General features: G+C 34.7%; 1 protein-coding gene across 6 annotated transcripts; it reads left to right on the plus strand.

The window, feature by feature from the left end:
* The first annotated feature begins 31,205 nt into the window (after positions 1-31,205).
* Positions 31,206-101,322, plus strand: LOC149575790 (peroxisomal membrane protein PEX14-like). 6 transcript variants are annotated; one of them, XM_089815577.1, is made up of 15 exons: positions 31,226-31,635; positions 31,749-31,901; positions 32,834-32,904; positions 33,167-33,411; positions 33,593-33,641; positions 33,894-34,084; positions 34,454-34,640; positions 34,793-34,951; positions 67,593-67,672; positions 67,798-67,843; positions 67,963-68,030; positions 99,586-99,630; positions 99,718-99,786; positions 99,965-100,689; positions 100,983-101,322. In XM_089815577.1, the coding sequence occupies exons 3-14, from the start codon at positions 32,853-32,855 to the stop codon at positions 100,676-100,678; spliced, it is 1,905 nt and encodes a 634-aa protein (XP_089671703.1). In that variant the 5' UTR covers positions 31,226-31,635; positions 31,749-31,901; positions 32,834-32,852; the 3' UTR covers positions 100,679-100,689; positions 100,983-101,322. The 6 variants fall into 6 exon arrangements, with proteins under 6 accessions (XP_089671707.1, XP_089671703.1, XP_089671702.1 ...); XM_089815576.1 differs by lacking the exon at positions 100,983-101,322 and having other exon boundaries at positions 99,965-100,824; XM_089815579.1 differs by lacking the exon at positions 31,749-31,901 and having other exon boundaries at positions 31,262-31,480.
* The last annotated feature ends 42,857 nt before the right edge of the window (positions 101,323-144,179 follow it).

The following is a 144,179-nucleotide window of genomic DNA, read 5'->3' on the forward strand; positions in this document are numbered from 1 at the left end:
ATGTATATACATATACAGATATATGTATACATATATGTATACATATATATGTATATACACATATACATACATACATATATATACATATACATATACATATATGTATATATATGTATGTATGTATGTATATACATATATATGTATATGTATATACACATATACATAGATATATATACATATACATATAATATACACATATATATGTATATGTATATGTATATATGTATCTATATGTACATATATATATTTTTTGTTAAAGAATGGACCCTGTTAAGATATATACATATATATACATACATATATACATATATATACATATATATATATATGTACATATGTACATATATATACATATATATATATATATGTACATATGTACATATATATATATATATATTTCTTGTTAAAAAATGGACCCTGTTAAGATACGTACATATATACATATATAGACAAATACATATATACATATATATACATATACATATATACATATATATACATATGTATACATATGTATACATATGTATATGTACATATATATGTATATGTATATGTATGTATATATGTATGTGTATGTGTATAAGTATATATATGTATATATGTATATGTCTATATATTTATGTATATGTATATATATATATATGTATGTATATATATGTAGATATACATATATATACATACATATATATACATAGATATATATGTAGATATACATATATCTACATATATATACATATACATAAATATATATACATATATACACATACATATATATATATATATATACATACATATATATATACATAGATATATATACATACATACATACATATATATATTTCTTGTTAAAGAATAGATCATGTTAGGAGTCTATAAACACATTTAATACATGAGATTCCTTGTTAGGAGACTTTGAATCCCTATTAGGAGATTCCAACCCTATTAGGAGTTATAGGAGGCAGAAGGACCCACTATCCAAATAACTTCTGGGGCAAGACCACTGAACTTCACTATCCAACTAGTCTCTCAACTATTCCTTATAGAATAATTGATCATATTGTGCTTTATCCTCTTTCCTCTATCCTATCAACTAGATTAATCACTTTCAAACCTGGTAGACAAGGTCACAAACCTCAAATCCAAATGTCAAACATAGGATCTTAAAATAAAACATCAGCAATGAAGTCATCTCCAACTTTGCTATGTTTTACTTATCCTCACATATCAATTTGTTTCTCTTCTATTCCATTCTTCATACTTCATGAAATTGTTCGTACATAATAAAGAAAAATGTCCTTCCTTTATACTGAATCCATATTACAATTCCTTGAGTTGGCTAATACACCTTCTCAATTAATTATTATAGGTCCTCATTAAGAACATGTTATACTTAGCAATAACATTAATCTGTCACCTTGTAACTTGAATAATTTTTTGTACATGTAATATTATGATGAGCAAGCTTAACCACATCATCTCCAACATGTCTTCTACACAACTTTAACCTTGCTTCTCAGAATAACAACTCTACTAAGAGATATAACAAGTTTTCTAGAACATGCTTCTATAAACTCTATCTTAGAACAGTCTTCACCAAAACTTACATAACTTCTTCTAGACTTATTGTCTTTTGCTCTCAAGGTTAGATGCACATACTAGACACTTAGTAGTATCTCCCATTAACATCACTAGTGAAACTACTCAAAGATCTATCTGTACCAACTTGATCTTTATCATGGTTCTTCTATCGAATACTGCAGAAAACTACTATGTTGACATCAATGACAAACATAGTCATGAATGTAACATATCATCATGATAATTATCTAATCATGTTTCTACAATACTCCACCATAGGAATATTATCAACATTCGTGCTTCCAACAATCTCCCCCTTTGGCATTGATGGCAACATAGATGAAAAACATCTAGTTCCAAGAATACCAACTATTAAAGATTGTTATCCTTTCTTTTCAAATCCTCTTTATCAATCAATCTCCCCCATTGATATCTATAACTTCTTCATGTATCAAAATGTTTTTCATGTTATAATCTCTCCCCCATTGACATCAATGTCAAAGGTTTTAGCAACCATCTATCATAGCAACAACTGCCTCTGGCCTGCTCTTTTGTCCAGAGACACTATTCTAAACAATATCTATTGAGAGTCCTAAAAGACCCTGTCCATCACAGATACTCCCCCATACAGGAAGCATTAGCATACAGTCCAGACAAGCAATAGTGCTTAGTATCACTGGACCAATGCACTCTTGCATCATCTATTATGATGTAGGTAGGGCCATAACACCTAGCATACCTTGCAAATACAAAAAAGTCTCTTTGGGAAGAGGCTTGGTGAAAATATCTACAATATGTTCTTTGGTGCTTACATACTCCAAACTATTTTCCTTTTTTGCAACTTTTTCTCTCAACATGTGATATTTGATAGAAATGTGCTTAGTCTTAGAATGCAACACTAGATTATTATATTGGAAATATATATAATAGGCTAAGTTACTGAGAGGGGGGGGATGAATTAGTAACCAATAGAACTTTAATCCTTTATTATCAATTAATTCTTCATGTGTATTTTGATCTAATTGCATGCATGAAAAATTGAAATCATTAAAGCATTCATAACACTTTTCACACACAATTTGGTGACCCAGAAATCTTCCAAATAGAAAGTAAAACTAGGGTGGGAATGATACCCACAAGCTTTAGTATTGTAGTATAAAGTTGGCATGTTAAGGCTTACAATGATCACTTCTAATGATCTACCCTATTAGGAGCAATAAGGACTACTAGGTCCACCTTGCAAAAGGATTTACAAACATACAATGAAGTATGCACTTGGTAAAGAGATTTACAAAAGACTATTAAGTCTACCTTGTGAAATGATTTAACTAATCCACCTATTAGAATAAAATAGTAACTGATCTTTGATTTGCAACTTGGTTTGTTAAATGAGATTCCTTTGAGTGTAATGATCACCTTGCTGTGATAGATAAATCTTTGCTACTCCTTATATTGTTGTAGCTTTTGTAATTTTCTCTTCTGCTCTTCTCTACTAGTTACATTACGTCATACTATCTCATTGGATTTGATACAATACATTACATATATACCAATCCAATTTAAAAATTAAAAAGTTGTCTACAATGCAAGTTTACACAAAATACACAAAGTTGGCCCAACTACAGGAAATTGGGTTCTGAAGACTAGCTCAGTGAAGTTCTGATACTTGGCATCCACTATCAATGCTTGGCATGGTCATGCACTCGGTAGATGTAGAAGCTTAGTCCATATTGATCACTTCCAAGTAGTCTTGAACTTGGTCTACACTGGTGACTCAATGAATACTATGAAACTCAGAATATAAAGTGAGTCACTTTGTCCATACTGCATAGCTCAGTAAATGCTATCACTATGAGCTCAGTATAAACCAAGTCACTTGGTTAACACTGAGTGGCTCAATTAACACTAGACTCACATCACTACAATTGCAAACTTGGTAAGCATTGCACAACTTGATTTTCTCTAAGGAACTCGGTAAACCTTATAAAGCTCAATTTACATTGCTAATCACCAACATGGTAGAAACTACTCGGCACAAACTAAATATTGTCCTTGGACTCAGTAGCAATTGTAGAACTTGGTAGAGTCTAAAATGCGTTGTTAACTATATACTATGCTTGGTAGATACTTACAATATAAATAAGTGTATTTCACTAATAACAAACATGACTGTAATGTCAACAATCTCCCCCTTTGGCATTAGTGACAAAAACACTTATCAGTCAAAACTATATTCAATATTTCAAGAATACCTTTTATCCATCATCTTGTGTTTCTGACTCGGTAGAGTACTCTGTTTTTGAAATTTTTCAAAAAAAAATTTGTAAGACATGTTTCTTTGAATATTTGTACATGTATAATATGATAATGCTCCCCCATACATATATATACAATATACTTTACATCTTTTCACATCTGATATACACATTTTCTCCTCCTTTATGTATACTTCATCTTATATACATCTTCCTTTATACAATATACATCTTCTCCCCCTTTTTGACATTAATGTCAAAGATGTATGCTATATACTATATAGTAATGCCAAAATGTGACAAGAAAGCTAAATGTACCTTCAAAATTAGTGTCATTGTCTTGTCCCAATTCTCTTGTAGTAGCTTGCATGTGTGCAATGCAACTTGAACTTCTATTGAAAGTTCTATCATGTGATCTACAATTGAGAAGTTGTTGTCATGTATGAGTGTTTTGGCATTGCAATATGTTTCTATAATGCATTCATGTGTAGGAGAATCATGCTTTGAATGTTTATCAATGTAGCTCTTATTCTGGCTTCTTCTTTGAGCAATTATGCCTGCATATCAGTCAAGAATTTAATCTTTGTGTAGTGGATAGAACTATAACTTGAGTCAAGTTGCAACTATTGTACACTTGCCTTTAGATCTTCATCAATATTTGATAGTTTGTCTCTTATTTCCTTGATGAAAATTGATGTATCATAGAGGTTACCAAATATTGAAGACACATTGTTACAAGAGGTCTCTAGTGAGCCTAGAATAGTAGATAAATCTACTTGATGAATAGAAATTTACTGAGCTATTAGTTCCAAAACTTTATTCTCAAATTTCTTCTCAACTCTCTACAACAATTTCTCTTGTCCATTCAAATCTTTGTTGAATTTTTGGACTACCTCTGCTAATTTATTCAAAATTGGTTGAGAAGTGTCAACCTCTATGTATAGTGCTTCTACTAGGATATTCTTTGCATCTTCAATTATTTGGAATTCCTTATTTCTTTCTTCTCTAAGCCTCTGCCACTTAGCTTTTTTCTAAAGAATTTCTCGAAATGTATGCATTTGATCAGGATTGAGAGTGGAGATGTCCCATTTCAGAATAACAATCTCCTCATCAAGATCAATTTCTTCTTCTTTCTCTTTGCCTTTACTCAAAAATTTTGTACTCAATTGAGGCTTGGTCTCAACTGTCCTTGCACTTATTATTTGCACGATAGGAATGGAAACAATAGTAGAAATGGTAGGACTTGCTGAAAAAGTAGATATTGCACTTATTGCTGAAATACCAATTGTTGAAATACCTGGTGTTACCAAAGCTAATGTAGAAGGAAGTACTAGCTACTCAATAGATGAAGTGCTTTCTACTTTTGTCAATGAAGTACTAAGCTAAACAGGTGCAAAAATTGATTGAGTGCTTGTATTTACAGTGTTTGACACAATCAATCCTGTAGTAGCTTTCTTTAAGCTTAATGTTTTCAATGCTTTGTTCGAAGAATGAGAAAGTGAGGCTATAACTATTGCAATAATTTTCTCTAGGTTGGTCTCCTTAGTGTCCTAAACTTCTGGTAAGTCTTCATCAGTAGCTTCCTATCCCTATTCCTCTTCCTCATCATCTATGCTATCATAATGTGTAACTTCTTCATCATCAATTTCCTCATCTTTTTCATGTCCATCAACATCCTTATCACTAACATTGACAACAAAATAACTTGGCTTGTGAAGAACATAAATGTTCTTCATGTGTTGGTGGCATTCCTTACCACACGTTCAATGTCATCCAACAATATAAGACAAGTGTTGAATGTCAAGGTAAGTTTTTCTTCATTCTTCTTCAGAGATTCCTTTACCTCCTTGTCATTTAAACTTGGCATGAGTTACCTCAGGGTCTACTCATATATGTCTTTTTCAATTTTCATGGCATTCTCCCATCTTGGCTTAATCTTCTCCATTAGATCACTTAGAATCGTATTGAGTAAGGTGGTTCGGGGAATACTTCCACTTACCCATTTTAGACATTATCACATCTTCTATTTGCTTTTGCTCCTCTGCAGTCCTAGTCTCATACTTTAGTGCTTTGAAGTTTGGTATGCCTAATATTGACTCTATATCTTTTAGCCTTTCCTAGAAGGTGGGTGGAGGTTTTTTAAAGATTACATCTCCTCCTTCTTTGTCTAGTTTCTTCCTAGATGATCTCCTTGTAAACATAGCAGTAGATGGTTTGGCAAACTTGGTTATAATAACTTTTCCTTTCTTCTTTAATGGCTCTTCATCCTTTGATTTCTCTTTATCTTATACTTCTTCATCCTCCTCAATATCATCTCCTTTTCCTTCAAATAAACAAAAGAGTGGAGCTGGTTTTTAATTTTGCAATCCTCTTCTTCCCTTTGTTGACTGCTTGAGGGAGTCTAATTTCTAGTTTAATTCTAGCCTTTGCTTCATCATAGGTGCTAATGTATGCAGCTTTAGGGTTAACAGGCTCATTAATCAGTGCCTCAATAATGTCCTTGGTTTCATATATGTTTACCTCATAATCTAGAGGTTTGACCCATACAATCCTTAGTCTAATTGCCTGAATATGTACTTTTTCACTATCAACCATGAAATAAACATCATCCATGTAATCATCAACAAGTTATTTTGGGATCAAGAATCTATTATTCATCTTGTCTTTGAATGTGTCAAAGTAATTATGCATAATACTCACATAGTTTTCTCCCATTTTGGCTATATATTTATTAATCTGATAAAGAATAGGTACATCCTTCCTCCATATGATTGTACCTTTAGATGGAAAAAAAAATTTGCACATAGAAAAATAAACAAGTCAAAAGTGAACCAAACTTACAAGGATTGTTCTTGGAAGTTCTTATACTCTCCATATTCTTGTTGAACTAGTTTAGCATCAACTTGACTCCATGTTCTTGTTGAACTAGTTCAGCATCAACTCGACAAGGTCAAGTGATATGTTATTTTTGAACACCTTGTATGTGAGATCCACTACTTCGCATGACACACTATTATGTCTACTCAAACTATATATCTTGTGTGTAATGACGTATATCCTAAACTTTAATTCCATGTCTTTGACACAACTAATCTGCATTCCCCTTCCATCCCACTTGGCAAGGGTTTTCTTTTCAAGGTCAACCCAACTTAAGGTTTTGATTGATTTTGCTTTTGCCAACATAGGAAGACCAGTGATCCTATGGATCATCTTCTTGGTTATCAAAACAGGTTTTTCCAACCACAGCTGACCATTGTGCATATGGCTGAGGATATATCTTATCCATTTGATTTGAAAATCTCATGGCATATGCAGAATGTAAGTCAAACCTTTCATTTCAAGATGTTGATGTTCTGATTTCAACACACTATGCACACATAATTCTTTCAAGGATTCATCCATTTCCAAAGTTTTAATATCCTAAATAACACACTTGAAATGTGAACGAATATCATTGATCAATAATACATTTGGTGGAATTTGCAATTGAGCTTTGCTCAGATCTAGGGTTTCCACAATGGTAGGACTCAGCTTAAAGTCTAGTGCCTTCCATTCCATGCCTTGAACTAACATGTCAGATCCTTTCTTTGATTTTTTGGTGGTGGATGCCATCGTTTCTCAGTAGGGTTTGAGTGAACATAGAAATCTTCAATAGTAATTCATTTGAATCACTTGAATGCCCTAAAAACAGATAGCTCTTGAAAATTTGCAATGAGAAATGAATTTGATTCCATCCTTTTATCAAATTTCTTTTTTTGATCACCATAAATGCCTGGTATGATTGTCTGTTAAATGATAGACTATCATCCACTTCGCTTGCATTGAATACTTGACAAAGTCATCCATGACTCAATAACCACACAACAAATATAGTAGCTACCAACCTTGCTTGCCATGACTCAATAACCACACAACAAATATAGTAGCTACCAACCTTGCTTGATAGGGTCTTATAACCCAACCTCGCTCGGTAAGATCTGTAACCTAACTTTACTTGGTAATGACTGGTATCATTTGAATACTCGATGATCCCTTTGCATATTTTATGTTGATATGGATCTTTCATTTTGTTGACTAGAACTGATGTGATATATCTTCTTTAGAATCCTAGTTCTAGTTCTCCTTAAGAGATCAAGTGGAAATGTTGGAGTCACCCAATTCTTGAGTAACATTTTCATTATTGCTCATACTTGCATTCTCAATAGATTTTGGAATCCATTGTTGTCTCATCTACTTTCTAGTGTTATCAACTTTTGCCTTCTTTTTCATCTTTTATTCTTCTAGTATTCATACAGTTCTTGGCAAGATGATCAAGTTTTGTACAAATGAAACATCTTCTGGTAGTATCTCTTGTCCTCATGTGATGTTTTACACAATTTATTCCAATGTGTCCAAATTCTCCACAATGATGACATCTGCACCAAGTGGTATAGTCCCAACCAAATATAGCTTTTACAATCTGTTCTACTGGATTCAATATCTCAGTTTTGCATTCAAAAGATTTGTGCCTATGCTTTTTACATTTGTGACATTTTCCTTCAAACTTAGGTCTATCTTTGCATTCATTATCTCTATGTCCATGTTGATTTCAATTTTAGCAGTTCTTGAAAATTTGCAATGAGAAATGAATTTTATTCCATCCTTTTATCAAATTTCTTCTTTTGATCGTCATAAATGCCTAGTATGATTATCTACTCAAATGATAGACCCACTTCACTTGCATTGAATACTTGACAAAGTCATCCATGACTCAATAACCACACAACAAATATAGTAGCTACTAACCTTGCTTGACAGCGTCTCATAACCTGACCTCGCTTGGTAAGATCTGTAACCTAACTTTACTCGGTAATGAATGGCATCATTTGAATACTCGATGATCCATTTGCATATTGTATGCTGATATGGATCTTTCATTTTGTTGACTAGAACTGATGTGATATATCTTCTTTAGAATCCTAGTTCTAGTTCTCCTTGAGAGATCAAGTGGAAATGTTGGAGTCACCCAATTCTTGAGTAGCATTTTCATTATTGCTCAGACTTGCATTCTCAATAGATTTTGGAATCCATTGTTGTCTCATCTACTTTCTGATGTTATCAACTTTTGCCTTCTTTTTCATCTTTTATTCTTCTAGTATTCATATAGTTCTTGGCAAGATGATCAAGTTCTGTACAAATGAAACATCTTCTAGTAGTATATCTTGTCCTCATGTGATGTTTTACACAATTTATTCCAATGTGTCCAAATTCTCTACAGTAATGACATCTACACCAGGTGTTATAGTCCCAACCAAATATAGTTTTTACAATCTATTCTACTAGATTCAATATATCGATTTTGCATTTAGAAGATTTGTGCCCATGCTTCTTACATTTGTGACATTTGCCTTCAAACTTAGATCTGTCTTTGCATTCATTATCTCTATGTCCATGTTGATTGCAATTTTAGCATTTTCCATTAAATTTAGCTTTCCCATTGCTCCAACATTTGTTTGATGTATGACCTATCTTACCATAGTGACTGCAAGTAGGTCTAATTTTTTGAGCTCCTTGCTTGGAGGATTCACCTTCTTCTGTATATCCAATTCTCACTTTTCCTTTTTATCTATAATGGCTTTGCTCATTTGATTGATTCATGTCTGCTTAAGATTTCATCATCCTTTCATTGGTTTTCTTTTCATTATTTAGATCATTATGCAATCTTTCATTCTCAGATCTTAGATTCATGATTTCTTCATTTGCATTGGTGAGTTAATTAATGAAGTATGTTTGTTAAAGGGATAGGTGTTGAATTTCATTGTTTTTTCCTTGCATCTCTTCTTTTATCTTATTTTTCTCTTCCATGACTTCACATAATCTAACTGACTAAATTTCTTTCTCTCTTTTCAATTTTCTTACTTCTTGAATAATACCATTCTTTTCCAATAGTTCTTTGATTGCATTATTAGCTTCATCTGAATTTCTTTCTGAATGAGTGTCTTCAATTTAGAGTTGGTCATTCATCTAGATTGCAAGATCTTTTCTTCTTTCTAGAGATTGGGAGAGTTGCTCATTTTCTTTCTTGAGTTATCCAATAGCCAATTCCAAATCTAGCTTCTCATTGTCAATAGCCTTATCAAGTCTGAATAACTCCATAGCCTCTGCTATTTTCTCAAACTGTTAAACTTCTTTCCTGAGAACCACAAAACTCTAATACCAATTGTTGCAAATATATATAATAGGTTAAGTTACTGAGAGGGGAGGGGAAAATCAGTAACCAATAAAACTTTAATCCTTTATTAGCAATTAATTCTTCATGTGTATTCTGATCTAATTGAATGCATGAAAAACTAAAATCATTAAAGCATTCATAACACTTTTGACACACAATTTAGTAACCTAGAAACCTTCCAAATAGAAATTAAAATTGGGTGGGGATGATACACACAAGCTTTAGTACTGTAGTATAAAGTTGGCCTGTTAAGGCTTATAATGATTACTTCTGATGATCCACCCTGTTAGGAGCAATAAGAACTACTAGGTCCACCTTGCAAAAGGATTTACAAACATACAATGAAGTATGCACTTAATAAAGAGATTTACAAAAGACTGTTAAGTCTTCCTTATGAAAGGATTTAACTAATCCACCTATTAGAATCAAACAATAGCTAATCTCTAATCTATAACTTGGTTTACTGAATGAGATTCCTTTGAGTGTAATGATCACCTTGTTGTGATAGATAAATATTTATTGCTCCTTATATTGTTGTAGCCTTTGTAATTTTCTCTTATGCTCTTCTCTTCTTATTACATTACTTCATACTATCTCATTGGATATGATACAATGCATTACATATATACCAATCCAATTTACAAATTACAAAGTTGGCTACAATGCAAGTTTACACATAATACACAAAGTTGGCCCAACTATAGGAACTCGGGTTCTAAATACTAGCTTAGTGAGGTTTTGATACTTGAAATCCACTGTCAATGCTCGACATCATCATGCACTTGGTAGATGTAGAAGCTCGATCCATACCAATCACTTCCAAGTAGTCTTGAACTTGATCTGCACTAGTGACTTGGTGAATACTGTGAAACTCAACATATAAATTGAGTCACTTGGTCCATACTACATAGCTCGGTAAATGCTATCACTACAAGCTCGATATAAATTGAGTCACTTGGTTAACACTGAGTGGCTTAGTTAACACTAGACTCACATCATTGCAACTATGAACTTGGTAACCACTACACAACTCAATTTTCTCTAAGGAACTCGATAAACCTTACAAAGCTCGATTTACACTACTGATCACCAACGTGGTAGAAATTGCTCAACGTAAACTGAATACTATCCCTTGGACTCAATAGCAATTGTAGAACTTGGTAGAGTCTAAAATGCTTGGTTAACTCTATTAACTGTATACTATGCTCAATAGATAGTTACAATCTGAATAAGCATATGTCACTAGTAACAAACATGACTGTAATGTCAACATATTAGACATATTCATTGTGCTTGTGTTATCACAATGTATGACAATAGGTTCACTAAATTCTATCCTTATATCCTTCAGCATCTACTTCATCCAAACAACTTGATTACAATTGTTTGTTGTTGCAACATATTCTATATCTGTTGTACTCTGTGAGATATAGTCCTACTTCTTGCTTAACCAAGAAACCAATCTTCCTTCAAGAAAAAATACTCTACCATTGGTGCTCTTTCTGTCATCCATACTACCTACCCAATCATCATCAGTATAAGTATATAAAGTGAAATCATTAGATTTGTTGTACCACAATCTAAACTCTGATGTTCCCTTAGATATCTAAATATCCTTTTAACTACTACATAATGTGCTTCTCTAGGATTAGCTTGAAATCTTGTAACAATTTCAAACTACATTTGTTATATTCGGCCTTGTGTGAGTCAAATATTACAATCCTCCAATCATAGATTTGTATTTCTTCTGCTCAATAGTAGGTGTCTCATCCTTTGTAGATAACTTGTTTCTAGTTATCATAGGTATTCCAACTAGTTTACATATTTCCAAACCCAACCTTTTCAATAGATCTTTCAAAAACTTAGTCTAAGAAATAAAGATTCCTTCATTATCCTGCACAATCTGTAATCATAGGAAGTATTTCATTTCTCCTATCATACTCATTTCAAATTCCTTCTTCATTTCTTCTACAAACTTGTCACTTTCATCATCATCTCCTCCAAATATGATATCATCAACAAATATTACCAAAATCATCAATCCATCATCTATTTCTTTCCAGTATAGATTAATGTTTTCCATACCTTTGCTAAATCCAAGTTCTGTCAAATGCTTGTCCAACCTTGCATACCAGGTTTTGGGTGCTTGTTTTAAGCCATATAATGTTTTCTTCAATCTACATGCCATGTCCTTGTCATCTGTTAAAGGAAAACCTTCAAGTTGTTCTATGTATACCTCTTCTTCAAGTTCTCCATTAAAAAATGTTGACTTGACATCCATTTGATACACTTTGAATTTCTTATGTGCTCCATAGGCTAAGAATAACCTTATTGCTTCAATTCTTGCCACATGAGCATAGGTTTCATCACAGTCTATTCCTTCTTGTTGTGAGTATCCTTCACATACCAATCTTGCTTTATTTCTTACAACTTTACCTTTTTCATTCATCTTGTTCCTGAATACCAATTTTGTTCCTATCACATTCTTGTCTGCTGCTCTAGAGATTAGTTTCCATGTCTCATTCTTCACTATCTGATCCAATTCTTCTTTCATAGCTTGCTTCCAATAGTCATCTTTGCATGCCTCATCTATATTTTTGGTTCTACTTGAGATATTAGATATAGTTCTTCATTGATTCTACTTCTTGTCAATACACCTTTATCTCTATTTCCGATGATATGCTTTGGTGGTTGATTCTTTGTCATATTCTTACGAAAAGTAGGAGTTGTTATCTCAACTCTTAGCTTAGTTCTAGGTTCTGAACTTTGTTCCCACCTTTTCTCTCCTTCATTCTACAAATCATTGTTAATCTCAAAAAATACTTGATTATTCCTTGGTTTAGTAACAACAACATTCTCATCACCAGAATTGCAGTAAACTATTATTTCTTATATCCTAAATTTCTCATCTACTCTTACACTTGCACTTTCAACAATAGTCTTAGTTCTCAAATTATAACATCTATAAGCTTTTCTTTTCAATGAATAACCAAGAAACATACCTTCATCACTTCTAGCATCAAATTTACCAACATCATCATCTCTTTTGATATAACATTTGCTGTCAAAAATTCTGAAATACTTAACTATAGGTGAGTGACCAAACCATAGTTCATAAGGGGTCTTGTTTGTGTCTTTCTTTCCCTGTACTCTATTCATAGTGTAAACTATTGTATTCATAGCTTTTCTCCAAAACATCTTGGATACATCATTCTCAACTAACATAGCTCTTGTTGCTTCTATTACTAACCTATTTCTTCTTTCCACAATGCCATTTTGTTCAGGGGTTTTAGGAGCTGAAAGTTGTCTTTTGATTCCATTAGCTTCACAAAAGATGTTAAACTCGTTTGAAGTAAACTCTCCTCCTTTATCTGATCTTAAATATTTAATCTTCATACTTGATTCATTCTCAACTCTATTCTTGAATATTTTGAACTTGTCAAATGCCTCAAATTTTTCTTTAAGAAATGCAACCCACATCAATCTAGAAAGGTCATCAACAATAATCATGAAATACCTTTCACCATAAAATCCTCTAGTCTTTGTAGGACCACTAAGATCAGTGTGTACAATCTCTAACTTTTATGTAGTAGTAAACATCTTGTTGGGAAAAGAAGCTATGTTATGCTTTTCCAAGACACACTCCTTGCGAATTGTGTTAGGCTTTACAATCTTAGGAAAATCTCTGACTGCAAACATACTACTAGTTTTCACAATGTTGTCAAAGCTTATATGATAAAATATCTTATGCCATAACCAATTGTCATCTACTTTTGCAACCAAACATATCATTTTAGTGGGATTTAGCTGAAATACATTTCCTATTCCAATTACCTTTCCATCTTTGTCTTTGATCATGCATGTTTTCTCTATGAACTACAACTAATAATATCTATCCACTAGTTTTATAACACTTAAAAGATTATGTTTCAAACCATCAACAAATATTACATCCTCAGTGTTAATCTTACCATCAAGAGTTATAGATCCAATACCTTTAACATGGCAAGCTACATTGTTTCCAACTTTGACAATGCCTCCATCATAACTTTTGAAGTCAACAAACTAGTTCATATCACCAGTCAGATGATGTGAACAACCACTATCAATTATCCAATCAAATTTATTTTCAACATGTGATACGAAAGCTATTTTCTCTGGACTTTCTTCTTTAATAGCCACAAATCCTATTTCATCATTACTGGCACTTACTTATTTTTCATCATATTCATCTTCTTCATTGGCATACAAACAATCTCTATCTTTTCTAGGTTTGAACTTTCCTTTATACGTTTTTCTCTCTTTTAGGACACTTAGATGTATAATGACAAAACTCATTATAATCCAACATTTGAAGATTTTCTTACCATCTTTTTCTATTCTTACAAGAAGGGCTACTCCTGTCTTTTTCTCCTCATCAAATTTGCCACTACTAGCAAAATCTCCTCTAGCACTTGTGCTCCTTGATAGATTAGGTTGAATATTTAGGGCACTAAAAGTTGTCTCTATTCTAGACAATTCTCCAAACTATCTAAGCTCATTCTCAACTGCTTCAATTCTCTCAAGTAATGTTTCCTTGATGTCATATTTGGTACAAGAGATCAACAATTGTATCATTTGAACTACTTGCTTAAATGGTGGCGTTAAACTCTTCAATATCTTCTAGATCACCTCATCATCTTCCTTGGTTTCTCCTTGAGATCTAATACCTACAATAATTTCTAATATTCTTCCTAAATATGTTCTTATGGATTCATATTCCATCATTTTAGCATCTTGAAATGCACAAATCCAGTTTTGTAGCCTCAATTTCTTAGAATGTTCATCACCTTCAAAACTATTTTGCAAAGATTTCCAAATCTCATGAGAAGTATTAAGTGTTTTTACCTGTTTGTACTCCATTTTAGAAAGTGCAAACAATAGTGTTTCTCTAGCTCTCATGTTGCACATGAAAAGTTCTCTCTTATTCTCGTTACAAGTTTCCAGTGCACTTTCAACAATAATTGTCTTTTCTAATTTTGTCAAGATCCAATATCTTGGGCCCATACACAACAGATGTGTCTTCATCTTTTCCTTCTAGCTATCATAATTTGTTCCATCAAACTTCAGACTATCTTTTCTGTATATGTTAGCCATGGATCTCCCAAAGTTGTTAAACTTTATCTTCAAGGACCTACTGCTCTAATACCAATTGTTAGAAATAATAGTCCACCAAGATAATTGAGAGGGGGGGAGGGTTGAATCAATTATCCAATTAAAACATTTATCAACCTTAATTAATGTTAACCATAACAAGATGGACATACACAATTACACCAATTTTTTAACTAGGGAAACCCTTGATTAGAGGGAAAACTCCAGTGGGAATGATGCCCACAAAGATATACTGATGTATATGTTAAAGGATGGACCCTATTAGGAGTCTATAAACACATTCAATACATAAGAGTCCCTATTAAGAGACTTTGAATCCCTGTTAGGAGATTCCAACCCTATTAGGAGTTGTAGAAGGTAGAAGGATCCACTGTCCAAAGAAATTCTGGGGCAAGACCACCAAACTTCACTATCCAACTGATCTCTCAACTATTCCTTATAACATAATTGTTCATACTGTACTTTACCCTCTTTCCTTTGTCTTGTCAACCAAACTAATCACTGTCAGACCTTGTAGACTAGGTCACAAACCTCAGATCCACATGTCAAACCTCAAATCTTAAAATGAAACCTTGGCAACAAAGTCTTCTCCAACTTCGCTTTTCTCTACTTATCCTTACATATCAATTTATTTCTCTTCTATTCCACTCTTTGTGCTTCATGCAATTGTTTATACATAACAAAGTAAAATGCCCTTCATTTATACTAAATCCATAAAACAATTCCATGAGTCGGCTAATACACCTTTTCAATTAATTATTATAGGACCTCATTAAGAACATGTTATACTTAGCAATAACATTAATTTGTCGCCTTGTAAATTGAATAACTTTTCGTACGCGTAATATTATGATGAGCAAACTTAAGCACGTCATCTCCAACATGTCTTCTACACAACTTTAACCTTGCTTCTCAAAATAACAACTCTGTTAAGAGATATAACATGTTTACTAGAACATGCTTCTGTAAACTCTCTCATAACAGTCTTCACAAAAACTTACATAACTTCTTCTAGACTTACTATGTTTTGCTCCTAAGGTTAGCTGCGTATACTAGACACTTAGTAGAATCTCCCATTAACCTTGCTAGTGAAAATACTCAACAATCTATTCGTAACAACTTGATCTTTACTACCATTCTTCTGTCACATACCATAGAAAACTACTATGTTGACATCAATGACAAACATAGTCATGAATGTAACATATCATCATGATAATAATCTAATCATGTTTCTACAATACTCCTCCATAGGAATATCATCAACATTCATGCTTCCAATAGTTCCACTTGCTTTGCCATCATCTTTTGCATCATGCTTAGGTCCCACTTTTTCTAACTTGGATCCTTCAGACTTAGTTTTCTCTGGCTATAACTCAGTAGCCTCTAATTTTAACTCATGTTCTTCAAACTATGACTTGGGTTGTATTGGTTGCAACTCGAGTGCTTTTGGAGATTTTGGGGACTTGGGAGGTGAAGTCTCTTGACTTACAATTAGATTTGGCAATGTATCAGGTTCAAAGTAAATGAACCTTCTGTAATCCTCGGGTTCTTTGCTACTCTCTTCTTCACTCTTTTTTGTGAACTTATCAATTCTCACATGTTCACTTTCTATGATCTTATGAGTGGATAAATTCAAAATTTTATATTCTTTACTCCTGTTGGAGTATCCTAAGAATATGGCTTCATCACATTTGACATCAAATTTACCTTTCCTAGTCTCTTTCAGAATATAACATTTGCTACCAAATACTTTCAAGTAACTTACATTTGGTTTGTAGCCATACCATAGTCCATAAGGAGTTTGATTTGAGTCTTTCTTTAGCTATACTTTGTTCAAGGTATGTACTACAATACTGATTGCTTCCTTCTAGTATTTGATTGCAACATTCTTTTCTATCATCAAAGTTCTTGCACAATCCATGATGGATCTGCTCATTCTTTCATCTATACCATTCTACTGAGGTTTACCAGGGGTTGATACTTGTCTTTTGATTCTTCTTTTAGTGTAGAATTCATTCAATTCATTAGAGATGAATTCACCACCTCTATCTAACCTCAAACACTTCAACTTATTTCTAGTTTTCTTTTCTACTCTTGCCAGATACCACTTAAACTTTTGAAAATCTTTTGACTTCTCCTTTAGATACATTACAGTCATCAGCCTAGAATAATCATCAACAAAAAGAATAAAATACTTATCTCCACTATAGCTCTCAATTCCAATGGGTTCACATAAGTCTGTATGAACCATCTCCAAGACTTCTTTAGAATGATAGTTCTTGCTTTTGAAACTTGACTTGCCCATCTTACCAATTTGACAATTTTTACATATGCCCATATCAGGTTTCCCCAGACTTGGAATACCTCCTACTCTTTTTTTTTCCTTATCTTGATCAGATTATCAAAGTTCACATGACATGACCTTTATGCCATAACTAGCTTTCTTCTACTTGAGCAATGAAACATGAACTTTCACTGAGATCTAGGTCGAATAGATTACCTTTGGTTTGCTTACCGGACTCAACTAGATTTCCTTTTCCATCTAGTAGCTTGGCCTTCCCATTCATGAATTCTACTTTGAATCTAATGTTATTCAATTGTGCCACACTCAGTAGATTATGCTTTAGTCCTTCAACCCAATAAGCATTATCACATCTAAGTTCATTGGTTAGTGAGATACAATATTTTCCCTTTATGCAACAAGGTTTATTGTTTCCAAATCTCACACTTCCACCATTATAATGTTCCACATGTTCAAATTTTCTTTTGTCACTAGTCATATGATGTGAGAAACCATTATCAGTAATCCATGAATAGTTTTTGCTAACATAAGAGATAAGTGCCATTTTATCTCCTTTATCATCAAATTCATTTTTTACAATAATATACACCATTTCATCATCTTCACTACTATTTGAATCTTTAGCCATAAAACAAGATTTCTTACCTTTTTCCTTGTAGTCCTTAAGGTTCTTAAAATCCTTCTTACCTTTGTATTTTTTTGTGCTTCTTTTCATCTTTTCCTTCTCTATTTGGACACCATGCAACAATGTGTCCAACTTCTTCACAAGAAAAATAGATCAAAGGAATTTTACCTTTCTACTTTCCTTTGCCTTTAGGATACCTTCTTGCAAGTAATGCTTCAATGGCTTCAAGATCACTGTTAGAACTATCTTCCTCTTCACTTTCAGATTGTTTGCTTTTGGACCTTTTATCTTTCTTTTTGAGTGACAACTTGGCTTCAAATGCAAACTCAAGATTTCTAGAACTAGGAGTATAATTATCATAGTTATCTAGTTCAAAATGCAATCAATCTTCCAACTAGAACATCCAAATTTATCTTGTTATTTGGATCACAACTCATCTCTTGAATAGAAAACACTTTGATTACATAGATAGGAAGAAGGGTTTTGAGTACCTTTCTTACAACTGTCACATCGTTAATTGTCTCTTCAGGGGCTTTGATAGCACTGACAATAGTTTTGATTCTTTCAACATATTTTGCAATGTTCTCATCCACTCTCGTCTTCATCTGATCAAACTAACCTCTCAAGCTTTTTGACTTGGATCTTTTCACATTATCATCAGCTCCATAGATATCCTTCAGTTTGGTCCACATGTCATGAGCAATCCTCATCAAATTCAACATAGTTAAGAACTGATGCAATGTCGATCATCATAATGTTATGATTTTTCTTTTCAGCAATCTATTCCATAGTCAATGTTCCTATAGAAGCCTTGTAAGAATTTTCTAGATATTTCAAACCTAAATCAATGATGGTTTCAAGGTTCAACTTTATAAGTTCTTTCCATGCCTCAAAGTTATCTCTATTCAACTTGGGAATCTCTCTTTTGTAAGACCTCCTGATCTTTAGCTTAGGTCCTTGAAACCTTCTCTACAAGCACCAAAAATTATGATACTAATTGTAGGAAACATAAGAGGGGTAATTGAGAGGGGAGGGGTGAATTAGTTACCACTAAAATAAATCCCAAATCACTTAGATGTCAACAAACTTCACTGAAAATATAGTTGCTCACTCGGTTAATACTGATAATATGTTGTAACTTGGTAACCACTAAAATAGCAACTACAACTCAGTAACTACTTAATAGAAATTCTTATGATGTTATCTATGATTAACCGAACTTAACTTAGTTGCATACACATAAAATAAATAGCATGAACACAAGTGACACCAAGATTTAATGTGGAAACCCAATTTGAGAAAAGCCACCAATTGTAAGTAGTTATTAATTCTTACTCTTCTTAAGTGAGGCTTGTTAGGAGCCAACCCTGTTAAAGGTTACAAAACACACTATTAGGGGCTTTAATCACCCTATTAGGAGTGGCCTTGTTAGAGGTCTTTAGACACTTTAATCTAGGAATGCCACCTTGTTAGAGGATTTACAAATAATTGTTAAGCCAACTCTGTTAAGAGATTTAGATTATTGCTACAATGGTTAGAGAGTAACAATGAGATGACCTAATTTTTGATGCAATGGAATTGCTGATTACAGATCTCAATTTTGGTTTGAATACTTGATCCTTTTTTATCAAATGTATCTTTGTAGCTCTACAAGGATATTCTTCTTATCCTTCTAATTCATTTCCTCTAAGAATCTTCTATTCTTCCATATACTTGCACACATTCAATCCTCAACTTGACCTTATGCTTATACCTTATGCATTGTCAAGTTGACTTGAATACAAATTAGAATAATTAATATTCATCTCCTTAGTCAGCTAGAACCAACAAACAAATTTGTTAAACTCAATATGGCAAAACAAGAAAATCCTTCATTAGCTGACCTTGCTTGGTAGACATTAACTCAGAAATGATTTTCCTATGTTAACCAAGTGAACTTGGTTAACATTGCATCTTCACAAACTTCCTTTGGTAACTGAGTGATATCAGTTAACACTGGTTCCATCCAACTTTTCCTCCATTAATCTAGTGAGCTTAGTGAACACTCAACTTCTGCAAACTTCTCTTTGTCACCCAAGTAAACTCGGTAGACACTGTCTTCTGAACTTGGCAAACACTAGAATGCTTGGCAGACACATGAAACTATCTTAATTACCTGAGTGAGCTCAATATACACTGATTGGCAAAGACATGATATTTTGTGTAACATCAAAGACAATACACAATCAATCAATTGTTTTCAACACTACCATCTTCAAAAATTGATATTGTGGCTTCTTGAGTTAGCATTGCACTGAAAGATCAAACCACTTCCGTTAGTCTCTCAACTTGCTATTAACATCCAAAATAGGTGGAATATAGGGCTCAATCCCTTGTGATAAGACTTTTATATTTCCTTTTATTATTTGCATCTTTCTAGTAAAGAAGTCAATTAATTCTTTGACTATCTCTAGGCTCTCCCTTACTATAATAATTTTATCAAGCAAATCTAGCTTTTTAGCCATCAACATAATTAGCCTCTCCAAAAACTAAGTGTATGGCCCCAAAGATTGAAAGTGGGTGATAGCCATGCAAGTGCATCATTGCAAACTTGCTCAACATCTTGTAAAGAAACATATAAAGTATGGGCCTATTGAAATATATTATTTAGTGTCTCAACTCTATGGCCTATCATACTTTTAAGGACAATTGTCCTTACCTCACCACTCTGCTATGTAGATGGAGTATCTATGCTCATTCTTCTTGGCTCTATATCCTCTACCTCTAGCTCCTCTATCAGAGTAGTTATTTCTGTTGTGATTTTGGTAGGTTGTTCCTAGATACTCTATGCTCTACTCTGTTTTGCAGTAGCAAGTTGCTCTACATTATACAATTGCTTTGTTAGAAATGCACCTTCTATCTCTAGCCATTGAACTTTGGCCTCTTATTCTTCAATTCTCTACTTTTACACATGACTCTTCCTCAGTTGGTCCTCATATAACTTCCTGACATCAATATAGTCATGGAAGGCCTTGGCTAATCTTGTTTCTATCTCCTCCACTTTAGCCTCATTCATGAATGAGAAATGTTTCATGGCCTTGGAGATCTCTATACCAGAGGTACCCTGTAGGGTCCATACAATCATGTTACCCTGATTTGTGCTTTGCACATCCATTAGATTGAGCTTATTTTTTGCAGGAGCCATGCTCCACACTACTAGAGCTTTGCTATCAATGTTGAAACTTGATCCCATTTTTAGTCCACCAACACCATATGCCTCATATGAGATTGCATTTTCTTGTCTCCTTATTTGGTCAAGCATAAATGTTTGCTCCAAATCCCAACTAGGCACTGGAAGCATTCCACTCCTTTGCACTGAATCTCTTGCCTCCTCAAGAGTCATCACTTCACTCTCTGGATCATAGGCATGAAGCTTGTCTATCAATTTTTCTTCTCCTCATTATATTCTCTTGGTTTCATCTTTAATACTAGTTCACTTTGCTTAATCTTATAGATGAAGCTCTTGAATTCAATAGACTTTATGAATTCATCATCTTTGATGAATTGTTGAGCTTGGAGGATCCTATTATCTAATCTTGCTACTGCCAACTCCAAATTAGATAGAGTATTCTTTGTTGCATTAACCCTATCCTGTATGTAACTTTGTCTTAAGTCAACAAAGTACTAACTCTTACCAGCCAGGATCTGTAGATTTATTTGTTTCACTTTCTCTCAAATGTGCACAACCTTCTACCTTTTATTACCTTTTGCAACCCATGATGCCTCAATAGGTTCATCCTCTTCAATTTCCAAGGTTACATCAGGCTCTGGGCTATCAGGGTTTACCCTCTCTTCTTCTCCAATCATCCCTTTTGGCATTTGTTCCATAATCTCAACATGGTTGACAACCATCTTCCTTATCCTCTGTGGGTAAGGGATATCCAGGTAAAAACCTTTGAAGTTGGGATATGTTCTCTTCAATTCCCTCTCTACCCTCATAACATCATCAAATTTGGCTAGTTTATCAGTTGCCTCCGCCTTAGTGACAATGTTTGAAATGAGGTCCTCATGAGGCAATTCCTTGGTGCTTGGCAACACATAGTTCCTAATTTCTTTGAGGGTATTCCTCATTCAATTTTTAGGGTCATACAATCTATAAGGGCTAGTTGATAAATTATAGCAGTGGAGGAAATAATGTATTTGATCTAAGCATTATTTTCCAATTGAAAAGTCTCCTACCCTAAAGCACCTAGATATTAATGTGCCTATATGCATCTTAGGTCCTAGGTAATCCCTATTCACCATGAATAACTTCCACATGAATTTAATGATGGCCAGTCTAGAGGGAATGAATTTGGGCAATATATGAGGAGGCTGAGGGTAACCATATACTCTCATTACGGAAAAGGTTGGAAATAAGAAAATGTCCTCCTAATTGTGATCTAATATTTTATTTTCACTGAGTAGGGTTGGTCTTAAAAGACTCTTCAAAATCTTAGGTGCCCTAAAGTAACTTGGGTCTAGCATTTTCATTATAACAGTACTAAAATTATTGAAAAAGGAAACAAAGTTAGAATAGTGATAAGAACTATCCCATATCCATGTCCACAGTTGAACTAGAAAATCTCTATTTGCATTAGATGTGTGATCAATGAAATTTGGGCTAACATACCCCACATTCTTGTATAGGATCAAGTGCATCAACAATTAGTAATGATGGAATTTGAAGTTTCCCATCTCTCCACTATGTGCTAGTCCAATATTATCCTTCATTTTCTCTAGAATATACTCCACAGTCATATTCTCCACCATGGTAGGAGTCTTATACATCTCTAATGATAATGAATTTTGCGCCATACACCATATCAGTCCCATCTATGCCAACTATCTTGTGGACACCAAACATTGTTTTCATAAAATAGTTCTTGAATTTGTCTAGAGGCGTCTTCTTATCCACTTTATTAGGGAAATCACCCACTTGTTTGAGGTCCATGGGGATGTGTTGTAGCATAGACTTCCTTGTGTAAGCCTTGGTATTTCTTTCAAATTTCTCTTGTAGGTCAAGTAAATCCACTAGCTCACTCATGGATCCCTCCAATTCAAAGGCTTCAATGAAAGAAGCATGGTCTAATGTGTAAAGGTGTACATAATGGTTTTGTCCCACCTATGGAATTATTTGATGACCAGATTGTATGATTTGATAAGGGCCTTCAACAAAACAATGCCTACAAAGATTTTGGAAAGATAAGCTTTGTGAGAGTTTTCTTCCATGGACTATAGACAATGATTTTATCTGTCCTATTATGATAGAAGTACCTAAAGAGTTCATACCCAATGACACCACAAAATATAACATCTTTGCAAAAAGCATAGGAGTCATAGAAGTCATGGTCATTTGCAGAGATGACATTTAAGGACTCAAGGAATAACTTGATCCATTCCTTTACAAACTGGTTAGGTTTCTTCTATCTCTTTCCCCCTTTTGTAATGGTGGTCTTTTCAATTTCCATATTTGAATCTTGAATCTCCTCAACCTCTTTGTTAGACATCTTGACAGTAGACTGAAAAACTAGAAAACTCTGTAACTAGCTTTGAAAACAATAATCTGTTCACACTGAAAACTCTACAACTGCTGAAAATCTCTTCTCTCTACAAATAGTAACCTATTACTGGCTTATAGAATGCTTTTATGTTGTGCAAACTTTCATCAACCTTCTTTGTGCATTGGTATTATGCATGCTTAAGCTTTAAATTCAGTGCTCTCTATCACTTTAGATGGAGCGTCCACATAACTATCCATCTTAGAAATTCCTATACTTTACTCAAACTTCATTGGCTAGGGGCTTTATGTCATTTTCTAGCTCAAAGGAAAAACAAAAAATGCTTTTTCATGTCAAAATTAGGGTTTTGATCTTATGATCGACTTTGAAATACAATCCCTTTTTATCATCTTAGGCAAGGAATTTTGGGTTTACAATAGATTACGATCATCCATTTACCATGTCTTTAGAGCTCACTCTTAAGTCTCTTACAATGTTATGAGACACAACTTATAAACCATGTCATAGCATCTTATCTTGCCTTCATTTACCTTACGATCTTCTGATTGCGATTTACAAGACCTCTTTGTAACTTTGGAAGTTACCTCACAAGCTCTTACGATTTTACGATCATAGTCCATTAACTGACTTCATAACTTCAAAAGTTACCTTTAATTACTACCATTGACTTACAACCACATGCTAGTTGCTTACCTTTCTTTATCGTAGCATTAGAAGCCTTAACCTTTATGTTTATGATCTTACAATCTAGCACCACTTTGCAGCTTTGGAAAGCTCTTGACTTTCCCTTGAGATCTTACAATCTACTACTCCTCATAGCATCAGAAGATATGAATTGCCACATCTCTCAAAAAATCTTTATGCTCATGCACCTGGCACCACCTTGCTTTATCATTTTCATCCTTACGATCTTATAATTACTTCCTTATCGTGCCCTCAGAAAACTCATAATTTGCTTCTACAATCCTATGATCACGACCTTTCATATCTTTGGAGGTCTCCTTGAAAGCCTTTACAATGTCTTGATATCCATTTATCATAAAATCTAAACTCTCCATAATCTTTGCACTTTACATCTTGTTGGTAAATAGATTTGTTCTTTTTATCTTCCATGAAATTATGACTCTTAATGCCCAGATTATGAACAATATCTATTCACAACAGTTGAAAAGCCATTTTATGGTTACCGATTTTTCTCTGAATTGGTAGGTACAACTCCCTTATGAAATGATATGCAACGAATTTGTTTTATTGCCTAAACTAACTAGGTGCGTTCTTAACTCGAGAACGAAAGAGGAAAACCAAGTCAATCCTAGGCAAGATTAACTCAGGCAAAATTTAGGTCCTAAACCTAGCCAACTTCGAGAACTCACACATCTTATGACTCCTCAGCATTGGTGATGCAATATGAATTCAATAAATGCAAATGCAAATGCAATGTAAATGAAATTAGAACATAAAGGTCATCTATTTTGGTTCCTGTAATAGAAATGGCTGCAAACACCTCTTATCCACAACACATTTGTTATCCAATTCTAAGGTGTAAGATAATGCCCAAAATCGATTAATGCAACTCTCTAATTGCGAATAATCAGAAAAAACCCTTTTAAACTCTCTGATTTAACAAAAGATCTCTCTTTATTATGAACATAGAAAATAATGATGCTCTGATCATTATTACTTACAACTCAATATCAAATCTATTACAAAAATGGAATAGAAAACCCCCCAAATGCAAGAAACGAAAATTACAGAAATTAAATGTGCCCCTCTCCCTACTCAAGCTCTCTAACTGTATGCAGAAGAAGCAGAAACCCTTTTCAATGTCATCGAATTACATATTTAACACTTCTCTACTTGGCGATGACTTTTCAGTTGCCAAGATAACTCTTTCTTTGAAGGAGTTGATTAGTCACTTTCATCTAATCCGCTTACTGGCTGATGGCCTTCTATTTTTAAATATAATGCCTTTGTATTTTTTTTTGAATTTTAATCTTTACCTCCATTACACTATGATTAGTATAATCAAATCATGGATTAATCTTTGATATTTTTTTATTTATAAACAAGTGTCTATTGATGAACTTCCCATGGTGTCAAATGTCCCTTCCAAGATTCAACAGATTAACCAGATGCCTGCTACCATGAAATTGTGCAGTATACCAATGAGAGTGAAAGAATGCTCTACGTGTGCAAGTCGAGTATATCCCATCAGGAGGCTCCATGATTTTATTCACATTTCCTCATCGAGCTCCTTACTCCATTAGCATTTGTGACAGTCTTGGCAGCTCACAGACATTTCTAATCTATGTGAATCATGTAGAAGTGATAGTTATCCACTGTAACAGATCCAATTAGTAAGAAACGTGAAAGGCTCAGCGTTGCATTATATTTATCACCAAATTCATCTGCTTGCAGTTCAATGCATCTTCATTGTCGATATCCATACCACCTGTTATAATGATTTACTAATTTATATTTTAATGTATGGTCTTTCCATCAAATAGTTTGTGACCATCCTCTATAAAGCTACAAAACCCCTTCATTTGGAATCTGCGTTCATGACAATGCTCGCATTTCACCGAATGATTGGAAGACAACATCTTAACCCCACCATCAAGTACCTTTCATGTGAAGTTCATTCTATGATCTTTATTTCTATGTTGCAAACATTCCAACACCATTCAAGCTGGTTTGTACCCTGTGCCAGTGAGCATGTGTCGGGTTTTCATATGTATACTTTTTGAATTTATGCAAGTGGCCGGTGTGTGTAAGATAGTCCTGTCATCAAATTTTGAACTATTTTGAAGCTCTTGTATCTCCATTGAGCTAACCACCTGATGAGGACTATCGACATTTGGTCAAACATTTGATCATATTCCTCATGTCGTAATTTGTTTATCCTTTACTCCCCAAATAGAGCTCTATAGATATTCTTTCTCATTCACATTATGTAGGATAAGTTGGGCTCTGCATGGACTACTTCCAAATTGGAGTCTTGAGCTTTTGAAAACCAATCCTTCACCTTCACACTTTTGGGCATTTTTCCAAACACTTTTCTTGTGGTCTATAGTCTATCCAGTTTACCCATATTACATTCATTTGGTGGTAAGTGGCATGAGAATTACCTTCCATGTCATTTTAAGGGACATCTTTAAACCACAATAATGTTATGGTATACACAAAGGCTTAGATATTCATTAAAGCATTGCCTTGACAGTCTCCACGAGATGTATTTGAAGCGACATCTTTGTGCCAAAAATATTCCTCTATGACCAAAATATATCATTTCGGGCCTTCAAACATCCTGATTCATATATCCTCCTGTGTCTGTAGCTTTATCCTAATGTGCATTTGTTGGCCTTTGCTCGAACATTTCATTGCCACTTTTTATCTTTATGGGACCCAAGTGGAATTCCATTATTAGAGGATGCTAACAATGTTTCTATGGTTGAGAGCTAGAAACCTGTGGGATAATCAATAATGAAGTCATGACTTCAAATCACATCACCCTTGCATACTAAGAGAGTATCCTTGAGTTGTCCTTTCTCATTGTTAACACCTGGACATATAATGTGACTGTCGAGCTGCTAGCATCATTCTTTATAATGGTTTCTCCTCACAAGAGATATCACTTTCATTCTTTAAGCATTGGGGTTTATGCACTTTGGACTAGGAGCCTTGTCGTTGAACCTTGAACCATAGCCTTTTGAACTGAGCCTACACTTGGGAACTTGGAGCATCAAACTAAACTTGAACCTTGGATTTGAGCTCAAAGTGAAGCATGTTCAAAGCTTGAAATTTGATTCTGAGAATATGGATTTGAGTTCAACACCTTGATCTGTATATCTGAATTGATCACTCTTGTTCTTGAATCTAATCTTGAAACTTGAAACTGAACCTGAACTTAGTTCTGAACTTTGAGTGATCAATCCTTTGAATCTTGAATCTGAGTGCTTGGAGCCTATATAGAACATGTCTCATAGTAATCTCCAAATCCATACCTTAGTAACCGTATTCTTAGTGCCAAGAAGCAAATGCAGTGGGCAAGAAATGAGAATGCACAATGGCAAGTCTTGTTGCCTGCCTAAAAATCCTCTTACCAAAGAAAAGGGAAATTAGTGGCCTTTTTCTTGCAAGTACTGGAAAGCCCCTTCAAACTGAATAGCCACAATAGTCTAGAGCTACCACCATCATTTCCCCATCTCCCTTATCTAGAGATCACAACTTTACATTCATTCTTTATCTGAGAAGATCATCAATGAGAACATGATATCCTTGTCGGGCAGGAACTATCACCTACCCAACATGACAACACATAAACCAACCACCTAGCTTATGAGTGAGAAGGCAAGAAAGAGGGAAACCCGACAAGGATGGCCTACCTATGAAGGACTTAGACCTAGACATGAAACTGACTTGATATGACCAATATTGCCAAAAAAAATGGGTGACTTAAAGTCAGGCAACACATCCTTGCAATTTTATGATCCTTTTGTTCTTGTATGGTCGCAGGTCATCCCACGATTACCTGTTTATCAAAACCTTCCATGAGACACTTAAGATAACATGATAAAAGCATGATCATAAGATCAAAAACTTCACTTTGAACACTCATGATGTTGTGAGCACATAACATATCGTAAGATCTTAACCTTCAACATTTTCTTTTATGATCCTTTGCTAACCCTTACATCATAACATCGAGAGAGGGAAATCTTAAGCTCATGAGTAGACGCCTAAACCTCGATCGTAAGATCATATCACATGATTTGAAAATGACATACAATCTCCTGCTTAACAAAAAACCTAGGGTAAAAATTTAAAATTGATAGCAGATTTTTTTTTATAGAAAATTCTTTCCATGACATGGTAAAGATACAACCTTAGGATATCAAACTATCCTACTAGGGCATGGTTTTCAACACTAAGTTAGGGAAAAATAATCAGGCTAGGGTTGCTTTTTGGAAACTGATAACAAATAAAACATAGACCCAAACAAAACAACACAATTCCAACTATTTTCACAATAAATTTTCAAAGTTTTAGCTTAGTGAAAATAAGGGTTATCAACTTTCTCACCATACATTGTGATTGTGCCCTCCTTCCAACCTTCAATAAAATTATTTGTTTTCTTGACATTAAAACCATGGAGTTTTCTATAAAAAGCATAAGACCACCACCATTCAACTTTTTCCATACCTTGACCTCCTTCTTACACTTTTTATAATTCAAAGGTTCTCTTCTTTTCAATTCCCCATCCATATTATATCTCAAACGAATCTAAACAAGAAACTCAGTAAAGATGCCTAGAAAATGCCAAATAAGAATGTTGATCCACAAAATAGGAAAGAAATATTTGAGGTAAGTCTAAAAATGATGCCCTTAGGAATGATGAACCTGTCTATGCTAAATAATAAATTGGTAATGCTAATCCTTTTCGTTGTAATGATCAACCAAAATATTCACCAAATTTGCACACTTATAGTGTGTCCCATCATAATTTAATATAGCCCTAAGGCTTGCATTAAAATTACTCCCCCCTTGCTAAATGACCATGACATCCGACTTGACAAGCCCATTGCTTCTTTCACATGGTTAGTCTATGTTCCTAGAGGACAAGCCACAATCACCATATTGTTACCTTTAGCATCTCAAACCATCCCACTATGCAACCAAAAATACTTGGGCTTCCCTTCATTTCCCCATCAAAGTTAATTTTGCTCCAACCAAGGGGAGAAGCCATCCACACAACATTTTCTTGCTTTTTTTCTTCTTGTTAGAAGCATCCAAGTAGGAATCACCAATACCACTTCCATCCTCAAAGTCCAATACTGAACTAACATTGGACAATTAGTTATCCTCGGTAAGAATTTTACTTTGAAGAGCCATCTAGAAGAAAATATTTATTTTTGAAATAAGGTTCTTAATCCAAACTTTACCTTAGAAAGGGGAATATCCAATTTGATTCAATGTTAGAGATGTAGGTAAGGAAACACAATACTTGTCTTGAGGATGAGTCGCCTAGATCAAGGAGACCTCCATACTATCCTTCACCTACCAAACATTAAGATCCATAACAATAGGCCCAATAGAAATACCCATATCTATCAAATTAACCCAAGTGTGATATTGTAGAAGTCCCTCACATAAGTCCCAATTTCTTGAATGCACAACTCCATGGTTGAAGTTAGAGAAGGGTTAGAGTACATAGATCTATCCCTTATCCAAAAATCATTGTAAAACTTAATTTTCTAACCATCCTCGAGTAACCATCTTGATCCAACAAAAGTTGTATCCTTAATATCTTGAATACTATTCCAAATAGAAGAGCTATTAATTTTGATATTTGAGTCACGTAGATCAAGGAGTCCTCCACACTATCCTTCACCTACCAAACATTAAGATCCATAACAATAGGCCCAATAGAAATACACAGATCTATCTTGAATTAACCCAAGCGTGATTGTAGATAATTGCAAAGTCTTTCTAACACATATAACATGACTATTCCTTTCACCTCCTTTCACAGAGTAGCTTCTACCTTAGCCATTATATCTATTTTTTCCCAAAGGAAGCAATGTGGTTGTTCACTCTTTGATTTTCATAGTCACCTATATTTTTTAATTTTCCATTCCATTTGAGGGCTAGTCACACTATTGCTTTTTTACACCAACTAGGAATAAAGGACTATAGGTGCTCAACAACTTGTCCCTTTTCTAGACCATGTTGGTTTGGTATCAATGAGAATGCAAAAAATATTTTGTACATAATTGGTTGAGAATTTGATTGAGTTATTATACTACACATTAAAACAATTCTATTTAGATTCACAATGCTTTATTTTTTCTATTTTGTTGAATTTTTCACTAGCCATAATATATATTATTCACTTCTAGCAACATAGTTAATTTGCATTAAAAATATATTAAACTTATTTGAATATAATTAAAGACGAAATGAAGCAACATCATCTCCTTAATCACTATCACCTATTGACATACAACCTAATCTTCATTATCTAGTGTATATTATTTATCCACACTATACACATTTGTGTAAATAATTTAGAACTTTCTTGAGAAGCTTTTATACTTCTTTACACATAGCCCCTCATATCTTTTAGTGTTCTTTTGGTCATCATGTAATTAAACAATTCACCATTGTTTTTCTTAAGCATCTTTCGCTCTTGAAGTTGAAACCTTCATAATGACTATGAATTGAATTTGGTAATAGTCATTAACTTCTTGTCTTTTTCCAAGACTACAAGAATTCTTATCATAACAAATTATGTTTTTGAATAATTTTTTTTTTTTTTTTTTTTTGTAAAATTGATATATCCAAATTGAAAGTACTAAATTTCCACACATATTTCACTCATTCAATCTTAAATTACTTTCTTATATGAATCTTCAAAAATTATCAACAATATTAAACCTTGAAATAAAAATGAATAAACCATACATATATAACACTTTTTTAAAGGATAAACCTTCAGCATACACTTTTATTGGTTTACATTTGACATATAATATTCATATTCATATTCATGTTTGTAATAAAAATTCTTTTTTATGTCTGTAAAATGGTCTTATGCCGGGGAAATAGCTCTAATCTGCCTGCCCACAACCCTGCTACGGAGCTGTTTGCTGGAACACAAGCGTTTGTAGGAAGATCTCGCCTAAACATAGATTATAAATAGTCAATCGTGAGATGATGCTAGACTGAGCAAGCATTTTGAGTTTCTAGAAAGGGTGGCCCGATTTCTTTATCGATTTCTTGAATTTGGGGGCTGGAGATTTTTAGTTGCAGGTTCTATTGTTTTTTGATTTAATTTGTTGGATTTGAGCGGTTAATTATTAGTTTCAGATCTTCAGTTGAGTTCTATTTTGCCTCTTCCATCACAACAAAAAATAAGTATTGATTTTTTCAGCGATCATGATCTTGTTCTAAGATTTTACAGTGAGGTAAAACCCATTGGATTGTTTTGAACTTGAAGTAACTTACAGATGTTTTGAACCTGTCATCTTCTTCGTTATTAAAGTATCCCCTGTTTAACTTCTGAAATTCCATAAACCAGAAATACAATATTTGCTGTACATCACAGCCTTTTAGAGGTCAGCGGTTGGGTTTAGAGAACCTCCATTCATCTTCAGGCTGCGACATATGCATTAGTGGTACCGACGGCTGTTGGCATGAAGGCTTTTTGTAGAGGGCTAGATTTGGTTTTGGGGTAAGGAAAGTGCCTGGTTTTTCACCATGTTAGCAACACATATACATATTTGGTCAGAGAATTTTAAAATCACTTGTAGAATGTAAAATGAAAGAATTGCTACATGCATATGAGTATGCTCATGGTTTCGCGACCGCTCGAATTTGTTTTTAGTGTCAATAGACTGGAAAAATATAGAATGTGCATGATAGAATTGCATCAAAATAAAATTAAAACACAAAATTTTTCGTTAAAATTAGATAAATAATACTAATATAAGTAGTGATTTGTTAATATATGTTGAATATTTCAGAGTTGTTCATGATGTTTTATACGGACCAGTCAGAAGTTGAAAGTCAGGACCCTCTGTAGCATGTCGAGGAGGTTTATCACTTAGATATCAGTGGCCTTGTTGTTTGGAGTGACATAGTTCTTTAAATACTGCCTACCGGCCCATTCTTCTTTGCTTGGGGGGGGTTCGCACGCCATCCCTTATACCATCATATTTTATGGACATCCTATTGGGTAGTACATGAATTTTTTTTCCAATCTTATTTGTGCAAACTTGTCTATTCCACCCACTTTTCGTGACCTATATAATTTTTATTATGCAAATTTTTAACAATCTGTGAGATTTTTTTTAATGAGATCAAGGATTGTAATGTTTTGCAATGCATAAGTGTCAACAAGGGTTTCTCGATGCAACTGTGTTGGATTTTCTCAATTATCAGAATTTTTGATCTCAATCCATGCATACGACCTTTTCCTTGAAATCAGATGGTGCTTATATAAAAATTGTTTTAGATTGTTGTTTCTTTTAAGCCACTGAGATAGAATTTACTGTTCAATGATCCTAGCAACCTAACTATAACTAACCTCAGAGCAACTTGTGTTTCGCATTGTTTCCTTTTTTCCTTCTTTGACCACTACTTAAAGTACTCAACTATGTGTAGAGAGCGAAGGGTGGAATAGATGACGATTGAATCTTCTCCTCCAAATCAAATTGATGGCAAACAATTATCAGGTATGGTACACATTTGCCATTTGAACACTGTTTTTGATTCACAAGTATAATAGCTGAATTCAGGCTTTGAAATATATAGTGTTCGCAATTTTCAATTTTCAATAAATTCTCAAGATTTTATCTATTTTGTATATTCCAGTGTGGGTTTTGATGTCAGTTTATTTCAGAACGACCAAATCGCTCTTTAAGTAAGAACTATTCTTCGTTCTCCTCATATTAATTATTATGTTTCATACACATTGCCTTTTTTCAAATTTCGCAGGTGAATCTGTGAAACTAGTGGAAGGTGGCGGATCTCCTGAAGACAAAGTAGACATTACAAAGGAAAAGGATGGGAATTGGCCTTTTGCAAATTCAGAGACCATTAGAGAAGATCAAGTGCAAAATGCAGTCAAATTTTTATCTCACCCTAAAGTTAGAGGTTCTCCTGTCATGTATCGGCGCTCATTTCTTGAAAGAAAGGGCTTAACAAAGGAGGAAATCGATGAAGCATTTCGCCGCGTGCCAGTAAGAAAGTCATTCATTTTTCTTGCATGCTTCTTTGACAGTTATTTTTTTCATTTTTCTCTTCGGTCATTACATTTTATACTCAATTATATTGCTACAGTTTTGCTTGCATACATGCACTTAAGAGATGTGAATGTGCAGAGAACTCTTTGGTTTACTAATTTTTTGCAATGCATTCTAGGATCCCTCTTCTCAAGAATTGGCTGCAAGAACAACTGTCCCAACTCTAGGCAAGGATTCACCCATGACTTTTTTTTTCTTAAAAATCTCCAGTTGTGTAGCTATTGGTTTGCTGCTTTTTTGAGGACAAACCACTGAGTGTTTCTGGTGCACAAAATTATTAGTCTGCTTTTAGAAAACGTGATTACAACAATTTTTTTTTTCTTATCCTCACACTGGGTCTTTTTGTAAATGCTTTATATTATATTGGATTATGGCGAGAATCAAATCACTGAAGTTGTTTTCTATTTGTCTTTATAAAGAGAGGCAACCAATTGCACTTGCCACTCAACAATCTCAAGCTCCTGTTCAAACTCTACAGCCCTCTGCTGTCCCAGGTGCTACAGCATCAACACCTCCTATGGTTCAACTGTCACGTTTTCACTGGACACACCTTCTTTTGGCTTTGGGATTGCTTTCTGCAACTGGTGCTGGAACGGGTGTGATTTTCAAGGTTGGCTTTTACTTATATTTGTGGAATCTAGTTATATTGTTTAAAAATCTTGACACATTGTCTACAAACATTAGTCCCAGATCACAAGGAAGAAGGAAACACCAGACTTATGGTAATACAAGAGAAAGTTATGATTATAAGTTATTCACAGCCACTTGGTGATATATTAAAATCTAGTATTCATTATAATTTCCTTTTACTTGTAGTAAGTTGCCAGTAAATGTAAGCTTGGATTTACAAAGAAACTCTATAGTACTATTAGCGTATACCTATGCTGAAATTATTTGGCTATTGTAAGGTTAATGTTCTCCGCCATATTCATTTTGTAGTGGATAACGTTGCACTTGATGATGGTTTGTCTTTTGCCAGAAAGCAGTTATTCCCAGATTCAAATCTTGGATTCGGCAGATTGCTTCTGGAGCTGATGAGTTTGAACAAAAGAAGGCCATAGCACCTAGTCCAGCTGAGGAGGCTCTGGCTGCAGCTAAAGCTGCTGCTGCTGCAGCAGCTGAAGTAGCTGAAGCTAGCAGAGAAATGCTTAAATCAAAACTTGAAGGTCTGCAATTGATGCTTTTGTGGTTTTTAATGATCACACGAGCATTAATTCATTTAAAAGTCTCGCTGATGATTACCTGAACATTAGAGGAGAATGAAAATATGTATTCTATACTATACTTCAATTTATGCTTGGTTAGTGTTCTCTGCCAGATAGCAAACATTTGGAGGGGCTGATGCATTCTTTGGAAGAACAAACAAAAGAAATGAAGTCCATGAAAATTGCTCTTCAGGAGATAGAAAACCAGAGGCATCAAGTACTTATTGCTGGTAGCCGATTAGACAGTCAAAGTGCAAGCGAGACAAATAGGGGTATGTTTAATGTGCGGAGTGCAGCATTTCATTCACTAAGAGTACTCTTTAACAGAAGAAAATGTTACATATGAGCAAGAATTTAAAGATAAATTTATTCAACAAAGATAGAATAAGAATAATGCACAAGTTTTTTTAAGAAAATAGAGTGATACTAAAACATATTGATTCTTATAAAATAAATCAAAGCAGATAATGACTGCTTGAGGAGGATAAATGAAAGCATGGATAAGCTCATTTGGGAAGAATTCTGTCTTTAGGAGTAGGTCTTACTGCAAGAGAAGGCTTGCTCAACTATAACCACGACAAGATTCATTGTAATTAGGGGTGTTTGCTTTAACCATTTTTTGACTGCCCTGTCTGTTGGTTGTGTCTGAGCAGACCCTTGTTGTCTGTAAAGTTAGAATTTTATTTATCTGTTAGAACTTAGAACTTGTTATTTCCAGAGTATTTATATTAATTGGTATATTGGAGTCCACCTAGCAGATTGTCATTTGGAAATTCAGCAATTTTCTATGAATTTAGATTTGTAATATTCTTCAAAACTGGATCAATTTATATTTTCAATTTATTTTTTACCAATGAAATTAATTTCAAGATACATAGTACTTACTGTATTTTTAATTTTTTCTATTAACTAAATGAGTTTTATCCTATGTTGCATGAGTACTTGTACCCATACCCCTGGGATGCGTACCAGATACTCAGCGGGTACCTGGTGGGCACTTGGTGGAGAGCATCATAGTTAAGGACCCTGATTAATTTTTCTGATTTTTGTTTCAGTTTTCTGTATTCATATCAGCTTGTTGTTTATCAAGCTTAATTCAATACTTATTCAGTTTGAAACAATACTGATTAACAGTAAAATTTATCACTGTTCAAGTTAGAAGTTTATCATTTGCAATTTGTCATTGTTATAAGATTTATGATATTTGTTCTTGCAAAAAGTTTGCCTACTTTGTTATGCTTCCAAACATTTGGCATGTATTGTAATTACAAACATATTGCGAATTTGAAACTGAAAACAATACATTACATCTGCAAACTTTATCACAGTTCTTGTTTTAAAACTCATTGTTATGCTTCATATTTTCATATTTTCTATAAAATATTGAATTGTATTAAAAAAAATTGACATACCCAAATACCGTCTCCTACTTTGATAAATGGTCATACCTCTACCTGTACCCTAAGTACCCAAGTACCCCAGGCCCCGTGCAACCTTGAACTTATGTCTGCTGGTCTTGAAGACAAGTACAAATAGATGCTTTCCATCATTCCAGTGAAGCAATTTTTTGCCTAGGAATCTGTAGGATGAACATACTTCCAGAATTTGTTTTACCTTTAATTCAGTATGTATTAGTATATGTGGTATAAGCGTAGAGTGTCTAAAATGTGGTGTATGACCCTTTCATATAGTTTTTTTAGTTTTTGCTTTTTGGTCAGTCCCTCTAACTAGGGGCTAAACTGCTTTTTAAACTTATTTTTCTCCATAACAAGGAGCGGTTTTCCATTTGGAAATCATTTTTATGAGAATCAATTTCTTGGTTCATTGGATGTAGAGATTGCCCCCATAAAGCAGCTATGCTTTCTTATTTGACACAATCATGAAATTTAGTAAAGAGCTATCTAACCATTCTACCAAATGCATCAAACACATATGAATGGAACAAAGATTTTACTGATTTGCATTCTTAATTACCGCAAGTATCCTTTTTTGCATGAGACTGCAGTCCTCTTTACAATAAACTGCAAGCACAATCACTGTGGTTCTTTAATTACCATCTTCTGAGCTGATATGCAATATATGATGCTCTTGGAACTTCTCTTCTCTTGTTTTGTGACTCAACTTGTTCTAGTGTTCGTCTAATTTCCTTCTTCTGATTTCTTGCTCCTTTGTTATGTTGAATGGTTCTTTGTTTATAGCAAGTGCAAGCAAGTAAAGATGTTACGGACCACGGTAATGACCAATAATGTTGTATGATGGTCATTGGACATGGAAACTGATTTAGATGAACACGGCAAGCATTGGAACTCATTACGGTCATAATCATGAACCTCCTTGGAACCAATAAGTTTATGTATGTCTTCAAATATAGGTGTGCGATTCAAATGTTTGGTGCATGGCACAGACAGGTCTTTTTAATGGAATTTGAAAGTCACATTGCATAAACCAGTGATTAAAACATTTGACAATGATGTGGCTTCGTAGAATACGATCACTGTGACTTTTGAAATTGTTATGAATTTTTTTATAACTTGATACTATTTTTAATGATTCGTTAAGAGCTTAAGATATACTATAATCATTTTTGGTCACGTTATAAAGGTGTCACATCAAAGTTTACATTGTTTCTACGCATGAATTCTTGTAGATTGGCCGTTGTTGCAATATTCCAAGCTAAAGATGAAGTTCTTGGCTATGGTAGCTTGCAGGTGAAGAACTGTGAAATGAGTCTTCACAAAGCACTTTTAGAGTGTGAACAAGTTTAGCCAACAAGTTGATTTGAGCAAGGAATGATGAAGGCTCAGTTTTGACATTTAGAAAAGAATTAATAAAGATGGTGCACTATCTTTCAAAACAGCACATGATGGTACGAACTAGAGGTTTGCAACTGGTCTGTTAAAATGAAGTTAAAAGTTCCAAAAAAACCAAAGAATTTAAAGGGATGGCACCAACATGGATGGTGCCAAAATATTGTTGTTGCCTTGTAAAGCGTGAAAGATTGTGTAGGAGGCAATGTTTGAAACATCAAATCACAACACCAAATAAAAGTTTTTTTATGATGCCAGGTTAGTCTATCATGATGTCAAACAGTTAAGTTTTGGTGCAAGACAAAGAACAATGCCCGATCAGAGTTTCAAGAGGTCTAAAAGAGAAGTCAGTGATTGGAGGAGTAAAACTACACTCAACACAAGATAAACTATGTCAAATCTGAAGTTGCACTTTTAAGTTTCAAACAACTTAACTTTATCAAATCTGAAATATATAACCAAAAGACATAACAACCACAAGATGATAACCATTCAAAGTGATACAAGATATATTAACTAGGGAAACCCTTGATCATAGGGAAAACCTCAATAGAAAGATGCCCACAAGATGATGTACTAATATAAAAGTTCCTTGTGAAAGGATGTGACGTTGTTAGGCGTCAAATAAATACAATTAGTACATATGAGTCCTTGTTAGGAGACTTTGAATCTCCTTCAAAAGAATCTAACCCTATTAGGAGCTGATAAGAAGTCAATTGAACCCATTGTCCAAATTGCTTCAGAATTGTTCTCACTAAACAATTCAGAATAAAATATCCAAGAAAATGAATTGACTATAACAACAACTTATCTTGCCAATACAGTTCCTTTGAAGTTTCAATACATCACCAACATCTATCTCTACTCTGACCTTAGCAAAATTCTCATCCAACTTTTCATACAATCACATTACATTACATTACATATGACTGCATATGATGATTTTCAATTAAAGAAACATGTTTCCTTTATACCAAGTCCTAATCAACTAATTGAGTGGGTCTTGAGGCTTCCCAAATGTACAATGAATAATATAGGACCATCATAAGATATTACAATGAAGTTCCATATGCTACAATATAAATTACATCAATAACATAATATAGTCGATCTCCAAGGAATAACCCGCATGTTATCCTTCACAACTCTTCACAAACTGAAAATCAAATTTTGCCATCTTGAACATGTTTCTAACCAAAATCCAAGCCTATTGTACATGTTTTAACTCCATAAAAAAGATACAACACAAACAACATCATACAATTTCTTGTGCATTGGCCTGTAACTAGTCCTCTGCGAAACCTCTGCAAAGCATCTATACACATCCAAGAACATACTGCTAACTCCGCTGAATGTAACTATGCATCCACGAAGTGTGCCGAACATAACTGTCTTTGTTACTTTGCTTGAACTGTGCAAAAAGCTGATATGTTGACATCAATGACATGTTGGAGTTTGTAGCTGCAATAGAAATCTTTATCTCTGGATGTTAATTCTGTTATGGTCACCTTCAGTTGAAAAGGACGTTTATGATAATTGTAAAATTAAATACATCATGCATTACGGCATAGAAATACAAAGAGTCGTGTTTGTAATAAAGAGTTATATTGTTGGGAATTTCAAGAGATATTTTGTTGTAAAGTGAAGAGTCTCTCTTGTGCTATATATATATATATATATATATATATATATATATCTCGCATCTAATGAAAGACATTTTGTTATTAATATAATGAGTTTTTGTTGTGTGTGGCCAGGTTTTCACCTTTATTTTTGAATAGTTTTTCCAAGATATTTCTGAGTGTCTCTTTTATCTTTTTGATTATTTGTTATTATTGTTTATCTCTTTTCTGGGTTAAAATCCAACATTGTATCAAGGCTAGGTTGACAATGGCAATATAGGAGAATGTACAAGGTCAATTATGTCTATAAGTGTTGTGAGAGAGACATATGCATGTCTCTAATAATTCAATTTCCATTTCATATGTCTTATTATGTTCGTCTCCATCGCTATTGGAAGAAAATGTCATGACTTCAATATGGTATAAGTTGACATTTAGTTTTTATCTGATATAAATTCATCGGTGGAGGATCTGGAACCATCAAAATTCAAGGAAGGATATAGTCAAACATTCGCCCAATAGCCCTAGACAACCATCTGTGCTTTCGACAACTTTGTCAAGTCTTGGCTAGGATCCTGATAACTTAGGCTCTCTATTTAGGAGGTATTGGCGAATGGGAAAGAGTCAAGCTATTCGATCATGACTTGGACAGTCTGCACAATATTGTGAAGGCAAACAGAAACATACCAAAAACTGCAGCCATTTTCACAACTTATTTCAAGAAAAGCAAGGCCAATACCATGTTCTAATAAAGAAGATGACGATTTGTGTTTGATAACCCAAGATTTGTACTTTTGAATGAGTGGCACTATTCCGAGTGTTCATATTCTCTTCCCATAGCTGCAATGGTTCCTACCTTCAAGTAAAATGCGGCTTGGATAATCAAGTCATGTCCATTGAGTGCCTTTTCAAAGGTTGCTTTATTTTTCTTCTTATGTATGAGAGATGTAGGTCTTTCTCAGATTCTTACGGGTTGATTGGTGAACGTTGTAGAATCTCCATTCAACGAAAATGACAGTGAATATTCTCAAGGTTTCGATTGACAAGGAGGATGGGAGTGCATGCTAAAATTGCCTAAGAATGAGACCTTCTTTGTTCTCTTCTCTTCTTCCATTGACAATTTTTTTTAATACGGTGGTTATGTGTAGTTCGCGATTTTGTGAATGTTATATTGGTGGTGAAAGTTGGGGGAAGTTGAGGCTTGTTTTTTACGTCTTCCTTTGGTTACAATTTCCTCCAATAATTTCCGGTTACTATTCGATGATTTTTTTGGCATTTGTTCTTCGAAGATCAAATATTTCTTGTTCGATTGATGTTGGTAGGAAGATGGGCAGAAAAAGAACATCAAGAGAAAAGCGAAATAAAATAGTAGTTTTTGAAATTATTAGTGCAAGATGGATTCCAGCTGGAATAGAACAAGCCACAATCATATTTTTTCTAACAAAGAAAGACAAAGATCAGTGCTAACGATTCCTAAATTTCCCTTTGTCACTTTTGGTTTCAATCATAACTCTTTCTAACTTGTCGAATGCAGTAGTTACATAGGACACAATGTATGTCATGTTAGCACAAGAAAACGTATATTCATGCCATGTGACATGACAACACAACAAAACTTATCTTTTGAGCCATTGAGAATTCCAGGGAGACTTAATTGTGCACATTTTTGTAAAAACAATTGTGCTGAAGAAAAAGGCAAAGTTGCATTGTGAATTGTGATTTTTATATTGTGATCTCTCAGAGGTTCCCTTCTTATATTATTGTGAAGTTATAGAGGAGTATTCGGGGAGGAGCAACTTACATTTGCACATTCAACTCTTATTTGACAAAGCCTTATAAAGATATAATTTGTGAAGGAGAGAGAGGGAGTATTGTAGGACACAATGGACATTGTGGAGAGCCTTGTCAAATAGACTCTGATGCATTGAATAAAGCTGCAGAGGGGAGAAAGGCCTGTAAGAATTTGATAAGGCAAATGCCTGGCAGTGACATTGGAGAAAATCAAATAGATAAGTTGTTTTCTTCTTTCTTGAATATTGATTTGATTACTGAGAACAATGATTGTTATATAATAATGGTTTCATAGATTCTGATTCTCAGTGGGAAGCGTAGTGATTGTTCTTGAGTTTGTGGAAGTTGTTAGAGTTTGGCCTACAGAAATAGAGGGTGGAGTAAAGATTTATGTTGAAGTGCCTTCTAGAGGAAAAATTCAACATTGATATTTGTAGCAAGAGGGCTAGAACGATTGAATGGATCTTGTTTGGCATCAACATCAACATAGACATTAGCATTATTTTTGAAGAGTTCACGAATTTTACTATATATACTTGTAGCATTGATAAGTTGATTTTCTCTCTCTTGGTTGCAAGATGCAACAAGATAAGAATTATAGCTCCAAAAGGAGATGTTGAGCTTTAGAGGGGGATTTTAGCTTTAGAGGGAGGCTTCATAATTTAGAGAGATTTCTTATAGAATTCCCATCATTCTCATATATGCTTGTGATGCTTGTGGTATTTGAGACTTAAATGGAACTAAGTCTTGTTTTTGTTATGCCTATTTCTATTCTTGTGTGAATAAATAAGATTGTAAGAATCGGCTATGATAACTCTTTCACTTTGGGAAGTGAATATCATGTTGAGAGAGGCCATGATGACATCACCTTGAGAAATTCCATGATGAGAGTTGGATGTCATGTTGAGAGATTCCACGAAAGTTCATGTTGAGATAGTCTATGATTAAAGGCTTAGTTGTGATTCTTACAAGTCTATCATGTTGAGTGCTTCCATGATTATGAGTAATTGTTTTAGGACTATTGATTACTAATAATAAGTATATTATTCTGTTAGTGTCACATTGAGAGATTTCATGACAACATCTTGATAAAAATTGTTTGTGTTTCTTGCAAATTTTTCATGATGAGTGATTCCATGAAATTTTATAGGATCTATGTGATTAGATTTTATCATTGATATTTTGGTTGCAGCCTTGTGTGATTGTTTAGCTAAAGATTTCTTTCTTTCTAAGAGGGAGTGTTGGAGTTTGTAGGTGCGATAAAAATCTCTATCTTTGGGTGTTAATTCTTCGTTATAGTCACTTTCAGCTGAAAAGGACGTTTATTATAATTGTATTATTAAATACAATGACATGTGTCATTCGTCATGCGTTAAGGCATGGAACTACAAAGAGTTATGTTTGTAATAAAGAGTTATATTGTCGGGAATTCCAAGAGACCTTTTGTTGCAAAGTGAAGAGTCTCTCTTGTGTTATATATGTCGCATCTAGCGAAAGGCATTGTACACATGAAGTTATTATCAATAAAATGATCTTTTGTTATGTGTGGCTTGGTTTTTCCCGTCAAAGGGTTTTCCTAGGACATTTCTTAGTGTCTCTTGTATCTTTTTTGATTATTTGTTATTGCCGTTTATTTGTTTTCTAGGTTAAAATCCAACATGACAAACCAAGACATGAATGCAAGAGATAAGCTCTCAATCATCTCCCAAAGCATACTAGCAATCTCCCCAAGGCATTCATGCCAACAATCCCCCCCTTTGGCATTGATGGCAAGATATGATGAAAAACATCAAAAGTTCCAAAAATACCAAATATATTTCTTCCTCATCTGCAAACTCAACCAACCAATACAATACATCAATCTGCTACAAAGATACTCTCCCCCATTAATTTATATCTCTTCCATATCTCTCCCCAAAGTAACATCAATACAAAAGGTGTTTTTCATGTATATCTCTCCCGCATTGATATCAATGGCAAAGGTACCATTATGCTGATTCTTGAAGTTCAATCATCTCCAATACAATCTGAAAAAGCTCACCAAGTGTAAAAAGACACTATTCAACAATGCTCAAGAGTTCTCAATAATTTTGTCCACGAATGAGTACTCCCCCAGGTAAACATTACCAACATACAATCCAAATGTAAGAATAAGCTCTTGATATACTAGATTGATGCAATCCTACATCAACTACTTTGAAGAAGGTTGGGGCATATCCCCAAGCATGCCTCTCAAGTACTCAAAGGTGTCCTTAACCAAAGGTTTTGTAAATATGTTTGCTATCTGCTCCTTTGTGCTAACATACTCCAATTTGATTTCTTTCTTTGCTATCTTCTCTCTCAATAAATGATACTTTATTGCAATGTGCTCAGTCTTTGAATGCAACACTGGACTCTTTGACATATTAATTGTGCTTGTGTTGTCACAATGTATGATAATAGATTCTAAAAATTCAATACCAATGTCTTGTAACATCTGCTTCACCCAAATAATCTGATTACAATTGTTTGTTATTGCAACATACTTTGCTTCTCCTATACATTGTGATATGCAATTTTGTTTCTTGCTTAGCCATGAAACCAATCTTCCTCCCAAAAAGAATGCTTCACCACTTGTACTTTTCCTATCATCAACATTTCTTGCTCAATTTGCATCTGTGTATGCACATAAGGTAATGTCACGTGTTTTGTCATGCCATAGCCATAATCTGATGTACCCTTCAAATATCTGAATATCCTCTTTATTGCTGCCAAATGTGTCTCTTTAGGATCTGTTTGGAATCTTGTACCAATTCCAATTGCATTAGCTATATCTGGTCTTGCATGAGTCAAATACTACAATCCTCCTATCGTAGATTTGTATCTTGTTTGCACTGTACTGGTGATCCATCCTTACTTGATAATTTGCATCCTGTAACCATAGGTGTCCCAACTAGTTTACAATTCTCCAAACCAAACTTTGTCAACAAATTTTTAAGATATTTAGTTTGTGATATGAAAATGCCATTCTCATTCTAAGTTATTTGCAATCCTAAGAAATACTTCATTTCACCAATCATACTTATCTCAAATTCATTCTTCATTCTTTTGAAAATTTCTTACTAGCTTCGTCATTTCCTCCAATACATGTTACTATCAACATTGCCTTTCTTAAATCCCAAATTCTGTAAATGCTTATCCAATCTTGCATACCAAGCTCTAGGTGCTTGCTTCAATCCATACAATGCTTTCTTCCATCTGCAAACCATGTCCTTGTCTCTTGTTAGGGGAAATCCATCAGGTTGTTCAATGTAAACTTCTTCCTCAAGCTCACCATTAAAAAAAGTTGACTTAACATCCATCTGATAAACTTAAAAATTTTTGTTAGCTGCATATACCAAAAAGATTCTCACTGCTTCAAGTCTAGTAACAGGGGCAAAAGTTTTCTCAAAAGCAATTCCTTCTTGTTGTGAATAACCTTTGCATATTAAGCTTTCTTTATTTCTTACTACTTATCCTTGCTCATTCATTTTGTTTCTGAATACCCATTTAGTTCCAATAACATTCTTGTTTTTAGGTCTAGGAACCGATTCCCACTTCTTGTTCTTCTCAATCTGTTTTGATTCCTCTTTCATAGCGTTTTCCAAAATTCATCATCACAAACTTCATCTGCAATCTTTGGTTCAACTTGAGATATCAAACATAATTCTTCACTTACCTTATTTCTTGTCATCACTCCCTTGTTTGCACATTCAATGATTTGAATCATAGGGTATGATTTGAATCATAGGGTGATATCTTGCAACATATCTACTAGGTGTTCCTAGCTCTGTTATGACTTTTGCTATAGGTTGTGATCTAGGTTCTTCTCTTTGTATTTTTGTTTGCAAATCAGTATCAATCTCATAAAACAACTCCTGCTCAACATTCTGATTGATAGTCCTTTGATTATTATTTTCATCAGAATCATAATCAAGTATTCTTTCTTGAATTCTTAACTTCTCATCAACCTTCACATTAGGGCTTTCAACAATACTTTTCAACCATTGATTAAAACATCTATATGCCTTACTCTTCAAAGAATATCCAAAGAACATTCCTTCATCACTTCTTGAGTCAAATTTGCCAATATCATCATCTCTTTTGATATAACGCTTACTTCCAAAGATTATAAAATATTTCACAATAGGTGTATGTCCAAACCATAGTTCATAGGGTGTCTTACGAGTACCTTGCCTCATCTGCACTCTGTTCATTATGTATACTACGGTGTTCATTGCTTCTCTCCAAAAGATATGTGAAACATTATTCTCAAACATCATTGCTCTAGCCACCTCTCTAACTGATCTGTTTCTCCTTTTTGCTATCCCATTTTGCTGTGGCGTCTTAGGGGCTAAAAGTTGTCTCTTGATTCCATTATCCTCACAAGAAATGTTAAGCTCATTTGAAATGAATTCTCCTCCTCTATTTGATCCCAAACACTTAGTTTTTTATCCAGATCCATTCTTTACATCATTCTTAAATAAGTTGAATTTCTCGAAAGCTTCATTCTTTTCTCTAAGAAATGCTACCCACATCATCAATAAAAAGCATAAAATACCTTTCACTGTAGAAAGCTCTAGTTTTTGTAGGATCACTCAAATCGTTGTGCACAATCTCCAACTTCACTGTAGTAGTAAACATCTTGTAAAATCATCAATAAAAAACATAAAATACCTTTCACCATAGAATGCTCTAGTTTTTGTAGGACCCCTCAAATTTGTGTGCACAATCTCCAACTTCACTGTAGTAGTAAACATCTTGCTTGGAAATGAACTCTTCTTTTGCTTTTCCATCACACATTCCTTACAAACCATGTTAGATGGTTTTCCAATCTTAGGCAAATCTCTAATTGCATGTGCAATACGTATCGTCACAGTGTTATCAAAGATAACCGTCACCAACCTTTTCTACCAAACATGTCATCTCAGAAGGATTTAATTGTAAAATTTCACCTCTTGTCCTTGTACTTGTACCAATTAACTTACCATCTTTATCCTTGATTATACAAGTCTTCTTTGTGAATTGGAACAAATATCCCTTATTCACAAGCTGTCCAACACTCAAAAGATTATGTTTCAAACCATCAACAAAATAGACATCCTCAGTGTTAGTTTTTCCATAAAGTGTAATAGATCCTTTTCCTTTAATTTGACAAGGTGCATTATTTCCAACTCTAACCACTCCTCCATCATAATTGTTAAACACAACAAACTTATTCATATCTTTTGTCATATGGTGAGAGCAACCACTATCTATAATCCAATCAGACTTTTTGTTCTCAACATGTGATACTAAGACTTCTCTTCTATTACCTTTTCTTTCACCTCTTTTTCAGGACTCTTATTTAATAGCAACAAATCCAAGTTCATCATCCTCATTACCACTCTGTAAGAAATTTATCACCTTAAAATTGAATTCATCATCTTCATCAACATAGCAATCTTGTCTAAATTTTTTTTGACTTTTAAGGCTTCCTATGTCTTGCCTTCTTTTCTCTTTTAGGACATTATGATGAAAAATGACCAAGTTCTTAGTAAGTCCAACAAGAAATTTTTTTCTTACTTTTAGGTTACCTTTTCATAAGTAATGCAAGTCCTTCATCAATCTTCTTATCTTCTTATTTGACTGTCCATTCTCTAGCATAATCTCCACTTGTACCCGTACTCCTTGTAAGTTTAGCTCTATCTTTATGTACACTAAAAGCTCTCTATCCTAGTTGCTCCTTCATTTTGCTTCAACTTCTGTTCAAATGCTTGCAACTTCCTGAGTAATGTTTCTCTGGTGAAATTTGGTGTCATAGAAATAATTTTTTTAACGATCTCAACTTTATGTGCATATTCAGGGGTCAAAGATTTCAATATCTTCCATACCACTTCATCTTTTGTCGGAGTTCCTTTACGACTCTTGGTTCTTGCAACAATCTCAAATATCCTACCAAAATATGCTCTAATAGATTCATCTTCCATCATCTAACATTATCCAACAAATTCTTCCAACTTTGAAGTCTAGATTTCTTTGCAAATTTATCGCCTTCAAAAATTTTTTGTAAGTTAATCCAAATTTCATGTGCAAGGTATAAGCCTTTTACCTCAACATACTCAGATTCCGGAAGAGCTGATAACAATGCTTCTCTAGCATACATATTGCACATGAATAGATCTTTGTCATCTTGACAACATGATTCTAGATCCTTTCCTTCTATGACTGCCTTACTCTCCCTTGCAACCAACCAATAATTTGCTCCCATGCATAGCAAGCATTCATCCTATCCTTCTAGTTATCATAGCTCACTCCATCAAATTGCAAACTTTCCTTCTTGAATGTAGCCATGAATCTCCTTAAGCTGTTAAACTTTCTCTTCAAGGACCTATTGCTTTGATACCAATAGTTAGAAAGTAAAGTCTACCAATATAATTGAGAGGGGAGGGGGGGTGTTGAATCAATTATGCACTTTAAAAGACTTAAACTAACTCTATCAAATCTAAAAGATATAACAATCATAAGATGATAACCATGTAAGTGAACACAAGATATGTTAACTAGGGAAACCCTTGATCATAGGGAAAACCTCAGTGGGAATGATGCCCACAAGATGATGTGCTTATATAAAATTTTCTGATGAAAGGTTGGGACCCTGTTAGGAGTCAAATAAATACAATCAATACATATGAGTCCCTGTTAGGAGACTTTGACTCTCTGTGAGAAGATTCCAACCTTTTTAGGAGCTGTTTCAACCATGTTAGAAGTTGATAAGAAGTCAACTGAACCCACTGTCCAAATTGCTTCAGAACTGTTCTCACTAAACAATACATGATAATATATCCAAGAAAATGGACTGAGTATAACAACAACTTATCTTGCCAATACAGTGCTTTTGAAGTTTCAATACATCACCAACACCTATCTCTGGTTTTACCTTAGTGAAATTTGCATCTAACTTCGCATATAATCACATTACATTACATATGACCGCATATGATGATTTTCAAACAAGGAAACATCTTTCCTTAATACTAAGTCCTAATCAATTAATTGAGTCGGCCTTGAGGCTTCCCCAATGTACAATGAATAATATAGGACCATCATAAGATATTACTATTAAGTTCCACATGCTACAATATAGTTCACATCAATAACATAACAAAATAGGACTATAAGGAATAACCCACACATTATCCTTCACAAGTCTTCACAAATTGAAAACCAAATTCTGCCATCTCGAACATAGTATCTCGAACATGTTTCTAACCAAAATCCAAGACTTCTGAGTAAGCTTTAATTCCATCAAAAAGATACAACATGAACACCAAAATACAGTTTCCTGTACATTGGCTTGTAACCAGACCTCTGCAAAATTTTTGTAACTCGCAAAAAACTTCATAACTCTTTCTGCGCACATAGGCATAGCATCTATACACATCCAAGAACATACTGCTAACCCCGCCGAATCTAACTCTACATCCACGAATTGCACTGAACAAAATTGTCTCTGCTACTCTGCCTAAACTATCCATAAAGCTGATATGTTGACATCAATGACAAACCAAGTCATGAATGCAACACATAAGCATTCAATTATCTCCCAAAGCATACTAGCAATCTCCTTAAGGCATTCATGCCAACAAAGCCCTCTTTTTGTTTCAATGTGGCTTATAGGCAACAAGGTGTGGGTATGACTCCTCGGCTCATGGGAACAATAGGCTAGGTTAGGCCCCCTTTCTAGTTCATGAGAGCAGAATGGCGGAGTTAGGCTCTCTTCTTGGTTCACAAGAGTAGAAAGATGGGGTTAGGCATCTTTCTACGAATTTACTTATGAACAACAAGGTAGGTTTAGGTCCTCGTTGTGGTTCCAAATGGCTTACAAGTAACAAGGTGGGGTTAGGCCCTCTTTCTAGCCCAAAACAACTTATGGGAAACAAGGTTGGGTTGGGGCATCTTTTTGGCTCATGGGAGCAGCAAGGTGGGGTTAGGGTCTGCATTACAATCTGATTTTCCAACTCTATGACAACTGATTGACTATTGACCAAAAGGGATGATGCATGAATAGGGAAAGTAGATACAAGTACCCCTCTAGGTACATCACCTCAGGTGGATGTCCAATGTGCTTGCCATTAGGGCCAAGAGGGTGTGTCTTCCCTTGGACTTAGTGTGTGGACGGCTTTGGGTGGACCCATCATGCTTCTTCCTCTAAATCTATTGCGACTGAATACTAGGGCAAGTTCTTGGAAAATCAACGGATGCATTCTATCAAAATGAGTAGATTTCCACAATCCATAAGTTATTGGATGTTGCTTCTGGATTTGCCTGTGTGAGCAGTTTTTATGTTTTGGATTACACTCTATGATCCATTGCCTTTCTCCTTATGCTCTTTATCATCCTCATTATTGATCACAAAGTATGATTCAAACTGTTGATGCATATAATGCTGACGCAATCAAATTGATGAGAAGGGAACTAATCATATGTGTTATTCTGTGTATGCTGTACATTTTCATATGTTCGTGTGTATAATTTGTGTTTTTATGTATGCTCTGTGTCTGCATATATTCATGTGTATACTTCATGTTTTTATGTGTATGCTTCATATCTCATGTGTTTCCAGTATGTCTCCCCAACTTATTATTGTAAACATATTCCTTTCAGCAAAAACTTCTTTACTATTTGCCTACATTTCAGGAAAAAAATTAGAAAGAAAATTCAAAAAAGGAATGGGCCACCTGCAAAAACTGGGGCTGATTGCCCTCTCTTGGGATGCCCTATCCTGGCAACTGCCCCATCTTGTTACCTTTGGCTGGCTCTGCTAAGCTGTCTGTTTTGCTAATTCTATTGTCATTTTTTTTGGGATTTGGGGTGTGGTGCATCCTTTTGAGGGCATTCTTAATGCTTTTTCTCTTGTGTGTGTGCACCACTTGACACACTTGTGGTGCTTAATTTTTAGTGTGCATTGATATTTGCATGTAAATTACTTCCTGCAATCATATTGGATGAAAATTCAATATGATGAAAATTACTTCTTTACTATTTGCCTACATTTCAGGAAAAAAATTAGAAAGAAAATTCAAAAAAGGAATGGGCCACCTACAAAAACTGGGGCTAATTGACCTGCCTTGTGATGCCCTATCCTGGCAACTGCCCCATCTTGTTACCTTTGGCTGGCTCTGCTAAGCTGTCTGTTTTGTTAATTCTATTAAGTGTCATTTTTTTGGGATTTGGGGTGTGGTGCATCCTTTTGAGGGCATTCTTAATGCTTTTTCTCTTGTGTGTGTGCGCCACTTGACACACTTGTGGTGCTTAATTTTTAGTGTGCATTGATATTTGCATGTAAATTACTTCCTGCAATCATATTGGATGATAGAGAATGCCACTCATGTATTCTGTAGTTTTTCTTAGCAAGGTCTCTACCCCCTACTTTTGGGAAAAGTTTGGTTGCTGGCAAGCGCACTAAGTTGCTTAATACTTCAGATGTTAAGGTCACATTTCTTCCACCTTTTTAAACTTTCAAAATCACATTGAGGACATTGAGTTCTCATCTATCAACTATTTCCTTTTGTGTTTATTTGGTAATACCTTGCCGTTTCTTGATGTTTCCATATGTCATATTTTTCATATGTATTGATACTAATTGTTCTGAATACGATGATGCAGGGCATGAAGACTCACACAACTTTATTTTTTCATCTCTGTGATCCATTTTTTAACACTTATTTTTAGGATATTCGCCTCATTAGAGAATCAACTCTTTAGGATTCCTATTTGTCTGACCTTGGTTGTTTTTTGTCAAAAGCTATCTTGATGATTATACTTATCCATTAAAAGGAACTGCTATGGTGTTCGATGTAACTTTCCATCTAACTAATAATGGAATTTCTTGATCACCTCTTTGAGATTCCTATTTGGGTGATGTTTTCCTAATATTTGTAGAATCCCATCTTATTGATTCTTCTAATTTTTTTGAAGACATTGTATTTCTGTTTTATAAAAGTTCAGACATAGGTGTTTTTGGAACTGATTCACCAACTCTGACTTTGTGATCCACATCTTTTAGTGACGGCAACATTTTCGTAGCTTATTGCGATGTCTTTTCCATGATATCAGCAGAACATTGAACCAATTCAAGACCATTTCTTGTTGCCTTTTCATTATCCTTGTTTTGAATAGAAGACTCTCAATACATGTTTTTATATCTCTCTTTCCAAAATTATTGTCTCGTGCAACTGAACCTACAAAATCTAGTTGTTGTTCATCTTCATCAGCTTGTGGCTATTTAGTGTATTAAAACTTACAAATGAGCAACAATACAATTACTTTTGGTGTCTTCATTGAACCCTTAATATGCTTATCTTTGAACATTGTTATGAGTGAAGGAAGTTGTCCTTTGGGGAGTGTTCCAAGTCCTTGTGTATTGAGTCTCTTGTACATAGTTACTTCATCAGCACTTGTTGTTGAGAACAAGGCGAAATCTGTAATATAAAATCTCTGTTAAAGCCCCATGAAAGGAAAACTAGTTTTCACAAGGTTAAAGGCTGCTATCAGAATGCAATGGCATATCCGTATAGCAAGTGTCATGACAACGTTCCCAGTGGAGGTAGTAGAGGTTGTGGTGCTGTGGGGGGAGGTTTCCCTGAAGTCCCCATTTCTCAGAAACGTCCACTTATTGGGGACATTTTTTTTTTTGAGGAAGATGCATACCCATGGAACATCACTAATTTCCTGTTTGAAATTATTACAATTATTAAATGTAAGATGTCATCGAAGCCAATAAGAGGTAACTGCAAAATCTTAAAAGCAAGAGTGATATGATACAGTCAATAAGATAACTATTTAAGTTAGTGGAGAGAGAGAGAGAGAGAGAGAGAGAGAGAGAGAGAGAGAGAGAGAGAGAATGATCATGTTTTAATGCTAAATAATATTGCATAAATCACACGATAAGGAAACATCAAATGTGGAAGTATACTACACCTTTGTTTTTCACTCCTTTGAAAAACATACAGGCAAACCTTAACACTGATAAACTCATAGTTGCATGAAAATAAATGTGTAGTATGATGTTTTAGAAACAACTTCAATTTTGTTCTGTTAAAGAACTTCTTAAATCTTACATTCTTTCTCTTGCTTGGATATTTATGCTAGATAACTAAAAAACTTATCTTCCGAAAGTAGCTTTGATTATACAATCACTCTTGTCACTTATAAGTATTAGGTGGAAAATAAGCCTAAGTGACTAATGAATAATTGCATTTTAGGCTTAGCATTAGTTGGAAAATAAGCCGAAATGACTAATGAATAATTGCATTTAAGGCTTATTTTGTAAATTAAAAGATTTTCACTTTAGTCCTTCAAAAGTGAAATGCAAATATACTAACTTGAGCCACTTGAACTTTTTCTTCTCCATGCCGATATTGCACTTGTGTAGGTGGTCTTATGCAAGCTAAAACTTATCAAGTAAAAGGGTATAGGGATAAACCCAATTGAGGTAGGACAATTCAAATTCCTGTTTTCAAATCGTTTGAATCCAAATTAGCATTATTGGTCTATGTTTATAGTGATTACTTGCATTAGACATAGTCCTAGGTCATATTTAAAATAGGCCGAGTAATTTTCTTGCTTTTCTCTGATAAAATTAAGAACCAAAAGATTATGAATGCAATAATCAGAAACTTTAAACATGAGAACAATTACCTCAAGATATTTATCGTGGGAAAACCCTCCAGTTTGAGGGGGAAACTGCAACCACACACAAAATAGTTCCTTTACTGAAAAATCAAAAGATTCAATACAAAGCTTAAAAAACTTATATGGAAGAATGACTTTTTCAACAGACAATTATCACATAATAATCTCATATACATGTCCTTTTTGAATCACAAAACACCTACAAAACTGATCACATGATAACGACCCTCAAAGCATTATACTGTTGAGCAATACATTGCACACTATCTCTGAACAACAACTCAAAGATAGGCTCACGATAATCATAAAGAAAATATATCAGTTTCTTGACATTGTTATCTCCAACCAAATTGCTTCAACCATACTCGCACAAACTCTTAATACTTGTAAGATACAACCCAATGCTACGTCAAGGGTCAACGACAATTACCATGCCGGTTTATATTCCTCCTACCATAAGGACCATGCAATCACTAGGAAACTGAGGACACTTGGATTATCATCGTGGATGGCATGGACGGTGGCAACAAATAAAGGGAACTGATCCATTTCCAAAATTCATTGAATCATTTATGTTAGGAATAAAATACTGAAGAGAAGGATACGGTGACGTGTACGTTGAAAATAGTTAGCCATTTCATTGTCACTAACACAACAACAATAATACAACTACTCCAACGATACAACCACAAATGCATCATAAGGAACTGCGGAAATGAGCCAAGAGATGGAATCATTACACTGTCATGCCTTGAATTAACAAAAAAATCAATTCTGTACAAAGAAGACTTGATCAACACATCATCATGAATAACACAAAGAGATGAAACTTGACCAAAATAATCTTTGCAGGTAATAGAGACAGATATAGCAGGCCAACAAGGAAGCCCTGCAACCACAACCTGCAAGCAAGAGAACTTTAATACAAAAAAGAATGATAGACACAACTATTGTAGGTACACATGATATCTTGCGCTGCTACAAATACATTAACACTCTCTTAGCAAAGGAGGTATCATTTACATGTATTATGTCATGGAGCCTCTCAACATGACAAACACAATGGCAATTTCAGATCTTCACAAGAAGTATATTTCAGACCATATCCTTTTGTACCACACACATATCTCAATATAGGCCTAGCTGCAACAAGATGCAGCTGTCTAGGCTCACACATGAACTGATGAGAGTGTTAACAATATAACATATATCAGGCCTAGTATTGACTAGATGCATTAACGATCTAATCACTTGTCTATTTTTAGTGGGATCAACAAAATCTGAACTGGCTGCAACCTCATGTAAGTTTTTCAGATTTGCTTCCGTAGGAGTTGACATAGACTGGCAATCTATCATACCAACTCTTTTTAAAATGTCAGTAGCATATTTCTCTTGATTCAAGATAACCTCATTTTGTCTTTGCCACGCATCTAATCCAAGGAAGTAATGCAAGAGGCCGAGATCTTTCATCTCAAGTTCAGAAGCTAACTCTTTCTTACATTTAGCAATGAGATCATCCTCTCGAATAAGAAAATAGATCGTCAACATAAAGAACTAAAATTAATGCTTTATCATCAATTACCTTGAAGTAGAGATTTGGATCTGCATCATTTTTAAGGAAGCCCAAGCTCAATAAATAACGACTTAAGTCTGCATACCATGCACACGGAGCTTTCTTAAGGCTATGCAAAGCCTTTTTCAATCTGTATACATGTGATTCCTTCTCATGAATCACAAAACCCTCCAGCTGCTCAATAAATACCTCTTTTTCATTACACCATTCAAGAATGCTGTCTTTACATCCATTTGATGTAATTTTCATCCTTTAACTGCTGCAATAGCAATGATAGTTGTGATAGAAGTATACCGAGCTACAGGATCAAATGTATCCTTCTCATCTATGCCTTCCTTTTGAGAAAATCCTCTTGCTACAAATCTAAATTTATACTTGTCAACACTTCCATTAGTTGCATGTTTAATTTTGGATAGATATTGAGAAGAAACAACACATTTACCTTTAGGCCTAGGAGCAATATCCCAAATGTCATTCTTGATAATGGATTGATATTCTTTCATTGTGGCATCTACCAAACTTGCTTATTTGAAGCCTCTTCAAGACTTCAAGGTCCAAATTCAATAATATGACTCATTAAAGCAGTCTAAGTTGTTAAAACTTATGAGGACTCTTACTTTCTCTAAAAGTGCTACGAGGGTTGCATATTTTTCAGCCTCTTGCATAATATGCTTGACCCACAGAGGTCTCTTGATGACAAATAGTGGAATCTGTAAGATCAACAAGATCAATAGGATCTAATTCAGGAATCTCCTTGTCAATCTCGGAAGGGAATCAGGGGCAGCAATATTCCTATCTTGAGAAGTCTCACGATCTTCTTTATCAATTTTCATAGTAGTCCCTTTAGATCTTTTGCGAGCTACATCTTCTTCAAATGGAACATCTCTACTGATTTCAGTTTGTTTTTTGTTCCAGAATGTAGACCTTGAGAGCTTTTGAAGATTCACTATGACTGACAAAAAATTCCCTTCTTGCCTGAAGGCTCTAACATAGACCTTTTTCCTTTAGGGACAAGAATGCAAACCAAACATCCAAAAATTCTGAAATGACCAACTTCTAGTTTGTTATTGTGAATGCTTTTTCATGAGTCATATTGTCTTAAGATTTGACATGGACTACAATTATGAACATAAACAAATGTTTTGCAAGCTTCTGCCCAAAGAAAGGTTTGTAGGCCTTGATTGTGGATCATGGCTTTCACTGCCTCAAAGAAAGGTTTAGCGAAAGGGTGGCTGGTTAGTGTGAGGGTTAGAATTAGAATTAGCATTACGAATATGGTTAGGGTTATAGTTAGACTTAGGTTTAGTGAAAGAGTGCCTGGTTAGAATTAGGGTTAGAGTTAGACTTAGCATTACAAGTATGGTTAGGGTTATAGTTAGACTTAGGTTTAGGGAAAGGGTGTCTGATTAGAAATAGGGTTAGAGTTAGACTTAGCATTAGGAATATGGTTAGTTTTACCAATGCATGATTAGGTTTACCGATAGGGTACCAATGTAGGATTCGGTTTAGCAATAGGGTACCAATGTAGGAATAGGATTAGGCTTAGCGATAGGGTTATAGTTACTGTTGGCGTCACGAATATGGTTAGGTTTACCAATGCAGGATTAGGTTTAGTGATAGGGTACCAATGTAGGATTAGGCATAGCAATAAGGTACCTATTGTTAGAATAGAGTGATTTATTAGTCCTTGCCTTATATAAGGCAATGAACTTATGTTCCCAGTTTCTTATGTGCATTAATTTGATCAATCAAAAAATCTGAAACTATAAAGTTTGCAGCACATTTATTTTAAAAATAATTTCTTTGCATTAGTTTCAATTTTCTAATTGATCATTGGCATTTTTGCTGGGGTTAAAGCTATTTAAAAAATATAAAAACTAAAACTAAAATAAACACCTCACAAATGGATAAATGAATTAAATATATTTATAATTTGTATGTGTCAAAGAAACACAACTTTATCAGAAAACTTGTGGAAGACGGTGAGACTCTGCCTGATCAAAACATAGAAGCAGTCCACCCTTCACCTCGTCTTGGTCCGGGGCTGAGGGTTTTAATTCAATTTATTTGTTTATGTGGACCGGTTTGTTATTTTTTTAGCTCTACATTTTGTTTTCTACCTTCTATGTTTTATTATTGGATTCTTAAGTCAATGTGACTATTCTAATGCAAATTAGTTATATATTTATATTAGATATTATGTTTAGTTTTATTTTATATAAAGAATCTATAATACATTAAAATTATAATTATACTATTGATTATGTTTAAAATATCTATTTTCTAGCTTTTGAAGTGATATATCTTAGTTTAAATATAATCACGCGGGATAAAAATACCTTGACAAGTAATGCTCTAAAGCTTCTTTATTTGTATCTATTTAAATTTGAATAAGAATCTATATTTTATAATTTGTATTTAATTAGTTTTAATATTTTTATTTTTTAAGTGAAATACAAATACAATTTGATTAATTGAATATATAAATTCGTACTATATTTAATTTTATTTTGAAGCTAAAATGATTTGACGAATTAATTAAAATGATTTGATGAATTAATGTATGTATGTGTATATAATTTTATTCTATTTTAAATAAATTTTAATTTTTATATAATAAATTTATTATTTTATAAAAATAAAACATAATGTATTTTAAAAAAATATTTATCCCAAGTGAGCTCTAATTTTAATGTAATTTAAAAATATTTGAAATTTGAGTAATTTATTATATAAAAAAAATAATTTTATTTTTCTCTGTTATCTACCTATTTGTAAATCCCCAGTCTATATTCCTAACAATCTAAAAATATTTGTCATCTAATTTTGCACCAGTTAGCTCTTGCTAATGTTCTTGCCCTTTGCATAAGGTAGGGCCTTCAACTCAACAAGAGATCTTGTTATTATATTAGCAATTGAGTCAGGGTTAGGATTTTAGATTAGATATATTATTATATTAGGCGCCCGTAATAGGTATATTCTCACGATCATGGGTAAGGTTGGGGATAGAAGCAACACCATGGTTAGAGTAGAGTTAGGGATAGGTTTAGAGTTATTATTAGTGTTAGGTTTAGACTTATTACTATGGTTAGGGGTAGGTTTAGAGTTACACTTATGTTGATATCTTGTTCCTGTTGCACATGCCTCTTAGCATAATATATGCAAATTAAGTATTGCGATGTTCGTTATGTGTGATGCAGTGCAAGGCAAGAGAATCCCCAAAGGAGATGTCCTAAGCCCTAGCAAAATAACCACATAGCGGAAGCACAATAACAAAGCAAGATCTGATACCAAATCACAACTCTTTATTCATAAAATAACTAATTACATGCAATATGCCTGACTGTAAGGAGTTTTGGGTTAGGGCCAAATACAACAGTAATTACAAAATAGTTCTACAAGATCCCTCAAGATCCAACTCCACACTAATCCTAGCTAGTCCAGATCCACACTCTGGTAGAAACCTCCAAGGAAGATCTAAACTTGTGTTCGCAAGCCCACCAAGCAATCTCCTTGTTTCCCAAGCCACAACTACTAGCTCTTCAAAGTTCGCTCCTACACATCATCCTCTTCCCCAAGCTGGACGGCAATACCATCTGATCCAATTCACCAAAAAAAATGAATGAATAAGACTCCATAAGATCCCTTACTTATACCCAGCTAAGCCACAAGTCGGCCCAGTTCATTACAAATTAAATTAAATCCTTACATTAAATATATGTTGAGCCACATGTTGACCTCCAATAGATATTAAATACCAAATGCCTTAAAAGGCTTACAACACAAATTAAATACACATAGGAGAGACAACCAAGACCCAAATAGGTCCACACAAGCTCCTAGATCAATCTACGTCATGATCACACACTACATGCATTAAATATTCCAACTCAATCGAGACAATCCACAAGAACTCCAGTCGGCACCAACACATTGCCGAGTGTCAGCAAACTCCTGAGCAACCAACACATGCTGAGCAACCAATACATGCCGAACAACCAATACATGTCGAGCACAATAGTATTTGCTGAGCTCCTTCAGCAATCGAGCCCTTCAATGATGGAGCTCCTCGGCCAAAACTACATTCAATAGCGATTGAGCACCAATCCTTTGGTGACTGATTCCACGACTCCAAGCCAAAATCCCTCCAATATGTAAGATTGCAAGCAAGCTCATGATGATCCTACATTGAAGTGGTATTATTATTTTGTTAGTTATGTTTATAATTAGAGTATTGCTTAGTGAAAATTGTGCTTAGCATGAATTCCTATGGCATGTAGGATTACTTAATGCTATTGAGGTAATGGTTACACATAAAATGAGTATAAAATGAATCTTATGCTTTAGATTAGGTTTACTATTAGAATTACCACATCAATTTAATGTCCAACATATTAGTGATATGTGTCATGTAAATGCTGTAATATTAGAAACACCAAGCACAAGGTTACATGTTGCAAATGTTTCCTAGTATATTTGAAATAAACATCAACTTTGTTGTGAGATCAGATGTTATTATTCTCGCACATAGATGAAAGGAGAAGTATATCTCCCAGTACAATTATTCAGATGAAGTAATAAGTGAAAATTGAAAGATATGATGTCACTACATGGAGAACATTTCTCCATAATGATGTAAGTACATCACATATTCTTTAGAGATAAAAAATCGTATTGTGATCTTTGCTTTTACAATGATCGTCGTAGACTTCTTTCATCATGGATAGAAACATGCCCACTTTTGTAGATGCTGCGTACAAATCTTGTATCATCTTCCATGTGAATTATCTCCAGTTCTTGTACGCCATCAATTGACAAAGCCACGTTCTCAAGAGCTTTGACTATATTTGTACAACAATCTTAAATTCTTTGTGCACACTTGTCAAATTCTGTCTTGAAAAAATGATTTGAGCTTACAGAATCAGTTAGGTTCATGTCAACGATGCTTGACTCTCTATGAGAAGCTTCCATAGCTGAAACAATTTATTGAAAACAATTTAGAAAACATCAACATAAACAAAAATAAGAACAAGAGTGTACTTGGAGGGGCATAAATTTGAATTCAATAATGTTTTCAGTTACATAATAGGTGAATTAGTATAATAAAGTGTGGAGAATATCAATGTAAAAACAATATTGCATTGAAAATTGCAATCAAATTTTGTGTATGGAAACATGGCATTATTTTGATCATTCATATACATTAAAGAATAAGTGAACATAATTTTCAAATGTCTAGTAGCAGTGTATTGGTTCAAAGTAATAAAGCACAATTTTATAAAAAATAGAAGAATAATTAATGACACATTTTTTAAAGTAATTTGTAATTTCATCATTTGAGTACATCATTGATGTTCAAGGCTTCTCAGTGTCATTTATTCTACCTTTCTATTTGAAAGTTGTTTTTTGCTTTTCATTTTTTTATAGAGGTCATATGTAAATGGTGGCATTATTCTCAAGCCTTCTATAGACTTTACACGAGAAATAGCCACAAATGTTAATCCATCTCTTTCCTTTGGACTTATATCAATTGTTGCTTTTTCAAGAGTTAGTCCCTAAGATATGTGAATTGCCAATGCCCATGCTAACCAATGGTAGTTGGAAGCTTCTTCCCCTCGTAATGGGGCTATTGGAACAACTTTTTGATGGTGGTCATCAAATGGTATTCTAGGATAATCATCAAATTCAATTGTGACATATGTTGGTGGTTCAAGAGGACTACTTCCTGGTCTATACACAATACTCTAGATATATCCCAAAGCTCCATTGACAAGGCCAACTTCTATCTATAGATTTGTAGTCAACATCACCTTGGAATCCATATTGAGTAGCTCTAGTTCAAGTTCATCACTTGAACCATCTTCAATTATGTTACCATTCCTTGTCTTAGTTGCAAGACCACATGTAACAAGATACCTCAAAGAGTACAACATTCTCATGTTATGATTGTGGACATTATTATCGGTTGAGAACAAATGTATTGCTTTGTTGAACTCATCATTGGTTGCAACATCCAATTGTATGGGGATCCTCATCATAAGAAGGTTCCAATCATCTCTCTTTGGATTTGCATCTCTCACATTTGTTAGAAGCTCACCAAATCTTTGTTGATCATTGTCTTGACCATCTTGCCTTAATATCTTATCTAATTATCCACTGTTTTGAATTCTTGCCACAATAATTTTGCTCTCCTTTGGCCATCATATGATGTTTTATCATTGACTGGAGGTAATTGACCAAGATCACCAACCAAAATAATAGATACACCTGAAAGAAAGAAAAAAAGATTTTGCAAACCATTTAGCAATACTACATATGGGCTGTAATATTAAGCATAATAGGTATCATCACCAATAATAACAAGCATCATCACCAATAATAACTTGTAAATTAGTATACCTTTCTGTCATATTAGGAAGATGCTCTTAGTATCTTGTAATATGGCAAGAAACTCCACTATCAAATAGCCAAGTATCACCATCAATAGGAACATTACTTGAAAGAGCTTATATAAATAAAGAAACCCTTTGAATTTTCACTTGATTCGCTATGAGGAGGTAAGATAAATTTATTAATGCCCAACAAGAGACTACAAAGGGTCAAAGGGATTGTGAAGTACATCAAAATGGCCCAGCTTGTAGCAAGGACACCAAATAGTGCTCGAAGATAAGAACAACAACAAAAACCAAAGGGAGGAACAAAAGCATGGGGAGAGGAAAAAGAACCCCCCATACCCACTTAAGGGCTTCGAACAATAGTAAAGGACCTCCAAACTAAAGGATACACAAATTGCCAGATATAACCCAAGGTTGCCTCTAGGTGATCTTGGGAGAGGAAGATTGTTGCAAATGGGACCTTGTCTTGGGTCTTACAGATTTGGAAATAGGGGCAGTGGTAAATGACCACTTCATACCGTGCACTAAATGAGTCCCTGTGAAGAGTAAATTAATGAGTTGATGAGGCAGAGGTGTTGAAGGATGTTGGTGGTAGAGTGTGTTGTCCTAAAACCTAAGGGCTTCCTAGAAATACATGGCAAAACACCTTTGATCCTTATATCTGAAGAAAGCGGAGATTGATTGTGCATCCGTGGAGAGGCAATAGAACCTCCCTCTGATCTCATAATATAGAGGGGAAGCATTTCCAACATTTCTAATGTCAAGTTGATGCCTAGGTCTTGTTGAAAAATCTTTAGCAAGGTGACCATACTTGTCACATTGGAAACACTAAATCCTAGATAGATCCTTCTTCTTAGGTTCAGGGGCTGAATCAGAATTCCTATCTTTGTAGCTCTTGAAAATTCCTTTCCTTCCTTTCCTTTTAGAAGTATGGGCAACAAGGACATGATCTTCTTCATGGTGAGAATCTTCACCCGTCTCCTTTCGCCTCCAATTTGCATTCCTCTTGAATACAATAACCAAGTCTTTGTCCTCACTTGAATCTCCAATAGCATTTAGTTGATCCTTCAATTCTATAATCTTCATGAAGAAAGATACAACAGATTCTCCTCTAGCCATTTTAATATGTAAGGGTCCGTTTGGTTCCTGGAAGATGAGAGGAATTCGCTTTTTTCAAAACTCGGATTTGGAAATTTTTGCGTTTGTTTGAAAATTGGCAAAATGGAATTAGCATACCGGACTTCCAATTTTGCCTCAAAACCAGGTTTTCCAACTTCCTACTAGCAAGTAGGAATTGAAAATCAAAACTTGGTTATGCTTTTTAAGAAGTGTAAAAACAATAGATTGGACTACTCTTTGAAATTTGTCTTCAACTCCAAGCTTACGTATAAAAATGTGTCTTCACACGCATCTTTCGAGTGAAACAAACGGTTCAAGTAAATCCCAAAAATTGGAATGAAAATTTGCAAGATCTTGATTTGGCCAAACCAAGATTTGTAGAAATCCAGGTTTTTAAAATTCCACGAACCAAACGGACCCTAAGAGTTGATGTCTCAAGACTAGAGCTCTACTAGTGTTGTTGAATTCGTACAAACTTAGAAGACTCTCTAAAATCTCTTTATTTGATTTCATCTTGGATAAAACAGGTACCAGATGATCCTTAACATAATCAATCAGTAGCTTCCTTCCTATGATTGTGTTCTTCCTTCATTGAGCTTTCTAAGTGTCATTAGAAGGTTCAACTACATCAGATTTCATGTAGTTGAGAAGATCATTTTCTTTAAGTGCAATTAGGACTCTAAATTTCCATGAACTAAAGTTGGATGCAGCCTCTGGTCTATCTTCGAGTTCATTCACCATTGTAGGAAGCTGAAATAATCAAGCTAGGAGAAGCAAAGAATATTTTAGAGCATAAGAGTTCTGGTTTTGGATCTTTTCTTTAGACCTTCTCTGATACCGTGTTCAATTCCAAAAATAGAAGATTATAAGTGCATAATCAAAAAATTTAAACTCAAGAACAATCAACACAAGGTATTTGTCCTGGGGAATCCCTCCAGCTTGAGGGGGAAAATCCAACTACTCTCAAAATAGTTCGTTTGTTGAAAAATTAGGAGATAAAATACAAAGCTTCACAAGCTTATATGGAAGAATTACTTCTTCAACAAACTATTATCACATAATACTCATTAGTAGTATGTCCTTATAGGATTAGACATCTACAACACATACTTCTCCTTTCTGAATCATAGAACACATATACAAAACTAATCACACTATAATGACCCTTAGAATGTTATACTGCTGATCAATAGAATGTAAACTATCTCTGACTAGAAACTCAAAAAATAGCCTTATGATGATCATAAAGAAAATATGTCAATTTCTTGACATTTTATTCTTCAATCAAATCGCTTCAGTCATACCCGCATAGATTCTGACACTTGCAAGATACAACCCAATGATACATCAAGGGTTGATGATAGTTACCTTAATTTGAAGCCTTTTAATGATCTAGCTTTGGCATATGTTGTTTCATCCTAATTTTTGACCTAATTTGAAATATAGCCGTTGAGTTTCACGTGAAGTCAGTTGGCAGTTTAATTTGTTATAATCTGGCAAAATGGTAAGATAGTTGTTATGATTTCAAGTGAAGATAACATGCTAGTTGATCGTTAATCATGAATTCATGGAATTGAGAAGATGGTTAACCCTTATGATTAATTATGATTACATAATTTATTATTATAATATAATTTAACTGTGGGGAATTTCCTTGTAGGAAACATGTCGAAGGGGTGGAAGCATTTTCAGAAAAGAATTAGGTAGGAGCATCACCATCATTGGGCAGAGGGGTAGAGGACCTAGTGACTTGAAACAAGATACATCTGTGGGACCTGCATGAGTTATTTAAATAAATAATTTAATTAAAATAATTCAGTTAAAATATAAAATATATCTCAAAGGATTTTAATTTATCTCTCACCATATTATTTTAATTTATATATGTGCATATAATATAAAAATGATTTGGCACCATTATAATTTAATAGAGTGATGTTTATATGTACATATAAGATTACAATAATATTTGAATTATAATAACATTTGAATTATTATAATTTTCGAATTATAATCTTCCAACTCTCTTTCCATGCGTTTTATTTTAATATTCTTGCTTTTAACCAATTTACACTTGGCATGATAAATCGATATAATATTTGGCAATTTGAGTTGTCTTCTAATCTTTCCAACTTCTCTTCCATCTTTTTTATTTTTCTTATCTTTAAATTTGAATTTATGATGTATTTGAATGGTCATCTTGGAATTCAAATAGTTTATTATCTTGAAACCGATGGGAGCCAAGAAGTCACGACTTGTCCCTTCATATGGGAGCCCTGAGAGGAGTCGAGGAGGAGATATATATTTTCATTCCCGTTTCTTTTTCTTTAAAAAGATCGTGATTTTCCCTTTTTATGGCGGCTCCATTCTCAAATCCATATTCTGCTTCAAGTCTGCCGTTGACAATGCTTCCATATGAAGCCGTAAGCCATTCTCATATTTGGTGCCGTGTATATTGACTTGCTTCCTCCCTTTAGCTTCCGCGATGTCACTAATCTTCTGATACTTTGAGTACCAATTAAGTTTTCTTCAGTCTTCGGCATGATATAACTCCTTGATCGATGGTTGTCTTTTGATGTCTCTGTCTAAGCATAGATAGTCTGATTTTGCTGCTCCAGTTCTAATGGCTGCATATACTATCAATGGATGAAGGCATGGATATAGTCTGCAGTCATATTCCAAACAGTCAATGATGTCGTCTTGATTATCATACATATATTTCTTGTTTTGTTTTACTTCCTTTGCATTGTGCCATCAATTCTATATTGTCGTACTGTTTGGATTAAGAAGAATATTGTTTTACCTATCCATGATTGGTGTGTTCATTCTGTGCTTTGTTTTGTACATCTTCTCTTATTGATGATAATACTGCTGTTGGATTTAATTACTGGTCTGAATGGAATATGCATTATTTAAAAATGTAGCTTCCTTAGTCAGAACTTTATAGGGACTGATATCATGTCACCTGCTGTACTAATAACCCTGAGATTGTCTCAGTTATGAATATGGAAGATGGAAACTATAAGAAATATGTCATATGCGTTTGTGATTCATAATTCCTCTTTATTTGATTAGTGTCAGGTACATATTGATAGAGCTGAAAATATTGTAAAGGGGTTTGCATATTCATAACCTTTTCTTTTCTGGTCTGAATGTTAAACCATAGCCGGCTATACATTAGTAGATTGAGACTAGATTATAACACCTTGCTGTTGGTTTCCGGCTTAATATAGAATTCATTGAAGATCTTCATTAAATAACCTTATGATAACTGTAAAACTTGAATTTATGAATAACCAATATCAATGATCATGTTTTATAATCAGAATACTTATTTGATCCGCTAATACCGACGAATTCACCGGGAGGGTGAAGAGGTATAAATGATAACAAAACAATCAAAATCTTCAAGCACCTAGGATTCATTGGCAAGAAGCCATGAATGGTGAAGAGGTGAAGTTAAATTGTGAGAACCAAGAACGAGATCAGATATGAATAACTATGTAATGAAAAACCTTATTAGCTCATGCATAATCCTGTTATTGTAATCTCCTGCTGTCAAGTTGTATAGTGTGTTAAATACCAGGATGCCCAGTGGATGGCAAGATGATCCCTGTCTATTCCGGGTAGGGAGGGCCTTTCTCGTTAAAGATTGTGTGGGGATAAAGTTGTGGTCTGAGGTTGGGTGGTTAAGCCCCTGGCAATGTTTCACGTCTCCCCAAGATGTCAGACGTACATTAGACAGAGATAAGCTATGCTTTCAATTGTTTATCGGAAACAGGTATTATCACTTTTATGATGTATATGCGAGAAGGTAAGATTAATTGAGTTATTTCATCATTACAGATATTTTACACCTAGATGCGAGAGATAGATTCATGGATTGCTTTTCATTTATATGAATATCAAATATGAGCATATTTTCTAATCTTGAGTTATTGCCATAGTTAAATTAATCAGAAGGAAATGAATGATATAGTAGTATCTGAAACCCTAATTTGATTTAGTGGTATCTGGAACCCTAATTGAATCAGTGGTATCAGAAGCCCTAAGTGATACCGTGGTAACTGAAAGCCCTAAATGATCCAATGGTAATCGATGCCCTAATTGATACAGTGGTATATGATGCCCTAATTTTAAATAAAAGTGGTATTTAATCGTAATCATCATTTGATTTTGAGATAGTGGTTTTTAGTTGGTAGTCGTCATGCTGTATTGTTATAGTGGTATTTGTGGATTAAACTGAGTTGTTGCAGATGCATCCCTAGTTTTATTTTCGATCTCAAATTTCATGGTATGTGGATTTTAACTTCTATAGTAATTTTGATTGATAGTGTTTTCAGCTTTTCGTCAAGAAATTTTGTTTAACTATTTTAAATTGTCAATCCCTTTCATATGAACAAAACTGATTTAAGTGACTTCCTATGAAGATGAAGTGATAACTGTATTTCTCAAGTATGTTAGTTGTTATGTAGACCTGGGAAAACGGGATGTTACATATGCCTTTCAAAGTTTTATTTTGCGAGTAAAAGTGATTGTTTTATACTTGGTAAGTTGTGGGGTTGTCATGTCCCCCTTTCCAGAATCATATGGAAGACTGTTTTATCAAGGAGACACCTGTTGCCCCTGCCTGTATGACAGATTGCATCTTTAATAAATAAAATTCGGATGACAAATTAATGAAATCCAAGGGGCTGACCACATAAATAAATCTAGGCAAAAATAAAAATTAATAACAATAGCTGTTCAGTGTGAGGGCCAACACAGGTGCAAATGAAAGGAGTAATTACCATTTCTGTCAGCAATTTTCCTTGAGTAATGTTAATTACCATTTATCCCTAGTAGCAGCTAATTATGGTATACCAAGCGGCGACCTTTGTTTTCCTCAACAAAAGGCAGAAGTTGCATGGTTGAAAGGCAGCGGTTGCTTAAGTTGTATCCTATTCCGACCTAAGAGTTGTGGCCCTTGTCACCTTGATGGATATAAAAGGAGGAAATCTCGTTTGAGGAGAATAGAATTTAGATAACAATACACCAATCAATATTATTAAAGAAAGTGCAGTACATTTGTATTGATTTATCTCCACATAAATGTTTTAGGAAGCTTTAAGTTTACTTATTAAATTAAATCTCCAATCCATCAAGATATATAGGATTTATAATTATCTACTTGATTTCCATCAGTAATTATATTTGGAATCAATGTCAAATGTCTGATAGGAAATTGCAGCAGTGCCGGTTTCCTGATCTTGTATGCCAACCGAGATGGATGGACTGGAGGTCCTGCATACATGTGGACCAAGGGCCAAATGACTCGGAGGCTCATTCCGTGCCCTTGGGCTTGGTTGAGGACAGTCTCCTGACATCCTATCAAGATTTTTCGTTGGATTCCTATTATGGCTGGATAATGGAAAGAAACTATGGAATAAATACGGATGAATTTAGGATATTTTGGTTTTAACACAGATTGTTTGCGTATGATCATAGATCCTTGTATATTTGCATATAGCTTGTTAAAGATTTGTGTTTATGTTTCAAATCTAGTGTTGATTGTTGTTTATGCTGCAAATCTATTATATTTATTAATCATTTTGGGAATTGGACATTGCATGGTTAAAATGCTAGGTGAGTCAACATGGTATTAGATTGAGTCATTTTTGGATGCATTTTTATTCTCTTTACATCTGATCATGACAGTTCACTCTTTGTCCACATCTCCAAGTTCATGCAAATTTCTTAATTTTAATTCCAAAGTTTTATTAGCAGCTTTAAAGAAAGATTTTATCCATGAACAGATTTTGGAGAGACAAAACAGTGCACCGAAATACTTATTCATCCCTGACTGTTATCACATAATATGTTTTGAAGAGACAACTGTTGTTAATTGGCTGATAATGAATTGATTTCTGCAGTCAAAAGTAATGGTGCTTGGGGAGCTGTTTCATCTATAAATCAATTAGAGCATGGAGGAGTTTCTCAAACAATTTCCAAGGTCAGTTAGGCTGTTATGAGCATATTGGATTATAGTTTTTAAATGATTTTGGATATGTTAGTGATGGTTTATAGTTAGCACGTATTTTTTTTGATAGTAACGATTCCGTGTTCCCTTTCTTTCAGAATTTCACATCAGATGCTAGCATGTCAACTGCTGATCAAGGGCTAGGTGGGTGGTGCAGTTTTATTTTGGTTTATTTCTTTTGACAATAAATTGATTCCAAATGCAAGTTTAGATGTGTACTAATAAGACACAATGGGCTATCTTTGTTTCTGCTGTTGTTTTAGTGAGGCCATCATCTGCCCCTGCAAGATCTGAGCCCAGTCAAGCACCATATTCGAATTCATATATTGAGGTTTGTTATAATTTCTGGTTTCTGCAGCACGTTGCTCATTTCTTGTGTACAATATGTAATTTTTTTATATGAGTGTTGCCTCAATGAAAAGATGCAATGCAATGGCAATTCTGGAATAGAACAAATTTTAGGATCCTGGAGCTTTATGACACCAAGAATCTGATTATTATTTGTTTTCATTTATTAAATTATTATGACATTTGTATTTTATATTTTTTTGAAATATATATAATGGCAACCACCAAGTCAAATAGATTTGAGTAGTTTTTACCTTTCAGCTCCAGGTTTTATAAGGCCCCTCTAACAGGCTTGTGTGCGTGTGCGTGCACACACACACACACACACAGAGTGGCAACCACAGAACATGTTTGGAGACCAAGTGAAAACAGTTTTTTACCATTAAGTCACAGGCTTTAGAAGGCCCCCCTTTAGGAGTGATCCTTGGGAGATCGACATGGATGGATCTTCCCCCACTTTAGGAATGTTCCTTGGAAGATCGGTATGGATGGTTCCGACATGCTTAGCAATGATAATTTTTTTCTACAGCATCTCAGGAGTATGAAAGAGGTTTGAATTGCCAAAACAGTTGAGCCCTAAAAGATAAAGACATATGAGAAGGCAAGTGGCCTGAAGCGGGCATTGGATTTGTCCTTGTAGGCTATCTGCCAAGAGCCCAAATAGAATTTTTACTCTGTACAATCTTGTCCTTGCCAAGAAATTGCTTGGACAATCTTCTATTTGTTGAATGTTTTCCTAAATTTTTCCTTCAGGATAGTAGATGGATAAAAGGGGATGGATAGTCATTCAGGTATTAGTCGTCTTAAGCAAAACGAGTTTGCCTGGGAGACGGCTAGGAGTTGGAGGACCTACTTATCCTTTTTTTTAATCTTTTCATTAACCTGAGCCTAGCATTCCTTGTATTTAAGACAATATCCAATAATGATGCCCAAATTTAGAGATGCCATGACGAGTTGCTTTTGCTAACCCAAGAAGCAGAGAAAAAACCAGAGTCCTTGCTAGGGAGGGATAGTGTAGAAGCTGCACTTAGAGGTGTTAGATATGCCAGGGAACCAGTCATGGATGTTCTACATTTGTATCATAAGCTTCACCCTGAATAATCAGGCCTTCACAAAATTGAGAATGACTAGGAGCTCTATCCTCATTAAAAATCTGTATGCCGACGACCTTCTCTCCTTTGAGCTGCGAGGCATCTTCCAAAGGTTTCAGCAATCAAGATGTAGAGATAAGGGAAAAGAGGGCAGGCTCAAATAATGAAGTAGGTAATCTGTCAACAATAAGGGCAATCCATGGAGTGGAGATGCAGGCTTTAGTCCATTGAATAAGTTCACAATGAAAGTCAAACTTTCAGAGCATCTTGGAAAGAAAAACATGATTAAGACTATGAAAAGCATTACCCATATCAAGTTTTATGGAAACAAACTTTCTTTTTCTGCTTTCTTGAATGAAGAGCTTTGTGATAATAGTAATGTTGTCATGTATTTCCCTAGCAGACATAGAACCACTTTGTTTCTTAGAATCACTTGGTCAGGATGGGCTCGAGGTGATTGGCCACAATTTTGGTGAGGATTTTTGTTTAAATTACAAAACAAGATGTGTGTAAATTTGCTAAACCTTTCAACATTGTTTTCTTTGAGCATGAATGCTAGAAAGTGGAGTTGATGGCTTGTAAAATAAACTTGAAAATCCACTGTATTTTTACATATGCATGAATTTCAGCATAAATTGTATCACAATACGACTTGTAGGAGGTATAGGAGAACCCATCTAGTCAATGTGCCTTGTTTTTTAGAGAAACATGACAGTGAGCTCTCAGGAGAGATGGGTTTGGTGAGATTACTTTTAATGTCATCATTTGGTTGTTGATTGAGCCAATAAAATATTTCTAATTTTGAGTCTTGAGAATGTTAGCTTTCCCTCCTACACGTGCTATAACGCAAGGGATGGGCACAATTCGTTCCAAGAGCACCAAGAAAGATAAAATTTGAAAGAGATGGGATGAAGGGGTTCAATAACACTAGAGATGGATTTGTATGAGTTTTAGAGAACAGGTTTGGGAAGAAGTTGAGATTTTCAGCGAGCGCAAATCTGTCAAGTCTTTTGGGAATGAATTGCTTGCCAGATATTTACTGGTCCAAGAATAATTTCCTTTGATAGGAGGGATTTAAAGTTGTTTAGCTGAATCCATAATATCTGCCACTGATTCACCATTTGGATTCTTCACTTTACAACCTCCCTTTTTCCGGAAAATTTTATAACTACTTAGGGATGTGACAGTTTTAGCATACTTGAAGAGATTCCAACAATGTTCTTTTCATGGTTGGGGGCATAAATGTTAACAATGGTAAAGGGGATGTTGACTCGTTAGAGTTTAAGACTCAATGTGTTGAGCATGCTCCTTAGAGTAGGCAGTGAAAAGACTTTGAGAAGCTCCTTTCCTTCAATGATATGTATGAAAGTGATTTTCCATGGAACTCAGAATACAAGAGACGAGATTGCAGAAGGGTTCATTTGGATTCTTCAACAGTGTTATGGTGTTCATTAATGAGATACATGAGGAAGCTTTATCTGTAACTACTTTCAATTCACTATGATCCCATGAGGGGATAATCATTTTCTAATTGTGTTGTTTGAAATGGCAAATGCCCAAAGTGGTAAATGTATTCCCGCTAACATTCTTTTAACTCTCTTGCATATGTCTTTCTCTATTTGTTTTATTGCTAGCTCTTATCTTGATGGATGAAGTCACTCTTCATTTAAACCTTCAAAAGTACGTTTGTCTTCACAGTTTCAGAGGGATCAATATCACTTGCCTTGTAGTTGTTTGAGGAAGAGCAATCTAAATTCAGCCACTTTCAATGTTGTTCATGTAAACCACATTAACTAAGTCATAATTCATTGAAGTTCAAAGTATGACTTGTCTAATCATAGATTTCCTACTATGTGATATCCCTCCAGGACTTTCTCTTTGAAAGTTGATAAAACCTGTTACATCCCAAAATTTGACCTAATTTAAATTTATTTATAGCCGTTGAATTGAATGGATTTTCTTTTATAATCATGTGAAAAAAATGGTTAAATATATTTGTTGCATTCATTATGTTAACTGTTTAATGATGATGGTCGTTATCCATTGTTAGTCATGTGATGATTAGCAGTTGCTTGATTTTAGAATTATGGTTAATAATTAAATTCCTTATCTACATTAAATGTCATTATGGATTTATCATGGAACTTGTTATTATTGTGGAAAATGTTGCACGGGTGATTGCAGGAGAAGATGAAGGGGAGAAGCATTGCTAAATGGGATCAACAGAATGAGATACTAGTTTAGTCCAATTATCGGTTTGACAGGTATGACCTTTAATTGTCTTGGTAAGGACCTAGCGACTTGAACATCAGGATACAATCGATGGACACGCATGAGCTATTAAATAAATATTTAAAATATTAGTTATTTTTAAAAATAATGCATACCTCAAATGGCTTTTGATTGACTTTTTCACCACATCACTATAATGTAGATTTATGTACATGCACATAGATATAGAAATAAAGGTGACACCATAATATTATTTTTATATAAGATTTTATTTAATATGTACATTTAAATACATGTAGAAGAAGATAAAATAATCTTCCAAATAAAGCATGTATTTAGATATACTTAACAATAGATATGACCTTGGATAAAATAAATAATATGATGCCACCTCACAAGTATTACAATAATAGATAATTGTCTATTATTAGTTAATGGTAATCAATTGTAAATACCTAGTTAGCTTTAGTTAGCTTTCGTTTTTTTAGCTTTATCTGTTAGAATCAAAGTAACGTTAATCGGAATTGGATCGGAATTGGCAAGGCCGAATCGAATCGTGAATCGGCAAATTTGAAAAAACTCTTTAAATTTAAAGATTTTAACAATTTAAAACTTATTTCATGCACCCTTTATTGAATATAACTTAAACACACTATAACATCATCAAATAGAAGTTAAAACTTAACATACATAAACATGGAAGTTTGGAACATAAAATCCATCACATATGTAACTATGTTATCTAAAATGTAAGTTGTAGGCTAGCTGAAGTAAATAGAAATCAAATGATCATAATGATTTAAATCATAGAATGTATATAAGATTATCCACAAGACATCAAATCATAAATGTATGTAAGAATCTAAGATGAAGATCCATGAAAGTTTGAAACATATGTCTATTAATGATTCAGTATCAATATCTATAAACAAAATATAAAAACAAGGCTCTAGCTCAAGCCTCAGACTCGTAGTCAATTATCATCCTCAAGCTCGGCTGCAACCTCAGCCTCAGCCTCTGAGTATCTAGTCTGTCTAGTAGCAAGGCGTCTAATGTAGTTCCTAGAGGACTGCCGAGCCATATCTCCCGCATGTAAGATGGGCTCACGAACATCGCTAGGGCTTGTGCCTGTGCGTGCACGTGTGCGTCTATCAATGCCTGAAGAACATGCTCTAGTTGCCTTAGCCTCTATATCCACTTGGTCAACCCACACACGGTCTTCTTCACTGAAGACTGGATCCACAACCTCTGTGAGCCACTATGATTCTAGATCAATCTCCTCTAGAATGATTGGAGAAGAGTCAGTGCCCAAAATTTGTTTGATCCTAAGATGGAGGTTGTAAAGCTGCCTTAGCCTCTATATCCACTTGGTCAACCCACACACGGTCTTCTTCACTGAAGACTGGATCCACAACCTCTGTGAGCCACTATGATTCTAGATCAATCTCCTCTAGAATGATTGGAGAAGAGTCAGTGCCCAAAATTTGTTTGATCCTAAGATGGAGGTTGTAAAGCTGCCTTAGCCTCTATATCCACTTGGTCAACCCACACACGGTCTTCTTCACTGAAGACTGGATCCACAACCTCTGTGAGCCACTATGATTCTAGATCAATCTCCTCTAGAATGATTGGAGAAGAGTCAGTGCCCAAAATTTGTTTGATCCTAAGATGGAGGTTGTAATGAACAAAGACAAGATCATTCAACTTCTGCACTGTCAACCTATTTCTCCTCTTCGAATGGATGTGCTCAAACATGGACCAACTGCGCTCACATCGAGAAGCGCTGCTTGGCTGACTCAGAATATAGATGGCAATTTTTTGAAGTTTTAGGATTGTGGCCCCAAACATTTGCCACCATCTATCTGAAATAAGGAAAAATAGAAACAATTAGTCTCATTTACAAATTACAAGTTAACTCTAAAATTACATAATCAACTTTAAGTTTAGAATCTAGATTCATGACTATTGAATATATTATTTAATTTTTACCTGGCTGTAGTGTTGTCTGAGCATTTATGGCCATCCTGCCAGAGAAAAGTGGCCCCTCTTTAATGTTGAACTGGTCTAGCTCAACAATCGCAGCAACGCTATCTTCATCGCTACTCAACCTCTGAATCACTGTGTATAAGCTAGTGAGAACCTCCGCATCTGCCTTGAACTCAGGACATAAACGAAATGCCGGATTCAGAGAGTAAGCTGTTGCATGGATGGGTCGATGGAGCTGATTCTGCCATCACCTATCGATGATGTCCCAAATAGGGCCATACCTCTCCTGCACTCCTACATATTGGGCTCTGATGGCCTCCTTGGCCCTATCCATGCCCTCATAAATGTAGCCCATAGAGGGCTTCTCCCCATTAGCAGTTCGTAGCAAAGTTACAAGGGGCTCAATGACCTACATATAAAGTAAAACAAAAAATTTGAGTCAAAATTTAAATATAAAATAATATAACTTAAAGTAAAAGTAAAATGCTAAGTGTTAAATTGCAATAAATTTACCTTAAGGATTTCTTTAGCGGGTTTCCAAAAACCATCCTCATCAAATATGCAATCCGCCACATCTATCCTTGTAGTGGTCGTAGCATAGGAAGAGGAAATCCACTCCCCCCCAACAAACATGCTCCTCAATTCATCTCTTGATGTCAACAAGGACTGCAGAGTGATGAAATTCGAGGCAAACCTTGTGATACCTAGGCGAGCTAATTCCTTGCCTTTTGTGTACTTCCTTATTGTGCTAAGGACAAATGAATGATTATAAATGAATTTGCTATGTTTTTTTCCCTTTCCAAACATGACTTGACAAACTCAAGTTTGCCAATTTCCTCCAACATGAGGTCAATGCAGTGTGCCGCACAAGGGGACCAAAATATGGTGGGGTGCCTCTCCATCAAAAGTTTACCTACAACAATTTTAAGTCAATTAGAAATTCAAATTTCAAAATTCAAATAAATTTATTTTCAAAACTTGAAAAGTTAAAAGTTTACTTACAGTAACATAACTTGCTGCATTATCCGTCACCACCTGGATCACATTTTGTTCCCCCACCTTTGCTATGACTTCCTCAATAGCCTCACATAAGTATGTGGCATTTTTTACATGTGCGGAAGCATCAATGGATTTGATGAACATGGTATATCCTACAAGTAACAAAACAACGAATTATAATAATAAATGGATCATCAACAAATTAGCATTCAACAAATCAAAATTTACAATTATGTATGTAGGAAAGTAGAATGATCAATCACCTCCACAGGATACAAGAAAATTAAGGAGTGTTCTATTCCTCCTATCTGTCCGACCATCAGTCATGATGGTGCAACTCTTTGCAATCCACTCCTTTCGGTTCTCCTCAAGCTCAGCCCTCATGTCCTCTACCATCTCATCCAAGAGGTATCTGCTCAACTCAGCCTCAGTTGGGGCTTTAAACCTCGGACCACAAATAGCAACTGCATCTATCATGTTCTACCAATAAGGAGCCCTATCACAAATAATAATTTAGATGTCAAAGACTCAAATTATAAAACAAGTAGATATAATTAAAGTTTTACTTTTGCTTTTAATTTTAACTTTAAAGAAAACAAAGAAAAAAGAATCAATTACCTGGTTGCAATAAATGGAATGTTGCAAAAGTACCAAAATTTGCATATCTCCTTTCTGGCAGCATCATGAATCTCCTTGTTCAAACCCATGCCCTCAAGCATGGGTTGGGAACGAGGAGTAGTGCGGGGCACAAAGTAACTATCCATTTTGTTTTTCTGCACTCTAGGTTGCAATAGGTTGGTGTGGGACTTTGTCTCAGTATGTGACTCGACTAGCACTAGCACTAGCACGAGTAGAAGAACTAAGATAAAAAGGAGGCCTAGAAGAATCCTCTCCAACACAACCTACGGATGCGGAAGTTGATACAGATGTAGATGTGGATGCGGCTGCAAATGCGGGAACCCCTTAACCCTTTAAGTTGCATTTTCCTATTCGCTTTGTCTTTTTTAATTTTTTCTAATGCCATTAAGCAAGTGCGTTTTGCCTCAGGAGTTTGGTGAGTGCAAATTGTAACATCGTGTCCAGGTATAGCAGCAATGTGGTATTTCAATCTATAAATACCTCTAGAAGTTATTTTTTCTTTACAAAACATACATTTTATTTGATATTTGGTTCTTCCAGGAAACTCTTCGTTATATTTCCAACATTTATCTTTTCTACCCATTGCAAATTTGCGAAAAATGAAAGCAAAGGCTGCTGCAATAATTTTTTTAATGTAAAATATCAAAGTTTGAAGCTAATAAAAGCTACAAAACAACAAACCCTAGTTTGCAACTTAGTAAAAATAAAGAACATTCAAGATCTAAACTAAAAATCTTGAAAACTATAAAAATTTAACAAAAAATGCATAATACACTAACATGCAAAAAAAAAATGATCTCTTACCTCTTGCAAATGAGTTGAGTGTTGATATTGGCTCCTTAATGCTCTCAATGCAATTGATGGCCTCCCCAAATGGATTATTGATCTCTTTGGTGCTCTTCCTTCTTGCCAGTTAGAAACCTATGGCTTTTCTTTTCTCTCACTTTTCCTCTCTTCTACTCATGCTTAACAAATAGAAGGCCTTTTAGGGTTATAACAAAGAGAATAGGTAAAAAAAAAAAGTAAAAAAAACAAGTTATTTTTTTAAAATTTACAAGTCCATACTTTTAATGCCGCGGCCGATTTTTTGGCGATTTTTTAAGGCAATTTAGGCGGTTTTTTTGGTGAATCGTCGATACATGCGATTCTGGCGATTCACTTGATGAAATCAGCAATGGCGATTTTTGACACCAAAAAAATCGTCATCCATGAATCTGATCGCTGAATCGGCGATTCACGCGATTTTCGTTACTATGGTCTGTACAGGTATCACTGGTGTAACTGGAGCTGCAGGAGCTATTGGAGCCCTCCCATCAAGTGGACCTAATGGAAGCCGAACTCCCAAATCATGAGCCTGCATTGGCTGGTCTATTGGATAAGGAATAGGAGAAATAGGCATGAAAGGTCCTCGCTGCTCATCAAAGACTACATCACGATTATAGATGAGACGAGATGTCTCAACATCGATCAGGCGGTAGGCTTTGTGAAGACTGCTATGTTTAGCAAGCACAAGTTTCTGACTCTTGGCATCCAACTTGGTGTGTGACACATCAGAGATCTAAACAAAAGAAAGGGATCCAAAAATCTTCAGGTGACTGATTATGGGCTTGCGACCTAACCAGGCCTCTTCCGGAGTTTTACCTTTGATCGCCACTGTGGGTGACCGGTTCAATAGATAAACTGCAATGTTAATTGCTTCTGCCAAAAACTGCTTTGAAACATGTTTGTGTTGGAGCATGGATCGAACCATCTTGGTGATTGTCCTATTCCGACATTCAACTACGTTGTTCTATTGTGGCGTGTGGGGTGTGGTTAACTGGCGTTTGATGCCATGTGTCAGAGAAGAGTACATGGTTGTCGGCAAAGGCAACATTCAGATTCAATCTGTTAGGAGGAATCTCATATTCCTTGATGTGTACTACATTCTAGGGATGAAACTAAATCTACTCTCAGTCAATCAGTTGCTGTGACATTCTCCACACTTTGTGCTTGCTGGACATAGCAGTCTTCACAAAGCCTACCGCCTGAAACGTAGTACACATGTATACACTGAAGGTGACTGCCAAGTGTGGAGAATGTCGCAGCAACTTTAGATTATGGACTTCTGTACTTTCAAAGTTTTAATCCTAAACTCAGTGGGTTCACAAATTTAGATTGGGTAGGCTCTGTTGATGATAAAAAGTCAACTTTTGGATATGTGTTCAGTTTGGGATCTGGTGTAGTCACATGGACCTGTAAGAAGTAGCAGGTAGTTTCTCTCTCCTCTATAGAAGCCGAATACAGAGGGACTGTTAAGGCAGGATGTGAAGCTATTTGGCTTTGTCGGATGCATGGGGATATGTAGATATCACTAGCAGGATTGACTACTCTGTTTGTTGATAATGAAGGCTTTATCAAGTTAGCATGAAATCTAGTCTTCCATGAACAAACGAAGCATGTGGAGGTTCACTATCATAACATACGACAGCTGGTTGAAGATGAGACTATAGATTTGCAGTATGTTCCTACCATAGATCAGTTTGTAGTCATTCTCACCAAGCCTCTTGGTCTTGATAAGTTTGTCAAATTCAGAGGACAACTTGGTGTTCTAAATAGATTAACCATTAAGGGAGGGTATTACAATAATTGATAATTGTGTATTATTAGTTAATGGTAATCTATTGTAAATATCTAGTTAGCTTTAGTTAGTTTTCGCTTTTTTAGCTTTATTTGTTAGAATAGAATATTTCTATTCTTTTTGATAGTTTCCTAAGGAAACATTGTTTTATTCTTTTATATATATAGACCTCTCGGTCTCTGTTAATAATAAGCAAATATTTTCCAATTACTTCCAAAATAATAAGTACATCTACGTGCAAGTAGATAAATATATTATAATTATCCTTGATTTATAACCTTCAAATCGTTTTCCATATTTATTCAAATTCTTGCTAGAGATTGAAATGCACATTTGGCATATTGGCATTCAAGAAGTCAAGTCCTTTTCTTTCTAACTTACGGCTTCTTGGAAGCCAAACGGTTTTTTGAATACTTGTTTATATTATGAAGCCATGAGAGACCATGCGCATTATTACACACTATATATCTCTGCATTATTCCACCCGATATTGTGCTGCATATTTCCTTGCCACGATTTGCCCATATCATTGAATATTTTTTCTGAAGACGTGACTGGTAATCACACTGTGATCTGCATTGAAGTTATTTCCATGAAGAAATTGATTATTGTGTCCAACCAAGGCTCCAATACTTTTGAACTTGTAGGTTATGTGGTTGATTTACCATATCCAATCGATTTATATATATATTTTTTATCAGATACCACTGCATTGTATTTACAGCAGTATACAGATTCTTGAAATGCCGTACAACATCATTTTTTGATATCATTGGATAAGTTCATCCTTAAGTCATAACTTCTCATGATAAGTTGAGACCAATTGTTCATGATATGATATCACATCTTTATTTCACTACTGAATATCATAATCAAATAGTATTTTATTTTGCAAAGATTATATTTCTTAGGTCACAAAAATGTAATATTTTGAAAACATGTAATATTCTTATCAAGTTGAGGATCAACAGATAGAGCTGATTACTATGAGATTCAAACACTTGGGACTCACCCGACTGTATAGCCAAAGAAAAGGTGAAGAGGTGAGATAGAAATCTGAAAATAACATGGAAATAAAAATCAGACATGACATAACAATTCTAAATTATTTTAAAAAGGAAAAATTAATTAATAGCTCATGCATGTCCATACTTATTGTTCCCTTGTTGTCAAGTCGAGTGGTGGTGATTGGGTCATTGAACCCATCTGAAAATCTTGGCCAAGGTCGTTAAGGGCATGTTTGTCATCTATGATCACTTGATTTCAGTAGTGCCAGTTATTCAGGCATGTCCATCCATAACTGTGTAGACATTCTAAAGACCGGAATGCTCAGGTGGCTGGACTAAAAGTATCTCAAGCCTGATCTTGGGGTAGGGAGGGCCTTTCTATTCAATAGATTGTGTGGGGATGAATATGGTCCGAGGTTGGGAGGTTAAGGAAGTCGAGGCTTGCACAACCAATTAAAGACTCACTAGTTACTTCACGTATGTTCCTTTTTCTATTTCATGTTATGTATTTACTTTACTTGTATGCAAGGAAAGATAGTAGATCATTATTTCAGTTATTTCAGTTGATCATTGTTACACTTATTTCAGTTGATCGTTATTACAGTTATTACTTCATGTATGTTCCTTTTTCTATTTCATGTTATGTATTTACTTTACTTGTATGCAAGGAAAGATAGTAGATCATTATTTTAGTTATTTCAGTTGATCGTTATTACAGTTATTTTAGTTGATCGTTATTTCAGTTATTTCAGTTGATCATTGTTACAGTTATTTTAGTTGATCGTTATTTTAGTTATTTTAGTTGATCATTGTTATAGTTATTTTAGTTGATTGTTATTACAGTTATTTCAGTTAATCATTATTACAGTTATTTCAGTTTGGTTTTGTTATCTCAGTTAATCGTTAGTAGTTAAAATCAGTTAATGTCTCATGAAAAAGAATTCAAGATATTTTGTTTCGATAGTTAGTTGAGGAAAATTCTTTCTAGATCACCTTTATTTTGTTATGAAAACCCGTTTGTTACAAAACCAATAAATATTAATTATATCTTATATTAGTTTCTATTTTGAACTAATATAAAAATAATTAACTATAAGTTGCAAATAAGCTTATAATTAAGTTAAATAAATTAGTCTCATCAAATAAGACTCTATGTTAATAAACCAAAGATGGTTGGGAAGTTGTGGAGATACAACGAGATTACACCCGAATTACACTTGAATTGACCCTTTTAAAAGGAAGGAAATGAATGGGAGTAGTAGGGCAGGATTTTGGGAAAGTTATTTGGTAAACTTAGAGGTATACTTTGAATTCCTTTCTTCAAGTACTCCCTGACCTAGTGGAAGAAATGTGGCAAGCATAGACAATCGATCTGGGCCAACGAATATGGGAGCATAAATTTAGGAAAGCCCAACATGAACTTCTCAGCTGTGGGAAATCATGTGTATCGGGAAATAAGACAAGAAGAATTATTTGTCTTTCATTTGACGGCTCACTTCTTTTCCCATAGCAGAGAAATCCATTGGATATTAATTGCTTGAAGAACCAAACTTTGTTAGAAATCAGTGCGGAGTGGAGGAACATGAAGTAATCAAGAATTGTCTTCTTGCGGTGGAAACAAGACATTAATCTTCTCCTCAAACAATCCAACGAGCATAAGAGATTCTTGGTTTGTTTGGCAATGGCTATCATAATCGGCAAGCAATGTTGCTTGGTCTATAACTACACTGGAAGTCTGTGGTCTACATGTCATTGACTACGTGGGAGTCTTGGATCAAAGGTATTGCCAATCATTGATAACCATTGAACACTAGAGGATGATTGCCAAACTGAAACAAAAGAGCTTGGTTTTGCTCCATTTAGGAAACTATCATATATGTAATGTGGAGGAGGTTATCTAGTGAATGAGTGTTCTGGTATGATAGCATCAATGAAGTGAGATAAATGCCAAGTGTGCTAATTATATATATTATTCTGTACCTTGAATATAATAATTGTGATTGAACTTCAAATTCATTTCTATATTCAATAAACTGTATATGAATTTGAAACTCCCTTCTAGTATTATAACTGTGTAAACCTCAATTTAGGAACTGGCAGTCAAAAATTGCAAATATAATTGGAATCCTTACTAGAGCCAATCACACACACACACACACACACACACACACACACACACACACTTTAGGAATTTGTGGGATCTTAAATTGGTATCAGAGAATTAAATCCTGCTAGCTTGTCGAGCAAACACATAATTCAGACATATGCAAAAGGGGAATTATAACTTCTGTAATACTTGAGTCTGACAAAACAGATTGATAGAGTCATCTAGTTCATTCATATAGGTGGATATAGAAGATAATCATATTGAGTTGGACGAGGAAATACTTTTTGAAAACAATATGGGAGATGCAGATGGCATTAGGGACCTCATAGCTGCATTAACAAGATATGCAAAATAATGTAAACCATATGGCAGATTTGATTGGCACAATACATGAACAATAACCTGAATCAAAATCAAAATAATGTAAGGGAAATGGGTGGACAAGAGAACCGATCAGTAAATGGACAAGTTGAAGGTTCAACTTCAGCAAAACCCTTCATGCCATCCTTCACCCCTAGAAATCCACAACCTGAAAGAGAACCTACCATTAGGGAACTCCAGGAAGAAGTATATCAGGATTGGATACAAACATGCGATGATTTCAAGGCATCAATGACTTCTAGAAAATATTTGGTTGTTAGGATGAAACATAAGAATAGGGGGCAAAGGGGATATAATAATGAATTACAAAGGAAGATTGGTAAAATGTCCCTTCCATATTTTGATGGGTCAGGTAAAACCACTGTAAGAGCTTGGGTACAAAAACTTGACACATACTTGCAATTAAACCCAATGGTGGAGAATGAAGCCATCAAATATGCAAAATTACATTTAGAAAGAATTATCCATGAATGGTGGTATCATGGACAAATTACATTGGGTCACAATAAGATTAACACTTATGTTGTTTTCACAGAAAGACTTATTGATAAGTTTGATTCTAAGGATCTTGATTTCCATCTCAAAGATTTGACTCAGCTTAGACAAACATGTACGGTAGAACAATGCATTTATGAATTTGAGTAATGTTGCCCAAGTTTCAATTCATATCTTTTTTTTTAGATTAGAGTCATATTAGAGTGTCAATGTCTCAAGTCTGAGTCTAGATTGCCCATAGGATGGCCTTTCTTCTCATCATTCCTTTGAGCTAACCTGATGTGGGAAATCATATGAGCAATGCACTAGTCCAATGGCTAAGTGATTAGGTTTTGGAGGGTTTGTTATGCATTCCTCTGATGAGAAGAAGGTCTAGATATCTTAATGATTCATCTTTCTCTATTCTTAATTATGTTGAAGATAAGGATTCATGTTATACTATAGTTTCATGAAAGTTAGTATAGATGATCTAGTTCAGAATGCAGGAGAAGCAGATAAATCTTCAGAAATAGCGGAAGTACCTGATCAAAGGTGGTTTGATCCTTTTTGAAATCCAATTGACGACTTATATTTAATCCGCACATCTACGTTGCAAAATTGACAAGTCAAATGACTTAGAGATTAAGTCCGGATCATCAGATGAAGTTCAGATCGACGGATGGTGTTTTAAGATGGAATAATAAGTGTTTAATGATGCGTCTTCCCAACCGTCCAATCTAAGCAGATTGATGACACTTGTATTCTTGCTTTTCAAAGATGCTTGAGGTTTAACTAATGTAGGAATACGAGAACTCAACACGTGGAACAGATGGGCCCACACTGCAGAGCAAACTAGAGAATTAAGTCTTCTGATCTCAATTGTCAGATCCTAAAGATTGATGATTGTCGCATGATCGCTGGCAATTGAAGGTAACCCAGGGTTAAAGTCGCGATAGAGCGAAAACGAAGGAATCACAACATCGTAGGAGGTAAAGAATAACCTATGGTTAAGGTTGCGATGTAGCGAAAAGCTTAAGGTCGCATGGTCGCAGAGGGATTAATGAAAGCTTGAGTTAAGTTGTGATAGAGCAAAAACACAGAAATCACATAGTCGCAGGGTTAATGTAGAGTTAAGGATTAAGGCAGCGACTAAGCAAAACAAAAGGAATCGCATTGTTGCAAGAGGTTTAAAGTAACTTGCAGTTAAAGATGTGAAGCCACGAGAAGCAATCATCCCATGATCGCAGGCTAGAAGATATTCAAGAAGTGTTAAGTTGCGACCTGGTGACTGTAGTAACAGTTAACACCAAATGGGTCATGGCATAGTCGTAGTTTAGAAGTGGAAGTTAAATTTAATGTTGCGAAATTGTGATCACAAATAATGAGCGGTTGTCGCCAAGTCGCTTTGGTTAATGGAATAAAGACATGTTAATCTGTGACCCAGCGAAAAAGGTTAAAGTCAATCGCGTTATTGTGTCGGGTGAAGACAATGAATGAGTGAAGATATAACATAAAAGTGTTTTCAATCTTAGTCGTCAGATTTGGATACATTGACGATGGTCGTATTCTTTCTTTTTAGAAATGAATGAAGTTTAACTAATGTGGGAAAATGCAATACCGAAGCGTGTCCATAAAGGTACCCACAGAAGAGAGTAAGGAATAAAACAAAGAAGGTTTATGAGGATTTAATCTGGGCCGTTGATCTTAGATCGACGATGGTAATTAAAAAATGTAGTAACCGTTGGAATATGAATTGTATGGACTTGGCGCCAAACAGTGGAATATGAAGATAATGCTGATTTCTACAGGATTTTCGAGATTGCATGAAGCTGAATAGTCATGGTATGTTTTTAGGAATATCACAGATTCAAAATATTCAATGGAAAAGAAGCCGCGTGTCTATATTTTTAGATAATTTCAGATTTTATTCTCATTTTCTCTTTGTGACTGTTGCTCTGCTAAATTGAGGGAGGACATGAAACAATAAATGTATTCTCTTCTGATACTACAAAGGTCGGCAAACTTGATGGTGAATTGGTCTGTAATTCCATTTACCCTATTTGCTTGTCATGTTTTGTGGCCAATGCATAGATTAGTTCTGCATTAAGAGTTGAACGACAATGATAAATGATTCTGTGATAATCAGGTGAATTCCATATCACTTTGATGTTTGCAGTAAGTGATTCTATTTACTTTCTTCATGTATGATTTTGCTTCTTCTCTAGCTGGTTTTATAACATGTTAGATAGTTTCATTGGGAATTGAAGGATAAATGTGAATGAATCTATTAGTAACTTGTTGAATTCCATTTCATTCAAGTCTAGTAGTCAAAGCAATTCTATGTGCCCTAATGTGTATTTCCTCTTGCATTCCTCTTTGCATTTAGATAAGTTAAATCTGCATTTAGAATAGGAGTAATAGTCAAAGATCTTAGGATAATCTACTGCAGTCATTCCATTGAGTGTGATAGGTTATTCAAATCCATTTTTGCCTAAATTGTTTGTGTCTACAAACAATTTGGTTATCCTTTACTACTCTCAAGTTAAGAGCTTATTTTGTCAAAACTTTTGATCAAATAAAGACATATTCATTGCACATCATTGAAAGTCTTAAGGGAGCAGTACCTTGTAATTTACAGGGCAGTGACTGAACACATACACTGACCCATTTGTTGGTAACATCCTTTTGTATCTCCAAAACATTGGGTATCAAAGAGTCAAGATTATAAAATCTAATAGGAGAACAAATTGTCAACCAACAAGAAATTAGCAGTATTAGTATCAGAGATCACTTAGAGACGGAAAACGGTTTTATCTATAGGTGGATTATCTGATACAATCAAAGGGTGGGTTAAATCCTTAAATCCTCCTTCCTTGCGGGCAGCCATAAAAAGGGCTAGAGAACTAGAGTCTTCTAAAGGAAAGACATTTAACAAAGGGCCGTTCTCTTAGCCAGACTTGATAAAAAACCTTTTCCAAAAATACGCCTCCTAGAAACAAATTAGAAAAGGAAGAGCGTGATGAACTCAGAAGAAAATAATTGTGCTTCAATTGTAAGGAGGCATGGGCACCAGGTCATAGATGCTTGGGAAAAGGGGAAATTCACTACATTGAGGTAGTATTAGATAGTGAAGATGAGGAAAACATAGATCCAAATTAGGAACAAGATTCTAAAATTGCAGAATAGGCTCAGGAAAATTCACCAGGGAAAGGTGAAATAGCAACAATGATAGGAACTCCACATTACAATATTTTTAGAGTAAGAGAAGTTTTACAGGGGCAACGAGTTATTGTTATGATTGATAGTGGTGCTACCCATAATTTCATTGATACCGCTCTTCTTAAAAAATGTGGCTTACATACAGAGAAGCATGAAGGATTTGATGTTCTAGTAGTAGGTGGCACTACTTTAGTAAGCACACATAAGGTCCCTCAGTTCAATATTGCTCTTGGTAATAATACAATAACCGAAGATTTTTATGTAGTTGATTTGGCTAACTCTAATGTTATGTTGGGAATTCAATGGTTGGAGATTGGATAAATACTCGCAGAGTTTTAAGCGCATGGAGTTCTCTTTCAAAATTGATGGGAAAAGGGTAATCCTAAGAGGAATGTCAAATGGTGGACCCAGAGTCATATCTACCAACAAAATGGAGGCCATTTTCATCATGGTGATGTTGCTTGGTCAGCAGAATGCCTTATCTCTACTAAGGTAACAAGTTTTGAATCTAAACATTATCAAGATGATTTGTTGCAGATTTGAGATTCACATAGTAGGGTTTTTAGTGATATACTTCCAAGAGTACATCCGGATAGAGGTTTTGAACATACTATTGAGTTGGAAGAAGGGGCAAAACCAGTAATCACCACTCCCTATAGATGCCCTAAGGCATTCAGAAATGAAATAGAGAAAAGCTATTAAAGAGTTGCTGGATATGGGACATATCAGACCTAGTTCGAATCCATTTGCTTCCTCAGTAGTGCTAGTCAAAAAGGATGGGTCTCTACACATGTATAGATTACCGTGTCCTCAATAGAAAGACCATAAAAAACAACTATCTGATTCCCTGAATTAATGAGTTAGATGAATTACATTGTGCTTTATATTTTTCTAAAATTGACTTGAGATCTGGATACCATCAGATCAAGCTAAGGGAACGGGATATTCATAAAATTGCTTTTTGTTGTCATTATGGTCACTATGAATTTTCAGTCATGCCTTTTGGACCGACTAATGCTCTAGCAACATTTCAGTCTTGTATGAATCATATTTTTATAAACAACCAAGGATATTTTTGTTAGTTTTCTTTGATGATATATTGATTTACGACAAAACTTGGGAGGAACATTTGAGACATATTGATGAGACTTTGGGTATAATGGAATCATAGTCTCTTTATGCAAAGGCTTCTAAATGTGAATTTGGTATGATAGGAATTTTATATTTGGGACATATGATCACTGCTAGAGGTGTGCAGGTACATCAAGAGAAGATTAGAGCGATTTTGGATTGGCCACCTCCATGAAATCTTTCTGATTTGAGAGGTTTCTTTGGTTCATACAGTTATTACAAGAGATTTGTTAAGGGGTTCTCACATCTTGGAGCACTGTTGACAGATCTTTACCAAAAAAGGAGCGATCAGGTGGATTGAAGAAGCACAAAAGGTATTTGACTAACTCAAAGATGTAATGAGTTTTTTTCTAGTTCTTGCACTTCCAGATTTCAATCAACCTTATGTATTAGAATGTGATGCTTCTGGTGAAGGAATAGGAGCAGTTCTAATGTAGAATAAACATCCTATAGCCTATGAAAGTAGGAAGTTCAATAGTGCCGAAAGATTGTATTCCATATATGATAAGGAAATGCTAGCAATTATGCACGCATTGGCTAAATTTAGACAATATTTAGTTAGTGGTAGATTTGTGGTAAGAACTGATCATAACAGTATGAAATATTTTTTAAGTCAGAAAGATTTGAATGATAGGCAACAAAAATGGATTAGTAAGATCCAAGCTTATGATTTTGAAATTGAATATGTTAAAGATAAGAACAATATAGTTGTCGATGCACTATCCAACAAACTTGAAATTAATGCTATATTTGAAATCTCTCTTAGTGGTAGAATATTCTAAGAATGCATTTGCTTGTGATTATTAGATGGGAATGTACAGGATGAAAGATATAAGATTGTGAATGATATTATTTACTACAAGGACATGATCTTTCTTGTACTTGGTTCTAAATTAAAATTGAAAATTATGTAGGCAGTTCATGATCTACCTTTGGCAGGACATCCTGGTTATTTCAAAATTTACAGGCAAATTTGTGAATGGTTCACATGGAAAGTGCTAAAAAATGATGTCTTATGATACATCAAGGAATGTATCACATGCCAGTAAAATAAAGCCGAACATTCCTATCCAACAGGACTACATCAACATTTACCCATTCCAAAACAGAAATGGGAAAAGATTTCTATGGATTTCATTACCAATAAAATATGCTAGTAAAATAAAGCCGAACATTCCTATCCAACAGGACTACATCAACATTTACCCATTCCAAAACATAAATGGGAAAAGATTTCTATGGATTTCATTACCAATTTGCCTCGAGTACAAGGTAAAGATTGTATTTTTGTTGTGCTTGATAGACTGACAAAATTTGCACATTTCTTTGCTATCACTACAGAATTCATAGCAGTTCAGGTCGCTCAATTATTTTTCAAGAAGGTGTTCTGCTTACATGGTTTGCCAATGAACATCATTAGTGACAAAGATAGTAGATTTCTGAGAATCTTCTGGGAGGAAGTATTCAAGTTAATAGGTACAGAGTTGAACCATAGTGCCAACTACCTTCGCAATTATGTGGCTGACCACCAAAAGGCTTGGATTGGGTTGTTAGAAATAGGTAATACTGAGAGAGGGGGGGGGGGGGGGTGAGTCAGTATTCTTCAAACTTTTTCCCACAATTGAATATTGTTAATTACTTTATAACATGCATATGAAAGTAAACAAACAATGCTGAACAATAAATACAACCATACACAAAAAGAACTCATAACACCATATTTTGTTAACTAGTGAAACCTTGGCCAAGAGTAAATCCCGATGGGGATGGTGCCCACAAGATGATCCATTAAACAAATGAATCTTGTTAAGGATATTGACCCTGTTAGGAGTCTATGAAGTACATATAGTGTCTCGGTCCTTGTTAGAGGACTAGGCCTTGTTAAAAGTCTCAACCCTGTTAGGAGTTGGTATTACAAAATGTATGCAAGATGAGCCCACTGCCCAAACATGCAATTATACAATGTAGTTCTTATATACAAAAGAGATAGATACAAAAACCTCTTTATTGTTGTCTGCTGTACTTCGCATATCTCTCATCATACATCAGATTTCACATCATATATATCTCGCATAACCTTCACATAAGTTTGCATATCATATTAATCACATTCGCATATTGCACATATTACCACACTTCTTTGCATAATTCAATCTTTTACTTATACCTTTCCTTTTTACAAAACTTGCCCTTTCGGCCTTCAAGCATTCACACGCTTGGCATCATACAAAATTAATTCTTGCTAACATAGGGTTACATCTAGGAAGTCATCCCTAATTAGTTAAGTAATTATTTTGTCACAAAAATAATTCCTTTACTCATAAATACCAAATTACTGATGTGCTTTGTTCATTGCTTTTACTGATAAAATTGTTTTATTTGATGCCGTACTGTCCATACCGTACTATGCTCTTGCACATGTCATCATGACACTTTATAGTATCTGTCTTCAACTACGCATGTGCCAAATGTCTCTGTAGACTGCGCATACCAAAACTGTCTCTGTATAGCTAGTGAACTTTTTGATACTTAGACAAATTTCTACATCCAACTTTGAGATCGTTATCTGTACATTGTGCCTTCTCATCCTAAGATATGTTGCCATAAATGACAACCCTAAGATGTCCCATTTAGCCATATTACCAACACAAGTGGTTGTATTTAGGTGAATCTTGTTACAACATGACATATCATATGTCTATTGGTATGACTCATTCAAGGCTTTGTATGGATACGATGCTGTATCTTATATTGATCTTTCTTTTGACCATAGTAATGTACCCAAAGCTTAGAACTGGCTTTAGGAAAGTCAAGATATTTTAAAAGAACTCAAGGAAAACTTACATTCTACACAAAATCAACAAAAAATTTATATCGACAGGAAACGTATGGAGCGCAGTTTTGATGAGGGTGAGTTAGTGTACCTTAGGTTACAACCATATCGACAGTCCTCACTCAAACGTAGTGGAGCTGAAAAATTGAAACCTCATATAGGCCTTATCAGATTGTCAGAAAGATCGGTGTAGTTGGTTATGAATTGGATTTATCAGAAGGTAGTCGTATACATAATATTTCTCATGTCTCTTGTCTTAAGAAGGCATTGGTAAGTAGGTAGCAATTTCAAATGAATTACAACCCTTAGATTCTGAAGGGAAATTATAAACCATACCTGACAAAATTTTGGATTTAAGAAAAAGACGCCTTCGTAATCGATCTATCGAGGAATATTTGATCCAATGGAAAAGTTTGCCAACAAACGATGCTACTTGGGAAGGAGAATAGGTATTATAGCATCATAATCTATAGTTGCTTGTGGGCAAGCAACATGAGGGAGGGGAGATTTGTGATATCCCTCCAGGACTTTCTCTTTGAAAGTTGATAAAACCAGTAAATATTATTTATCTTATATTAGTTTCAATTTTGAACTAATATAAAACAATTAACAATAAGTTGCAAATAAGCTTATAACTAAGTTAAATAAGTTAAGCTTATCAAATAAGCTTTTATGTTAATAATTAAACTTATCAAATAAGCCTCTATGTTAATAAACCAAAGATGGTTGGGTAGTTGCAGAGATACAACGTGATTACACCCAAATTACACCCGAATTGATCCTTTTAAAGGGAAGGAAATGAATGGGAGTAGCAAGGTGGGATTTTGGGAAAGTTATTTGGTAAACTTAGAGGTATACTTTGAATTCCTTTCATCAAGTACTCCCTAACCTAGTGGAAGAAATGTGGTAGGCATAAACATTCGATTTGGGCCAATGGATATAGGAGGATAAATTCAAGAAAGCCCAATGTGAACTTCTCAACCTTGGGAAATCAAGTGTATCAGGAAAGAAGACAAGAAGAATTATTTGTCTTTCATTTGACGGCTCACTTCTTTGCCCATAGTGGAGAAATCCATTGGATATTACTTGCATGAAGAACAAAACTTTGTCAAAAATTAGTGTGGAGTGGAGGAACATGAAGTAATCAAGAATTGTCTTTTGCAATCCTGCTGCGAAAACAAGACATTAATCTTCTCCTCAAACAATCCAATGAGCATAAGAGATTCTTGGTTTGTTTGGCCACAATTGTCATAATTGGCAAACAATGTTGCTTGGTCTATAACTACAGTGGAAGTTTGTAGTTTGAGCATCATTGACTGCGTGGGAATCCTGGATCAGAGATATTACCTATCACCAATAACCATTGAACATTGGAGGATGATTGCCAAATTGAAACATAAGAGGTTGGTGTTGCTCCATTTTGGAAACTATTAGATACGTAATGTGGAGGAGTTTTTCCAAGAAATGAGTGTTCAGTTATGATAGTATCGATGATGTGAGATAAATGCCAGGTGTGCTATATATATATATTATTTTGTACCTTGAATAGAATAATTGTGATTGAACTAGAAATTCATTTCTATATTCAATAACTTGTCTATGAATTTGGAATTCCCTTCTAGTATTATAAATGTGTAAACCTCAATAAAGGAACTGGCAGTCAGAAATTGCAAATATAATTGGAATCCTTACTATAGCCAATCATATATATATATATATATATATATATACACACACACTTTAGGAATTTGTGGGATCTTACATACTATGAGGTTTTTTCTTATCAAGAATGACAGTAATCGACTCTTCCACCCTTTATCTAGAAAGGGCTTTTTTGGTTGGGTGGTTTCCACATGCAGAGTAGATTTCAGATTTAGATGGAGCTTGAAACTAGCTTTGTTAGCCTCCTCTGCATTCTCACACTGTAGAGTAGATGATGGATTAGTATTTGTAGAAGCAGTTTCTTGCATAGGCTTTTTTAATTTTTGGATCTTGAAAGCCTCAAATAGGTTTAGAATCTATTAGCGACTCCTTGAGCTTAGGACATTCTTGGAAAATTAGTCATGAGTGTTGCGATGCAAGCATTTAAATAGCATATGCTCATAATCCATTGGTTAATTGTTGTCTCAATCCCTAACCTTAATGCCACATTTTGTGAGCCCTTTCTCCAAGTTGGTTGTAACACAAACTTGAGCACAAGAAGCATTGTAAAAGTTGTGAGGAAACCAATCTAGAAATGCATTGGTCGACTCTCCAATTGTAACATACACTTTTTACGGGTCTTAACTATCAACTAACATATTTAAAGAAATACAGTTATTACTTCATTTTCATAGGAAGACAATTATATCAATCATGTTCATGTGAATGAGATTTATCGTTAAAATTAGTTAGACAAAATTTCATAACTAAGAATTGAAATACCATAATGAATTTACTATGGAAATTAAAATCTACGTACTATGGAATTTGAACCAAGAAATCATTGTAGGGATGCTTCTGCAACCACCCAGGTTAGTTCACAAATACCACTATAACAATATCAAATAACAACTACCATCCAATACTGCTATATCATTATCAAATGATGATTACCATTAAACACCACTATGCTAGTTAGGGCGTCACATACCATTGTATCAATTAGGGCATCAATTACCATTGGATCATATAGAGCATCAGATACCACTGTATCAATTAGGGCTTTAGAAACCACTAAATCAATTAGAACTTCAGATACCACTGTATCATTTAGGGCTCCAGATACCACTTAATCAATTAGGTCTTTAGATACCACTATATCATTTAGGGCTCCCGATACCATTGAATCAATTAGGGCTTCAGATACTATTGTATCATTCATTTCCTTTCAATTTTTTAACTATGGCAATGACTTAAGATTAGAAGATATGCTCATATTCCATATTCATATAAATGAAAGACTGAAATAACAATCCATCAGATAAATCTCTCTCTCGGAACTAAGTGTAAAAGAGCTGCAACAATAATATAACTCAATTAATCTTACCTTCTTGCATATACTTCATAAAAGTAAAAATACCTGTTTCTGACAAACAATTGAATGCATAGCTTATCTTTGTCTGGTGCACGTCCGGCATCTTGTGAACAGGGGAAACATTGTCAGGGGCTTAACCAGCCAACCTCGGACCAAACTTATACCCCACACAATCTCTAACGAGAAAGTCCCCCCTTACTAAGAATAGACAGGGAACATCTTGTCATCCACTGAGCACCCTGGTATCTAAGTACACCACTCGACTTGACAACAGAGAAATACAATAAACAGGATCATGCATGCGCTATTAAATATATTTCATTTAAGTTATTCATGTCTGATTTTTCTTTTGCTTTCTTGCAGATTTATTCGACCTCTTCACCATACATGGCTACACAGCCAGTGATTTCCTAGGTGTATTAAATGATTATGAGCACTTTGCCCATTTTCACCTCTTCACCATTTCCTAGCTACATTGCCGGTGAATCCCAGGTGTATTAAATGATTATGAGCACTCAGTATTTGATATCTTTTATCATAAATAAAACTTGTTCTTGAGATCAATAACAATCATTCAGGTTATTATTATATTTAGGAACTCTTCTTTAAGAGATACTAATAAACTTCTTTTATGTTGACTCTAGATATATTGAAAGTAAGAGGAGAGTTCATTATAAATTGCAGTGATTAATCAGCAAGTTAAAAATAATGTGTTCTTATACAAAAGAAAAGAGGTTCGGCTGCTATAGAAAAATAAACATATTGGAATGGTAATCCCATGACCTGTTAAGGATTCAGAAATGCTTTGATGATATTGAACTTTGTTCGATTCTCTTTAGCTGCTTGAGACGATACCTTCAGTGCTCACAGCCTCTGATTCTCAGCCAGAATTACTCGCACAGCAAAGGAATAAATATTGCTCTGTTTGTTCAAGTTATTAATTGATATTTGCAGGGGTAAATTACTGTATACTGCTATGAAGTCGGGTTAAAGAAATTTGGAAATAAAACTGCAGAAGGAAATTTCGAAATATGAAAAACATATGGAAATGATAATGTGTCCGACTCCTCTCTCGGCTTCCCTATAAAGGAATAAGCCGAGATTTCTTGGCTCCCATTGTTTACAAAAGATTATAGTCGATTCAAATTTCCAAGTAATAAATCGATTAAAAACAAAGAGGAGGAGAGAAAAGATTAAAAGGTTGGAAGATAAAGTTGGAAGGATTATAATTTCAATTGTTATTATAACATATACTTATATATGTTCATGTAAGTATATCAATGGGGTGACATCATTAAATTATGTTATTATAATTTATTGGTGCCATTTCATTTTTATATTTATATGTACGTATGTAAATATTTATTATAATAATATTATGAAGATCAATTAAGAGGTATGTTTTGTATTTTAACTCAATTATTTTATGTTTCTCAAATTATTTATTTAAATAGCTCATGCAGTGTCATCAATTGTATCCTGATGTTCAAGTCGCTAGGTCCTCTACCCATTTGCTTAGTGATGGTGATGCTCTTGTGCTTAATTCTTTTTTGACAATGCTTCCATCCCTTCGACGTGTTTCTTGCAAAGAAATTCTCTGCAATTAAATTATATTATCATATCAAGTTATAAATAATCATAATGGTAGCCACCTTTTCAATTCCATGAATTCGTGGTAAATAATCAACTAGCAGGTTATCTTCACATGAAATTATAACGACTAACCATCTTACCATTTCACAGGATTACAACAAATTTAATTGCCAACTGGCTTCATGTGAACCTCAACAACTATATTTTAAATTAGGTCAAAAATTGGGATGCAACACCAATGATTTCAGATGTAAGTTCATTCCAAAGAAGTAAAAGAAGAAATGGCATCTTGAGCGGAATTGAGGTTGTCGTTAAGGTTTCCTCTTGCAAATCAGAAAAAGAGTAACAGATAATAGGGTGCTTGAGCACATGATTCTTTGGCTACCATGGAAAATCATCTCTATTAGCTTGTGAACAAAAAATGATAAGAGCAAAACCCTTTCCACAAGTATGAGCTTGCGATGAGGGCACAACTCGAGACAAAATGAACACAACAAGAAAGGAAACTTTTATTCTCTAAAATGAGAAGCTATTACGTGCATTACATCAAAAAAAGACACAACTACATGCCCTATAGGCTACAATATTATCAAATTCTGGAGAAAAACCCTTCTCACAATACTCTTCTCTCAAACTCCACCAAAAACTAACTTTACATTGCAAGAATGGGCCTTAAGTAGTTTGTTTTAGGTTTAGGGTTAGGAATACAATTTACATTGTGCTATTTGGCGACCATCGCCAAAACAGAAGGTTCTTGAATCCCAGTTAGAAGTCAGTGCAAAATTAGAAGATTCGAGAAAATGTAGTCCAGCTTCTGGGAGGCATAACTTTTGATTTGGGCCTCCGATTGACGAATCGTTTACATTTCCAAAAAGATCTATGAGCGCTCTATAGTCCATTGGGTTGGCTTTGTCTGCCCCCTACTTTTCGGGGCTGTACAAAGCCGTTTAGTGTGTCAAATTGGGCTTCAAAGCGTTTTTAGGTCTCCAGGCAGCTTAAAGCTGCAATAACTTTCAAATTGAGAAACCTTTTGACCTGATTATTTTAAAAGAGTGCTTGAAAATTCAATTACAACATTCCTCCCAACTGAACTCTTCATAATTATGGCCCTATTACAAAATAACGTATTTTCTGCACTTGCATGTATCTCGAGGTGCTAAAAAACACTAACCCAAAACAATAACAATGAAATTTTTTGAGTTGGAATATATAGGTGGCCCAAATGGCTATTCAAATATATGAACACATTAAGCATAAACTAACACTAAGCATATTTTTTGGTGATACAGGGTTGCCCTTACACCATTGTATGCTCCTGCATTAGCTTGAGAGCTTAAGGGTAGACATTCTCAATTCAATTTTGGCCTCATCAAGCAAGGTAAGCTTGATCTCCTTATTTCTCTAGCCCAGTGGGATCTGAGTGAACACATATTCATCTAGTTCTACTTCAGATTTATCTCAACCCTTGGGTGGCACAGTGATGTCGATAGTGACCTCCCCTCTTGGTTCACTCTGGAAGGTATGTAGTGTCTGTACCCTTTTCCATGTTTTAGGGGTAGGTGTTGCAATATTCGATATCAAATCAATCAATAACGGTGGGGGTGGCATATCCACCGATCTCTTCCTCTGCCTTGATTCTATGTGCCATTGAGGTAGCTTTGGGAGCATTGGAATCCAAAAGTGCATCTACTGTGGCCCTTAATGGTTCTGGCTCCAACCTTTCTCTGGAAGTGATCTCCTAGGTGCTTCTTCATCAGGCTTGTTTTCTACCTCTTCTCATCCCACCTGAGTATGTGTTAGGATTAAACCACAAACATAAATAACAATTACATGCAAATATAAACAATATCAGAAAATAATAGATCACACAGAAAAGAACACAAGACACCAAGATTTAACATGGCTCACCCAATCCTTGGGCTACGTCCACCAAACAAGTTTGATATTATTACGATCCAGTGATTACAACCTGATTACAATTCGTAATCCCCTACAACTCAAAACTGTCGCAAGAACCGATTTTCGCATCACCACAATGAAACAATCCCTAACCCTAAGCCCTTTTATACAAGTATTTTTATTGCTTTAGGGTTATAATTAATAATTACATGTCGGCCCAAAATCCCGATAAAATAGGTCCCAAAGAATTTATGAAGTATGTGCAGTACTTTCCTGATCAGTCACCACAATCTAACAGTATGATCATTGGTGGCATGGTAGGCAACGTTGTATCTATTGCCCTTGGTGGCAAGGTAGGAGGGATGTTGGCTTTGAGGGTACAGTTGTTCCTGAAGATCCAGTTTCCTCAGGAGCAACAACTTTTCCTTACTTTGTTTCTTTTCTTCCATCTCTTTCCTTTGACGCTCGCTCACTTTGATTGATTTCTTGCGAACTTCATAGGTCTTCTCATCTTCTATCTTTTATCTCTGCTTGCCCCCTGCTCTTTTTTTCTTGGCCTCTTCCTTTTGCCAAAACTCTTCTTCCTCCTTGAGTAGAGCTTCCTCTTGGCTGGCACACTCTTTCTCCTCTTTTTAGAGTCTGTATGCTTCGGTGCATCTTTCTCTTGTTTCTTGTTTCTTCTATTCCTTCCAGAGGTAGTCTCGTTCCTCCTTGCAGAGTCTTTCTTCCTTCGCCTTCTAGTCAATGTCTTCCTTGACCTTAGCATCGACCCCTGACCTAGCTCTAGCCTCTACCTCTACTTCTGCTTTCTTCTAGGCTTCCTCGACAAGGTGTATATTTTCCTCAACCTCTTTGAAGAGAGCGATCATCCACTATTAAGACATCATTGATGTCTGTTTTGGAAGGATCATCTCGATCCTTGATTTTTGAGGGAGCACTTGGATCCCCCATGGGTAGAACTTGAGGCATGGTCTTTTGACTCTTTTGTTGCTGCCTGCTTGGCCATTCTAGCTACACATTTTCTTTTGCCCTGATTCATAAGGATTGTTGCTGATTGGCCTTATTCTTGATGGGGTATTCCAGTTCGCAGAGGTGTAACACTTAGAGGTCCAAGCCCAAGTCTAATGGTTTCACATGCCATCGATGCGGATACCAACTTTCAAGAACGATCCACCTATTCCCCTAATTTCTCCTATATGACTTCAGTGAGGGCTGATAACAGGGGTTCAGGCTGAGTCAAAGACTCACCCGCCTACTCTTTTCCCTTTGCCTAACCTTGCAACTGACAGTCAGATGTGTCTAGTCATGGTGGGGGACCATGCATTTTGGTGTGGATAGTTGGGCTTTTCCTTACACTTGTTAGACACACCCTTTCAAAACAGGGGTGGCTCCACTCTACTATGCTCTTTGAAACTGCTTCAATATTATATACTTCTAGGGTGTCCCAATTGATCGGAGGGAGGCTTATTTTATCTACACCTTTTCCTTTGTATATCGTGTCCACTTCCTTGATATCTGTGAACCTCTTGGGGAGAGTTCATAGCCGGAATGTGGTGATTTCATCTTTTGTGAGCAACCTTACTGCCTCTTTCGAACCTCAAAATTGTATTGATGGTCTACCCAATAATCCTCAATGTCTTCGGAGATTGTGATCTTCTAGTCGTAAATAAAACAATCATTAGCCCTACAAACATAGGCGAAGAAGTCATGGAATGGTTGGTTAGGGTAGTGGATTTGATATTTGACTAGTTATGATCCCTATTGCCCTCAAACCCGGAAGTTTGGGTGTCCGCCATGTTATCCACACCACGTAGGATGTCATATAGAAATAGTTGTGCTTTTCTAGGTCCTTGATCTGTTGGTGGATGTGGTTGAAAATGATGGCGAGCCAATCGAACCACACCTTCTTTGTGGTGATCATACAAAAAGTAGTACATCCATTGGGCAAATTCCTTGGCACCAGGCTTGCAAACACTTTGCATAGGTTTGTAGTTCCTTGCAAATAATGTTAATAATGCTAAATTCATTTTCAATTTTTTTAAAAATTGAAAATAAGAAGGTTTAGTTGAAATTTAAATTAATGTTTGAAGCTACCTTGATTTTTGCAGGTCTCTTAACAAAGACATAATAAAAAACTATGTTTGTGGTTATCTTCATTAGTCTTTTTGAATATGTTATGAGTATAGCCATGCTTGGCTCACACGTATTTGCTTGTTTCAAGGATGTCAATGGACTACAAATGCTTTTCAATGTTAGAAAGTTGTTGTCAACCTTGTGATGCATAGTTTCACAAGCACTTTCTACTTGGTGTGGTCTCCCATCAGGTTGAAAATCTAGTTGTGGTTATAGATATATTTTGTGATGCTTCTTGCATCTTCTTCAACTAGTTGGTCCAAAAAAGAAATTGATGCCTCTCATAATGCATTTTCCTAGTAGGCATGCATGCCATTGCAACTGACTTCTTGCACCACATTTTTACGCCCGCCTCTAAGAAAATATCCTCTTAACATTAAACTCAATATTTCTATATTCTTTATTTTGCTCAGGGTACCAATTGACTTAAAGAAAACTAGTCTCATCATTTGAAGTGACCAAAATTTTGACTAAGGTGCAATTCTCTTTATTTGTCCACCCAAATGAAAAAATGGTGCAACTGAACTTTTGCCAGTGTTTCATTTTGTCTTCCAAAATTGTCTTTGCATTTGCAATAGTATAATGGAACAACTTCCCACTTAATTCTTCTAGACTTGCAACTGTCAATTCTATCACTAAATACTCCTAGGTTCTTCACCACCTCTAAGGGAAGGTGATTATCGAGTTCTTCTCCTCTAGAGATTATCTAGTTATTACAAATGGCTCCTTATGCCCTTCCTATCTAGTTTATTCTTATCCAAGAATGTGAAGGCTGTTTGCATTTTTGTTTTGTCTATTCTGTGAATTTTTTCGCCTGGCTTGGAATAGCGAAAGAGAGTACATACGATATGTTACTTGAGGCGATTGATGTGTCCATGAAGTTTCTTACTATGGAAGAGGCAAGTCACACTCCTTTGGACTGGTCCAAGTACAGCATATTTCCAAGCAGGAAAGTTGAGAGAATAGTTTTTGTTCATTCTTGAATACTTCTGGAGCAATTCAACACATCTGCAAGTTCTGTATAACTCATAAAGAATATATGCTACTAGTACCACTGGTTATGAAGACAAATAAATAATTCTTTCTCAGAAGTAATGATAAACTAAATCTAAGTCACAGGATATGCCGAATTTCAGTGGATTTTGACCCTTTCCAAGCTTCATCCGAATTTTATATTCTTTAATATAATGTTATTTTATTTAAAAATAATATTGAGTTATTTAGTTTAATTATTTAGCAATGTCAAACTATTGACAATTTTGTGGATATATTACTTACATATAAAAATTAATAAATTTATATAAGGCACATTTAATGTTGATTGTTTTGAATTTTTACCCTTGTCAAATTTCATCCAAATTTTATGATCGACGAACTTGACTTCGAATTCAAACCTTTTGACTTAGAACTAGATTGATGAAACAAGAACTATTGGAAATAGCAGCGGTGTGAAATCTTGAACATAAAAGCTTGAGCAACGATGCATGAAATGTCTCAGCAAAATGAAAAGCTTATTTCTAGTTAATCGGGTTTTGACCCTTTCCAAGCTTCATCCGAATTTTATAATCTTTAATATAATATTATTTTATTTAAAAGTAATATTGAGTTATTTAGTTTAATTATTTAGCAATGTCAAACTATTGACAACTTTGTGGATATATTACTTACATATAAAAATTAATAAATTTGTATAAGGCACATTTAATGTTGATTTGTTCTGAATTTTTACCCTTGTCAAATTTCATCCAAATTTTATGATTGATGAACTTGAATTCGAATTCAAACCTTTTGACTTAGAACTAAATTGATGAAACAAGAACTATTAGAAATAGCAGCAGTGTGAAATCTTGAACATAAAAGCTTGAGCAACGATGCATGATATTTCTCAGCAAAATGAAAAGCTTATTCCTAGTTAATCTAACAACTTAGAACATCTATCTATGTAAAGAGTCCACAGAGCTAAATGAGAAAGGCAAAATGCTAAAAAACAAGTCAACTTTTACTTCATTCCACAATGGCTCGAGGGGAAAAGGAATTCAGCTGGAAAAGTTAAAAATTAGCAAAATCAAACGCAGCCTGCACATTTGAATCTTTTGCTTTTTCCTTTGGGATGAAGATTTATTTATTTGATGGTAAATGGAAATTTATGGCCACTATATTAAAGTTAGGTTTTTTTGGCAGCTTATGGCCATGGTACAGCGTGGCGAGAAACCTTCAGGGATTAAGGTTGAATTTTCGTTCCCTAATTCATCTTTGGTATGTAAATTGTTTATCACGTTCTTGGCTTATTCAAGACATGCTAATGTTTTGCAGGAAGTAAATGACAAACCTCCATATCCAAATCAACTGCCATCGAATCCCCAGTTACAACCAAAAGCAAAGGTTAAAATATTGTTGAACTTGCACCTTTGACCTTAATTGTTTTTGTGAATTTTCTAAACAGAATTATATGGTACAAGTTTCCAGGCATTTTAAAGTTGATTCACATATATTCTCAAATGTTTCTTGTTTGACTTTTGTATCATGTTTCTAAAATTATTTAGCTGCAAGTGTTTAACAGCCCTGGGAAACAATCGATTCTCGAAGCAGCAACAGCAAACACAACACGCATGCTCAGAATGTTCAAACAGTGAACACCTCAGCAGTAAGAGATGTAGAAAAGGTAGTCATGAATGGCTTCGGTAATAGACAACCACAGCCAACTAATCCAGTAACCGTAAGGACATCTGATGTCTGTGAATCTTGGTGGCGACCTAAGAAAAATGAAACAGAACTATCTCTTGGTTTCAGCACACCTTCTGGAAGCAATGTGAGGATAGCAGAAATGGAATTTACTGATGAGGAGATAAATGGTGGCACATCACAAGAATCGCCTTCTGGAAGTTTCATGAACACTGCTGTAAATGGACAAAGCAATAGTTCTTTACTTGATTCGAGTGATAGATCCTGGGTGCCACCTCCGCCACCTCCAGTGGCCATGCCCCAAGCTGCAAAAGCGATTTGGCATCCAAAGTCAAAGACACAAATTCAAGAACAGAACTTGACATCTGAGATGTCAACTAGCTTTGGGCCAGCTATGAGGCTGGAGTCCACTGATAACTCATTAATGCCTACTGAAGCTATGCCTGAGCAAGAACATGTGGTGTCATCATCAGAGGTTCAAAATATAACAGAAATAAATCACCTTCCTAGATTTACTGAAGAAGCTTCTTATGAGACAAATTTGTACAAGGATGTTGTAAATGAGGGTGTCGAGGTGAAGGAAGACATATGAGTGTGTGGAAGGTGTGGGATAATTATCTCTTTGCTTTGTATTCATTACCTGCTTTACTATATCAGTCAAGTGCACATCATTTAGTTGTCTTATGTTGAACCTTTCACTATATTTTGCTACTATTACAAATCAACATGTTTTTCCAATCCCTATTTTTTTCATCTCTCACTTGCTGGCCCTTTCTGACTTCTTGCTTACATTTCTGGTCTCAACTGATATATCTCAGCTTTTAATAATGATCTTAGTCATACTGGCATTAGAAATTTACATTATTTTAAAATTATTGTCACGTGTCTATTTGTAGATGGGATCCAAATGCTAAGGATGAAGAATTTGGAGGGATTTAAGCATCCATGTATTTGGTTCTGAAGCTTTTGTTTCAGTTTGTTATGTTTGTTGAGAAAGTATGCTGGTATCTCTACTCTGGCTTAGTTTGGAACTTTGGAGTGTTTATTAAATAATGTCTTTTGTTCATTGATCCTCTCTTTATGAGCTTGATCTTGTCATTGTGTTGATTATTTTTTATTTTTAAATGGAAAGTTATGCATGGAACCATGTAATACGGAACTCAAATAGTGATCGTCTATCGAGTCACTCACTGATTTCTCTCATTAACATTAAATATGGATTTTCACTTAATTTCATCTTCAGAGTTCTTTGTATGTAAATTGATTCTAGGGCATACTGACTAGATACTTATTGATTAATTTCTGGTGCTGCTTTCATTACATATTTCATTATGCTGATGTCTAGTGCGCATAGTATGATGCAATTTAAAGTTGAAACTAGATTTATAGCTATCCAAATGATGATAAGGATGATTGACTATGTAAGTGAAGCACCGCTTAATGGAATACTACAAGAATGATAAATGTACTATTGGCTATCACACAACAATATCATGATGATGAGTGGTCTAGCAGTCCTAAAATGATATGTATTCTGCTGTATTAGCTATTAGCTTTCTCTTGTATTTTCCATTTAGTTATTTTCCAGAACCTAGGGTCTATTACCCTAGTACTGCTCATTTATAACTGGTAGTTTCCCGTATCCCATTGACCTATTTTGGTTTCTTGTGGTCTCCAGTTTCCATGATAATGGAAATGTTAATGTCTTTCCATGCTTCATTTTTTGGCATGTCTTTATCCTTGCCTTGGGCCTTCTGCGTGCATTTCTATGACATTCTCATGCTTGGTCATTCTAGTTTCATGGATTATGGGATTTGCTTTGAATTTTCTTGATCCTTGTTTTGTTTTATAATATATTCTTCTTGTCTACTAACTTTCATTGTGTTGAAGCAATGGGTTTTTCAGACAACAACATTTCTATTCAACACCTTTTTGGATTGGTATTCAGAATGCTACATTTTTAATTTCCATCATGCCTTATTTGTCCTTGTCTCCCTAGTCTTAATATCTTGTAGTGCCTACCCTTAGTTTACTTTCATATAATATTGCCAAATTCTTTTAAGCTAGTTTTATGGTTATGTTTGATGATTAGTGGTACTTGATTATCCGATTTGTTTGGATGTATTTCATACTCAGTTGATTTATGTGATGAGCTGCTTGGTACTTGGTTATTTCATGTGTACATGAGTTACTTGAATAAAGGACTTGCATTAGGAGTTTTTTGTACTCTTCTTGAGGTATGTTATCTCATTGGTTTACTGCAATTGTTGAGAGGAAAGAACATTAATTTTTTTAGCAAATTCTTAATATCTCTCTTGTACAATACTCTCAAAGTCACAAAATTAACAGAACCCCACATCAACGACTAGGGACAACTCGAAAGGTGGACTTCAAACATAAACAATAAGATCATAAATCATATAACAATGGTACATATGAATTGAACAGTGATAAAGTTTATTGTTAATCAATATTGTATCAAAGTTTCACACTAATTATATATTGAATTAATTTTGATAAATAACAAGCTGATGCACAAATAAAAAACTAATTTTTTTTTTAAAAATCTATTGGAATATTTAAATAGGAATAATACTTCTGAGAGAGGGAGGGGGGGGGGGGGGGTGTGTGTGAATCAGAAGTACTGTGCTTGACCATTAAAACTTTTTCTTAATTGAAAGTAAATTGCATGCATATAAACATATAAAACAGTTATGAAAAACACATAAACATCACCACATAACACTTGAGATTTTGGTAACCCAGAAACCTTCCAGGAATAAGAAGGTAAAACTGGGGTGGGGATGATAACCACAAAAATTATTGCAACAATAAGGTTTCACCAGTTCTGATAGTCTGCTTTGTTAAAGGCCTGCCCTGTTAAAAGCTTTACATTGTATCAGTAGTGACTTGGTTAAAGGATTTCAAACACTTTACAAGAAGTGTTACCCTGCTAAAGGATTTCGTCACCTATTTATAGGATTTACAAGATAGTTGCTAAGTTAACTTATTACCATAGGATTTTCTTTCTAATACAATTGCTGGAGAGTATTAGGTATAATAAACCTGATAACTTACAATCCTTTGATTGCTGAATAAAAACACTTGTTCTGCTTTTTCTGATCTTGATCCTCTGTGATCTGATACTCTTCACTTTGAGAATTAGTTTTCCTTGCACACCCTCGTCCATCCACCATAGGGTTCAATGTGATTTTGTCTTCCTTATAAAGACATTCAAAGACTTAAGGTTAGGTATGGATCTACGATCCATATTGAATCTCTATTTCTCGCTTATTCCTTGCACATTATTAGCTGCATGCCTTCTCCATTTTTCTTATTGGCTGCATGTTGATTGCATGGAAAATACAAAAGGTTCGATCTTATCTTTTAATCCTTTGAGATTCATCATATGTCGGCCATAAAAACGATTTACATCTAAATTTGTAATATTACAAACTCATATGTACATTTTGTGTTGCTCGGTACTTACAGATCTCTGATGCTCGACACTTATATTAAACTGGCTTACTCGGCACTTGTTGTATTTCTATATTGCTCGGCATCGTCTATGACTCGGCACTCAAATGTCACTCGACACTTGTGTCATGCTCGACACCTGATCTTCACTCAGCACCTGAAGGTTGCTCGACACTTGAAGATCACTCGGCATCTGAAGGCTTCCTTGACTCGGCTCATGTTGTGGCTCGGCATACATGGTGTACTTGGCTCCAATGTAGAAAGTGATTAAGTGTGTTGGCACTCAAGTGTCAAAAACTATTTTGAGACTAACAATCTCCCCCTTTGACATGAGTGACAAAAACATTTAACTAACCTTATGAATACATGTACTAATCTGCTTGGTATATACAGAGATTTTTAAAACCTTAATCAAAATTTGTAATGTACAATATATATATACCTCAAAAGTATTGTAACTCCCCCTTAGTTGATTGTGCCATTATCAGTGCTATCTTGGTAACCAAAATTTTTGATGCTGTATATCATGCTCCGCCTTTTTATCTTGTCTCCCCCATTTTTTTATTATCTCCCCCTTTTTTATTATCTCCTCTTTTTTGACACTTATGTCAGAGGGTTTTAAGGGTCAAGACCATATTTCACCAAAAATGTGCTGTTTACCTCCATAATCATCCTAAGAGCTGCATCCCAATTATGCAAAGCAATTTCCAATGATTTATGCTGGAGGGCAGTCTCTGCAGCAAGGTGAATAAGTCCTTCTGAAGTAGAAAGATTAGGGTCTTTCTTGAGAACAATTTCAGCATAGACTTGTTCTTTATGGAGGATTTCCAAATGTGGGGTAATAGAAGATTGGAGCTATAATAGTTTGGCCTTGATGGTGGCCTCTTCTGCTGTTAATACAATTATCTTTTTCTGAGTGTGAAGTGTCTGAGTAAAATGCTTCGCACTTTGAGCTGGATCTTTAAGTAGCTGCATGCTAGAAATATTCAAATTTCTCTCCAGGCTCATTATTTTTTGGTTGGTCTCTTGTGTGAAATATGAAAAGTCACACAACTTTTTGTATAAAGAGAATATATTCTCAAGTACCTTTTTGACTTTGTCTATGACCTTTGCCAATTCAATCTGAGAAAGTGCTATTTCACTGGATATTTTCTCATTAACCTTTCCTTGAAATTTTCTTTCAGACCATTCCATGAGTTTTGCATTTGTCTCTAGGTCTACATTTGTCACCTGTTCAACAATATCTGATAATTGTTCCATGATATGCTTTGACTCATCTAGTGACTGAATACTGAAAGCTTCCATAAATATATCTTTAATTTCATGCATTGTTTTCTTTTGTTGATATTCCTTTTTGAGTATCTCTTGCCTCTTTCTTCTATTTAGCGCTTCCTACACCTTATTGATTTGATCAATGTTAATTGTTTTTGAGTCATAACTCGGTATGACTATCTCTTCATCTAGTTCAGGGTCTCCATAGTGAAGTACCCTTGCAATATTTGTAGAGCTTGATCCTGGTGCTGATATTTGTAAAGGCTTTTGTGAAGGAGTCCCTGAGGTAGGCAAATTTATCAATGTTTGTATGGCCTCCTGCTCTTTAGGGGTTTCTTCTATTTTCTCCTCCTGCTGTTTGCCTTGATCAGTTATTGTAATTGTAAGAAGTGCACCTTGAGTTTGTGCTATAGGATCAAATGTAATAGTCTGTCTTGTTTGTTCTGTTTCTTTATCTGCTGCTGTACTCGGCTTCTGAACTGTGGTGTCAACTATGCCTGTTGAAACAACTATTGGCATTTGAAGTTGACCACTAGTAGCTATAGAGATGTTGGAAGGTGGTTTTTGTGGATTCACCTTATCTCTAATTGTGTTTTCTACTAGTTTTTGTAATTCATCCATACTGACCAATATTGGATCTGTACATAATCTTGCTTGTTGCGTAGATTGGTCAAGGATTCTTTCGAGATCCTCTGCAGTTAATGGATTGATGTTCTGAACAGAAGTGTTAAGAACATCCTCTACAGTTATTGTTTCTGCAGGTGTGATGGATACATGTAGAGGGCTTGGTGGTGGCAATTGTGTGTCTTGCACACTGTGATCTTGTTGCTGTTTTTCCTCAGCGATTCCCGTTTCTTCTTGCTTTTGTGTCTCCTTCTCTGTTTCTCTCTTTTCTTCTTCCTTCTTCTCTTCTTCTTGTTTCTTTTCTTCTTCCTTCTTTTCTCCTCTACCTTGCTCTACTTCTGTCTTCTCTTCTTTCCTTTTTCTTCTTTCTTCTGGTGGAGCAAAAGCTTCTTCCTTGTCTTCTTCTTCAAGAAAATCTTCAATCCTTTTGTACAAGTTCTTCCATGATTTGGTTGTTCTTTGTACAATCTCTTCCATTTTGTTTTGGAGAATGAAGAATGCCTTGTATTTAGGTGTAAACCTAGCATTGTGCCTTTTGATTGCTTTTTCTATTTGCTCCTTAGTCAAATCAGGCAGTATGCTTGCTAGGGTTGTTTCTCTCATCTCCTTTTCCATTTTTAAACAAAAATGCCATCTGTCTTCTACAATTTTTGACAGTTCATCTGGCAATTGTCCATCTCGTTCAAGAGGGGTGTACTTGAACTGTGCCATCATTCCATAAATTGATTCCTCTATTTTATTATGTTCTTCTTTAGTGAACTTATTGAAATCAACTTTATTTATATTGCTTAAATCTCCATTTCCAATCTTTTTACATAATATATCAACTGAAGAATGACTTACCTTTTCAGATTGATCTTCTTCATTAGTATCAGGTTGAGCTACATATCTTCTTCTTTTCCTAGGCTCATCCCGTGTCTTCTTGATTGGTTTCTCTTTTGTTTCTTTCTCTTTATCTTTTTGAGTAGAGGCCCTTGTTGCAACTTTGGTTGTTGGCTTTTGGGGTGATGGCATGGCAACTTTCTTTGGTTTAGGCTAAGCTGGAGGTTGATCTTTTGCCTTTCTTTTCTTTGGCTCGGCCTGGGTTGGTGCTTCCTTGGTTTCTTCTTCCTCAGTACCTTCCTCCTTGTCCTCACCTAGGCCTTGAGTTAGTTCCATTGGGCCTTGCTCTTTTTCGTCCTCTTCATCATCATTGTCGTCATCATCGTCTTCAGCTTCAGTCTCTACCCCTTCACCAAATTGCTTCTTAACTTTCTTCATCAATTTATCTTTCTTTTTCAATGTGGAGGCAGTTTTTAATTCCATATTTATTTTTGACCTTACAACATCATAAGTGCCAAAATGTGGGGCACTCTTATCTATTTCTTCTGCCAATAATGCAGTTATTGTTGCAGATGCTTCATCAATGTTGATTTCATAACCAAATGGCCTTAGCCATCTTACCCTTGGAATTGCAGCTTGAATGTAGGTGAAGTCAATATCAACTAAGAAACATATATCATTAATATGTTTTTCTACTAAGGAAACTGGTATTGTCACCCTTTGCTTCATGGATTTCTTGAAATCCTCAAAATAGTTTGTCATCAGAGTATCAAAATTTTCTCCCATTTGTTCTATATACTCATTTATTTGGGATATGATAGTCCTATCACTCCTCCATGTAACTTTGCCCAAAGAAGGAAATTCATTATGAACATAAAAGAATATACAAACCAAAATTGCTCCAAATTTACATTGAGCACCCTTTGTCTTTCTTATGGCTGTTAGGTTTTCATTTATCTGTTGTAGTTGTAGTTCAGCAAGATCATAAGTATGATCCTTTTTCACCAGTTTGTAACCTACATCTACTTCTATACATGGCACACTGTTGAGTCTATTGGATTGGTAAAATTTGTGGGCAATAACTCTAACAACAAACTCAACTAGAGGATCCTGAATGGTGTGAATAGTCATTCCTCTCTTGTTCCACTGAGCAACTGTATTCTTTTCAATGACCTCCTTGGATTCACTTCTCAAGGTCTTGTGCCGATCTAGGGTAGGATATCTAGTTACCCTATGAATTATTCTTTTTGTTAATTTGACAGGGACATCTTCTAACCACAGACTACCATCATGAATTCTACTCAATACAAGTTTGATCCACTCTGTCTTGAACACGGTGGGAAAACTCAAAACTTGTGTCAAACCCTTCCTTTCAACAATTTTGTATTCTTCTTTCAATACTCTATCGACACACAACTTTGCAAAGGATTCTCTAATTTCCATGTCTCCTAGGGCTCCTATCTTGCAATTGTAGCATCTTCTTACATCCTGGACCATAACAACGTTTGGGGGTATGCAAGAAAGGGCTCCGGCTGGGTCATTTTTGTATGCCACTTCAAGAATAGGGTGAAAATCGAGCTACCTGACTTCATTAGACACTAGTTGTACTTCAAACGATTCTCTTTCTAGGGTTTTCTTGGAACTCGAAGCCATTTGTAAACTAGGGTTTCTTTTACACAAAAATATGAAACTGCGTAGCTCGACACAAATGAAAATACCTCAAAATCGATGAAAACACGTTGTAGGAGGTTACAATCTACTTGGAATACTGGATTCTCTGTTGTGAAGTCGCTTTGTGCTCCTTATCTCCTTTGCTTCTTGATCGCGATGAGGAAAAATGATTGAAATCGCGATAATATACCCTATTTCCATCGCATTAAATGCTCAACTACAAACTCGGCTTATGAAGAATTTTTAACATTACTCGGCTTGCACTACATTTCTATTTTACTTGGCTTCCATAGGAGTTTCTTAACTCGGAACCAATCATCAACTCGGTCACTGTTAGGAACTCAGCTTCCACTAGGATTTTACTCGGCATCCAGAGACAGCTCGGCATCATCGTTTAAAATTTTGTCTTGGCATCTTGTTTCATGTAGATTTGTACTTTGCATTGCTTCTTCATGATTTAGCGTTGATGTATGATACTTCCTTGTATGTATCAACCCCATAGACTCATCTTGAGATTAATTGGATGAGAAATGATCACTTGACTTTGTGGGTGAAGTACCCTTTCATTGGATGTACTTGATTCATTCTTTTTCTGCCATGTCTTCTTCATGTTTTTTTTGATGTATTCCTCATCAATCTTTTCTTTGCCCTTGTTTGATTCAATTTTTGGTGCTTTTGACCTTGTAGGACATTTTTTACTGATGTGACCGATTTTTAGGCAACTGAAACATGTGGTTTCGTTTAGCCACCTGCTATAATTCCCTCTAAAATGTGGTCTTATGCAATTCTGGGGTATATGTCCATATTCTTGACAATAATGACAGCTATATCTGGTGTTGTAATCCCAATGGTACTGACTTTCATTTCCTTTTTTTTTTGTTTGTTGATTTGATGTCCACATAGGCTTTGATCTGCATTCAAATGCTCTGTGTCCAAACTTCTTACAATTATGACAATGTCCATCAAATCTTTGTGTCCTTGTAACTCTGGATCTGCAATCTTGTGTCATATGTCCTTGCATGTTGCACTTGTGATAGTAACTTTTGTTTTTGGGTGTGTTTTTCTGATTGATTCTTCTACTCCTGCAAACATTAGCAGTATGCCCCCTTTTATTACAGTAATGACAAGTAGGTTTAGAATTCTTACCTTTGTCGCTTCTTTGTTCAATGCTCTTTGATGATTCTCCAATTTTAGTGCTATTGTATCCAAGTCCTGATGTATCATGGGCTGATCTTGGAAATTTCATCAATTGTTCAAAGTACTTGATGACTTCACTTGATTTGTTGAGATTCTCCACTGTCTCTTTTTCTCTATTCAATTCATTCTACATCTTCAAAGTAGAGATCTCAATATCTTTCATATTGAGTTCATGATGAAGATTCATCATTTGGGCGAGTGTATCCATCTGCATGTTTGAGATCTTTGTTAATTCAGTACATTTTTCTTCAAGTCTGTTTGCAAGATTTCTTTTGTCATCTTCCATCATGACTTTATTCTCAACTGCTCTTTTCTTTTGTTTAGTGATTTCACATATCATTATGGCCTAAGATTCATGTTCCATTTTGAGAGATCTTATTTCATCTGTTTGAACTTTGTTTTTCTCCATCAGTTCTGCTATTGCTGCATCAAACTCTTTAGTATCTCCATTGGTACACAGTTTTGTGGTATCAATCTCCTTATAGTTTATATCATTTTCAGCTATAGCTATATCCTTCCTTCTCTTCAAGGATTTTTTTAATTCCTCCCTTGCTTCCTTTACTTTATGTAGAGCCAATTGCACATCAATCACTTGATTGTCAATAATCTTCCCAAGTTTGAAGACTTCCATCTTTAGATATTTTTCTCCAAGTTGTTAGACTTCTTCTTGTGAGAACCTATAAGCTCTGATACCAATTGTTGGAATATTCAAATAGGAATAATAATTCTGAGAGGGGGCGGGGGGTGAATCAGAAGTATTGTGCTTTGACCATTAATACTTTTTCTTAATTGAAAGTAAATTGCATGCATATAAACATATCAAACAGTTATGAAAAACACATAAACATCACCACATAACACTTGAGATTTTGGTAACCCAGAAACCCTCCAGCTATAAGAAGGTAAACCTGGGGTGGGGATGATACCCACAAAAAATACTGCAGTAATAAGGTTTAACCACTTCTGATGGTCTGCCCTGTTAAAAGCTTTACACTGTATCCGTAGTGACCTGGTTGAATGATTTCAAACACTTTACAAGAAGTGTTACCTTGCTAAAGGATTTGGTCACCTATTTATAGGATTTACAAAATAGTTGCTAAGATAACCTATTACCATAGGATTTTCTTTCTAATACAATTGTTGGAGAGTATTAGGTATAATAAACCTGATAACTTACAATCCTTCGATTGCTAAATACAGGCACTTGTTCTACTTTTTCTGATCTTGATCCTCTGTGATCTGATACTCTTCACTCTGAGAATTAGTTTTCCTTGCACACCCTCATCCATCCACCATAAGGTTCAATGTGATTTCGTCTTCCTTATAAAGACATTCAAAGACTTAGGGTTACGTATGGATCTACGATCCATATTGAATCTCTATTTCCCACTTATTACTTGCACATTTACAATTGGCTGCATGCCTTCTCCATTTTTCTTATTGGTTGCATGTTGATTGCATGGAAAATACAAAAGATTCAATCTTATCTTTTAATCCTTCGAGATTCATCATATGTTGGCCATAAAAATGATTTACATATGAATTTGTAATGTTACAAACTCATATGTGCATTCTGTGTTGCTCGGCACTTACAGATCTCTGATCCTCGACACTTATATTAAACTGGCTTACTCGGCACTTGTTGTATTTCTATATTTCTTGGCATCGTCTATGACTCAGCACTCAAATGTCACTCAACACTTGTATCATGCTTGGCACCTGATCTTCACTCGGCACCTAAAGTCTGCTCGACACCTGAAGATCACTCGGCATCTGAAGGCTTCCTTGACTTGGCTCATGTTGTGGCTCGACATACATGGTGTACTCGGCTCCAATGTAGAAGGTGATTAAGTGTGTTGGCACTCAAGTGTCAAAAACCATTTTGAGACTAACAAAATCTTAATCAAGGTTTGTAGCTATGATGCTCTCTATTGGGTACCTAGTACTTGGGATACATGTACCTGGTAGTTGGATATGTGGGTACATGCACCATGAGTGTGGGTATGAGTACCCATGCAACCTTGTTATTTGTAGTTATGGTTAATTATGACACAATGCCAATTCATAGATCAACACATTTCATTCAATGGTAGTTTTGGCTATTCTTCATACAAATAGACTTTGAAAGGTACAAGTTTTAGTTAAAGGCTTTTCATATTAGTAAATGTCAAACTTAAATTTGTTTTATCATAAAATTCGTTGTTCATTTTCAAGGTTTTCTCTCTAATGTTATTATGTATGGTGAAATGGTTATCAATGATAGATCTAGCAAGTACAACAAAGTAAAAAAGGGTATGAACATAATATATTCCTATGAAGAAGGATCTTGTCAGATAATAGAAGTGAATTGGATCAAAACAGGGATACGATCGTCTAATTGGTGTCTAACTTTCAAAGAGGAGGTAATGGAAAATGTTATTGTCCATAAAAAAGATATAAGGGCTTAAACACTAAAAGACTCCTAATGAAAATAGCTAAGATACGTTTCAGGGGAAATAGTTACATTGAAGGGGGATTCAAAGATCGTCCATTGGTAAGTCATTTTCTATATTGTTTTAACAATTAATAAACATATGAAATCACTTGATGATGAGATCATGATCGTGGTATGTTTATGTTCATAATTTTTATATAGTTTGATCTCCTCAGGAAAATGCGTAATTTGGGTGACCACATCCTAGGGAATATGGTTTTGGAAGTGGAAGAACAAGGAGGTGCAAATATTGAAGATGAAGATCACAATTTTATGGAAGTTAACGATCACATGCTAGAAACACATTTGAAGACAATGATACAAATACATTGATTCCATGACACATTTGGTACTAATGCAACTGGTGATGATGATGATGATGATGTTGATGTTGATGTCATCCAAGTATACCTCTACTTGAGACGAAAAACATGATCCTTTATGAAGGCTCTCAAATAACTCTTCTCTTTGTTATGTTGTTGGTGAATTTGAAGGTTATGCATGGTTTATCCAACATAACAATGTCACGTATGCTAAGGTTTGTCATATAAATGTCATTACTGTCAATAAAGGGTGACCTATGTACCATTAATATTATTTATATTAACAACTTATACTTTTTCTAGTAGATTGAAAGGTGACTTTATGTTACCATCATCAAATATTCTCCCTCACTCATACCGAGAATTATGTACCACTATGAAAGATATTAAAATGGAGTATCAAGCAATATATTCTTGTCCCAATGATCATATTATTTACCATAAAGAACAAGAGTTTGGAAAAAAATACCCTAAATGTGATATAGGGAGATATCGACCATATAAGTAATAACAAATGTGCCTCACAAGGTTATTTGTTACAAACCCATTATCCTACATTTGCAATGAATATTTAGGTGCAGTAGCTTGACACAATTAATGGATTTTCATACACGATAAAATTCTAGATGAAATTATTTGAATGCCTATGGATGACTCAAAATTTATGGACATACAGGAAAAGTGGCCATAGTTTAAAGAAGAACCTTGCAATATTAGGCTTTCAATGAAAGTAAAGGGTGTCAATCCATTTGGAGAGCTAACATATGTATAGTCAGTGTGGCCCATTTTTGTTGTCAACAATAACCTTCTTCCGTAGATGTCAATAAAGAGGGAGCACATTATGTCAGGAATTATTGTTTCAAGTATTGTATTATTTTATAGTTATCTACATGTAATTATAAGTCTTGCAACAAAATGGTCATAATAATTATATAATGTTGTTGTTGTTCATTGAACTAGGCAAATACCAAGTTAAAGATATGAATGTATATATTGAACCTCTTATTGACAAGTTGATGGAGTTATGGAATGGTGTCACTATGTATGACATCTCTAGATCAATAGGACAAAGACAATTTCAATTCTATGCAATACTTATATGGACAATACATGATGTCCTAGGGCTGACACATTTTTGTGATATGTTATGGTGAATTTCAGTTGCACATGATAATTCTAATTATTAAATCTAATCTATTTGTAACATTATCTTGCAGGTCTTCAAACAAAGCAAAATTATCATGTTTGGTTTGTAGTCCAAAGGTGAAATATTGTCATTCAAAAAGTTTAGGAAAGCAAGTGTTTGATGAATATAGGCACTTTCTCTACATAAGTCATAAGCATCATACTACCAAAAACATCTTTTTGATGGGAAATAAGAGACAATATCAAGCCATGAAGAATGACACTTCACCTATGGAAATTGGAATACAATAGAATAAATGTTGAGGTAATGTCATTCCATTTGATGGCTTTTGTTTAAAATTTATATTTTGATATTGACTTTTGTTTACTAATGATGTAATTCATACCCATGAACGTCATCAAGGCATTGCTGAGAACTTTCCAAAGGCACTAAAATGTTATCCTAGATAATTTAGTAGTTTACTCTATTATGAGCACCTACAAATCATTCATTTGTTTGATACAATTCTTATTGGAAACAATATAACAAAGACATTATGGAAAATATTAGATTGAAAGTGTGATATATAAAAAATTATCAAAATTTTTAGTGACATTCATAAATCCAATCATGCATTGAAAAATTTCATTCAATCAAATAGCAATGGAGACCAGATTAATATAAATTCCCTTCCTTGGTTATTAATGGAGCAACAAAGTGATGCCATAAAAGAAGTCATACAAAAAAACTCAATTTCCCACAAGATTTTCTACAAGCATAAGCATTCTCATATCAAGGAAAGGTGATTTTTAGTAAGGGTTAAAAATGCATGATTAGCATACCTTCGTCAAGGTAAGTCATGTTTTTCTTTATTTACAATATATTTGTAAAAGTGCATGTACTTTTCATTGTATTATGTTAAAATAATAATGAAATTATCACTTTATATTTGTTTCAGTGCATGCGACCCTATCTCTCTCTCATAACTTTGACAATAACATCAATTAAGTGATATATGATCTTGGAAAATACATGAGGTAAGTAGTGACATTTGTTCAATTTGTTGTACATATTTATTATATTCATGATTTGTCTTGTGTTTATATATATTTGTGTCTTGAAACTCTTGTAGGTGGTTGTCATATAAGGAAATCCTTAAAAAAGATAAAAATATTGGAAGAGAAGAATTCCTCAACTGATGTGTGAAATGTAAAAGTGTCTACCTTCAACTTTTGTCAATGCACAAGAACACTACTTAATATACCAAGTTGAAGAGATTAAATTGTGTAGACCTATACAAAATAGGTTAATGTGGATGGTTAAAAGACACTTGATATTTTAAAAAGATTTGGTTCAACAAAGAGCACGTCTGGAGGGTTCTATGGTGGAGGGATATATGGTATACTAGATTGTGGTGTATGTTACTCAATATCTTCCTAATCTTGCAACAAAGACCCATATAGATTGCATTTGAGATCTTGACCCCACTAAAAAATTCCAAGGATCCCGACCCTACTAAAAAATTCCAAGGGGAGTACTTGGTGGGGAAAGATAGATTGAGGAAAGTGAGAGGCAATAAAATATAAGATGTTATTGTAGTAATTATTTTAAATCTTCTAAGTAAATTGGTTTTAAGTCGTATACTTATTGTTTTGTATAGTTGCTCGAGAGTGGGATGCCCTCAAATAATCAAGATTGGAAGATGGTATGGATTGAATGACTTCAAAAATATGGTTGCACATTAACATGAGAATGTGTTTATTTATTGGTTAAAGAAGTTCACTGTAATGGAGATTCTAATGTTACACAAAGGGAAATAGATTTAGCAAATGGTTTAAGAGATTTCTAGGTACTTTAAAATTTGTTAATCACCCACATGTTTGTCAACTCATGATACTATACTTTTAAGATGACATATCATTGCAAGTGAAATACCACAAGGCTATGTATGCAATGGTTATAGATTTTGCATCAAGAAGTTGGATGACACAAAGAAAATATGTGATTATTTGATAAGTGCATTCTTTGAGGTCACTAATACTTTTTCTAGAAATGAATTACATCCTTGAGATTTTGAAATTCGATATTATGGCATCTTGGATCATATACTTAAGTGTGACTTTAATTCTTTCAAATTATTTCTCTTTGTCGTCAAATGGTATAGCTATGACTTAATCAAAATGATCTTGATAAAACTATTATTGAACACGATAAAGGATTTCTAATGATTAATACAAGGTTGTTTGAGCTAGTTGGGGATGAACCCTTTGTTCTTCGAAGCTAATGTGAGTAGGTATCTTACTAATAGGTTCCACATAAACTGGGTTGGTCATTTGTTGTTAGACGTGATCCAAGAGGAAGGAAAATAGAGTGTGATGTGATGGAGGAAGAAGATGTCAAGGAAGAAGAAGGAGAATATTATGTAGATGATGATCATGATCAAGATTTATTTGATCATGATCTTCCTGATGTAAATTTTCTTGAAGAAGAAGATGAAGATGATGATGATGTTGTGATGTTGATCACGATGATGATGATGATGATGATGATGACGATGACGACAATGATATGACAATGATGATGAAAATGATGACGATGATGATGTTGTTGAAGATGATGATGATGATGATGATGATGATGATGATGATGAGAGGGGTAAAGACGATCAATGAAATGTACAGTTATGTGATCAATGCTTATGCTATGTAATATTGATTTCTTGATAGAAATGTACAATTATATGATCAATTCTTAATTCATGATGTACATTTTAATGTTTTTAATTTATATGTGATGCTTACGGTGGATGTGGTACATTCAGACTTATTGTTGGAGCTGATTTCATGTTTATGTTTTGTGTGATGTTGCCACCCTGGTTGAATTAATAGGTGATGGACTATAGACATTGTCAACCGAGATTTCTTGGGAATCCTTTACAGATAACATAAAGTAAAGGTAAGGAATACAAAAAAAACATAATGATTGTGATGATCATATATTGTAGTTCATGTTGTATACTATGTAATCTTGAGTATGTGTATCATGATTTTTTAAACTAACATAACATAATCAAATTACATATGTAGAAACCTTAAACACTTTCACAAGCATCCCACACAGTCTCATGGATCATTAGGTACAACTTAATACACGCTATAGAGATTAATATCTTTTATGATTTGCACAATATCTCTCTCATTGCTAGCTATCTCTCTCATTTCATTAAGTGATTGTACTGACAAATAGGTATTTGTCATATGTGTCTTCATTGAGCAAGGGAAATATAAGAATGGAAGAATAAAGTGAGACATTTAGTATGCCTATATTAAGAAGATTTACTAGAGGCCAAAAGATCATAAATAAATTCAATAAATATATGAAATATTTCCATTCTCAAGGGGGTTCATGTGTTCTTATGAGGATGAGAGAAAAGGTGAGTCCAAGGTGCCCGTTAGGTACCAACATCTATAGAAAAAGTGGGTCCCCAAGGAACTTCCTCCAATAAACACTAATTTTTGTGTTTGCTAACATATCTACTAATATATGCCACTCTCTTCCTAGTTGTAAACTATTAGTATTGTTCAAGATAGTTGAACACAATTAGCACTAGGTTTTTTATAAATAATTGGATTTTTCATAAGATATCTTAATGAATCTTTGTTGAAATATAGGGCTACATTATGGATCAACAACCACATAGACGTGATGATGATGATACTTATGGCACTTCTTCTTTGTGAGAGGTAAAAATCATTGTTATTTTTAATTATGTTTTTTTTTTACTACCATTTTAGAGTAATTTTAAATATAGTGCTAATAATATTGTTGTCACAAATTGTTAGGATTAAACCATAGACATAAATAACAATTACATGCAAATATAACCAATATCAAAAAATAATAGATCACACAAAAAAAAACACAACACACCAAGATTTAACGTGGTTCACCCAATCCCTAGGCTACGTCCACCAAACATCAAATTTGATATTATTACAATCTAGTAATTACAACCTGGTTACAATCTGTAATCCTTACAGCTCAATACTACCCCAAGAACCAATTTTCGCATCACAACTATAATAAAACAATCCCTAACCCTAAGCCCTTTTATACAAGTATTTTTACCACTTTAGGGTTACAATTAATAATTACATGTCAGCCCAAAATCCAAATAAAATAGGGACCAAATTTTTTTTTATTGGGGGTCGCCACCCTAAAACCCCTGCTCGGGGCCCAACGCAACCTTGAACCTCGATGAAGAATTATGAAGTATGTACAATACTTCCTTGATTAGTCACCACAATCTAATGATCTCCCGCTTGGGGGTTGACCAGGCTCCACACTAAACAACAATTATCTTCCACTTGGAAACTAATCCTATAGCTGTGTCGTGACTCCATGAGACTCCCACTAGATCAAACCACCCTAGACCCTGCTATTCTTTTATTCATGTTTAGTCTAGAAGACCAACCAAAGCTGAAGAGGAGTTTAGCTTCTTCCTTGTTACTAACTTTGTCAACATATCTACTGTATTGTCATTTGTATGTATCTTATCCAACTTTAACTATCCATCCTCCAAAATTGACTAAATGAAATGGTACCACAACTGTATGTGTTTTGTATTTGAATGCAGAGCTGAATTCTTCGCAAGATGAATGGCACTCTAACTATTTGTAAACAAATAATTATCCTTCTGAGGATGTCCCAATTCTTCTAGGAAGAACTGAAGCCATATCATCTCCTTGGTTGCCTCTGTAGCAGTAACACACTCAGCCTCTATAGTGGATAGAGCATTAATCATCTATAACCTAGAAACCTAGTTGATGCCTGCCCCACCAATAATAAAGACATAACCTATAGTACTCCGCCTGGTATCAATATCCCTTGCCAAATTCAAGTCAATATAGCCCTGTAAATCAGTAGTAGAGCCCCCAAAGTGCAAACACTTATTGGATGTTCCTCTCAAATATCTAAGAATCCATTTGACTGCATTCCAATGCTCAATTCTTGGATGACTCATATACCTGCTAATAATTCTCACTGCATGTGCAATATCTGGCCTGGTACATACCATAGCATACATCAAGCTTCTTATAGCTGAAGCATAGGGTACCTTGGACATCTTATCCTCCTCTTCTTGTGTCTTGGGACACATCTCCTTAGTCAACTTCAAATGACCAGGTAAAGGTGTGCCGATAGCTTTAGCATTCTCCATAAACGTCGCAACACCTTTTGCACATAATTAGCTTGAGATAGCATTAATGTTCTGTTCTTCCTATCTCTACAAATCTTCATACCAAGAATTTTTTTTACTGCCCCCAAATTCTTCATAGAAAATGCACGTGCTAATTGGCATTTCAACCCCTTAATATGATCCATGTTAGACCCAGCTACAAGCATATCATCAACATATAAACATAAAATAATGTAGCTGTCATCATTCAACCTCTTAAAATAAACAAAATGATCTAAATGACACTTACAATAGGTGCTTGTTTCAAGCCATATAAACTTTTATTCAATTTGTACACTAAGTTCTCCTTACCTTTGACCTCAAATCCCCATGGCTGAGTGGTGCAGAAGCACCTTAATTTCAAGACAACAAAGATATAAAAGCTAGAGAAGCCATTTGTAATAAGTTGTCAAAGGAGGTCTTAATATGATAAATAATGTAAAAATTTTTATTTAATAGGTGAATGGATCTATTGGCATCCATCTAAAGTCATTTGAGTCATAATGTTGGTCTAGGTTGGGTTTGTATGAAAGTTGAAATGTAAAAATGCATAAAGTGCATAAAATGTTGTAAAAAATGCAAAAGGGTTAAAGGAATGTAATGGGTTGGTTTAAAGGGTGGTTTGGAAGTTATAACCAATTAAAAAATCTATAAAAATAAATGTATGGTCGAACCAAAGCATTAATGAAAGGAAGAGATACATTTTGAAACAAATTTGGTAATATCCTGAGTTGTTATTTTGATTGGTTTTCAGTTTTAGTGTTGGTTCCAGGTCTTGTACAACCATGTAAAGCCTGTAAACCATGTAAATCTTATATATTTGGATATATTAGTGAATAATATTTCTTTTTTCTTTGGTTTGAATTTATTTCATCTAGAAATGAAGAAGTTATGCACACTTTGGTGAAAGTTAGCATTTGCAGATTTGAGAATTTCAGGAAACAGTCATGTTGCAGCATTTGGTACTGACACATTTTGATAAATCAAGACCTCTAAGAATATTAATTGGAAATATATGTGAATTAAATTTCTTTCCTTTTTTATTTGAGTCATTTTTATGTAGATTTGTGAAAGGTATCAACATTTTAGTGGAAACTAGTTTTTAAAGATATCCATTGAAGATGAAGGTAGTGATTTGTGCTTGAAAAAATATTTATGAATGGGAAAAATAAATTTATTATAGATTTGGAAACTATATTAATTAATAGATAATGTGAAATTTATTTGGTGTCATTTAGATTCATTTTGAGGAATATATGAGAAGCCCTAGGAAGGGTTTGGTGTTTGAAATCTGGTTTATGGAAGAAAAATGACACTCTGAAATAGTTATTGGTTGAGGAAACAAATGAAATCATAAAACCTTTTAATTTTGGAAAATGGTAGTTCTTGATGTTCGCTTAAAACTTCATTCTTTCTATAAAATTTAATATTGTGATTTTATGGGTCAAATAAATCAATCTTTAAAGATTGTCTTGAAGACAGCAATGTTGTGGTTTTTTTCATAAGTTGCTTTTGTTCAAATATATTATTGAATGGGTGTTGAAAGGATCATAAAGATTCCTATTTATTGTTGGTTTTGTATGATGCTCTACATCATTGAGCCATATATATCTCTTCATTCAAATCACCATGAAGGAAGGTTGTTTTAACATCAAGTTGTTCTAAATGCAAATCTTTAGTAGCCACAATACTTAAAATAGTACAAATAGAAGTCATCTTAACAACAGGAGAAAATATCTCATCAAAATCAATGCCCCTTTTCTATGCAAATCCTTTTACAACTAACCTAGCTTTAAATCTTTTCTTACCTCCATTCTCTTCTTTTAACCGGTAAATCCACTTATTCTGTAAAGCCCTTTTACCTACAGGAAACTTGCATAAATCTCATGTCTTATTGTTTAGTAAAGAGTCCATTTCATCTTTCATTGCAGACTCTCACTGAATCTTAGTATCCACTTGCATAACTTCATCATAACATTTAGATTCACTAGCATTAGTAAGTAAAATAAAATACAAAGAGGGAGAAAATTTTTCTGGAGGTCTAATTTGCCTTGTTGATCGTCTAACATTCACTAGTGTGTGTGGTATTTGTTGTTGCAGTTGTTGCACATTATGAGGAATGAATGGAATATCAGCTTTTGGAGTATCATCTAGCACTACATAATCATATTTTTTCTTCTCATGTTGTTGCAACAGATCTTTGTACAACACTTTCTCATTGAATATGACATCCCTGCTTCTTACAATTTTATGATTTTCAAAATCCCAAAGCTTATAACCAAATTCATTAATGCCATATCCAACAAATACACATATATTTGACTTAGCTTCTAGCATGGTTTTATTTTCAAAAGCTATGTGAACAAAAGCTTCACAACCAAATTTTTTGAGAAAAGAATAACTCACCTTCTTACTAGTCCATGCTTCCTTTGGAATACCACAACCCAAAGGAGTAGAGGGACCTCTATTAATCAAATATACAATAGTATTGACAGCCTCCACCCACATGTGTAAGGACAAACCAACATGCAACCTCATGCTCCTTACATGCTCCGTTATAGTCTTGTTCATGCATTCAACCACTCCATTTTCCTGTGGAGTCCTTGGAATAGTTTTTTGTCTACAAATACAATTAGTGGAGCAATAATCTTCAAATTCATGACTGCAATACTCACCACCATTATTAGATTTGAGACATTTTAATTTCTTACTAGTCTCATTTTCAACCAAGCATTTCCATTTCTTAAAATTTTGGAATACATCAGATTTCTGTCTAAGGAAATAAACCCATACTTTTCTAGTTGTGTCATCAATAAATGTAACATAATAATGAGAGCCACCAAAGGAAGATACTTGAGTCAATCCCCATACATCGGTATGCACAAGCTCTAATTTAACCTTTTTTTTTTCCTTCCCAATCTTCACAAAACTCACTCTCTTTTGTTTTCCATACACACAACTTTCACAGAAATCCATATTAACACATTTTAGACCTAGTAAAACAATCTTTGAATGAAGTACTTTTATACCTTTCTCACTCATGTGCCCAAGTCTTTTGTGCTACAACGCTATATCAAAATCTACAACAACTATTTGTTCTCCATGCGCAACTATAGAAATTGTTTCTGAACATTCATTTTTTTCTAAAACAATTAAAGTAGAAGGAACAATATGACCTGTACAAAGATATAAGGTGTCTACTTTCACACCTTTTGCTAGTACAAGGGAACCTTTTGAAACATTCCAATTTTTATCATTAAAAGTAACTACACAACCCTCATCCGAGTTGCGTTGTTGAAATTAAATTCCTACTCAGCCTTGGAACATGTCTTACCTCATGTAGTAGCCAGTGATTCTCATTCTGCAACTTAATCTTAATTTTTCCCTTTCCAACAATCTGATAGGGTTCATTATCCCCCAAATAAACAAGTCCAAAATTCGCTTGGACATAATCAATGAAATAACCTCTATGAGGTGTAGCATGAAATGAAGAACCAAAATTTAAAACCCATGAATCATCAACACTTTCTAAAGATAGAAGCAAAGCATCCTCTTCAAATTTGTTACTTACCACATTTGCCTCCTTATCTCCATCTAGTTATCTCCATTTTTCTTTCGATTCCAACAATATTTCTTTTTGTGCCCTAGTTTCCCACAGTACCAGCAGTCATTCAGTTCTCTTGCTTGAGACCTCCTCCCCTTTGACTTTATTATTGATTTTTCACAATTTTTGGAAATACTTCCTCTTTTAGTCATTCTGCCTTTGCTTTGTGCATTCAAAGTACTTTTTGATGTAGATCCACCTGAGGTTTCCTATGAGTTTTCTCACTCAAAACAACACCGATTAAATCATCATAATTTAGGGTACTAGATTTAAGAACAGAATTACTCACAACCATTACCAAGCCATTCCAGCTTTCAGGCAAATAACACAAAATCAAGAGAGCCCTAATTTCTTCATCAAAATTGATACCCATAGAAGATAACTGACTAGTAATAGTATTAAACTCATTTAAATGATCTACAACAGATCCACCTTCTACCATTTTTATATTAAATAAATGCTTTATGAGAAATAACTTGTTTGAAGTGGAGGGCTTTTCATACAATTTCGCTAGGTTTTCATCAATTCTTCTATCATCTTTGCTTTTGTAATATTAAATTTCACCAATGGTGCCAGGCATAATCGAATGCTTTCAAGTGCCTTTTTGTCCAAAAGATCCCATTCATCATTTGACGTAGATCCTTGATTCTTAGCTTTGCCTTCTAATGGCTTCCATAAATCCTTCTAATAAAGATAGTCTTCCATTTGCATCTTTCATAACTAGAAGTTTTTCCCATTAAACATGTCAACCCTCAATTTACCCTCGTCAGCCATTGCTCCCACTCATTTGTGAGACTCCCTCTTAACCATGAGACTTTCCTGCAGAGGATAACTGAAAAAAAACCTTGCTCTAATACCACTTGCTAGGATTAAACCACAAACATAAATAACAACTACATGCAAATATAACCAATATCAAAAAATAACAGATCAAACATAAAAGAACACAAGATACAAGGATTTAACGTGGTTCACCCAATTCTTGGGCTACGTCTAGGAAACAATAAGTCTGATATTATTATGATCTAGTAATTATAACCTGATTACAATCCATAATCCCTTATAGCTCAATACTGCCACAAGAACCAATTTTCGCATCACAACTATAATAAAAACAATCCCTAACACTAAGCCCTTTTATACAAGTATTTTTACCACTTTAGGGTTACAATTAATAATTACACGTCGGCCAAAAATCTCGATAAAATAGGGCCCAAATTTTATTTTTTTAGGGACTTCACCCCTAAACCCCCGGATAGCCATGGCATATTGACCCCAGTTGTATTGGGGGCTACAACCCCCAAACCCTTGCTCAGGGTCTGGCCTGGCCCGAAACCCTTGCAAGGAATTATGAAGTATGTATAGTACTTCCCTAATCAGTCACCACAATCTAACACAAATCAATGTTGATCAAAGAAAGGGAAATGAACATGTAGTCCCTAAGGAGGAGTCCAAAGAGTAGGACCCATTCATTATTGATTTCGCATCGTCCCCTAATCATATGGCTATAGTTTGAAATGTCCTCTATAACATTTCATTAGAATTTGAGCAATTGGGGTCTCAATATACTTAGACTCCTTAGTCACGGAGGAGAGGGATTGAATTGGTGCAACTAGCTAATAGTTATCAAGTAATTTTTAATGATAAGAACAGATCAATAATGATTTTTATATTATACTCTTTTATTTATGTCATTAACTAAAATACATACATGTTGTTTTTATAGGTTTTTCAGACTTGTTCTATACCTCATGACACTAATGAGGGTGCTTTAGGTGGTTCAAGTAAATCACATGTTCTATCCTTCACCTGTGTTTTTCTCGAACTATATTTTTTAATGTTTTGACAATATTATCGATGATTTTTTTATGCTATAACAATCTTATTATTCATCACCTATTAATGATCCTATGGTGACACTACCTACAATGAGGAATAAAACCGTAGATGTATTACCCACTGCAATGTTGACAATACACAACATGGCCATAGACGCTAGGATACCACCTATGAGTAGGTAGATCCCTCCTTTTCTCTCTCATTTTCATGTGTATATTTCACTTGAACTATTTTTTCTTGGGGAAATTTTGTAATATTGGATTCATTTTATGTAGTAGGAGATGCCACACAAAATGAGAAATAATTTCTTGGATGTACCCATATTAAACGTATGGTAATGGTGGATGATTGCATCTTGCTCATGAGTGATTTAGATGGACTTCCCTTGAGAGTGTTCCAAGTTTGAAGTACTTTAAAGATTGGTCATTTCTTACAATTTTGTACATATAATTAGGTTACTTGAGAAGGCAGGGTAGTAACTATTGATCCCATAATTATTTTGCAGGGAATTGTATTTTTTATGAAAAATTTAATGAAGAGTTGTTGTGTACATTCAGGCCCACTATATGTAAAGGGTGGACCATTCTATTTGATCTAAAATTTCCCAATCCATTTTTTTAATTTAATATAATTGCTAGAATAGTTTTCCTTTGATCCATTTATATATGAATCTAACATTTTTCCTTCTTCTTAAAAGGTGGCAATCCCAATGTCCAAAGTTAAAGGAAACTATTTTGGCCCTGATGCATTTAAGGAAATTAGGTTACATGAGGAAGTAGGGCATAGTTTGAGGTATATTAGAGACCACTATAGGGCTACATTAGAAAAGAACCCTAGCTATGAGCATCTCCCCTAAATTTCTATTTTAGAGTGAGAGAATCCTAAGTTGGACAAGGCAAAGAGATCTGAAAGACATAAAGGACATTAACTACTAGCTATTGAAAGAAGGCATGTGATACTAAGAATATAATTATAAATATACTAATTACTCTTTTATTTTATATGATCTAACATATTTTAATTTTTTTTATAGATTTCCTATACATCAAAGGCAACAGATCTAAGAGAAAAAAGCACGAGAAACACAAGCTTGGCTCTAGTGGTTACTGAAGACTTTTTGCATGAGTAGTAAGCATTAGTAAATAAAAAATAGTATGCATATAACTATAAATTGCAATCAATTTAGCTTTGATACAATAATGCAACACAATTTCAACAGAGTTCAAATGAAAAATGTTAGAAGAGGACAAGAAATTTCCCCACAAACATGGCTATCAAGTTGTGGCTCGAAGGCTACGAGCTGAAATGAGTGCCCAAGATTCTACAGATGGATTCATTATGGCATTTGAAATTCAATACTCTAACGATTATTGTATTTGATGTTGAGTTTCAACATAAAGTGAGTATATTTTTTTTAAGTAAGAAAATAATTATAACAATGTGCATGGCATTGGAATGCAACGTGACAATATTGGTACACCACCCGAACATGGTGAAGTTCTTGGTTTGGATGTGCTTGACAGTGGTCGAGGTATAAATTTGGTATTTGATTTTTAATATAATTATTAATACAAGTAAAAATCTTAAATTAAAATTGGTGTACTAATACAAATTTAATTGTTTAGGGTCTTGTTTGGATTAATGTAGCATTTTATATTGCAACTACATAAGGTGTACATGTTTCTATTTATGATGAGCATGTTGAGGTTGAGGGCACTAGGTAAGATGATGTGGTTAGATAAAGTAAAGAGCATCATGATTATGTTCTTTAAAGTACTCAAATACTTGTAAGAATAATAGTAAAATGTTCTTAATTTAACCCTTTTATTTGTTATTGTAGAGGATCCCCCTTTGCATCATAATTTTGTGTCAACAAAAACTTCTGATCTGAAATACATGTTCACTTTCATATAGGAAATCATAAGAACCAATTAAACATATAATATATATACCTAATCAAGAAATATAAATATTCAAAGTAGGCTTTTGATTTATTTTTCTTCAACCTATATACATCATACTTATATAAACTACAATTTGTATTTGTTAAAAACATACCAAATGAACTCCTAGAGTCTTGGGACTTTGCATGATGTGTCATTGTGATATTCATAATCATAAGGAGTGATAACTCTACTTGAGGATTCATTCGAATGCAAGGTATAAAAATATGAAAGTGGCTACCTGAATCTAATACTACAATGTGTACGAAATTTGAAAATAAATTGCAAATGGAATGCATTTGGAAAAATAGAAAATGATAATGTAGAAATTTGCAAGTTAGCATAAAATATATTTATGATATATAAAGTGTATAGGAATAATTGAATTGACATAAGAATTCTTTAGGTGAAAGAAAATATGATCCAAAATACATACCTAAAATTACTATGCATCTACAAACACATATATGTCTAGAAATTGATCACTTGATCCAAGCATCAAAACCACTTTTTAGGAGTTGAAAATAGATGAGTATACTTTATCATAGGTGTTGGACATGGTTATATGGGGAAAAATTCTTCTTGGCATGGTATATGCAACTCTAAATAGTACAAAATTTAGGGATCCAATAGGATAGAGATAAAATAGCACTACAAACAAAGTTAAAGAACTTATCAAAATTTGAATTTGTGAAGTATTTTATATATTAAAAGAACAATAATTTTAGAGTTAAATGCCTCTAGGAGAGCTGAACGATTTTTTTTTGTCATTAGGTAGTGCCATTTGCAACAAACTATTTTGATTATTAGTGTAAGCAGTTTATAGGGAAATCAATTTACACCTTGAGGGGAGAACTCAATATGTCCTTATGTAGTTGTAGGTTTTTATTAGAAGTAGGAAACCCAACACAATTCGAAGGCACTAGTTTAGTAAAAAATTCTAGACACATATTTACTTTTGCACTGAGTTTTCTTTTTGTTTAATTTTCTTTGATTGAGCTTACAATGTGGATTTGTTTATAAAGACTTTATTAGAATAGACATTTTTTGTATAAGTTTGGGGTGGTGGACATCAAATATAGCTTTCCTTTTCTTTAATTAGGGACATCAATGTTTTGTGAGCAATAATGTCGATAGGATAGTTTTAATTAAAATGTCATAAAAAATTAATGATTGACATTTTGAGCTATCTAGTGCGTTAATTATTTGGATGATGATAAGATTAAAAATGAGGTTTCTTCACATGTATTATCATGAGAAAATTACACAATAGAGATATAAAAAAATTCTACCACCTATAATTTTTTTTTAACAAATTTTGTAAATACTCCTAATTGGTGAATGGGGGGCTACATCAAGACCTAACATTCAAATATAAAGTCTATAAAATCAATTATAGTTAATCCATCATGTCAAAATTCAACTAGAATTATACTTAAGAAGTAGCATTGTATCTAAGTATTCAAAAGTGAGCTAAAATGCTTCTTACTCTATTTAGGCTATAATAGATATTACTTTTCCAAAAATGTTACACCATATGTGTGAGGGTTTAATGAAAGAAATTGTTGACATCCTTAATGCAAAACAATATAAATAAATAAAAGACCTTGGTGTCTTTTCTTCTCTAAAACCATAACACCCACCTAAACGAATAATCTTCTTTCTTAATTTTCCCTGACTATCCTCTAATTACTTACACCTCATGGTATGCAAAGGCTTTTTAATTCTAAATATATTGAACTCTCTCTCATTCAACTAAATTCACAAAAAGGAAGCAACCTTTGGTCATGTTTTTTTGTAGAGTATAGGGATGGGAGTAGTCGATTCCATGGGAGAATAATCAATTGTTGCTCTTGTATGGTGACTTTCACCACCTTGTGTCCTACTCCTTACTATCTCCCTAATTTCAATACTTTTCATTCTTTGCATACTCATAATAGGATGCTTATATCCATTCTTATCTATATAAAATAGTTTAATGATGCTTGTTACTCAAGTTTGGTGATGTAGAAAAATTTGACATCTATTTAAACCTTATATGTTCTACGTAGATAAATTAGGATAGGTGATGAAGTATTAACAATAAAATAATATCAAGTCTAGGGGACGACAAAAAAGTGATTCACTAGTAGTGAAACCCAATAAGTAAGATAAATCAAAAAATAAAATAAAAAAAATTCTAGTAAAAACTAGAAATTAGACTATAAAAGGACCAAATACTAAAAGTGGGATTTTTTTTATAAGTGTTATAAAAGAAACCGATAGCCAATGACCATGAATAGAAGTAGAAACCATCACACAATCACTAAAAATTATAGTAAAACCCTAGCATAGAACATATAGAGAACCACCAAATGAATACCAAGTCCCAATCTTCATCCATCAGTGATCATCATTTATGAAACTCCTTGAGCTTTTCAAGGAAGCATGTATTCTTTGAAATCCTAGAAGAGACCACATATCTAGAGAAACCAAGTCATCCTTCTGAGGTTATCACTCATTGTATCCTCATCATTCACAAAATTACCCTCATATGTGTTGTTTCTAGAATCATTATTTTTCTTTTTGTAATATTCATATGCATAATGACCAAGTTTGCCACAATAATTGCAATTTCTATTTTTCTTTACATTTGATTTTGATGCTTCCCCATCATGAAACCTTTTCTCTTCTTTTTTCCTTTGGTTTTCAAACTTACTACATAATTTGTTCTTTGACCATTTATTTCCTTTACATGGCTTCTTTTCTTTCACCATCAAAGTTGACTCTACACTTTGAGATCTATTATCCACATGCTTCTTTCTCTCCTCTTCTTGTGGAAGGATACCTTCCAAATTCTTAAAAGAAGGTGTATTTTCTCTTGTGGCCAAACCCATAATAAAAATTTGATAATCACTAACCATTCCATTCAAAGTAATTGTTACTATATCATTACTAGATACTTTTTCACCAACATCAACTAATTGATCACTCATTTCCTAAATCTTGATAGGAATTTACTAACATTTTCATTTACTTTTGTTTTGATAGACTATAATTTTCTCTTTAAAAAAAAAATCTATTTCAGTTCGTAATCTCGTACAAATATTTCAAAGTTGACCATGTACCACTAGAAGCAATAATGTCTCTTATGTGAGGGATACTTGATTCTTTTACTGACATATGCCAGAGAATCTTGGGTTTTAATTCTCTTTTCTCCCAATCTTGGACAACAACTGGTGTTGTTGTAGGTGATGTAGACTTGGCCATTTCTTTAAGGCTTGAACTATTGCATAGAACTCTTGATTATAAACATGATACTTACTTTTTGCATCATTCAATTTTTCACAAAAATATGCAATAGGCTTACCTTCTTGGCTTAATACAACCCCAATAGCGTTGCCACTAGCATCACAATCCACCTGGAACACCTTTCTAAAATCTGGAAGTGCCAACACAGGTTGTTCTATCACCTTCTTCTTCAGCAATTCAAAACTTCTCGTAGCTGCCGCAGTCCATTTGAACTCTTTTCTATCCCCTCTTATTGTGTCAGTCAGGGGTGCACATATGCCATTGAAATTCTTAATGAATTTCCTATAAAAACTAACCAGACCATGAAATGATCTTACCTCAGTAGCAGACCTTGGAGTAGGCCATTCCAAGATGGCTTTTACCTTCTTTGGATCCATTTTAAGACCTTCAAGTGATATAACAAACCCCAAGTAGACTAACTCCTTTTTTGCAAAGATACACTTCTTCATATTAATTAACAGTTTCTCTTCCCTTAACCTTTCAAGGACACTACGAATATGCAATAAATGTTCTTCCAAAGTCTTGCTGAAAATTAAAATATCATCCAAATAGACAATAACAAATTTTCCCAAGAACTTCTTAAGTACCTCATTCACAAGCCGCATGAAGGTGCTTGGGGCATTCGTCAATCCAAAGGGCATGACTAACCACTCATAAAGACCCTCCTTGGTCTTGAAGGCTATTTTCCACTCATCTCCTTCTCAAATCGATATTTGGTGATAGCCACTCTTGAGATCTATCTCTGTGAAGTACTGAGCTCCACTCAAGCAGTCCATAAGATCATCCATTCTTGGCAAAGGAAATCGATACTTGATGGTTATCCTATTTATAGCTTGAGAGTCTATACACATCCTCCACTCTCCATCCTTCTTTGGTGCCAGTATTGCAGGTACTACACATTGACTCAGGCTCTCCTGAATCAAGCCCTTCCTTAATAGCTCCTGCACCTGTCTGTTTAGCTCCTCAGTTTCAGTAGGAGTCATCCTGTGAGAAGCCTTGTTAGGCAAACTAGCTCCTGGGATTAAATCTATCTAATGACTAATTTTCCTTACTGATGGAAATCCTTTTGGAACATTACCAAAAATGATATCTCCAAACTCACCTAGTAAATCTAAAACTTCAAGTGGTATTTCACTACTACCTTCTTTATCTTTCCTAGGGATCAAAGCAAAGCACATACACTAATGTCTGATGCCATCTAAAAACTTCCTTCGATCAACAAAACAAATCCTAGCACTGCTACATACCTTCTCACCTTCCTTTTTCATGGGCTTCAGTTTGTGGTGAACTCCATCCTTTGTTAGAGAGTATGTGTTTGCATAACCATCATGTACTACATGCCTATCAAACTGCCACTGTCGTCCCAACAATAGATGGAAAACATCCATTGGAATAACATCACAGAGAACTTCATCATGGTAATGTTACCAATTCAACATGCCTCTTAAATTGTTATGTTTTATGCTAAACTGATTATGTTTTATTTGCTAACTAAGTGTGTTTAGTTGTTGAGAAATGATAGTAAAGAATTAAAAGAATGCAGTGAGAAAAGTATAGGAACCATACAAGTACTAAATAATATTTAAAGTATTCAAAAAAAAATAAAATTTTTTACTAAATTTTTTTTACAAAGTGTCCATGTTTACACAGTACTTGAATACAATGCATTCAGATATTACTAGTGCTCTCAGCCCCTAACATAAATATCTGAATTAAACACATTGTACAAATAGAAAACTACTGAAAAAAAGATAGAAAGGAAAGGCATCCATTGCCTAAATGGAAAGTTGTTGCATTGAACACTGAAGGGCTGATCCCGCATATCCATCTGAGAATAAAACCTACAAAAAATGAATAAAGAAATGGATCAGTTCATATGAACTGAGCAATGGAAAACTTTCCTATCATCTATACTCTGTTGTTTATATAACATGGTTATCTAGATAACTATGCTAGAAGGCAAGAAGGCAAGAACAATCCAAAGAAGATAAAACCTATTTTTTTTACTAATGAGTTTTTTCCATGTGCAGATATAGGTATGAAGACTTGAGGCTATAGAAGGATCATGCATAAGTTACATGCATGAAGCCTTTTGGCTGAGTTTGTTCGGGCAAAGACAAAAGATATTGGGGAGACTGTTGAGGGGGCATACATAAGTTTCAGGTATGAGACCTTCTAGTTAAACCAATGTAGCTGATTGAAGACTCTTAAGAGATCATTGAAAGGATGCGCATAAGTACAAGCATGAAACTTTTTGGTTGAGTCATGTAGTGGTAAAGGAAAAGGATGAGAGGAGACTGTCAAAGGAGCATACATAAGATTTAGGTATGGAACCTTTCGGTCGAATCATGGAGGACATGTTAAGTTGGCAGTCTTAGGCTAAAGGAGTTTCAATTATTTTTGCAAGTATGTTTTAGCATATATCAAGAAAAGTACAGGTTCAATCAGTCACAAGGTCAATCAGAATTACTTATCAGTGCCAAATAAATAAGAAAAAATAGGAGTATCAACATCAGAAAATCATTAACTCATAGTGTTGAGCAGACTGGGAGATTTATTTTAGTAACGGAAAACAGGATGGAAAGCAAATCCTGTTGAGTTTGATTCAGTCACACATAGGAGTAGGGACACATATGCTTTTGGGAGTCCAGATATTTTGCCTATTTTCTATGGAGGGTTAAGCCACTGCAGCTGGAATTCTTATCCACATGAACATACACATGATATGCCTACACCCCTTGCATGGGACATTAAACATATAGAACGAGTAGATGTTAACTAGACGTATATTGATCCTCTTATGAAAACTCTCTAGTGAACTCTGTTGGAAGTCTACCTATGGAATATTTAAATTTAAATAAGGAAGAATAGGTAGAAGCTACTTTTGCAAATGCAAAACAAATTTTGAATTAGTTCCTTCGCAAGTCTTAACTAAAATAATCAAGATCGTTACATTTCAGACCATTTGGACCTTTGACTAGGCATCATATTTTTGTAGAAGAAATTGAGAAGCTTATATCTTCCAGGTAGTATGAAGCTGCCTTACACTTCACACAAGATCTTATCACACTCTCTCTTGCAGGTCTTCATTATTTTTAGACATATGATTGGTTTGCTTTGATGATAACAATTACGATGGGTTACCTTGGCTAGATGGTTTATATCATTCTTCAAGTGTTGAAATGCTATACATCTTTCCTTGCAACTCCGTATGAGACAAGACTAAAGACTGGAGCTAATGAAGTCATAAATCAAAGAGTGCACATATTTGGTGGTTTCTTAATGGTGTTTTTTTCAGTTATCCTTCTGATAGAGCGCTCTCCTCCTTTTTACCACATTTATTTTGGAGTGGCAATATTTCTTTGGACAACAATCTTCAGTGACAATAGTTTTATACAAGCATTATGGAGAGCTCTACAAGTTTCTAGGTTGATTTTAATTGCAAAGCTTATGTCAATGTGCATTGTGTCTTTTCTTATTCTTGAACTTCTGGTATCAAGTTTATTTCAAAGTACAATCAGAATGGGATAAAGTGTATCAGTAGGTTGAATTTCACGTAAGAATTTGATCACAAGGGATCACTTATAGCTGAAGGCATCTTTGAGCAAGAAGGATAACTATAAAGATTAAATGATTTATATGTTCATACAGGTATAAAAGTATAGATTTAGATGAAGCTTTACATTTTAGGTACATGTCAGAAGATTGCCACAATGATATGAAACTAGAGTTTGAATTTAAGAAAAAATGGTGTCCAACTATGGTAATGGGTGGAGGAAATAGTAACACCTTTTAAATGCATACAGTAGGGTAACATCAAGAAATCACATTTTTTGCTGATTCAATAGCCCAAGAAATGCAAAAAAAAAAGATGCCATTAAATCAAAAGGTTGGGATCAACCAGATTTAACTGAGAATGGGTTCCAATAACAACAAATAATGCTAGAATGTTGCAGATTTATGCAAATGCTAATTAGCATAAAGAGTAAAGAATTATAGTCATTATTGAAGTAGTAATCAGTGCTACTGATTGATGAGTAAGTAACATAGCATAACTAGGAAAAAGGATGGCAGAATAAAAATCACAGTATGATCTAGATCTATATTTTTTAAAGCAAAGCAAGCACATACCCAGCAAAAAACTAATGATGAAAGCATACAGTGCTACAAAAATGACTACCAACAGCAGAAAGTATATCCAACAAAGGATCATACCAGTGAATATGGCGTCCAAATATAACTCCAAGAAGAAAATCTGCAAGCTCATGAAGGGTTGTTTAGCTAAATATGATGACCAGTATGGCCAAGCAAGCAAATCTGAGAGCTCTCACAGCATGAAATATACAGAGCTGGCCAAGGAGAAATTCGGCCATAACATAGAAGAAAGAAAACATACAAGATTAAACCCATAACAAGAAGGAATAACCACAACAAATTTTGATCTGAAAATGCCCAGTATCAAAGAAAATCTACTACCTCACGCAAGAATATGGAGTCCTCAGCGAGTAACACATGAACCCATAGACAAAGAACCAAGATATGGTGCCCAAATATGCAGACATTCATCCATGGCAGCTAGGGTTTGATGAAAACCCTTCATTCTTCCCCACACAAAGAGCAAACAAAACACAAAAAATGCCTTTTACAAATTTCCTTAAACGTATTTCAAGTTTTCCCTTTGCTAGTTTTAATAGAATTTCGGGTCCAGGTTTGATAAATAAAGGCATGCATTTTTATTAAAACTCCATTTTTAGTTTTATATGTATGAAGTTGATAAGTTATATCAATTATAATTTTATACATATAAAACTAATAGAGTTTTTTTTAATAGAATATTATATTTTTCTATTTTTGTTATTATTAATATGTTTTAAATTTTAATTTACAAACACATATTAATATTAATAAAAATAAAAATACTAATTCCCTTTATTATACTTAATATTAACGTGTTTGTAAATTAAAGTTTGATAAATAAAGGACAAACACATTAATATTAAATATAATAAAAAATAATTGTAAAAATGATAAATCAAGTGATTATAATTATAAAATCATTGATTTTATTATTTAAAGGGAATTATATGAGTTTAATGCCTAAATGCAAGGGGATAAAATTGGAAAACTATTTTGAAACAAAGGGACATTCAGTTAACAGGGGGTATTTTTGAGAAGGTTCAGTTCCAGTTCCTTATGCAGGTTTATCAGTTATTTGATGATATTTTTAGCATCCTATGGGGCAGTTGAGATCAGTTATGCACGCAGTTCAGATTGAGGGCTTATTTTATGCATATATTGCATAATTTGGAGCATTTTCACATGCTATTTTTGAGGTTTATTCAGTATATCCGAGTTTGAGCTTTTTGTGCATGATTTTGGACAATTAGAGGCATTTTTGAGTTATCCATTAGTTGGGCAAGTGGTTGAGTGCAGTTTTTAGAGGCTCCATCATAGTTTTCATCATTTTTTGGTGATTTTTCCTAGGCATGATTTTGGAATCCGAGTTAGGGTTGTTTTTCTATATATTGTACTTTCACCTCATAATGAGGGACCTTCTTTCAGATTCAAATTTTTTGCAGATTGCAGATTTTGAGTTGATTGTAAGGGCACTTGTGACAGAGATTTTTTTAGTATTGATTATAGAGATACAACAATTCCTTATCATAGATTCTTGTGCAATTTTGTGAATTTCTTGCTTTAATGTTGTGTTCGCCTTCATTATAGTTACATCCCTAGTTGCAGATTTGAATCATGGTACATGTGATTGCAAGTCTATGTTTATGATTATTGTTTTCTTGCAAAAAATTGGTGAGACTTAGGTATCCCTTTCAAAGCAGGAGATCCCAATCCTTGCATAGAAACACTTTTGTGATTATGTGATTGTTTGATATTGTGAATCAATTGTCTTTTCATAATTTGTGCTGAAGTAATCAAAATTACATTCAAAACCATTGGTGTATCACCTCACTTAGATTAGTTTTATCATTCATTCTTTCATTTTTTACCCTTATCTCGAGTACAATTTAGGATTAGGTGATCACAACTTAGGAACCGGCCTAGCTTCCAAAGATTCTTCTCTCATTTTAGGATAACCCACCACTTGAGAGAGTTTCCACTATTTTATAGGATAGCTTGATTATACATCTCGCTAAAGGTGCAAATCCTGATTGACAACAATTTTTTGGCACGCTTGGTGGGACCACGAACTGCTTCATAGTTCACTGATTTTCAAGATTTCACTGCTATTTTGGTGTGAACAGCAATATTTTAGCCTTTTTGAAGGTATTTTATTAACACTTGGCGACTCTATTTTTAAGGTTTATCGCAAATTTAGTTGTAGTTTGGTGATTTTTTAATGAGAAGAGCTCCTAGAAGAAAAATAAGAGGAAGAAGAACACCAAAAATTTCAAAGGGAAGATTAGTTTCACCATCCGGATCAGATTTTTCAGCGTTTGAATATCCTACAATTGAAGAACAACTAACAAATTCTGAAGAATCTGAGATAGTTACTGAAGATATTGGTTTTCCTTAAGACTTAAGTGTTCGAGATCATTTTGAATCTAAAGGGCCTATTTTTGAGCCATTACCAAGGGACCAATTCATATTTTTAGCATCTACAAGTGGTACTACAGCTACTATTATAGGTCTAAAAACATATCAGCGGAAGGTAAATCAGTCTATCTGACCTTCATTACCATTTGTAACACAACAACAAACACCACTTGTTCTTCAAATGGCCTAAAATTTGCCATTTGTAGCTTTTAATGCTGGCAACCCCCTACAAATTTTTGTCCATCACGATATTCCACAGCATCGTTAAAAAGTGTGCCATATTTTACTAGTGAAAATCATGTTTCAGCAGTGGAACATATTTAGGATATTGCTACCCTTTGCGGATTACACAAAGTTCAACATGAAGATGTGGCCTTGAAGTTATTAGCAGGATCTTTTAGAGGTAAAGCATTAACTTGGTTTAGAAGTCTTGCAATAAATTCAATTGACACATGGGATGCATTGAGAAGCTTGTTAATCAACAAGTTCGAAGATAAGTCTGATAATCTTTCTTTGGTTGAACAATTGACTACCATTAAGAGGCATCCTAATGAGCATATTTTTGATTTTAATTTTTGTTTTCAATGAACTTGGGATAGAATTCCAGCAACTATTAAGCCTTCTAATGATTATGCATATTTATTTTATTTAAAGGCTTTTAACAACAATATTTTAGTTATGATACAATCTATGGGAGGATGTACTTTTCCTGATGCATTTGATATTGCTGTAAGAGCTAAAAAGAACTTAATACAAGATGATAAGCTGCCTCCTAGGCCTCCAATGCCCTATTCAGTAGAAATATAGTAGATTGTACCAGCTGTCATACCACCATTGGCTGTAATTCCACCTATGCCTACATTACCAGCATTCAATGTGCAGGTCACATCAGAAGAACATGCTGCTACAACTCCCATTAGAGAGTTACAAGAGTAGAATCGAGGCTTAATTGAGAAAAGTGATAGTATGATGAAAACATTGCAAACTTATGGGAACGAGATAACAAATTTAAAGAGACAACAAGGTCAATATAGTAGGCCAAATCAAGCCTCCTATCAGGAAAGTAGGCAATATAACCAAGCTTCAAGTTCAAACCAGCAAAGACAACCTCAAGGACAGCAAAGGAATTTTGGTCAAAGAACCAACCAGCCCTACAATTATGCAACTCCTAGTAATTCAAAGAAATTGGTAGTTGTTCCTCAAAACAAGTACGCATATGATGAAGAATGGTGCAATACTTGTAACGCTGGTCATTATTGGTTAGATTGCGCTTATGCATTGGAGTCAAGAAAGCGGGATCTTTTGAAGGAACAACAGATTACAAACCAAGGAGAGGTTCATCATGAACAAGTGCAACAGAAAATACAACAAGAAGGTAATTCTAATGCTACTTTGATGAATTTTACTGAAGATGAGGCTGTTATAGTAGCAAATTTTGATCAAAATCAGACTTGGAAGCCTGTATCAGTGGGAACAAGGTCGAAAGACCAAGCTAATAATAATTTACAATAGCAAGCTGATAAATCAAAATAGCAGTAGGCCAATTCTGGTAACACTCAACCAGGACCATCAAGTGCACAAAAAATGCAATATGTACCAAAAAGACAGCAAACCCAAGCACAAAAAGCGACCTTACAACCATCACAACAGCAGAAAGAGCCTGCTGTACCAAAGAATCAGTAAAAGGTTAGTACCCAAAATTTCAATATTGTTGAGCACTTGAAGAAGACTCATGTTCCTGTCTCTATGTGGGATGTTTTAGCACTCCCAGGTCAAAAAGATATGTTACATGAAGCATTACATTCACTCACCTTGTCTGATAGTGCTTTGGCACAAAAAACCCCAACAGTTCTGATAGTTGCAAATGTTAGTAATTCACAACAACCAGCCAAAATAGTCAAGCCATCACCCTTTTATGTTACAGTCATAATAGGCAAGTACCTTGTCCATAATTGCATGATAGATTCAAGTGCCACTAGCTCAGTTATGCCAAAGAAGATTGTAGACCAGTTAGGCCTTGAATATGAACCAATTGAAAAGGGGGTAGTGCAGTTGGATGGGATAGCCATTGAGACAATTGGAGTTATAAGGAATATGGATTTGACCTTGCATGCTTGTCCTAGTTTTTCGGTTCCCATGGATATATACATCATTGACTTACCTCCCTATTTTTCCATATGTCTATCACATGATTTTATAGCCAAAATAGGAGGTTATGTGTCTTTTGATTGGTCTCATATTCTTTTTCGCACTAGGTTCGGTACTAAGGTGACGATTCCATCTGAACCTATTGCCAAAGATTGCCTTGAACTTAATGTTGTTGCAACTGAAAATAATACAACAATTGTTTTATTCGATAAAGAGGAAATTAATGTTGTTTATGAGTCCAAAATGCCCATAGACAATACTCCTGATATATTATTGGATGAATGGGCTGCTGAAAACACTAAAATTTTAGAATCATAGGTTGAAGAACCAAGTTTGGGAAATTACGTTATTCATGAGACTACTGATTTTTTGCCAAATGTCATGAAAACTACGGATTTAAATACATAATAGTAGGGTAATGAGGTATGGAAATTATTTTTTGATGGTTCACGCAGTAAGACAGGTGTTGGAGGAGGTTGCATGCTGATTTCACCAGCCAATGAAAGGTATTATGCATCTTTTAGGTTTACTTTCAGCTGTACCAACAATGTTGTAGAATATGAAGCGTTGGTAAATGGATTAAAATGGGCTATCAAAAGAGGTATCAGCTGCTTACAAGTTTATGGTGATTTTGAATTGATTGTTAACCGAGTTAGAAATGCTCATGCTACAAAAAATGATTTATTGAAAAGTTACAAACATGTTGTATGGGATTTAATTGAAGGATTTAAAGCTTTTAACCTGCAATCTATCCCTAGAAATCAGAATAAGCATGCTGATAGACTTGCTGCAATTGGTGCACAATATGATATTCCTACTAAAATTAGAAAGAACAAAGGAAATAATCATGTAAAAGTGGTTTTTAGACTTGCCGTACCGAACAATGCTGAAAGTTGGCAAGTTTTTGAGTCTGATCAGCACATTGTTAATTTTTTGAGAGAAGAAGCTGAGTTTTCTCAGCCTAACCAGTAGAAATTGCAGGAACAATATGAGGATCAAATTATCCAATTAAGAACAAAAAAGATGCCAAAAGGTTTGGTAACCTTAGAATCTATTTTTAATACTGATGATTAGCTCAAAAAAGATAAATCCAGCTTACAGATTAAGGAAGAGCACTATGAAGAAGTAGAAATTGCAAAAGGTAAGAAGCTCAAACTTGGCAAGGTATGTACACCTGAAGAACGTCAAAATTTTGTGAATTTATGCAATGAATTTTAGGATATTATTGCATGGAGTTATTCAGATTTAAAAGGGTTTGATCCTAACATTGCTCAACATACCATTGAGTTAGAATCGGGTGCAAAACCGATTAGACAAAAATAGAGACCAATTAATCCCAAGTTGGAACCTCTTATGATTAAGGAGCTAAATAAGTTAATAGAAAGCAATATTATTTTTCCTATTAAGCATACCTCTTGGGTTTCTAATCTGGTTCCTGTTAGGAAGAAAAATCAAGAAATCAGATTATGTGTCAATTTTTGTTATTTAAAAAGGGCTTCGTTGAAGGATAGACATCCTTTGCCTTCAATGGAGAAAATCTTGCATGTTGTTTCAGGTTTAGAATGCTTCTCATTGCTGGATGGTTTTTCTGGTTACAACCAAATTTTAGTCAAAGAAGAAGACAGTTTTAAAACAACCTTTACCACCAAATGGGGCACTATGGCTTATCAAAAGATGCCATTTGGTTTATCAAATGTTGGTGCAACTTTTCAAAAAGCAATGGATAAATCTTTTTTGAATTTAATGTACAGGTTTGTGTTGGTTTATTTGGATGATATTACTATTTTTTCAAAAAATGCAACATATCACTTTCAACACTTAAAGGTAATATTCGAGAGATGTAGGGAGTATGGTATATCTTTGAATCCTAAGAAAAGCATTTTTTCTATTCATGAAGGTAAATTATTAGGATTTATTGTGTCAAAGGAAGGTATTACCATAGAACCAGAAAGAGTAAGTGCAATTCTTGCTTTACCACTTCCAGCACATAAGAAGGGATTGCAAAGTGATGGGGACACAACCCAAGAATAGAATAATACAACCTCAAGAATAGAATGGACACAACAAAAAAGGGGAAATTATATTAATTGAGAAAATAAGCTAGTACAAATAGTACAGAGAAAATAAACTTCAAAGCATGCCCTAAGGGCTTACAATAGCATAAATCTGGAGATAATTTCTCCTTTCAGTACCTCCTCTCAAACTCCACTCCGAATTGCCTTTTACAATGCCAAAAATCTCCTTAGATAGACCTTAGAGGGTTAAGGACTAGGAGTACATTCTAGAAAGTGCTAGTAGGCATCCACCAACCAAATAGAAGGTTCCAAAAGCTGCGTTAGAAGTCGGTGCAAATCTAGAAGAATCCAGAAACGGTAACCAAACTTTTGAGAGGCATAACTTTTGAACCGTAGCTCCGATTGACGAACCGTTTACATTTTCGAAAAGCTCTCGAAGTGCTCTATAGCCCTATGAATAGCTTCACTCATCCCCCATTTTTTTGGCCCTTTTTGAGGTCATTTAATGCCCCTAACATAACTTTGAAGCATTCTTAGGAGGTCTCCAAAACCTGAAAAACTGCAATAACTTTCAAACCGTGGGGCCTTTTGACCTGATTCTTTTTTTGGAATGCTCTAAATCAAAATTACATTCATCTGGACAATTCACACCTTCTAGGTCACCAAAATGATGGCCAAATTGCATGCTCCTATTTTTTTGAGATTTTCTAGCACACTGATAGTTGAACTGTGAGAGTTGGAACCTTTATTTGACCCAAATGGGTATCCAAAAATGAAAACACATGAAACAGAAACTAAGTCTAAGTATATTTTTTTTGGGTGACATAGGATTGCCCTTATACCTCTAGATGCTCCTGCATTAGACACCCAGGGTAGATTTAAAAGTGACCCTGTCACTTTATGAATGGTAGAGGAAATCCCAAATGGGAAACCTCAGCTGCTAAAATCCAAGTTGAGTCCTCGATCGGTCATCCTTTCCATTTGACCAAATACTCTTCATACTGCCTGTTTCTTGTACTCCTACCCACATGATGATCTAGAATGTCTTCTATCTCCTCCTTCTTAGAAGAAAGAATTGGACATGGCTCTAACACTGGCTCGTCATCTGCACCATCATCATGATACTTTGTTAAATCTGCAATGTTGAAAATAGGAGAAATGTGAATATCATCTGGCAGCTCCACCTCATATGCATTTCCTGAGTCATGTTTCTTCAAAATTTTGTAGGGGCCAAATTTCTTCATTTTCAGCTTGTTGTAAGTACCAACTGGAAATCTTTCTTTTCGTAAGTGCACCATGACTAGATCCCCTACTTGGAATTCCTTATGTCTTCTCCTTTGATCAGCCCTAGCTTTATACTCTTGATTCATCTTGGTAATGTGTGCTTGAACCTCCTCATGTAGATGCTTAATATGTTCAGAAAATTCCTCAGCTTCAGCACTTGTCCTCTCCCCTTGTTCTATCTTCCTCAATTCTGGTGCAGTCCTTGGGCTATTCCCATATACAATTTGGAATGGTGATTTTCCAGTACTCCTATTTATAGAGTTATTATAAGCAAAATCTGCTTGTGGTAGAATCAAATCCCATCCCTTGGGCTTATCCCCAACTAAACATCTCAGCAAATTGCCTAGACTTCTGTTTACCACTTCTGTTTGGCCGTTAGTTTGTGGGTGATGCGTGGAACTGAATTTCAAATTTTTTCTCAACTTTTTCCACAATGTCCTCCAAAAATACACCACAAATTTAGTATCTCTGTCAGAAACTATACTCCTTGGAAGACCATGTAGTCTTACCACCTCTTTGAAAAACAAGTCTGCAATATGGACAACATCATGAGTTTTGTGGCATGGAATGAAATGTACCATTTTGGAGAACCTATCAACCACCACAAATACTAAGTCATTAACCCTTTGTGTCCTTGGTCTATCAAACTGCCATGGTCTACCCAACAATAGATGGCAAACATCCATTGAAATAACATCACATAGAACTTCATCATGGTAACTCCCGATTTTGAATTTTACTAAACATTGTTCACTTACCAGGACCTTATGATCATCTTTTACCCAAGCAATCTGATAGGGCTGGGGATGTTTCTCCCTCTTGAGCTTCAGCTTATAGACCATCTCTTCTGATACCAAGTTATCAGTGCTACCACCATCAATGATCATGTCACAACATTTATCCTCACACTTGCATCTAGTACAAAAAAAACTCCTCCATTGTCCTGGTTCAATCTCACCACTTAGTAGGACTCTTTAATTTACCAAGGTCTCTCCTCTTTCTTTATCCTCTGAATGTGATGATTGTGCATCCTCATCCACATGAGCAACCCTAGCTTGGCCCTCAACTCTCCTATCTATCCTTCATTGTCGTTGAGGGCATTCAAAGGCACGATGACCTTCTTCATTGCAATGAAAACAGGTACCACGGTAGCCTCCTCTTCCTTGTCCACGTCCTCTACCTCTTCCTCTCTGATTTCCAAAGTCTTGGTCATGGGAGCAGTTGAAAGCCTCATTCCTTTGGTTCCTGCTAGTACCCTCATCTTCATTTCTCTTTTGGGTTTCATTGCGGTCTCTAGATGATCTACCGCTTCCCCTTCCTCCTTGACCGCACCCTCTTTGTCTTCCTTCAAACCTTTTATTTAGCTTCTCTTCAACTTGTAGGGAAAAATGGTATGCCTCTTCAATGCTTGTCATTCTTACCAGACTTAATTCCTCCTGGATGCTAGGTCGCAACCCACTGATATAACGAGCAACCTTCTCCTTATTTGCTTCTGTATGTCCCACTCTAATCAAGAGTCGGTAAAATTCCTCTGTATATTCTTGGACTGATCTTCCTGCTTGCTTTAACCCATGCATCTTCTTAAAAAAATCAAGCTCATAGTCCACAGGAATGAACCGCTTCTTCAATTTGTCCACCATGCGATCCCATCTTGTGATCTTCTCCTTTCCTCTTCTATTTCTTTCCAATTGAACTTCTTGCCACCATATTTTGGCATGGCCTTTCAGTTTGGCCTTTGCAAACTTAACCCTATCTGGGTCCTTGATATCCTCATACTCAAAGTATTCTTCCAGTTCATTTATCCAATTGATCAACTCATCTGGTCTCAGATTTCCTGAAAATACACCCACTTCAATTGTGGGTCTTTTCCCAAACTTAGTAATGGCCCTAAAAAGCCTTTCCTCTGCATGATTCAAAACTTCCCCATCAAATTCCCCTTTTGGTTCCATTACTTCTTCTTCATTGTCATCCTCACTGTCGTCACTTGCATCAACATTTTCTCCTCTACGAAGCTCCTCTTGCAATGCCTGCACCTGCCTTTGGAGGGCTCTAACCTCCTCAGGATTAATAGCTCTGGCCCTTCCGCCATGCTCTCTTCATGGAGGCATCTTCTTAACTCAAACCCACAACCACATAGTCTTGGTGCAAACTGCCTCACAGTCGGCGCTCTATCTACACACTTAGGAAAACCAACTCTAATACCACTTGATGGGGACACAACCCAAGAATAGTATAATACAACCCCAAGAACATAATGGACACAGCAGAAAATGGGAAATTATATTAACTAAGAAAATAAGCTAGTACAAATAGTACAGAGAAAATAAACTTCAAAGCATGCCCTAAGGGCTTACAATAGCATAAATCTAGAGATAATTTCTCCTTTCAGTACCTCCTCTCAAACTCCACTCCGAACTGCCTTTTACAATGCCAGAAATCTCCTTAAATAGACCTCAGAGGGTTAAGGACTAGGAGTACATTCTAGAAAGTGCTAGTAGGCATCAACCAACCAAATAGAAGGTTCTAGAAGCTGTGTTAGAAGTCGGTGCAAATCTAGAAGAATCCAGAAATGGTAACCGAACTTTCAGGAGGCATAACTTTTGAACCATAGCTCCGATTGATGAACCGTTTACATTTTTGAAAAGCTCTCGAAGCGCTCTATATCCCTATGGACAAGATTTTCTTGTCCTCCATTTTTCAGCCCTTTTTGAGGTCATTTAATGCCCCTAACCTAACTTTGAAGCATTCTTAGGAGGTCTCCAAAACCTGAAAAATTGAAATAACTTTCAAACCGTGGGGCCTTTTGACCTGATTCTTTTTCTGGAATGCTCTAAATCACAATTACATTCATTTGGCCAATTCACACCTTCTAGGTCACCAAAATGATGGCCAAATTGCATGCTCCTATTTTTTTCGAGATTTTCTAGCACACTGATAGTTGAACTGTGAGAGTTGGAACCTTTATTTGACCCAAATGCTTATCCAAAAATGAAAACACATGAAACAGAAACTAAGTCTAAGTATATTTTTTTTGGGCGACACAGGATTGCCCTTATACCTCTGGATGCTCCTGCATCACAAAGTTTCCTAGGAAGAATAATTTTTTTAAGAAGATTTATTCCAAATGTTGCTGAATTATTGATCCCATTAACAACTATGCTTAAGAAAGGTATCATTTTCAGCTGGACTAAGGAAG

Source organism: Cupressus sempervirens, chromosome 2, assembly GCF_028749045.1.
Source record: "Cupressus sempervirens isolate cs-2001-9-10 chromosome 2, ASM2874904v1, whole genome shotgun sequence".
In the NCBI taxonomy this organism is placed as follows: domain Eukaryota; kingdom Viridiplantae; phylum Streptophyta; class Pinopsida; order Cupressales; family Cupressaceae; genus Cupressus; species Cupressus sempervirens.

Bases quoted from the DNA above. Each gene is read 5' to 3' on its own strand.
- LOC149575790 (XM_089815581.1), top strand. From the start codon at position 32,853: ATGACGATTGAATCTTCTCCTCCAAATCAAATTGATGGCAAACAATTA. The intron at 67,673-67,797 runs GTCAGTTAGGCT...CCTTTCTTTCAG, and splicing joins TTTCTCAAACAATTTCCAAG to AATTTCACATCAGATGCTAG. The intron at 68,031-99,585 runs GTTTGTTATAAT...TTTTTTTGGCAG, and splicing joins ATTCGAATTCATATATTGAG to CTTATGGCCATGGTACAGCG.